This window comes from Lampetra fluviatilis, chromosome 14 (assembly GCF_964198595.1).
Source record: "Lampetra fluviatilis chromosome 14, kcLamFluv1.1, whole genome shotgun sequence".
Taxonomy (NCBI): domain Eukaryota; kingdom Metazoa; phylum Chordata; class Hyperoartia; order Petromyzontiformes; family Petromyzontidae; genus Lampetra; species Lampetra fluviatilis.
This window is the reverse complement of record NC_136288.1, coordinates 563221-683508: the sequence shown is the minus strand read 5'-3', so window position 1 is coordinate 683508 and position 120288 is coordinate 563221. Positions and strand designations below refer to the sequence as shown.

Sequence of the window (120288 nt, the reverse complement as noted above, 5' to 3'; positions counted from 1 at the left end):
TGTATATGTGGATCGCCTCATGAACGAATCTCTCATGATAGCCAGATGGCTTACAGAGAACCTCTGTCTTGGAGAAGTCAATGTCATGTGAGCCCACTGAATTGTAACAGTGATCTGCCACGGCTGAGGTGTTTGTCCTACCGTGTTTCAGGTCTGCTTTATGTTCACGGATGTGGTCCGAGACATGTCGTTTGGTTTCTCCAATGTAACTGCTACCACAGAGGCAACTTAGTTTGTAGACGCCAGGGTACTGTATGTCTGGAACCAAATCTTTTACAGACGGGACCAGATCACGGATGTTATGTACTATGTTGAATCGGACCTGGATCTTGTGTTTAATCAGGATTTTGGAGATCTTTTTTGTGACCCCAGCAATGTAGGGTAAGGTGATGGTCTTGAAAGGCTCCTCAACAGGATCCTTCTTGATGGTTGGAGTGATGGCCTTGCGGATTGTGTAGTCGGAGTAACCATTAGCCTTAGGAGCTTGGCGTACGTGTTTGAGTTCACTGCCAATGTGTTCCTGGTCGGAAATGCATTGGGCTCTATGGTATAGAGTCTTGATGAGGGAATTCTTCTGGGATGGATGGTGGTGGGAATCCGGTTTTAGGTAAGCATCCGTATGGGTGGCTTTCCTGTAGACAGAGTGGCTCATTGAACCATCAGGTCTCCTTTTAATTAGGACATCCAAAAAGGGTAGCTTGCCATCTTTTTCGACTTCCATGGTGAATCTGATGGCTGGGTGTATGGAATTGATGTGGTCGAGAAATTGGTCTAGAGCAGGCCGGCCATGTGGCCAGATGACAAAAGTGTCATCTACGTACCTCTTCCATAAGGTCGGGCGTAGAGTGGCAGTCTTGATGGCGTCAGTCTCAAATTTCTCTATGAAGATGTTGGCTACAACCGGAGATAGGGGGGAGCCCATTGGGGTGCCCTCAGTTTGCTTGTAGAAAGTTCCATTCCAGGTGAAGTATGTGTTGGTTAAGCAGTGTCTCACCAGGGGGGGTACCCCAGCATTCAGTCCTTGATGAACCAAGTCTTCAATGATTGCGATGGTGTCAGGTACAGGAACTTTGGTGAATAAGGAAACCACATCAAAACTGACAAGCAGGTCGTCTTGGGACAGGGCAATCCCATTAATTGTCGATACCAGGTCAGTAGAGTTTAGTACAGCAGAGGTGGTTTTTCCAGTGAAAGGCCGTAGGATTTCAGACAAAAAACGAGCCAGTTTATAGGTGGGGGAGTTGATAGCAGAGACAATGGGACGAAGAGGTGTATCTTCTTTATGTATCTTTGGCAAGCCGTATAATCTTGGTGGCCTGGCTGCAGAAGGTTTCAACGAGAATTGTTTGGTCTGATCAATTAATGCGGTTGAATCAGAAATGATTTGCTTGGTTTTAGAGACGAGGCTGTTGGTGGGGTCTCTTTTTATTTTTGTATAGCTGCCATCGTTGAGTAGTTCTTGGATTTTGTTGTTGTATTTCGATTTAAAGCTTTCGTGACTGCAGGGATTCATCTTCTTGGTTTTTTCGGTAAAGTCACGTAGAAGGGAAGTAATAAAATAATAAAAATAAAACATAATAAAATGAAACAATTCTCACGACGTTTCGGCCACAACGCAAGCAGCCGTCCTCAGGTGAAGAATGAGACACTCAAGCTAGGAACTTACATATAAGCTGGGTTGGGGGTGGTAGAAGAGCCCTTAACAAAAAGAATGTGCATATCAAGATGAGTTTAGCATATACATGGGAAATGCGCAGGGGGCGGGGGGGCTTCAAAGTCATACCATGTCCACGCACTATGCAGGATCAAGAGCACCAAGGGGGGGTGCAGGGATTAGCATTAACAAAGAAAAGGAATGCCAATGATATGTAGCTGCAGTTACTAAACAACACCGTAGAAAACTAAAGTATAAACTACATACAAAAAACTAAAATATAAACTGCATAGCACCATCAGTATACTTACTATACTCTACAATAAGCTGAGTTACTAACAGCAAGTAATACATTACAATTCTACGTCGTAAAAGTTATATAATATGCTTCCATCTAAACTTTATTCTCTTACATCAACCGAGCATATACCGTACTATATACTGCCATAGATAAACCCAACATTAAATTATATACTGTATTGCAATAGACCACATTTCAACATAACACTATGTATTATTCTACCTACCCTAATGTGTATCAAAATGGTTTATTACGTCCTTCCAATGATTGCTAAGCCAGAATCCATCTTCTCGATTAAAATTGTCTCTGTGTTTGTATATGTGGATCGCCTCATGAACGAATCTCTCATGATAGCCAGGTGGCTTGCAGAGAACCTCTGTCTTGGAGAAGTCAATGTCATGTGAGCCCACTGAGTTGTAACAGTGATCTGCCACGGCTGAGGTGTTTGTCCTACCGTGTGTCAGGTCAGCTTTATGTTCACGGATGCGGTCCGAGACATGTCGTTTGGTTTGTCCAATGTAACTGCTACCACAGAGGCAACTTAGTTTGTAGACACCAGGGTGCTGTATGTCTGGAACCACATCTTTAACAGACGGTACCAGATCACGGATTTTATGTACTGTGCTGAATCGGACCTGGATCTTGTGTTTAATCAGGATTTTGGAGATCTTTTTTGTGACCCCAGCAATGTAAGGTAAGGTGATGGTCTTGTATATGCTAAATTCCTCTTGATATGCACATTCTTTTTGTTAAGGCGCTCTTCTCCCACCCCCAACCCAGCTTATATGTAAGCTCCTAGCTTGGATTGTCTCATTCTTCACCTGAGGATGGCTGCTTGCGTTGTGGCCGAAACGTCGTGAGAATTGTTTCATTTTATTATGTTTTATTTTTATTATTTTATTACTTCCCTTCTACGTGACTTTACCGAAAAAAACCAAGAAGATGAATCCCTGCAGTCACGAAAGCTTTAAATCGAAATTTAACCGCCTCTACGGGGAGGGTTTCCACATAACATTGAGATCCTTCAACAAGCTCCGTGATAAGAAGGCTCAGCTAATCGAGTCTCTCACCTTTCTGAAGAGATGCCGCGACTCTAAGGTAATACCAAACGCATTTACACTAACATCTGCTGCTGTAACTTCTTCTAATGCGAAACGAATTCTGTCTAGAACTAGCTTAGCTCTTATCTCAGAGAAAATCAGACTTACGCGCACCGAACTAGATCAGTTAGACAAGACACTCTACAAATCACACTTATCTTTGAGTGCAACAATGTCCACATCGGATTGGGAACATGTAGAAAAAATGACTGCCTCTTCAGCTGCCGCTATGTCGACTAAATGTAAGGACAACTTGATTTCCAAATTCAACCGCCTCTCAAACAAGAAACCGGACCCACACATTGAAAAGCTAGATGTTAACAAAGTCGTAATTAATCGCAGTAACAAGCCTATTTCTGAAGGTTTGAAATCCGTTTTAGCTAAAGGACTAAACTTTGCAGTCACACCTAGACACATACCAGTTAATGATATAATTGCTCGAGTAGATGTAGCTCTCAAGGGCTTGAGTCACATCGCTGCAGACGTAGCTAGATCCGAAATCTCTGCAACCCTCAAAAACGCCAAGATGCCAGCTAGCAACATCAGCAAAGATGAGCGTTTTGAATTAGCTCAATTAAAAAAGAGGGATGACATTGTCATCCTCTCAGCCGACAAAGGCAATGCCACTGTCATCTTGGACAAAATAGAATACAACAACAAAATTCAAGAACTACTCAACGATGGCAGCTATACAAAAATAAAAAGAGACCCCACCAACAGCCTTGTCACTAAAACCAACAATATCATTTCTGATTCAACCGCTTTATTTGATCAGACCAAACAGTTCTCGTTGAAACCTTCTGCAGCCAGGCCACCAAGATTATACGGCTTACCAAAGATACATAAAGAAGATACACCTCTTCGTCCCATTGTCTCTACTATCAACTCCCCCACCTATAAATTGGCTCGTTTTTTGTCTGAAATCCTACGGCCTTTCACTGGAAAAACCACCTCTGCGGTACTAAACTCTACTGACCTGGTATCGACAATCAAGGGGATTGCCCTGTCCCCAGACGACCTGCTTGTCAGTTTTGATGTGGTTTCCTTATTCACCAAGGTTCCTGTACCTGACACCATCGCAATCATTGAAGACTTGGTTCATCAGGGACTGAATGCTGGGGTACCCCCCCTGGTGAGACACTGCTTAACCAATACATACTTCACCTGGAACAAAACTTTCTACAAGCAAATTGAGGGCACCCCAATGGGCTCCCCCCTATCGCCGGTTGTAGCTAACATCTTCATGGAGAAATTTGAGACGGACGCCATCCAGACTGCCACTCTACGCCCGACCTTATGGAAGAGGTACGTAGACGACACTTTTGTCATCTGGCCACATGGCCGACCTGTTCTAGACCAATTTCTTGACCACATCAATTCCATACACCCAGCCATCAGATTCACCATGGAAGTCGAAAAAGATGGCAAGCTACCCTTTTTGGATGTCCTAATCAAAAGGAGACCTGATGGTTCAATGAGCCACTCTGTCTACAGGAAATCCACCCATACGGACGCTTATCTAAAACCGGATTCCCACCACCATCCATCCCAGAAGAATTCCCTCATCAAGACTCTATATCATAGAGCCCAATGCATATCCGACCATGAACACATTTCCAGTGAACTCAAACACGTACGCCAAGCTCTTAAGGCTAATGGTTACTCCGACTACACAATCCGCAAAGCCATCTCTCCAACCATCAAGAAGGATCCTGTTGAGGAGCCTTTCAAGACCATCACCTTACCTTACATTGCTGGGGTCACAAAAAAGATCTCTAAAATCCTGATTAAACACAAGATCCAGGTCCAATTCAACACAGTACATAAATCCGTGATCTGGTACCGTCTGTAAAAGATGTGGTTCCAGACATACAGCACCCTGGTGTCTACAAACTAAGTTGCCTCTGTGGTAGCAGTTACATTGGACAAACCAAACGACATGTCTCGGACCGCATCCGTGAACATAAAGCTGACCTGAAACACGGTAGGACAAACACCTCAGCCGTGGCAGATCACTGTTACAACTCAGTGGGCTCACATGACATTGACTTCTCCAAGACGGAGGTTCTCTGCAAGCCACCTGGCTATCATGAGAGATTCGTTCATGAGGCGATCCACATATACAAACACAGAGACAATTTTAATCGAGAAGATGGATTCTGGCTTAGCAATCATTGGAAGGACGTAATAAACCATTTTGATACACATTAGGGTAGGTAGAATAATACATAGTGTTATGTTGAAATGTGGTTTATTGCAATACAGTATATAATTTAATGTTGGGTTTATCTATGGCAGTATATAGTACGGTATATGCTCGGTTGATGTAAGAGAATAAAGTTTAGATGGAAGCATATTATATAACTTTTACGACGTAGAATTGTAATGTATTACTTGCTGTTAGTAACTCAGCTTATTGTAGAGTATAGTAAGTATACTGATGGTGCTATGCAGTTTATATTTTAGTTTTTTGTATGTAGTTTATACTTTAGTTTTCTACGGTGTTGTTTAGTAACTGCAGCTACATATCATTGGCATTCCTTTCCTTTGTTAATGCTAATCCCTGCACCCCCCCTTGGTGCTCTTGATCCTGCATAGTGCGTGGGCATGGTATGACTTTGAAGCCCCCCCGCCCCCTGCGCATTTCCCATGTATATGCTAAATTCCTCTTGATATGCACATTCTTTTTGTTAAGGCGCTCTTCTCCCACCCCCAACCCAGCTTATATGTAAGCTCCTAGCTTGGATTGTCTCATTCTTCACCTGAGGACGGCTGCTTGCGTTGTGGCCGAAACGTCGTGAGAATTGTTTCATTTTATTATGTTTTATTTTTATTATTTTATTACTTCCCTTCTACGTGACTTTACCGAAAAAACCAAGAAGAAGATTTTGTTGTTGTATTCTGTTTTGTCCATGATGACAGTGGCATTGCCTTTGTCGGCTGAGAGGATGACAATGTCATCCCTCTTTTTTAATTGAGCTAATTCAAAACGCTCATCTTTGCTGATGTTGCTAGCTGGCATCTTAGCGTTTTTGAGGGTTGCAGAGATTTCAGATCTTGCTACGTCTGCAGCGATGTGACTCAGGCCCTTGAGAGCTACATCTACTCTAGCAATTATATCATTAACTGGTATGTGTCTAGGTGTGACTGCAAAGTTTAGTCCTTTAGCTAAAACGGATTTCAGGCCTTCAGAAATAGAACTGTTACTGCGATTAATTACGACTTTGTTAACATCTAGCTTTTCAATGTGTGGGTCCGGTTTCTTATTTGAGAGGCGATCGAATTTGGAAATCAAGTTGTCCTTACATTTGGTCGACATAACGGCAGCTGAAGAGGCAGTCATTTTATCTACATGTTCCCAATCCGATGTGGACATTGTTGCACTCAAAGATAAGTGTGATTTGTAGAGTGTCTTGTCTAACTGATCTAGATCGGTGCGCGTAAGTCTGATTTTCTCTGAGATAAGAGCTAAGCTAGTTCTAGACAGAATTCGTTTAGCATTAGAAGAAGTTACAGCGTTGTGGCCGAAACGTCGTGAGAATAATTTTATTATGTTTTATTTTTATTATTTTATTACTTCCCTTCTACGTGACTTTACCGAAAGAACCAAGAAGATGAATCCCTGCAGTCACGAAAGCTTTAAATCGAAATTTAACCGCCTCTACGGGGAGGGTTTCCACATAACTTTGAGATCCTTTAACAAGCTCCGGGATAAGAAGGCTCAGCTAATCGAGTCTCTCACCTTTCTGAAGAGATGCCGCGACTCTAAGGTAATACCAAACGCATTTACACTAACATCTGCTGCTGTAACTTCTTCTAATGCTAAACGAATTCTGTCTAGAACTAGCTTAGCTCTTATCTCAGAGAAAATCAGACTTACGCGCACCGATCTAGATCAGTTAGACAAGACACTCTACAAATCACACTTATCTTTGAGTGCAAAAATGTCCACATCGGATTGGGAACATGTAGATAAAATGACTGCCTCTTTAGCTGCCGCTATGTCGACCAAATGTAAGGACAACTTGATTTCCAAATTCGATCGCCTCTCAAATAAGAAACCGGACCCACACATTGAAAAGCTAGATGTTAACAAAGTCGTAATTAATCGCAGTAACAGTTCTATTTCTGAAGGCCTGAAATCCGTTTTAGCTAAAGGACTAAACTTTGCAGTCACACCTAGACACATACCAGTTAATGATATAATTGCTAGAGTAGATGTAGCTCTCAAGGGCCTGAGTCACATCGCTGCAGACGTAGCAAGATCTGACATCTCCGCAACCCTCAAAAACGCTAAGATGCCAGCTAGCAACATCAGCAAAGATGAGCGTTTTGAATTAGCTCAATTAAAAAAGAGGGATGACATTGTCATCCTCTCAGCCGACAAAGGCAATGCCACTGTCATCATGGACAAAACAGAATACAACAACAAATCCAAGAACTACTCAACGATGGCAGCTATGCAAAAATAAAAAGAGACCCCACCAACAGCCTCGTCTATAAAACCAAGCAAATCATTTCTGATTCATCCGCATTAATTGATCAGACCAAACAGTTCTCGTTGAAACCTTCTGCAGCCAGGCCACCAAGATTATACGGCTTGCCAAAGATACATAAAGAAGATACACCTCTTCGTCCCATTGTCTCTACTATCAACTCCCCCACCTATATACTGGCTCGTTTTTTGCCTGAAATCCTACGGCCTTTCACTGGAAAAACCACCTCTGCGGTACTAAACTCTACTGACCTGGTATCGACAATAAAGGGATTGCCCTGTCCCCAGACGACCTGCTTGTCAGTTTTGATGTGGTTTCCTTATTCACCAAAGTTCCTGTACCTGACACCATCGCAATGATTGAAGACTTGGTTCATCAAGGACTGAATGCTGGGGTACCCCCCCTGGTGAGACACTGCTTAACCAATACATACTTCACCTGGAATGGAACTTTCTACAAGCAAACTGAGGGCACCCCAATGGGCTCCCCCCTATCTCCGGTTGTAGCCAACATCTTCATGGAGAAATTTGAGACTGACGCCATCAAGACTGCCACTCTACGCCCGACCTTATGGAAGAGGTACGTAGATGACACTTTTGTCATCTGGCCACATGGCCGGCCTGCTCTAGACCAATTTCTCGACCACATCAATTCCATACACCCAGCCATCAGATTCACCATGGAAGTCGAAAAAGATGGCAAGCTACCCTTTTTGGATGTCCTAATTAAAAGGAGACCTGATGGTTCAATGAGCCACTCTGTCTACAGGAAAGCCACCCATACGGATGCTTACCTAAAACCGGATTCCCACCACCATCCATCCCAGAAGAATTTCCTCATCAAGACTCTATACCATAGAGCCCAATGCATTTCCGACCAGGAACACATTGGCAGTGAACTCAAACACGTACGCCAAGCTCTTAAGGCTAATGGTTACTCCGACTACACAATCCGCAAGGCCATCACTCCAACCATCAAGAAGGATCCTGTTGAAGAGCCTTTCAAGACCATCACCTTACCCTACATTGCTGGGGTCACAAAAAAGATCTCCAGAATCCTGATTAAACACAAGATCCAGGTCCGATTCAACACAGTACATAAAATCCGTGATCTGGTCCCGTCTGTAAAAGATTTGGTTCCAGACATACAGTACCCTGGCGTCTACAAACTAAGTTGCCTCTGTGGTAGCAGTTACATTGGAGAAACCAAACGACATGTCTCGGACCGCATCCGTGAACATAAAGCAGACCTGAAACACGGTAGGACAAACACCTCAGCCGTGGCAGATCACTGTTACAATTCAGTGGGCTCACATGACATTGACTTCTCCAAGACAGAGGTTCTCTGCAAGCCATCTGGCTATCATGAGAGATTCGTTCATGAGGCGATCCACATATACAAACACAGAGACAATTTCAACCGAGATGATGGATTCTGGCTTAGCAATCATTGGAAGGACGTAATAAACCATTTCGGATCTTAACTGATTGTGTTCACGTTTACGGTGACTTTCAGACCGCGTTCCACTCACTGGCATGGTGCAGTGTGCAGAGTAATGTATGGTGTCGTAATTGTATAGTAAATATATAGCAGTGTTATACACATTAGGGTGGGTAGAATAATACATAGTGTTATATTAAAATGGATAAGGCAGCAACTGCAGCAGCAGCAACTGCAGCAGCAACTGCAGCAGCAGCAACTGCAGCAGCAGCAGCAACAGCAGCAGCAGCAACTGCAGCAGCAGCAACTGCAGCAGCAACTGCAGCAGCAGCAGCAACTGCAGCAGCAGCAGCAACTGCAGCAGCAGAAACTGCAGCAGCAGCAGAAACTGCAGCAGCAGCAGAAACTGCAGCAGCAGCAACTGCAGCAGCAGCAACTGCAGCAGCAGCATCAACTGCAGCTCCCTTTGATGCTGTTAATCCTGCATAATGCACATGCATATGTAGTACTAATCAGATTCCTGCATTTCCCATAAATATGCTAAATTCCTCTTCATATGCAAATTCCGTTGTCAAGGCGCCCAGCTTATATATATGCTCCAAGCTCGTGTGCTGTTTCATTCAGACTCTGTCGCCTCGACGGACCTGGTTTTCACCTGAGGACGGCTGCTTGCTTCCCTTCTACGTGACTTTACCAAAAGAACCAAGAAGATGAATCCCTGCAGTCACGAAAGCTTTAAATCGAAATCTTTTCATTGTTGTTTTTTTCTTTCATAATTTTCAATGCATTTTTATATTTATTTTATTTTTATTCTTTTTAATTGCATGTTTTATTATTTTTTGTTTTTTATTTACATGACTTTACATAACGAACCAAGAATATGAATTCCTGCAGTCACGAAAGTTTTAAGTAAAAAAATAGTTAACTTTTATATTTACGTAAAAAGTGTTCTTTGACAGGGATTCTTACCCAGGCCGCTGCCGTGAAATGGCAAATCCTAACCACTAGACTACCCGTGAAGCTGTTGGAGGTGCCTCCACGTGTCCTGCTATCCTTGCACCTCCAACACCGGGAGCTCGCTCGAGAGTTGATGGTGCATTGGAATCTGTTCACGAGATTTACGTGGAATCGTGAGACCATGAGAGATGGAGACTGCCTGGGAAAACCTTCGGTCAGCAGTAGAAGTTCAAGCCCAGTGATAATGCGGGACAGCAGGACACGTGGAGGCACAATCACCAATTTCCATGGTGTGGCAACTGGTTAGGTTTTGGCGCTCCCTCCGCCCCCGCTCAGATTCGAATCCTGGTAAGGGAAATAGTCTTTTGGTTTCATTTTCAAAGCCGTTCCACGAACGCGTGAATGAAAAGTATTCATATTATTGGTTAATTTGGTAAAGTCACGTATATAAAAATAAAAAAAATGTTAGAAAATATTTTTTTAAGGTAATAAAATGAAATGAGACAAAAAATAATAAAGGGAAAATCATAAAAGCAAAAAACCTACAATAAAAATGTAAAATAAAAATATGAAAATAATACTAAAAATCAATTAAAAATAATTAAAGCAAAAAACCTATGAATTTTTACTTTTATTTAACTATTTTTATTGTTGTTGTTTTTCTTTTATCATTCAAAAAAAGAAAAATTCTATTTTTGTTCTTTTTAATTAAATTTTATTAAAAATTTTCTTTGTTTTCTATCTATGTGACTTTACAGAACGAACCAAGAATATGAATTCCTGCAGTCACGAAAGTTTTAATTATTTAAGTAAAAAGTGTTCTGTGACCGGGACTCTAACCCAGGCCTCTGTGGTGAAAGGGACAAATCCTAACCACTTGACTACCAGTGAAGCTGGTGGAAGTGTCTCCACGTGTCCTGCTGTCCCTGCACCTCCAACACCGGGAGCTCGCTCGAGAGTTGATGGAGCAATGTAATCTGTTCACGAGATTTACGTGGAATCGTGAGACCATGAGAGATGGAGACTGCCTGGGAAAACCTTCGGTCAGCAGTAGAAGTTCAAGCCCAGTGATAATGCGGGACAGCAGGACACGTGGAGGCACAATCACCAATTTCCATGGTGTGGCAACTGGTTAGGTTTTGGCGCTCCCTCCGCCCCCGCTCAGATTCGAATCCTGGTAAGGGAAATAGTCTTTTGGTTTCATTTTCAAAGCCGTTCCACGAACGCGTGAATGAAAAGTATTCATATTATTGGTTAATTTGGTAAAGTCACGTAAATAAAAATAAAAAAAATGTTAGAAAATATTTTTTTAAGGTAATAAAAATGAAATGAGACAAAAAATAATAAAGGGAAAATCATAAAAGCAAAAAACCTACAATAAAATTTTAAAATAAAAATATGAAAATAATACTAAAAATCAATTAAAAATAATTAAAGCAAAAAACCTATGAATTTTTACTTTTATTTAACTATTTTTATTGTTGTTGTTTTTCTTTTATCATTCAAAAAAAGAAAAATTCTATTTTTGTTCTTTTTCATTAAATTTTATTACAAATTTTCTTTGTTTTCTATCTATGTGACTTTACAGAACGAACCAAGAATATGAATTCCTGCAGTCACGAAAGTTTTAATTATTTAAGTAAAAAGTGTTCTGTGACCGGGACTCTAACCCAGGCCTCTGTGGTGAAAGGGACAAATCCTAACCACTTGACTACCAGTGAAGCTGGTGGAGGTGTCTCCACGTGTCCTGCTGTCCCTGCACCTCCAACACCGGGAGCTCGCTCGAGAGTTGATCGTGCATTGGAATCTGTTCACGAGATTTACGTGGAATCGTGAGACGATAAGAGATGGCGACTGCCTAGGGAACACTTCGGTCAGCAGTAGAAGATCAAGCCTTGTGATGATGCGGGACAGCAGGACACGTGGTGATACATCTTCCAACTTTCCTGGTGGTCTGGTGGTTAAAATTCGAAACTCTCAGTGCTTGCTGCCCGGGTTCAGTTCCCATTCACGTAACAAGGCTCTTGGTGTCTTTTTCAAAGCAGTTAAACTTATGCGTAAAAAAGGAAATAACTTTTTTTATTATATATATGAAAAAAGTGTTCCCTGACCGGTAATCGAACCCGGGCCGCGGCGGTGAGAGCGCCGAATCCTAACCACTAGACCACCAGGGAAGCTGGTTGAGGTGTCTCCACATGTCCTGCTGTCCTGGCACCTCCAACGCCGGGAGCTCGCTCGAGAGTTGATGGAGCAATGGAATCTGTTCATGGGATTGACTGTGGAATCGTGAGACCATAAGAGATGGCGACTGCCTGGGGAACATTTCGTTCAACAGTAGAAAGTCAAGCCTGGTGATGATGCGGGACGGCAGGACACGTGGAGGCACAATCACCAATTTCCATGGTGTGGCAACTGGTTAGGTTTTGGCGCTCCCTCCGCCCCCGCTCAGATTCGAATCCTGGTAAGGGAAATAGTCTTTTGGTTTCATTTTCAAAGCCGTTCCACGAACGCGTGAATAAAAAGTATTTATATTATTGGTTAATTTGGTAAAGTCACGTAAATAAAAATAAAAAAAATGTTAGAAAATATTTTTTTAAGGTAATAAAAATTTAATAAGACAAAAAATAATGAATGGAAAAACATAAAAGCAAAAAACCTACAATAAAATGTTTAAAATAAAAATATGAAAATACAAAAAATCAATTGAAAATAATTAAAGCTAAAAACCTAGGAACTTTTTACTTTTATTTAACTATTTTTATTGTTGTTTTTTTTTCGTTTATCATTTAAAAAAAGAAACATTATATTTTTGTTCTTTTTAATTACATTTTATTTAAATTTTTCTTTGTTTTCTATTTACGTGACTTTACAGAACGAACCAAGAATATGAATTCCTGCAGTCACGAAAGTTTTAATTATTTACGTAAAAAGTGTTCTATGACCGGGACTCAAATCCGGTGAAAAAAATGCGGTGAAATGGCAAATCCTCACCACTAGACTACCAGTGAAGCTGTTGGAGGTGCCTCCACGTGTCCTGCTATCCTGGCACCTCCAACACCGGGAGCTCGCTCGAGAGTTGATGGTGCATTTGAATCTGTTCACGCGATTTACGTGGAATCGTGAGACCATAAGAGATGGCGACTGCCTGGGGAACACTTCAGTCAACAATCGAAGATCAAGCCTGGTGATGATGCGGGACAGCAGGACACGTGGAGGTACATCTTCCAACTTCCCTGGTGGTCTGGTGATTAAAATTCGAAGCTCTCAGTGCTGCGATCTGGGTTCAGTTCCCGGTCACGGAATGAGGCTCTTGGTGTCTTTTTTAAAGCAGTTAAACTTTTCCGTAAAGAAGAAAATAACTTTTTAAATTATATATAAAAAAGTGTTCTGTGACCGGGACTCTAACCCAGGCCGCTGCGGTGAAAGGGCCAAATCCTAACCACTAGACCACCAGGGAAGCTGGTTGAGATGTCTCCACATGTCCTGCTGTCCTGGCACCTCCAACACCGGGAGCTCGCTCGAGGGTTGATGGAGCAATGTAATCTGTTCACGAGATTTACGTGGAATCGTGAGACCATAAGAGATGGCGACTGCCTGGGGAACACTTCAGTCAACAATCGAAGATCAAGCCTGGTGATGATTCGGGACAGCAGGAAACGTGGAGGTACATCTTCCAACTTCCCTGGTGGTCTGGTGATTAAAATTCGAAGCTCTCAGTGCTGCGGTCTGGGTTCAGTTCCCGTCACGGAATGAGACTCTTGATGTCTTTTTTAAAGCAGTTAAACTTTTCCGTATTGAAGAAAATAACGTTTTTAATTATATATAAAAAAAGTGTTCTCTAACAGGAAATCAAACCCGGGCCGCGGCGGTGAGAGCGCCGAATCCTAACCACTAGACCACCAGGGAAGCTGGTTGAGATGTCTTCTAATGGCCTGCTGTCCTAGCACCTCCAACACCGGGAGCTCGCTCGAGAGTTGATGGAGCAATGTAATCTGTTCACGGGATTGACTGTGGAATCGTGAAACCACAAGAGATGGCGACTGCCTGGGGAACATTTCGTTCAACAGTAGAAGTTTAAGCCTGGTGATGATGCGGGACGGCAGGACACGTGGAGGCACAATCACCAATTTCCATGGTGTGGCAACTGGTTAGGTTTTGGCGCTCCCTCCGTCCCCGCTCAGATTCGAATCCTGGTAAGGGAAATAGTCTTTTGGTTTCATTTTCAAAGCCGTTCCACGATGCGTGAATTAAAAGTATTTATATAATTGGTTAATTTGGTAAAGTCACGTAAATAAAAATACTATTTTTTAAGAAAATACAAATACACTTTTTTAAGGTAATAAAAATAGAATAAGATAAAGTAATGAATGGAAAATCATAAAAGCAAAAAACCTACAATAAAATTTTAAAATAAAAATATGAAAATAATACTAAAAATCAATTGAAAATAATAAAAGCAAAAAACCTACGAATTTGTACTTTTATTTAACTAATTTTATTGTTGTTGTTTTTCTTTTATCATTTAAAAAACAGAAAAATTAAATTTCTGTTCTTTTTTTATTTACGTGACATTACAGAACGAACCAAGAATATGAATTCCTGCAGTCACGAAAGTTTTAATTATTTACGTTAAAAGTGTTCTGTGAACAGGACTCTAACCCAGGCCGCTGCGGTGAAAGGGCCAAATCCTAACCACTAGACTACCAGTGAAGCTGGTGGAGGGTGTCTCCACGTGTCCTGCTGTCCTGGCACCTCCAACACCGGGAGCTCGCTCGAGAGTTGATGGTGCATTGGAATCTTTCACGAGATTTACGTGGAATCGTGAGACCATAAGAGATGGCGACTGCCTGGGGAACACTTCAGTCAGCAATCGAAGATCAAGCCTGGTGATGATGCGGGACAGCAGGACACGTGGAGGTACATCTTCCAACTTCTCTGGTGGTCTGGTGATTTAAATTCGAAGCTCTCAGTGCTGCGGTATGGGTTCAGTTCCCGTCACGGAATGAGGCTCTTGGTGTCTTTTTAAAGCAGTTAAACTTTTCCGTAAAGAAGAAGATAACTTTTTTTATTATATATAAAAAAGTGTTCCCTGGCCGGGAATCGAACCTGGGCCGCGGCGGTGAGAGCGCCGAATCCTAACCACTAGGCCACCAGGGAAGCTGGTTGAAGTATCTCCACATGTCCTGCTGTCCTGGCACCTCCAACACCGGGAGTTCGATCGAGATTGATGGAGCAACGTAATCTGTTCACGGGATTGACTGTGGAATCGTGAGACCGTAAGAGATGGCGACTGCCTGGGGAACATTTCGTTCAACAATAGAAGATCAAGCCTGGTGATTATGCGGGACAGCAGGACACGAGGAGGCACAATCACCAATTTCCCTGGTGTGGCCTGGGACTCCCACCCATCTTTAACATCAGCACTGGGGAGACAAAGGCGGCCATGGGTCACATGGATGCACGCGAATGATACTCGCCACAACAGTCGATGGGGCGAACCGGCGAGCCCAATTTTTATGTTCGTGTCCGTGTGTTTCTGTCTGTAGGTGTTTACGTGTATGAACGGGTCCTAAGGCCTCCCCTAGGTCGACTCAGCCTCAAATGAGTACCTGGTGCGGTGTGTAAACATCGCCACTGGGGAGACAAAGGCGGTCGGGCGTGGTGCTAGCCACTCATCCCCTCGTGCGCTGTCTTCATAGGTGCTACTCATTAACAGCACTAGATGGTGCAATACAGTGCTATTTTACTTCCAATTAAAATGTAACCAAATGTTGTTCCGGTGCATTGCCAAATGGCATAATTGAGCAATGTCGATAACTAAGTTCACTTCAGTGGACGCACTGCACTGCTGTGAGCGCGGACACTGGAGTTCGATCCCCGGCCATGGCTAACAAACCAGTGGTAACAGTCACTAAATATCTCGCCAAAAGCGGTCTTGGAACATGCTTCGACCAGCCGGCACCCGCAGGCATGGGTGAAGTATGGTCAAGCAACCCCCAAAACCGCAATGGGTGCGGAATGTATTCATGCAGCAGTGGGTTGATACAAAACGATAGCTTTACTCATAACGAGCGCTACCCAACACACTGGACTGCTAGCGACGGCTCAAGTTAGACTGTCAGAACGTTATTTGTTCAAAAAGTTGACTTACATTTCATGTATATGTCGGCAACTTTATTTTGAAATTAAAATACACTTTTTTTTGTGGACTAGGTTGTCATACCAAGTGCGACTCTGTGGATGCTTTATTTGTGAAGTTTGACAGGTAGGAACAATATGTTTCACACTGCCCACCAGGGATTTTTTGTCTGTCTGTCATGCATAAATAAATATATAATATAAACAGCTCTTTGATTGGTGGAGACCTTCTGCTGGGTTCGGAGAGGGGAGGTGCCTAAGGGAGGAGGGTCAGGGGAGGGGCCTAAGGAAGGTGGGAGTTAGGAGAGGGGCCTGAGTGGGGGGTCAGAGGAGGTGCCTGAGGGGGAGGGGTCAGAGGAGGGGTCTAAGGGAGGGGGTCAAGGGAGGGGCCTAAGGATATTGGGGGGGGGTGGTCAGGGGAGGGGCCTAAGGGAAGGTCGGTCAGGAGAGGGGCCAAAAGATATGGGGGGTGGTCAGGGGAGGGGCCTAAGTATATGGGGGGGGGGGGGGTCAGGGGAGGGGCCTAAGGGAGGAGGCGTCAGCGTAGGCCTCGGCAAGGTAAGGTAAAGATGTCGACATGCCAAGGGGTAAGGTAAAGGGTAGGGTAAAGGTAGCTCGGAAGAATTACCCGGTAGGGTAAAGGTAGCGCAAAGTATTACCCAGTAAATATGGTACCTTGTTTACCGCTAAAAGCTCCGTGGCACAGTCCGTGGCCTCCATTTAATAAGTAATATTAAAACAAACTTTCTTAAAAACACGCTTTTATGAAATGTACGAGTAATAACAGAACTCTACGACTCCAGGAAGTGGCCCTGAAGTTCGCCATAACGTAAGTGGCCGTGGTGATTTACAGCCAATGTCAGTTGACCGTGGACAATTAGACCCAAGCCGTAACATAACATCTAAAAAAAGATTTAATGGTAGAATATACAGTAGTGTTGTCATCAGTATGACATAAGTATACCAAGTTTGCAGTCGATACCACATTAGGAAGTGGGTAAAAATTTAGTTACAAGATTTGAGGATACGACGACGACAACAACGACAACAATGACAACGACGACAACAACAGCGACAACAATGACAACAACAACAAGCGTGTAAAATTGGAATCATCGAGAGTATTTTATATGAATAAGGCGCTCTACCTAGCATTTACCGATATAAACCTTGTTCATGTGTAGTTCCCTAGTAATTACCCTGTAATTGGGTAATTTGTATGGGGTAAGGGTAAAAGGTAGGGTAAAAGGTAGGCTCGTTGCTTTTTACCTTTTACCTTACCTGCTAAAGGGTAAGAGGTAGGGTAGAGTGATTGTATTGTGGTAAGGTAAAAGGTAGGGTAAAAATAGGCTCGTTTTTACCTTTTAACTTTTACCTTACCTTGCCGAGGCCTACGTCAGCGGAGGGGCCTGAGGGAGGGGGGGAGGGGCCTAAGGTAAGGGGGTTGGGGGGAGGGGCCTAAGGGAGGGGGGGTAAGGGGAGGGGCCGATAGTTAAGGGGGTTGGCTACCTGCCTGGCTGCCAGCGTGGTGTGGATGTAGCTCAGTGCGAGAGTGCAAGCTTTGCATGTGCGAGGGGCCGGGTTCAATCCCCAGCATCTCCATGTTGGAAGCTTTTATTTAATTTATGTTTCCAACAATGGTTGATTTCCAAAATTAATTGGCTGTGTCGATGTCCCTGTAATCGGGGTGCACGTGAACTCTCGTAAATATTACCCGATATGAACGATACCTTCGGATGAATTTGTCTTGATTTCCGGAACTTGCTGTTTGTATAACTAGCGATGCACACAGTGATCAAATGGTTTACTTAAACATTTGGAGATGAAAACAAGTGCTTAGAAGTGTCCAAAACACTTTTTATTTCCGAATTAAAAATTTCCAAGAATAAATAAATTGGGAAAGCATTATAGTATCCATCCACATGTATTCTTGTTATTTCTTTTTGTTTCAAAGAAATACATTTTGCTTGGACTCTGTGCAAACACGATGTGTACAAGGCCCAGGGCCAACAGCAGAGTGAGTGGGGTGACAAGGGAGAGGAAGAAGCTGATGACGAAGTTTCACCCCGTACCGAGGTGGAACTGCGCCCAGGTTGAACCGGAATGGGGATGTAGCTCAGTGGTAAAGCGCATGCTTCGCATGTGTGAGGCCCCGGGTTCAATCCTCGGCATCCCCACGAGGTGACGTTTTGTCAGTGGCCAATTTTACTCAAAGGAATATGCGTGGCCTGGACAAAACGCCTGCTTGTTTTCATTCGTTATGGTTGCTGAGCACAGATCCCAGAAGACCAACATGTCATACGGTCAGCAATGAACAGCACTACAACCAAAGTTGTAGTAGTTAAGAGTTAACATATTTATGGAAATTAGAAAGATTATTAGACTTGATGTCGTTGCATGGACTTCCAAATTCGAGCAGTGCGTGGAAGAAGCCGATAGAAAAGTGTTGTGACCTGCCGAGTGGTGGTTTAGACGAAAATCAGTCTGGAGAACTCAACGAGTGGAATTATATCAAGATACTTGGGAAATTTTATTGAAAAGAGTAGAGGTAAATTATGCCTAGGTAATTTAATGGGAAATCAAATTGGAATTTTAAGAAGAAATAAGATCGTTGAATTTTTAACAAAACACTAAAGACCCAGATGGGACTCAAACCCACAATCCCCCAGCTACCGGAAGCTGGTGCCTTAGACATTAGGCCACTGGGCCATATTCATCTAGCCGTGTGTTCTTTGTGATGACCCCTAATTTGGATGAGATGTCACTTTCATGGTCCTCGGAAGTAGCCCAGGTAATGCTTGCTTCCAAGTGCCGCTATCTAACAACCGGGAAAAAGAACAGATCTGCGAGATTTCCGAGTAGATTCTTCAAATCAGGCCATGACCCCGATAGCCCCCTTACACAACGAGGTCACATTACTGGGTTCAGACTGACCCAGTGTGGTGGGAATGTAGCTCAGTGGTAGAGCACCCGCTTCGGATGTGTGAGGCCCCGGGTTCAATCCCTGGCATCTCCATGTTGGAACCTTTTAGTTAATTTATGTTTCCAACAAAGGTTAATTTCTAAAATCAATTGGCTGTGTCAATGTCCCTGTAATCGGGGTGCACAATAACTTTCGTAAATAGTACCCTAAATGAACTATACCTTTCGGATGCATTTATGTTGATTTCAGGAACTTTTTATTTGTATAACTAGGGATGCACACAGTTATCAAATGGCTTATTTAAAAATTTGGAGATGAAAACAAGTGCTTAAAAGTATCCAAAACACTTTTTTTTTTATTTCCGAATTTAACACATTCCTACGGAGGGAGCTGGTAGGAACGTTGGGTTGCTCGTTCAATGGCCAGGGTCAACGGCGGCGTGGTGTATTCCGCAAGTATGGCCGACTGTGAGGGCTGGCACAAGCCGGCGTGAGTAGGTTAAACGTTGAGTTTTATCAGGGCACCACGGGCTGACCAGCCCCTCCCCACCCAGCCCCACCCCTACCATCCCCCACCCAGCCCCACCCAGTCCCTCCCCACCCAGGCCCTCCCCACCCTCCCCACCCAGCCCCTCCCCACCCTCCCCTCTCCACCCAGCCCCACCCCTCCAATTTTTGTATGCACGATGAACGGACGGACACAATAATCCCCTGTGGGCTGGTGTAACCAGGAGGTTCCTACCAGTAATATTTCCAAGAATAAATTGGGAAAGCATTATAGGATCCATCCACATGTATTATTGTTATTTATTTTTGTTTAAAATATATATATTTTGCTTGGACTTTGTGCAGACTCGATGGGTTCAGGGCCCAGGGCCAACAGGAGAGTGAGTGGGGTGACGAGGGAGAGGAAGAAGCTGTTGACGAAATTTCACCCCGTACCTAGGTGGAACTGCACCCAGATAGAACCACCATGAGGATGTACCTACGTTGTAGAGCGCACGCTTCGCATGTGGGAGGTCCTGGGTTCAATCCCCGGCATCTCCACGAGGTGATATTTTGCCAGTGGACAATTTTACTCGAAGGAATATGCGTGGCTTGTTTTCATTCGTTATGGTTGCTGAGCACAGATCCAGAAGACCAACATGTCATCGGGTCAGCAATGAACAGCACTACAATCAAAGTTGTAGTCGATAAGAGTTAACATATCACAGGTAGGAACAACAGTTCAACACTACCCACCAGGGATTATTTGTCTGTTTGTCGTGCATAGCCACGCCCTCGATTTGTATTTCATAGAGCGCTTCGGGCGGGCTCAGCACCACTTGACGCGCCGCCCCACGCAGCTTGCGCCGCGTGACACGGATCGCACGAATGCGCTGTCCAACCAAGTTCCTACCTGCCCACTCCGAAGGAACGTGTTTAAATCACCTAAACGCCGTTCCGGACACCGCAACTACTTGATTTATTTATGCTGCATTAGTGTACGTCGGGGGTGCGTTCCCGAAAGGTGCAAACGACGAATATCGAAACGACGTTAAAGCAAGGCGACTTACAACAGGTGGTGGTGGAGGCGAAGGCTGATAGGCGACGATGCTGTGCGCGACGTGAGTGTGTGGGTTTGAATGGACGCAGGTCGGGCAGTGGCGTTATCAATACAGCTACGACGTATTTGCGAAACGACGTAAAGGGAGGGAGACGCAGCACCAGGGTGTGACTGTTTAAGAGTTGTAACGTGAAGCCCAGTCCAGCTCTTTATTATGAATACTCTTGTGGATGAGGCCTTTCCCCCTCCCTCCCTCCAAACTGTGTTTGACCATACTTCACCACCCTGACCAGTGCTATTTGAAAAGCGGGACGTCCATGACCACCGATTCAGATATCACTTGCCACCGATGACAGCCGTGGCCAGGATGCCGCCCAGCGCAATGCGCTAACCGGCTATGCACAGCTGTTGTTTCCATTCGGCTAAACACGTAAGCTGTACGTCCATTATATAGATGTACAAGCGGAACTTTCTTTTGCCTTTGGGATGTAAACAATATCTACTGATTGTCCTGGTGGCCACGAAGTTACCGGTAAAGTTCAACGTGAGTTCGTGATGCTCTTGGTCTGCTCCTCCTGTGCCCAGAACACCTGCGTGGGTTCTCAACTGCTCTGTAGCTCTGCGCTGTGTTTTTTTGTTGTTCTGGTTGAACCGCGTGCTGTCCCCGATGATGGTAACGGTGTCTCAACGCGTTGCCGCTTCGCCGGCTCTGGTACTTGCAAATAGCTTCCTCTTACGCTCGTGAAGAATTCCTGAAGCTCCCAGCACGTGCAGCGTAAACGTCGTGACAATCGCCAATTCGGTTCCTGAAGAAGCTCCCAACACGAAACGTCGGACACCACACCGAACAGCAGTGCATTGCAATATGAACGTCAACATGGGGGTCGTCATGCACGATGAGCGCGACCACGAACCCAAACTTTGTGCTCAGCGCCACTCGGAGTTGGAGCGCGCGCGCCGCACACTGGCCACGTAGTGAACTGCAGCTGCGAGTTACGACGGTGGTGGTGGTAGGTAGTGGTTGGTGGTGGTGGTCGGTAGTGGTTGGTAGTGGTTGGTGGTGGTGGTCATGAGCGCACTGCGCTACGGACCCGCAAGACACTCGAGTTCCATTCCCGCTCACGGTCAACATCAGTGATGAATATCGGAACCCCTCGTGAGCCTTCCTTGGGTCGCTGGTGCGTGAGCAGCGGCCCTGGGGAAACAAAGGCGGCCCGGGCGTGGTGTTGGCAGACATCTTCCTCGTGTGCCGTTCCGGCCTTCATAGGTGCTCGCAAACAGCGCGTGCTCCTACAGTCTTTTTAAAGATATACGGGGGATCTTTGTCTATGTTGTTTGATCACCGATTATAGTTGGCATAGTTGCTGTATGTTGAACTTCTTTGGCACCGTACGTAGCCAGCCGTGCTAATGGGAGGTGCGGTGGTGAGTTCAGTGGTAGTCAATTATGATGATGCTGGTTTTGGAGATATTTCGTTATGAATCACTGATGACAGTGGTCGTGACGCCCGGTGTGATTCATTACTGACGATGCCGATGACGGTGGTGGCAGCGTTAATAACGGTGACAGTGAGGGCAATGATGGTGGCTAAGGCAATGTCATCGTGAGCCCCCCAACCATGAGAAGACCGCAATCGCTTCTAGTATCTTGTTTGCGAGGCACCCACCTAATTAGGGGCCATCCATAAATGACGTCACGCGATTTTGGACGATTTTTACCCCCCTTCGTCACACGACGTCACAAATAGTCAGACCCCCCCCCCTTAAATATGACGTCACAAAGCTCTGCCCCCCCCCCCCACAAAATTTAAACATGCTTCAATTGGCTTCAAACTATTGTCATTGTAGCGCGTATTTAATGTCCCGCTGTACTCTGATGTTGTAGGAGAAAACATGTATCAAAAGCCTTATTTAATTAAGTAGAACGTGTTGCCTATATCTATTTAAAGTTGCGCATTTTACGTGACGTCACATTTCTCAAACTCCCCCTAACTTCGTCAGACATCGTCACAAATGTCTGACCCCCCCCCCCCCCCAGGTGCGTGACGTCATTCTTGGACGGCCCCTTATGCATTTCGCGAGGCTGCTCCACTCGGGGCCGTGAGAGTTCCGAGTTCATCACCAACACGCGACTGTAGACCATGTAGATGTGTACGACCGCTTATTTCCTTCCCACGAAATGAAGGTGTTGTCAAGCTCCCATCCATCTCCACTCTGAGCCCACCTACAATTAAGCATGTGTAAATCTCATCGGCCATCCTCTATTCACTGCTGGATGGATCGCGATCCTCCGGTCTCCGCAACAAGGGGTGGCCCGAGACGGGTTCACGTCTCACCGCTGACGTTGGCCACGACCGGGAGTCGAACTTCAGTGGCCGAGTTTAAAGTGCAAAGCTCTCGACCCCCCACTCCCAACCACGCCCACCTGCTCCCCCTGCACGTTGGATATTAAACAGCCGTGGGTGGCAGATATCACGCAACTCATCGCATCAACCTGCCCACCAAGATCTGTTGCAGACACGCTTCATCTACCCACTTGACGTCGTCTTGGGAAGCCAGAGTGAATCGCCATTGTAAGCTTCTCCCTTGTATGTATGCACCCTCTCCTCTGTTGAACTTCTTTCGCACCGTACGTAGCCAACCATGCTAAGCGGAGGACATGAGTAAACATACAATTGTTGAGAAATTGCCATCAGCGTTTGTTTCCCGATTTTTTCTGGACATGAGTTTGCTTTTGAAATGTATAAGTAACATATTTAACAAAAACAAAGTATTGTTTACCCACGTACATTGCGGCTGACGATGGAGAGCGTGTCATTTGGAGTCGCCGCGTTTTCATCGGTTAACTTGCGAAAGCTTTTTGCGTCCAAGTGACCACCGCGACCCACGGACGAGTGAGGAGCAGCTGATTAGGCGAGCGCGGGCGTCCAAATATAATGCATTACTTTTGCAAGCACGCTTAATCTGCGAAACCAGATCATACCATCTCGCCCCCTATGTCTTAACGTTAACCGCTCGGTTAAAACAACAACAAAAACACAATTACACCACTGACTTCAGCCCAAACGGCTTGTGTGCAAGACACTAAACTTGGCATTGCGATGCTGCATGCAGTTTTTGGAAAGATTTAAGGACAAACACCGACATCAAGGACAGGGCACGTCCGGTGAAAACTTTGTGTATATATATTTTAATCTGTCGGGTGGAAACTGCCTCCTGCATATATAGATAAGTTCTTCGTTGAATCACCCAAATGCGCGAGCTGGCTGTGACCATCCTCGCAGTCATCTTCAGAAGGGACATTTCAAGGGCCCTGGCAAGTCACCTTGAAGAGTGAGTGCTGGCAAAGCCGTGAAAACGCACTTGAATCAGCTGGCGGTTCGTATCGCTCACGGAGTTGGGCATTGGTTTTCAGGTTGTGGTCTGGGAGAAAAAAAAATCGATGCTGCCAAGCAAACTTTAATTCGCAATTACATTTAGAAGTCTATGTCACGAGCATTAAAATCGGTTTAATCCAGTCGACGTATGTGTAGTGGAGTAACGCGCGTGGGGTTTTGCCAACAGTGTGCATGCACTTGTGAGCCGCGGACAGTGAGGTCACATCAGGGCGAAGAGGTGCTGCGAGAGAAAGCAACGCGAGAGAGACGGACAATTAAGATGCATAGCCGTGATTGGTTGGCTGCAAATGCAGGCGTGGAGTAGGCGCCTCTGAGTCTGCAGATTGAGGCGATAGCAGCGGACGCCACGTGCGGGAGGCGACAGGAGGATGCCAGCTTAATTAGGGCGTTTAATGAGCAGCAGGATAAATACGGAACGGGTGAGGCAGGGAGTTGAGTTGGTTGGAGTGAAGAGAAGAGTGAACACAAGAGAAGTTCGGGGCCGCGCTCTCCACACCTCGCCCTCTACAGCGGTGATGGCTGATCCCCCACTGGAGGCAAGGGTGAGATTGGAAAAGTGAGGGCAGACAAGCTAGCAGTAGAGGCTAGTGGAATCCTAAGCGTAAGTGCGCGAAGACTAGCAGTAGAGAGGCAAGCAGTGTACATAGCGGAAGGCTAGCAGTGGAGAAGCTAGCAGAGTATATAGCGGAAGGCTAGCAGTGGAGAAGCTAGCAGAGTGTATAGCGGAAGGCTAGCAGTGGAGAAGCTAGCAGAGTGTATAGCGGAAGGCTAGCAGTAGAGAAGCTAGCAGAAGATATAGTGAGAGGCTAGCAGAGTGTACGGTAACAGGCTAGCAGTGGAGAGGCTAGGAGAGAGAGAGAGCAGGCTAGCAGTGGAGAGGTTGAGAGAAAGCGGAATGAGCGACAATTGATGAGGACTGCGTGAGGAGTGGTGGCGGCTTGGGGAGGCCTTCATCCAGCAGTTGACTGACAATGGCTGTCGATGATGATCACAATGATGAAGACGCAAAGATGTCGAACGAAACTTGTAAACACATAGGCTTTCGCGACCAATATTATACATGAGGTGTTTGGGTTATATCGCGTCAATATAAATGTTTAGTTGAACCTGCCACCAACCGTTTAACTCCCAGGGTTTACTCTCCAACACACCGGTGTACTGTACTAGTAACAAATAGGCATGTTTTGTTTACGTGACAAACCTTACTAATTGGCTGTGTCGGGTGGTGGCAGGTTTAACGACATTTATATTTATACGCGATCTAACCCCAAAAAATATATTATGGGGAACTTGTAAACGGTTGATGCCATTCCAGATTAATACGTTTCACATCCGTGTCATCTATTCTCATATCTATAAAAGGGAAATTTGTAATCGTGTCTGTTCAAAATGTTTAGCGTACTTCCCGGCATGCAACAAACTTGACATTTGCCGTGTGGGTACTTCCCAGACTGTACACCATGCAAAAATCATAAAAATACACTTTTGTATGTTTTTTTTTTGGGGGGGGCGCAATATTGCAGATATTTTGCACGGCAAGTGAGCTGTGACGTCACATCTGTCATATGATCCGTGTGCGGAAGCGTAACGGAGTGTGCCTGCTGATCGCGGGTAAAGTGAAATACAAATGTGTTGCAGGTCTCAAGCGTTCTTTGCGCAGCATTGCTTTATTTCAGTCGTTTACTGCCGTACGCACCATGAAAGTTGTGTCTGCAGCAAGCGCGTGTATGTGTACCTATGGACGCGCGCGCGTGTGTGGAGGGAGCAGTAGTGTCGTGGTTAGCGTGCTGCGATACGAACCCGGCGATGCGAGTTCGATTCCCGCTCACGGCCACCACCGGTGACGATTATTTGAACCGGTCCTGGGCCTCCCCTAGGTCGACTCAGCCTCAAACGAGTAACAGGTGTGGTGTGAACATCGCCACTGGGGAGACAAAGGCGGCTGGGCGTGGTGAATCCAAGTCCCGGGCGAAGCCGAGTAATAAAGCTCGTAGTCATTATACTGTATATTTAAACCATGCCGGATTCCAAATGGCAGCGAGTTATGAGCATTCAGGCGAAGCCTAAGACAGAATGATTTGAGTTTCTGAAATTATGATTTGCTGTTTGCATTTGACTTGGAAGGCCACTCTTCACAATTCGTCATGCCTCACAATCGTGGCACAAGCGAGAGCTTTATCCTCCTGTGCTCTAGAGGCTTTGGCGAAGCCTCTGCAACTTGTACCAGGTGCAACGGCGTTGGCAATGACCAGAGACCAACAATTACCGATCAAACTCTTTTGTTGACAGGAACAAGAAGAAAAAAACAACTCGAGCAAGTGTAGGATTTTTTTTTACAAGCAACGGGTTGCTACATGCGTTGTATGTTTACATTAAAAGCATCTGTTTAAAACGGTCCCGTTTATTTTATTGTATTCAACTGACGATAAATAACGAAATCCTTCAGGAGAAAAAAAAATGCAAAGTGAGAGACACAGAGCAACTGGAATGATGTGATTTGTGAGTTAAAAGTAGTCTTTGGTGAACATTTAAAAGTAAAATACAAGCAGATAAATAACGCAAACGACTAAGACTGACCCTGTAACGACAGCATATTATGCACATGTTTGCTAGCCAGTATTAAAATTAACAATGTACAACTATAATACATCATTAAAAGCATTTTATATCTACCGTCATGTGTGTTGGTACGTAAAGGCTACAGTAAGGGAAAAAAGTATTTGATCCCCTGCTGATTTTGTACGTTTGGCCACTGACAAAGAAATGATCAGTTTATAATTTTAATGGTAGGTTTATTTGAACAGTGAGAGACAGAATAACAAAATCCAGAAAAATCCATGTCAAAAATGTTATAAATTGATTTGCATTTTAATGAGGGAAATAAGTATTTGACCCCTCTGCAAAACATGACTTAGTACTTGGTGGCAAAACCCTTGTTGGCAATCACAGAGGTCAGACGTTTATTGTAGTTGGCCACCAGGTTTGCACACATCTCAGGAAGGATTTTGTCCCACTCCTCTTTGCAGATCTTCTCCAAGTCATTAAGGTTTCGAGGCTGACGTTTGGCAATTCGAATCTTCAGCTCCCTTCACGGATTTTCTATGGGATTAAGGTCTGGAGACTGGCTAGGCCACTCCAGGACCTTAATGTGCTTCTTCTTGAGCCACTCCTTTGTTGCCTTGGCCGTGTGTTTTGGGTCACTGTCATGCTGGAATAACCATCCACGACCCATTTTCAATGCGCTGGCTGAGGGAAGAAGGTTCTCACCCAAGATTTGACGGTACATCGCCCCGTCCATCGTCCCTTTGATGCGGTGAAGTTATCCTGTCCCCTGAGCAGAAAAACACCCCCAAAGCATAATGTTTCCACCTCCATGTTTGACGGCGGGGATAGTGTTCTTGGGGTCATAGGCAGCATTCCTCCTCCAAACACGGCGAGTTGAGTTGATGCCAAAGAGCTCCATTTTGGTCTCATCTGACAACACTTTCACCCACTTGTCCTCGGAATCATTCAGATGTTCATTGGCAAACTTCAGACGGGCATGTATATCGGCTTTCTTGAGCAGGGGGACCTTGCGGGCGCTGCAGGATTTCAGTCCTTCACGGCGTAGTGTGTTACCAACTATTTTCTTGGTGACTATGGTCCCAGCTGCCTTGAGATCATTGACAAGATCCTCCCGTGTAGTTATGGGCTGATTCCTCACCGTTCTCATGATCATTGCAACTCCACGAGGTGAGATCTTGGATGGAGCCCCAGGCCGAGGGAGATTGACAGTTCTTTTGTGTTTCTTCCATTTGCGAATAATCGCACCAACTGTTGTCACCTTCTCACCAAGCTGCTTGGCGATGGTCTTGTAGCCCATTCCAGCCTTGTGTAGGTCTACAATCTTGTCCCTGACATCCTTGGAGAGCTCTTTGGTCTTGGCCATGGTGGAGAGTTATGAAAATTATTGATTTATTGCTTCTGTGAACAGGTGTCTTTTATACAGGTAACGAGCTGAGATTAGGAGCACACTCTTAAAGGGAGTGCTCCTAATCTCAGCTTGTTACCTGTGTAGAGGTGTAATTGTGTATGGGCGCGGATGGCTAACAAACACAGGGGGCGTGGTTAGGGCCGTACACAGAGGAGGTGCTCACACCGACGTCCGCACCTGCATCCCCCACGGGCCCCTCCCGGGGGCCGAGTACTATAAAAGGTGGTGAGCCGGAGGGCTCGAGGTCGGGGGTATCAGCTTTAACCAGCGAAGACCGAAGACCAGCTAGCATAGGCCCCGGAGCTCCCCTGGCTCGCTGTCCTTGTCAGGGCCGACCAGGGCAAGCCGGTGGCGTGGCCCCGAGAGCCCAGACTCAGGGTGCCGGGATCCCAGCTTGACCAGGGCTGGGATAGGTAGCCTCCCTTAGCTCCGTAGTGGAGGACTTGGGCTTAGGTTAGCGGGGTTAGATGTTGTGTCTCCCTGTTAGCCGAGTAAAGGGGACGTTAACCCCTTAAGTACTGTGTGTACCCGCTACTGTACACAAGTTGGTGTTAATAAATAAGTGTGCCTCCGATCCCGTCGTCAAGCCTCCTGAATACTTACTACACCTGTATAAAAGACACCTGTTCACAGAAGCAATTAATCAATCATTTTCCTAAGATTTCTGGCTCCCAGGTGTCTTTTATACAGATAACGAGCTGAGATTAGGAGCACACTCTTAAAGGGAGTGCTCCTAATCTCAGCTTGTTACCTGTATAAAAGACACCTGGGAGCCAGAAATCGTTCTGATTGAGAGGGGGTCAAATACTTATTTCCCTCATTAAAATGCAAATAAATTTATAACATTTTTGACATGCGTTTTTCGGGATTGTTGTGTTGTTATTGTCTCTCACTGTTTAAATAAACCTACCATTAAAATTATAGACTGATCATTTCTTTGTCAGTGGGCAAACGTACAATATCAGCAGGGGATCAAATACTTTTTTCCCTCACTGTACATACACTGTGTAATGGATATATGTCCACACTATGTATTTGTTACATAATTGGTTCATATTTCGAAAGTGAGTATATACAATAATATATGCACACATATACAGGACCAGTTGGGGAAACGGTGGCACAGTGGTTGGCACACCGCACTTCCAACCCAGCAACCTCAGTTCGATTCCCAGCCACGAATACACATCAGTCAAAAGAAAACAATATAATATTTGTATTCAACAGGTAAAGCCCACAGAGCTATTAAGCTCCGATTCAGAGGTGACCTGGCCACACCTGATAGCTCATGGAAGTGGCATCACATGCAGAAATGTATCGGATCCAATTCATCTAAATAATCCAGATAATTACATTTTCTCCACCGGTCCTGCCCACCCATCCATCCACTAACCCACACTGACCAGCGTGGTGAGGTATCGACAGATAACCCTGATGGCCGATACTGTTTAATTAGGCCTTAATCCATCAATGGATTTGAAAGAGTGCTCCATTAATCTATTTTATATTCATATTTTTTTAATACATGAACAGCCACTATGTTTGTCTTGCTTTGTACATTATAAGTGATACTCAAATATTCGGAACAGGTTGTTTTTTGTCCTTTGCCCGCACCTCCAATTAGCATGGTTGGCTACGTACCGTGCAAAAGAAGTTCAACAAACATACACACACAAACTCACATGTTTTGTTCTAAACAGCGTAAGCCTGGACATCAATTCACGTGCCTTATCCACGGTTGAATTAATTTTGCAAGATTAAATTAAGGACAAACACACTGGAAAAAAGGGACCGATCGCCCTTCACAAACACTGCTGCTAGTTCATATATTATGCAACTGCAGAATGTATTTCTGCTCGTGATGGTGCTATTGAACGACGTTTTACATGGGGCATTTTCCATAAATTGTATATCGCTTGGGTTTATAAAAACGTTAGTAACGTTAGTAACGTCATACCTTTCATCACTCGACCTCGAAAAACACAATCACGGAGGATGTTGAATCTACGCGGAGTTGTTGACGGACAACAATTTGCCTGAACATGAAACGAAAAGAAAACCCTTCTAAATGAACTTGTTTCGTAAACAAAACGATGTGATCCATTTGTTTTGTTTGCGTTTGCATTGTGGCCATGACATTTTCTGTTGCTGCCCCACTGTGTTCCCACTCAACCATGGAATGTCCACGACTGAACGGTGGGAAAGGCATTGCTCGTGGTTCCAAAGGCAATTGTCGCGCGTGTCTTGGGCATCCGATTCCTAGCTGCTTCGCACGTTACTCCCCCGTTGGCGGAGCGCCAGTCCCACTTGTGTTCGATAAAAAATGAAACGACACGCGGGTTACATGTAAGTTACACCGTGTGGTGGTGCAATGTGCAGGTTTTACTCCCATCGTTTTCAAAACATCTGGCCAAAGTAGAACAGCAGGACAAAATACCCTCTATAGTTCCATTTCGTGGGAGGTCCTTCCGCCAGCAGTGACGTGATCAAGCAATTGCAGGGCTGAACCTTCCCCCCGCCCCTTTATCCACCTTTCACTCCACATAAAAGCGTCTGCAAGGAACACACTTGCTGATCTTTAGATATACATATATTTTTTGCCTTCACCATCCCGATCAGCATTTTCCTCTCCGGTTTGGCGCGTTGTTAAAAAAACGATGCCAAAACAGCGACGGTCGATTCAGAACACGGGTTTTTTTTTGTATCGTGGACGCGCACTCGTTAAATGAATCGGCGACAGAGAGGGCCCACCCCTCAACACCCCCCCGCCCCGTAACTGTGTGCGTACGTGGGGCAGGCGGCTAGTCGGCCTTGCCACCACGATTGTCCTTTTCGCTGGCGTCTCCCGCCTTCCTAAGTGAGCCCTTGTCGTTAGGGAGGGCGGGAGCTGGCGTCGACGCAAGGCTGGCGGCTTTGCTCTGCAGGTGCTTCTCTTGGTAAGCCAGCATCTCACCCAGCACCGTCTGGAACGTGCTCAAGGCTGCACAGAGGGCGGGCGTGCCGAAGCCGTGGGTAATGAGGCTGAAAATCACCGCGCCACGAGCGTTAACAACTTCTAACCACCCAACAACGTCTTCGCCATCCTCATCACACGACACCGAAGACAAACATCATTCTGCAACAGACTGTCAGGGCAAGTGCTGTTAGCGAGCACCTATGAAGGCCGGCACGGCACACAAGGGGTTTGGTGGCCAGCACCACGCCCGGCCGCTTTTGTCTCCCAGTGGCGATGTTTTTACACACCGCAACAGGTACTCAATTGAGGCTCAGTCGACCTAGGGGAGGCCCAGGACCGGTTCAGATATTCTTCACTGGTTTTGGCCGTGAGCAGGACTGGAACTTGGGTCGCCTGGTTCGTAGCGCAGCCCACTAACTGCTACACTACCGCTCCCCACACACCACAACCCCCACCACTCATAAAAACACTCGAAATGCAAACTCTTCACACTGGCGATCGTGCACAAATCTCCCCGTCCAACCGTTCCCCGATTGCCGTATTCTCTTCATACAGAACAAGAAAAAAAAACACCAAACATCGTAACCGGTATTGGCCAAGTCTCCCAATGCTGAAAAACAATACCTGCAAATCAGTCGATTTGGGATTACACATAGCAGCAACACACACCCGTTGAGTATCGATAGTAACAATTTCTGTGTGTTACTTTATTGAGGGACTGTTTATTGTCTTGGTGTGGCCTGTTGTTTTGTTGCCTTGCCCAAGCTTGCATTTGGTGTTGAAGGGTCGGCAGGAATGTATCTACTTATGCAATTAAGTACTAATATGCTTTGTGTCTTTATTTTAGTAACTTGGTTACCCTTTCTCTATGTTGCACTCCTATCGTATTTTGTATAGCTTGTAACTTGCCAACCCACCCCGACTGGACGTCTGTGAAAAAGAGCTTCATAGTTCTTCGGATTCCTCCAAGATAAATAAACATTGATTCTGAACCCCCCTTCCCCCGACAGTGAAACACGTGGCAAGACCCTGCTGAAAAAAAAACACGTGTTCATGTAGTATCTATTGAAAAGTGTGATAAATAGTCTTAAATAAGTATCTGTAATCTTGAGTCTATAACACCTGTTATGCATGTTGGTTGTCCACCCAAACACTGTCAGGGGTTTCATTCCTACTTTGTTGCAGAGTTATGGATGACATCGGGCACATTACAGGGGATCTGGCCATAGGTGGTCACAGCTGCTATATGCTGCTGGTGGTGGGGGGGTGTATGTTGTGGCCAGCAGAGCGCATTGCAGCAATATCCATAAAATTGTACTTCACTTCTACGCTCCTTCAATTCGCCAACCCGTACTTGCCAGAGTGCTGAGCTATGTGGTAAAGTCACGTAGATAGAAAAATAATAATAAAATTAATAAAAATAAAATAAGAACCACGACGTTTCGATCGCAACACAAGCGGTCGTCATCAGGAAAAGGGGCTTTTCCTGCGAGGCTGCCCTTACCTGATGACGACCGCTTGTGTTGCGATCGAAATGTCATTTTTATTATTTGTATTCACTTCATTATTATTTTTCCATCTATGTGACTTTACCGAAAGAACCAAAGAAAATGAAGTTCTACGTACATATGTAAGGCCCACTGAGCTAGAAATCTATTTTTCAGAAGAGACCTGGCCACAAATGATAGCTCAACGAAGTGGCTTATCACGTGGGCAAGTATAGCATGCAAATATACTCAAAAAACATGTTGATTCTAAATATGGAGGGAAAAAAACGGAGGATCCTGAGGAAAAAATCTACATGACTATGAGGAGAGAGAACATGCCAACTCCAAATATACAGCGGGCATCAGGGTCGGGATCGAGCCCAAAATATATACAGCGGTACCTCGGTATACGTCGTTAATTCGTTCCAGAAGGTAGGACTTATACCAAAAATGACGTACACCAAACGAATTTTTCCCATAAGAAATAAAGGGAAAGGAAATAATCCGTTCCAGAGTATGAGAAATTATATTTATATGGCATATTATACATTCTAGATTTGAAGCTTTCGTGACTGCAAGGATTCATATTCTTAGGTTTTTTCGGTAAAGTCACGTAGGTAAAACATTAAATTAATAAAAGTAAAATAAAATAAAAATCACGATGTTTCGGAGGCAACACAAGCTTCCGTCTTCAGGTGGAACCGTCACAGCCACGACAGCTGTATCAAGTAAATGAGAGATTACAAGAGCTACCACTCCGTGTATATAATGGTTGGAGAGGGGGGAAGGCCCAAGTACGGCACACTTTTTATTAATATGGTAAGGTGAGGCTTAAGAGGCTGAGCCTTTGTTATGGGGAGGTACGGTTTGTGACTAAGCCTGGCCTACATAACAATAGTGTGAAAAAAGAAACAACTAAACATGGTAAAACAAGCCTGGCTGTCTATCAATAACCTGTAATAGTTGTATGTCAAATAAGATGGTCCAAATAAGTGTAGTTAAATCTTTTTTGCATGGTTAATCACATCTTTCCAATGATTACTCAGTTTGTAACCATCATCACGGTGGAAATTATGTCTGTGTTTGTATATTTGTATGTTTGTACACGAAGCGAGCAGAGTACAGTGGGAGCATCTGAGGACACGATTGTTGTTGTCGTGGCATTAAGGGGGGGGTCGTTAAGAGACACGACAGGTGTTAGGGGTGACTGAGGACGCAGGCCGGTGATTGGTCAGGAGGGTGAGTGGTTAATGACCGACGCCGGCCTGGCGGCAATAACATGGTCACGTGAGGCTGGGGGCCTGGGGGCGAGTAGCAAAGCGGGGGATGAGATAATTGATTGGGACTGATTGGTGCAGGGATATAGGGCACAGCGTAACGGAGAGACGGGAGTCTTGGTTGGGATTGGAGCTGGAGTGGTTGGTGCCCGGGAGAGAGACGGAGCAGCAGTGAGCAGGGATAGGTACGGTAGAGTGGATAGAGAGAACACAGTGTACGGTTAGCAGTGGATAGAGAGAACACAGTGTACAGTAGCAGTGGATAGAGAGAACACAGTGTACGGTAGCAGTGGATAGAGAGAACACAGTGTACGGTAGTAGTGGATAGAGAGAATACAGTGTACAGTAGGAACGGAGAGACATGGAGTGTTGTTAATGGCGAGTTGTGCATCGGAGCGAACGGAGACATGGAGCGATGATGAGGAGGTGTGAACTCTACGCGTGAATAAACGAGACGAGAAAGACAGCGAGAGTACGAGTCCTACACATGTACCTGAAGTGCGTGAGGTGACGCTGAACCTCTGGGTCCAGCACAGGTGTTGGCCGTGAGCTGCCAAGGGGAGAGCGGTCCTGGCTCAGGAAGTCCTGGAACTCCTTGCAGATCTGTCTGTCGAGAGCATGGTGGGTGGGTGGGTGGGTATGGAGCACCACGGTACCTCAACACCTGGGCGCACTCACAAGTGCGACCTTACAAGGTCCCACTCATCACACAAAGTTCTTGCCACAAATCACAAATGGGCCATGCCACGTTGCTGATCTCATCAAAGAGCATGAACCATCACGTGAGCTCCAGTCAGCCTCACGGCAGTGGCTTCTGTCCAGCCTTCGAACAAAGACGGTTACCGCATTGTGCGCGCTTTCAAATGTGCTTCTACGGCCGTCTGGAACGCTCTTCCTTTCTATATTAGGAAGCCACTGCAGCTATGCACTTTTAAATCATCTAGATTATAAACGAAATTATTTTATAACTTATTTTTGTGTTTTGTTTGTTGTCCTTCCCCCACACCTCCGATTAAAATGGTTGGCCAAGCACGGTGCGAAGGAAGTTCAACATAAGTACATACATACCAGGAACCATCCTGGGACGGTCAAGTGAACATATTGCATAGGGCGTTAAGCTCTTTGCTTATTGGACACATGTGACTATTCACTGCTCCGCGATTCAATTAAAGAGTGATGGCCAAATTCAGGAATCGCTTTGTTTATTTCGCAGTCGTGGCATGTGCAGAATCTGTAGCACGTGGACGGGGGAATTCTTTCCTTACTGAGGGGCGGATAGGACTGTCAAATGCCTGGCTGCCACACTTTAGTCAACACCATGATCACACCGAGACGGTACACACATTGACTGTGTGATCACAACTACATGAAAGACCCCAGCTGTCAAGGGCAATTGCCCTTCCTCAGAGAAGCGAAGAATGGCCATTGCTGCATTCTTCGATATTAGGAAGCCACTGGAGCTTTGCACCATCAAATCTAGATAAAAACGAATTTCTTTAGAACAGTTTTTCTGTGTTTAGTTTGTTCTTCCTCCACACCTCCGATGATGAGCGTAGTTGGCTACATCGGTGCAAAATAAGTTCTACATACATACAACACTGGTTGTTGTTGTTGTCGGAAGGAAGAGCGTTCCAGATGGCCGCAAAAGCGGGCCTGAAAGCGCACGATGCGGTGACCGTCTTTGTTCGATGGCTAGCCAAAAGCCGCTGCTGTGAGGATGGCCAGAGATTTAGGTTCCTCAACGAGATCAGCCAGGTATTGTGGTTCAATTGTGACAAGCGCCTTTCCCAGAGCGCTGCTCACTTCATCAACAGCAGAGAAGATGACACGCGCCGAGTGAATCCCCACAACAAGGATGTGAAACTGCTACCCTGACGCCAATCCAGGGCGGTGTTGTTGGGGCCGCTGCTACTTATCATCTTGCATCGCTTACTTTTCATTATTGCATCAGTAATTTCACTTATCATAATTAATCTTGTATGATTACCTTATCATGATTATCTTACTTATGATTATGATTATTTTACTTATCATCTTGCATGATAATCACTTTGGCGAATGACAATATTGTGTAATAAATACTTCATCTTGTATCGCTTACTTATATTTTATCGCTAACTTGGTGGTGAGTATCATCTCACTTTGTGGTATCATCTCACTTGGTGGTGAGTATCATCTTACTTGGTGGTATCATCTCACTTGGTGGTGGTATCATCTCACTTGGTGGTGGTATCATCTCACTTGGTGGTATCATCTTACTTGGTGGTGAGTATCATCTCACTTGGTGGTATCATCTCACTTGGTGGTGAGTATCATCTCACTTGGTGGTATCATCTTACTTGGTGGTGAGTATCATCTCACTTGGTGGTATCATCTCACTTGGTGGTGAGTATCATCTCACTTGGTGGTGAGTATCATCTCACTTGGTGGTATCATCTCACTTGGTGGTGAGTATCATCTCACTTGGTGGTATCAGCTTACTTGGTGGTGAGTATCATCTCACTTGGTGGTATCATCTTACTTGGTGGTATCATCTCACTTGGTGGTATCATCTTACTTGGTTGTGAGTATCATCTCACTTGGTGGTGAGTATCATCTCACTTGGTGGTGAGTATCATCTCACTTGGTGGTGGTATCATCTTACTTGGCGGTGAGTATCATCTCACTTGGTGGTATCATCTTACTTGGTGGCGAGTATCATCTTACTTGGTGGTATCATCTTACTTGGTGGTATCATCTCACTTGGTGGTGAGTATCATCTTACTTGGTGGTGAGTATCATCTCACTTGGTGGTATCATCTCACTTGGTGGTATCATCTTGGTGGTATCATCTTACTTGGTGGTATCATCTCACTTGGTGGTGAGTATCATCTTACTTGGTGGCGAGTATCATCTCACTTGGTGGTGAGTATCATCTCACTTGGTGGTATCATCGCACTTGGTGGTGAGTATCATCTTGGTGGTATCATCTTACTTGGTGAGTATCATCTTACTTGGTGGTATCATCTTACTTGGTGGTATCATCTTGGTGGTATCATCTTACTTGGTGAGTATCATCTTACTTGGTGAGTATCATCTTACTTGGTGAGTATCATCTTACTTGGTGGTGAGTATCATCTTACTTGGTGGTAAGTATCATCTCACTTGGTGATATCATCTTACTTGGTGGTATCATCTTATTTGGTGGTGAGTATCATCTCACTTAGTGGTATCATCTTATTTGGTGGTGAGTATCATCTTACTTGGTGGTGAGTATCATCTTACTTGGTGGCGAGTATCATCTTGCGTCGTGTCTGCTGCTCTTTGGGCTCTGCGTGCTGCTTCGCCAGGTGCTCGCCCACCGCCTTGCCGGGGAACTCCGTCTCGCACGTGTAGCCAAAGTCACGCGCCAGGTGAAGGGCCTCGCCTGCGGGAGAGCGGACGATAAAGGCACCCCCAGGTAGCTGTGTGGCCTTAACGGGCTGCTGGGTCGACTTGCTATCGAAGCAAGCACCTACGAAGGTCGGCACGGTGCACTAAGCGGTTGGTGGTGGTCGGGATCGAGCCCATGACCTCGTGCATACCTGGCGAGGTAGTTAACATCTCGCCACCGTGGCACCCCAAATAGAGTGAAGGCACCCCAGAAGGCATCCACCACGGAGATGGAGTGATGGAATCAGCTCGTACTCAGGTGCTAACCCTTTTTTACATTCACTGATCCTAATAAATTGACAATGACCTGGTCAATGGTCCTAATTCAGGCCTCCCAGAGTTGTGTGTTTTGTGTTTTGAAACAAAAGAGCGGGAAGTAAATGATCTTCTTCGGGAAAGGCAATGGCGTTAAATTGCATCGACAGTTTCAGCGCGTCAAAGCGTATTAAGGTGAACTCAACACTTTGGCAAAACATTTAAAACGAAAAACAAGAAAACAAATCCAATCATACAGGTTACAGACACATGGCTTTGTACAGCAGTATTACACTTGCCTGGAATTCACACTCATAATGAATCACTGCCCTAATTGGCATCACAGTACAGTATTGTTATTATTGTCATCTTCTTGGTTCTTTCGGTAAAGTCACGTAGAAGGGAAGTAATAAAATAATAAAAATAAAACATAATTAAACAATTCTCACGACGTTTCGGCCACAACGCAAGCAGCCGTCCTCAGGTGAAAACCAGGTCTGTCGAGGCGACAGCGTCTGAATGAAACAGCACACGTGCTTGGAGCATATATATAAGCTGGGTTGGAAGGGGGGAAAAGGGGCGCCTTGACAAAATAATATGCATATCAAGAGGCATTTAGCATATTTATGGGAAATGCAGATATGTGATTAGTACTACTTATGCCCGTACATTATGCAGGATTAGCAGCATCAAAGGGAAGGGATATGGGAAATGCAGGTATGTGATTAGCAGAGGTGTGGACTCGAGTCATGTGACTTGGACTCGAGTCAGACTCGAGTCATGAATTTGATGACTTGCGACTCGACTTGGACTTGCATAACAATGACTTTGTCCCACCTATGAGATGTGGACTCGAGTCATGTGACTTGGACTCGAGTCAGACTCGAGTCATGAATTTGATGACTTGCGACTCGACTTGGACTTGCATAACAATGACTTTGTCCCACCTCTGGTGATTAGTACTACTTATGCCCATGCATTATGCAGGATTAGCAGCATCAAAGGGAGGGGATATGGGAAATGCAGGTATGTGAATAGTACTACTTATGCCCGTGCATTATGCAGGATTAGCAGCATCAAAGGGAGGGGATAGGGGTAGCATTAATAAAGGGAAGGAGTGTTAATAGTATAAAGCTGCAGTAACTAAAACCACCATGTAAACAACTAAAGTATAAACTACATAGTATCATCAGTATACTAAATGCACTCTACAATAAGCTGAGTTACTAACAGTAAGTAATGCTTAATACAATGTACAAAGTAATATATAGTATAGTAATTGTATAGTCAATATACAGCAGTGTGATATACATTAGGGTGGGTAGAATAATACATAGTGTAATATTACAATGTATAAGGTTTAGGGTGGTTTATGACAATACAGTATATAATTTAATGTTGGGTTTGTCTATGGCAGTATATAGTACAGTGTAGACTCGTGTGATGTAAGAGAATAAACTTTAGATGGGAAAATATTATATGTTTTACGACGTAGAATTGTAATGTATTACTTACTGTTAGTAACTCAGCTTATTCTAGAGTGCATTTAGTATACTGATGATACTATGTAGTTTATACTTTAGTTGTTTACATGGTGGTTTTAGTTACTGCAGCTACATACTATTAACACTCCTTCCCTTTATTAATGCTACCCCTATCCCCTCCCTTTGATGCTGCTAATCCTGCATAATGCACGGGCATAAGTAGTACTATTCACATACCTGCATTTCCCATATCCCCTCCCTTTGATGCTGCTAATCCTGCATAGTGCACGGGCATAAGTAGTACTAATCACATACCTGCATTTCCCATATCCCTTCCCTTTGATGCTGCTAATCCTGCATAATGCACGGGCATAAGTAGTACTAATCACATACCTGCATTTCCCATAAATATGTTAAATGCCTCTTTATATGCATATTCTTTTGTCAAGGCGCCCTTTTCCCCCCTTCCAACTCAGCTTATATAAATGCTCCAAGCACGTGTGCTGTTTCATTCAGACGCTGTCGCCTCGACAGTCCTGGTTTTCACCTGAGGACGGCTGCTTGCGTTGTGGCTGATACGTCGTGAGAATTACCCTTTGGTTCTTTCGGTAAAGTCACGTATAAAGATAAAATAATAAATTAAATAATAGCATACGACGTTTCGATTGCAACACAAGCAATCATCATAAGGTATAAATGAAATAGCAACAAAAATCTAACCAGAAAACTATAGACAGACATATAAGCGGACAGATATCACCAAGATACATAGAGAGAGTAACACAGGCACAGAGAGGGAGATCGTCTCTGTGGCGAGGCCTTAAATAGACAGAGGGGGGGGGGCGGGGGCGGAGAGAGGGAGGGGTTAGAGAAAAAACTAACATGTCAATGAGTGCGGCGACGCGTGGTCAATTACGCAAGCTTGAACATTAGGAAAGAGGGAGAAAGAACACACTCAATTAAATAACTTAGCAAAATATCGAAATGTTATGTAATACAACACAGAGAGTCGGTCAACACACAATTAACGCATAGCCTGGTCGATTACGTATTTCAAAGATTTCTAAGTTATAATTTAAGTGTGAAAATTCCAAAGAGAGACAAAACATAAAAACAAGAGGAACGGAGACACACAGACAGAGCAGAACATAAGAACGACAAAAAACGAGTGGAGACAGAAAAAATACACTAAATACACAGGCAGAGAGAGAAAACAAAAAACCCAGAGAGAGAGAAAAAGATAAACTTGAAACTTCCCCGTAGAAGTGGTTCGATCTTTTTACCGCATAGCCTGGTCGATTACGTATTTCAAAGATTGCTAAGTTAGAATTTAAGTGTGAAAATTCTTGCTTGTGTTGCAATGGAAACGTCGTATGCTATTATTTAATTTATTATTTTATCTTTATACGTGACTTTACCGAAAGAACCAAAGAGTAATTCCTGCAGTCACGGAAGCTCCAAATTTAAGTTCGTGAGAATTGTTTTATTATGTTTTATTTTTATTATTTTATTACTTCCCTTCTACGTGACTTTACCGAAAGAACCAATACGATGAATCCCTGCAGTCACGAAAGCTTTAAATAGAAAATTATTGTCATCATCACACGGTTAATAGCGAAACTGATTAGACTGGGGCTACATTCGAAACTAGGGAGTTATACATTATTGTGGAAGAAGAGAGTTCCGTACTGTATACACTATTTACTGTATGTGTAGTGACATAAGAGGGGAGGGGCTGCTGGGGGCTCTGGGTTCCCAGGCAACCCAGACGCTTAAGCCCCTTGGCGCCAGGCGCTAGGTTCCCAGGCAACCCAGACGCTTAAGCCCCTTGGCGCCACCAACGGGGGGGGGGGCTGTGTGTGCTCTGTGGGATATCTGGGGGCGCACACAACCCCACCCCTCGTTGGGGACGAGACATAAAAGGGCAGCTCCCTGGACGATCGAGGCCAGTTGTAGCTCAAGACCCAAGACCAGCCATCTCAGGACCCTGGGACGATGTGAGGGCCAGTGGTGGGACTCTGGAACTCCCGGCTCTACGTCCTTGTGAGGGCGAGTTCCAGAGCGTAGCCAGAGTAGTGTATCTAGGCTGTGTACCTAGGCTGTGTACCTAGGCTGTAACAGAGTATCAGGACTGTTGGAGTGTTGGATAGTAATAAAGAAGTTACCTCTACAAGTGCCTCCGGAACCCGTTACATATGTATTTATTAATTACAATACTGTATTGCACAGTAAAATGTAAAGTTAAACAACACGATAAAGACTTAGCCTACCTAATTGAACTGTGCGAAATTACAAATATTTTACAATTTTGTCGTATCGCTATGGCCATCGTAAGATCGAAATATCGTAAGTCGGACCATCGTAACTCGGGGACTATCTGTATTTACATCTTTAAGCTCATCATCAGGAATGCATTGGCGGTAAGCGACTGTGCTGGCAAAAAATATTGAAAAAAAACTCGGCACATGCATAATTAACGCTTTGTGCTAAGACCCTTCATCAGAGTAGTTTTTTGTTTGGTATTTAAATGATGAACTGTAGATGTATATGCTAAGTGTTCCTCTGCGCCCTGCACTGACCGGCGTGGTGAAGTATGGTCAACCCTCTTGTACCATTCCCATTCTGTTGTCACGTGCAGCACTGCTGTCTACTTTATAGAGGGCGATATTGGCATGTAAAATAATGATTGATTGGATTGACAAAGGACTGAAAATGTGTTAATTACCAATCCCATTGTTCTTAAAAAGCGCACGGTGCTCTATTCGCTGTTGGTGCAATGTATGCAATTGCTGTGCATGTCAGAGATTAGTGTGTGTGGGGGGGGGCAAGGCTGGATTATGGACCGGGCTAGTGGGACCAGTTCCCCAGGGCCTCGGACTGGCAGGGGGCCTCCAAGCCTCAGGCCGCGCGCGGTGCGTGGCCCAAGACTTCCTAAGGCCCCTTGGTGTTTAATATGTGAGCTAACCACTAGGGCCCCCCAAACACCTCAGCTCTTACAATGTGAGGACCCCAGACCCCTTGGTGTTTAAAACGTGAGCTAACCACTAGGGCCCCCCAGACCCCTCAGCGCTTACAATGTGAGGGCCCCCAGACCCCTTGGTGTTTAAAACGTGAGCTCACCACTAGGGCCCCCCAGACCCCTCAGCGCTTACAATGTGAGGGCCCCTAGACCCCTTGGTGTTTAAAACGTGAGCTAACCACTAGGGCCCCCGGGCACCGCAGCGCTTACAGTGTGAGGCCCCTAGGTGCTTACAGTGCGAGTTGACTACTAGGGCCCCCAGGCCTCTCGGTGCTTACATTGAGCGTAACACCTGGGCCCCTTGGTACATACAGTGCATGTTTAAAACGAGAGCCTCTAGGAGAGTGCAGTGCTTCTGTACAACTGAGCCACTGGTTGGCATGCTATAATATGCTGTGACATGATACAATATTCACCAACATAGTCAGTTCATTCTGCATAACAGGACAGTTTAAAGGTGGGCATATTATGGCAAGCCGTTCGTTATTTGATTTACCGTAACTCGCTATCCCTTTATTTTAGCTAGCTGCCCATTTTACCTAGATAGTTGCCCAGATGATTCAGCTTGTTAACAGAAATTAGTTAGCTAGCTGCCATTTTTGCCAGCTAGCTGCCCTTAAACCAAATTAGCTGCACTAAAAAGCCAGCTTTGCTCTTCATCCACACAGAGATGGGCGAAAGTCTTTCGGAAGACAGATGTCAGACTGACATTAAAATCGCTGTCCAGTACTCGGTGGAGTGCTCGGACAGAATCAACCAAGGCACTGTGGAGAAATTACACCCACATTAGAGAGGCCTTCGGTGGTATGTGCAATGATGATAATGAAAAAAGAGATACTCGAATTGAGGCCGCTGGACTATGTGCTAAATTTGACACCTTAGAGATGGTGTTCATGGCACATTTCTGGGACGTCATACTTGACCGGTTCCACGCTACAAGCATGCACCTACAGAAAAGTGACATTGACATATCTGTAGCAGCATAGCTTTTGTCTTCGTTAAATTATTTTGTGGTGGGACAGCCAGACCAGTTTGAGGCCTTTAAAAGGGCAGCCTTAAATGTGACAGGTGTCTCTCAGTCATATAAGCAGAGGAAACACAAAACATTTGTAGATGAGAAATCAGAGCCAGGTGTCACACTTCAGGGGAGGGAGAAGTTCAAAATAGAAACATTTTATGTGGTCATTGATAAGCTCGTGGCATGCCTTGAACATCGCTTGGACGCTTACAAGCGTTTGACCAGTCTCTTTGGAGTTATATTTATGTAAGATCAGGTGTCTAACAGTGATGTCATAGTGAAAAGGTAAATGCACTCTCTGCTGCATATCCATCAGACTTGGACATTAACTTTTCCAACGAACTCATCCAATTCAAGTCTTTTATGTCTGACTCCAAGGGTGAGAAGTGCCAAACTAAATTGCTAGAGACGTTGCAGGCACTTAATCTGCAGTCAGTGTTCCACAATGTTTTCGTGGCACTTCGGATTTTTCTAACTTTGCCAGTGACAAACTGCCAGGGTTCACGGACATTTTCTCTTTTAGGCAGAATAAAAAATGAGCTGCGGAGTAGCATGTTGCCAAACATGTCTCAGCTCATTGTCACTTATGCCCAGGGGCCTCACGGGACCATGCTCCGGCCCTGTGTGGGGGGAAGCGGGAGTGCAACGGTTAGCACGCTGCACTACCAACCCGAGTTTGATTCTCGCTCACGGCCACCAACACCAGTGACGATTATCTGAACCAGTGCTGGGCCTCCCCTCTAGGCCGACTCGGCCTCAAACATCGCCGCTGGGGAGACAAAGGCGGCCGGGCGTGGTTGTTGGCTACCTACCCCCTCGTGTGCCGTGCCGGCCTTCATTAGGTGCTCGCTAACGGCACTCGCTAACGGCACTTGCCCCAACAGCCTGTGAAGGCTACACGGGGCATCTTCATCTTTGTGCGTGCCCTACTACGCCTGTCACGTGTTCGGGGAGAGGCACGGAGGTGCCGACGCGGTGGATTCTCTTTGTCCGTCGTGCAGTTCAACGGGGTGTCAGCAGAGAGCGACAACGCACAAATGTCTGGCGAAGGCATTGCCACTCCAAACCACCAGCAAGCAGCGGGACACCTTCGATCTAAAGCCCCAGGGAGATCGGGATCAACGGCGCTTTGTATGAAACAATCGGGGATTCATTTCCGCTGGGTCTGTCCGGGTCGCCGACCCAGGCAAATATTTCCCCACCCGGCACACTGCATCCAGTATACCCCTTGCCTAATGCTAGCCAGGTGCCTCCTGCGGTCTACCAGAGAAATGAAGCCCTGCATATCATGCAAAGCACTGGATACAATTCACACACATTTTCGATTTTCACATGCAGTGACAACACGGTAAATGAAAACGCATTCCGTTGTTTTATTGTGCTCGAACGTTCGTCGTGACTTAGAATAAAGTCGTTGTTATTTCACAAACACTGCATGCGTAAATTATTTGCTTTAAAGAGAGTGGTGGGTGCTGTGAACACGGCGGCCGAGGTTGGTTCCCCAGCCACAGCCATTATCAGTGGCACGTGATATGTGCATCATATAGTCTTAAGCAGCCCATTCACCAACCCGTACGGAACAGAGTGGTGAAGTATGGTCAGATGCCCGTGAGACGCAACATTGTGGGGGGGGAGCTTCTTTCGGCAGTGGACTTAGGAAGAAAAGTGACCAAACAGAAACATCCCAATGCAGGCCCCCTCTTGAGACAAAGTGTCTCAGGATTCGGCGAGGCTATTCTGTGGTAAATAGGCGGGGGGGGGGGTGCTTGGGGCTGGGGGGCATGAATGGTATCATCTGAGAACAGACATAACGTCATTAAAAATCTCTTTGAGAAGGACTTTCCAGTGCGCTTGACTTTTTTGGGGGGGACGGGAACGCAGCGTAAAGAGCCCTTGTTTCCGCTTCCCAACGAAACAGGTCACCAGGACACGACAAGGGGATTAGGGGCTGGCTTAGCCGTGCTTGTGTGTCACAAGTCAGAGACTGGTTTGTTGCACAGAGGATCCAATTTTTTCTTCCTACGCGACAATGTGCCGTGTTTTTTATTTTAAAGCTTCGCCGCCACAGAATCATAATAAACAAGTTTTTATTTTATTTTAACAGGGAAGGCCCAATGAGCTGTGTAGCTGCTTTTAAGAAGCGGCCTGGCCATAAATGATAGCTCAACGAAGTGGCTCATCACGTGGAAAATTTATAACAGCCAAGTAGTCTCAAAGCACGTTTCTAAATGTGGAAGGGGAAACCGGAGGACCCAGAGAAAAATCCACGCGACCACGGGGAGAGAGACACACAAACTCCAAATATACAGCAAGCGTCAGGGTCGGGATCGAACGCACGACCTCCTGTATACAAGGCGAGGTAGTCAACATCTCACCACCGTGGCACTCCTCAATCTTTTTATTTATCATGGAGAAAATTCCGATGAGCGATGAAGCTCTTTTTTTTTGCAGATGTCCAATAAGGGGGGGGGTCAGAAAGTTACAAAAACAAACAATACAAAAACCATAGAAGTGCAAAGTAAAGTAAAGGTTAGCAAATTACTAAATATTATATCTTTTTTAAGTACGTAAGTTTGAATTGTATAAGTACACCAATTCCTCAGGCTTGGGCAAGGCAGAAAAACAACGTTAAAAACAGCCCGAGACCACACCAAGACAAAACACAATAAAATTGCACGTACAAATTTGGAACTATCCATACATGGATGGATGAAAGTAAGGAATAACGTTACAAAATCAAGAGACTTTGTGCAGAGGACATCGGTAATTACCATAGGGAATAGATGGTAACCAACGGTGGAGCCGCCCTGCGATTGTTTACTCGTGCAACTGCCGGCAGAAGAGCCTCTCCCTCCTCTCCCAGAGCCCCTGAGGAAGGTAGTTGGACATACTCTTCCATGGCGGCCAGACTTTACCCCACCACACGCAACTTGCCGATCGACTGCGGCGAAACCCAATGACGCAGCTGGGGTGGACAGAGGGCACCGGGAGGGGAATTGATTTAAGAAACCTGCCCCCATCGTTTCAATTGCCATGCAGGTCGGGTGAGCTAACCGTTACACCATTGCAGCACCCCAATTCTACCTCAAACTAAAACAATATATACGGCATATATATAAATCATACTTCCATCTAAAGCCAAAACATGCACCCTCCGTTTCTATTATTTAATTACGGGCATGTTGCGCAGTCCGTTCTCCTTAGTGGGTCGGCATCACGCAAGAACTAACAGCACCGTAAATCCACAGTGGCAGGGCTGCTGGCGAGGCAGCAACTTCACGACACGGTGACGTTAAAAGCCAAATTGATGTCTTATTGAGAGCGTCATCGTTTGACGGTGCGCTCGGCGATGCGCAAAAATGGGATCTTGCTGCCGAAATAGAAAACACTTATACGTGCGCGGAGGATATATACGCGCACCTGGCTACACGCGGCGTCATATTGGCCATTCAAGTAAATAGGATCATCAGGATACAGGCAATGGGTGACCGCAGCTAAATATTGCACGTGGCACCCAACATCCCTATAACCTTCAGTTGCATCTCAGTACCCTTTTGAAATGAAACTAAAACTAAACTTTTTATTTTACCAGGTAAGACCCCTCCTGAGCTCTGTAGCTCTTTTTCCAGAGCGACCTGCCCACAAATGATAGCCCAACAAAGTGCTTTTAAACATGGAGGGGAAAATCCACGTGACCACGGGGAGAAGACATTAAAACTCCAAATATACAGCAGATGCCAGGGGTCTCGATAGATCCCACGACCTCCTGTATCCCAGACGAGGTAGTCAAGATCTCGCCAACGCGGCGCCCTGTATATTATTAAACATATTGACCATGATCAAAGAATAATATTTACAAGTGTAAATAGTTAAAGCCCTTTTGTGAATGCACTTCTTGTATAAAGGCATCCCCATGATGAAGGCTTCTGTCTAGCAAACACTCCTATGCCAGGAATCAAACCATATTGTTTTGCAAACAAGGGAGCAAGTTCCAGATGTCAAACTTGAAGAAGTAAACACTGCCCTTCGCAGTGTGAAAGAGATGGACCAGATGAAATAACTATGGACAGAATGAAGAAAATTGTACCAGCTGCTGGAAAAAAATTGCCAGAAGTATTTACTAAATATTTATACAGAAATGTAGCACTGTATTTTTAGTCACTGAATGATGCCTCGAACTGAATTTGAAAAGCTACAAACCCATCTGCCTCCTATAACATGAATGCAATTAATCACGAAGATCATTGAGAACGGAATAAATAATGGATCAGAAACATGGAGAGTCCCAAAGAAAATTTAACAAAAAAGAGTATGCAACGGAACGTGGAGAGATGCGTAATTGTATTTACACTGACAGACGGAAAAAAAATTAGTTAAGAAAAATAAGTGCAATGCAATCGAGGGACTTGTCTTGGTGTGGTCTAGGACTGTTGTTGTTTTTATACCTTGCCCAAGCTTCCATTTGGTGTTGATAAATTGACAGGAATTCATCTAAGAGTGAAATTAGTACTCCTATGCGTTACTTATGTTTATTGATTTGTGACTTTCTCACCTTTTCTCTACCTTACATCGTTTTTCCTTTTGTCTGTTGATGTACCACTTTCTGACACCCAACCCCGACCCTTCCGGACACGTCTGTGAAAAAAATCTTCATAGCACATTGATTCCTCCACTCTTAATAAAGATTTTGATGCTGAAGCGGCCTCGGGCAGGAAACGTTGCAAGAGGACATGGTGGCCGCCGGTGGAGACTAGTGAAGCCGTGTCAGCCAAAGGAGTGTACAACGCTCCGAGTGGACGACCTCCGGGGAGATGGAGCCTTTTGGATCGACTTGTGAGAATGAGACCGGTTGAATTGTTGTGTTACGAGGTCATGGGCGACTGCGGCAACTTTGCCGATGCCTTCGTCGCGCATTGGATAAATCATGGCTACTACTGCTGATGATGATGTGTGGATGCATGGAGAAGTTATTTTACATTGTACGTAGACAACCGTGCTATTTGGAGATGCGGGGAAAGGACAAATAAACTAAACAATCAGTTCGAAATAAATGAGTTTTAAATCTAGAATCATGATGAAGATGATGATGACAGTGATGCAAAAATATCCCTCCATGGACAGACACAACTCAGCTGGGAGACAAGCAGAGATACATTCAAACTATCACAATCACAATCGTGAGATTGTGAATTAAAACCTCACACAGGCGTCACTCGACAACCACCGTCCCGTCGAGGGTCGCAGCATCGCCCAGAGGGGCCTATCCAGCAGTTGGGTTCAAGCTACCAGTGGTTGTCCTATTTACAGACTACTCACTTGTTACTTAGTCCTTCCCATGCGTCAACAGAACACAGGGCATCGCAGCTTCTCCACAATTCTGATCTTCTTGCCATTTTGCCTGATTCATCCTACGTCGTTTCAATGAACTAAACTGGCATTTTTTTTACACCAGGAAAATTCCATTATTTCAAAGCAGTCGAGATAGTTGTCTCCCCAATTCTCTATCGGTCTTCCTCCTCTTTCCCTCGCTTTTTTCTTTCTTCCAAATCCAACTGCCTTGCCTGTGCCCCAAATCATTCACAAACTGGTTCTCCCTAAACATAAGCGATTATTTTTTCCAACACCGGCTGCGTACCGAGCAAATCGAGATGAAGGCGATCCAATACTCATTTCAGCATTGGGACGGGGAGGCGGGGGTGCTTTGACATTTGTGTAGTGAGTTCTCAGTGAGTCAGACGACGTAGTTGAGGCACACTCTTTTATTTAACCAAAGGCGGTAACAATACTTGAAGGGGTAACGGCCCCTTCACACGTACTCAATGGGAAACACCCCTAGCACTATTCCCTGACTGTCCTATTCCGAGTCCTCCGCTATGAGTGCTAGGGGAGACTATCTGATCCGGCCCTGGTCAAGCACGGATCCCGGCACCCAGCTAACCAGACCGTGCTCTTACAAGAGCAGCGGTCCTGAAGCTCTTGGGGCCGCACCACTGGCTTTCCCTGCTCGGCCCTGAGAAGGACAGCGAGCCAGGGGAGTCCCAGGACCTATTCTGCCGGTCTTCAGTCTTCTCTGGTAAGCTTCTAACACACTGGCCCCGAGACCTCTGGCTCCCCGCCTTTTATAGAAATATCTCCGAGGGGTGGGACTATGGGGGATCACAGCACCCCCCATGGCCCCCCAGGGTTAACCGATGCGGGCGTGGATGTAGACACCCGTGTGTGGGTGCAGACACCCTTGTGTTTCTGTCCACCTTCCCAAAAGGTGAGTGAGCCCCTCGGCAGCGGAACACGCACGGGAATCAACTCACAACAACCGGCGCGTCTTGGCGCGTGTCCGTGCAGCGGGCCCGTCACAAGGGCCTGACCCGGTCGGGCCGGCAGTGGGTGTTGAAAGTTCAGGTGCACGGCCCTCCGGCTTCTCGGACGAGCTTGCGCTGACCCCCTCGGGGGAGGCTGGCGGCCGAGAGGGCGTCAGTCTCTGGACCCCTGAAGGCGGAACAGTTAGCAGCGGATCAGAGGCTGGTGGTGAACCCGCCCTCCAGGAGTAAGTGGACCCCCCACATGTTCGGCCATAGTTGTGAGGAGAGGAAGCATGTGGCGCAAAGAACGGCTTCAACCATGAAGGGTGGACGAACCACCGGCACTTCCCCAACTTAATGCGAACACATTGGGGCCGCAGAACCTGCACAATTTCCACGGGGCCCCTCCATGGTCGCAACTGCTTAGACAAGGTAGCCAATGGCACCTGGGGACAGTGTAGCCACGTGTGCGACCGGCGCAATCTCAACCTTTCATTCGCCTTCTGGCGAGAGTCAGAGTTTTGAATAGCCGCCTCCCGTGCCTCAGCCAACTTGAGGATATTAAATTTAACATGGTCAGCCAATTTGGACTTAGCATGCAGTGTGGAAACGCGCAGCTGGGTCGCGACAGGTGGGTCAACTTTGCGGCCATACATTTTAAAAAATGGCGAGAATCCGGTCGCCGCGTGAGGAGCCATCCTGTAGGCTGCCAGAACCCCTGGGATTTGAAGGTCCCAATTGGTTTGGGACTCAGATACCTGGTGGGACAGCATGGACGTAATAGTCCTATGCAGGCGTTCTACCATCCCATCCATTTGTGGGCGGTATGGGGAGGTACGAATTTTCTTCGTACCGAAAAGCTCGCACAACTCGTGTAAAAGGGAACTAGTGAAGTTCTTTCCCTGATCAGTCAACAACCGTTCCAGAGCGCCCTTGTCGAGGACATAGCCCTGGACAAAAGCCTCCGCAATGGCTGCTGCCGACTGGTTGGCGAGGGGCCAAGCCATAGGCCATCGCGTGAAATATTCCACGCCAACCAGTAGGTACTTATTACCCCTAGGCGTGGAAGGAAACGGCCCCAAAATATCAAGAGCGACGAGCTCATTAACCTGGGTGACCGAAATAGACTGGAGCGGTGGGCTGGCTCCCCTTGCTGGTCGCTTCCGTTGAGCACACTGGGTACAGGACTGCAAGAGATCGTCCACATCCCTTGCCATGCTCGGCCAAAAGAAATTAAGCTGGAGCATGGCAAGGGTTTTGTGGGTGCCCACGTGCAGGAGCCACTCATGAGCAGCCCACACAGCCTTACCCCTCAACGTGGAAGGCACCACCAGCCTGTGGCGGCGGATCGTCCCGTCCCAATGCATGAGGAGGCCCTGGCACAACCCCCCCCATGAGTCAATGCCCGACCTACCCTGACCGGATTCCCCTGCACGATGCCGTAGCGCCAGGAGGGAAGTATCCTCCATTTGGAGGCGCCCCCACTCCGCACCTGACAACCCCAGTAGGGAATCCTTCCCTCCCATTTCAATAGGGCCAACACTCGAAGGTGCCTCAGCGGCGGCAGCAAGGACCCGATCATGGCTGTCGCTCGTAGATTTGCAGCGCCCCGAGCCCAGGAGACAAGTGCAATCCGAAGTGGCCGGCAGGCGCGACAAGGCATCGGCATTAGTGTGGCGAATCCCCTTGCGATATGTTATTTCAAAATCGAAATCCTGAATGATCTCCAGCCATCGGGGCAATTATCCCGCAAGGCATACTGCAATGCCGCATGATCTGTACGGACGGTGAAATGCCGACCGTACAGATATGGCCAGTACTGTTGAATAAAGAACACAATAGCCAACAGTTCACGGCAGGTGACGCAGTATCTTTGCTCGGCAGGAAACAATAATCTACTACCATAAGCCACTACGCGCTCCACGCCTCCAACAACTTGGGAAAGCATGCCCCCAATCCCCGTATTGCTCGCGTCCGTGTCGAGCAAGAAAGGTTTAGAAAAATCGGGGTAACTCAACAGTGGGGCCCCCACCAAGGCGTCCCGAAGAGAGTTAAAGGCGGCCTCCTCTTCCGGCCCCCAATGAAACTTCACCCCCTTTGCGTTAGGGCATGTAACGGCTTAGCGATGGAACGAACTCTGCGACAAACCGCCGGTAATATGGAGCAAAACCGATGAAACTCCTAACCTCCCCCACCGAGGTGGGAGTCGGCCAGAAGCTGACACAACACGTTTTGGCGGGATTGGTTGAGATACCTGACCGTCCGACGATGTGACCCAAATATCTCACAGATTCGCGGAACAAATGGCACTTTTGTGGTTTAAACTTCAAATTAGCGGCGCGCATTTTGAGAAAGACAGCCCGAAGCCTATCAAATTGTTCCTCGAATGTCCTACTAAATACGATCACGTCGTCTAGGTAAATCAAACAGACGTCCCATTGCAAGCCAGCGAGAACCAATTCCATTAGGCGCTGGAACGTTGCAGGAGTTGAGTGAAGCCCCATAGGCAAACTATTAAATTGGAAGAGGCCGTGCAGCATTCGAAAAGCTGTTTTCGGCTTTGATTCGTCATTCAAAGGGAGTTGCCAAAACCTTGACAGCAAATCCAAGGTGGAGAAGAATCGTGATCCAGTCAGAGCATCCAGAGATTCGTCCATTCGAGGAAGCGGGTAAGCATCGGCCACCGAGATTTTATTTAAACACTGAAAATCAACGCAGAACCTTTGGGACCCATTGTGCTTTTTGACTAACACTATGGATGCACCCCAAGGGCTGGTTGAGGGCGAAATAATGTCAGAAGCCAGCATGTCATCTACAGTCGATTTGACATGATCCTTTTCGGCGGGACTTAAATCGTTGTCACCGGTGTCAATATGGTGGCGCAGCAATTTTGTACATCCGATATCATATTTGTTCATACTAAAGACATCCGAAAATTCTCGCAAAAGGGTAAGCAATTTAGCACGTTGTGAGTCAGATAGGTCAGGTGTCTCAGCACAAAGTGCCTCCAGTCAACTCTTCGTCATGGTCTGACGGCAGTTGCGGCTGAGAAGCGGTGGCCACCTGGCCAATGATCGGCATTTCCGCAGGTACCGGAATCGCGTGTGTGAACACGGTTCCATGGGAAACCACAGCCGTCCGTGTCCCGACATTGAGGACCGCGATGAACGGGTCCTCATCCCCCTTACCAATTGTCTGGGCCGCCACCAAATCTGGGCCATTCACCCTGGCCCTAGACGGTCCCAGCAAAATGCCCTGGTCCAAAACCCCCTTAGCGAATGGTCGACGCAACTGCAGAGGCACGAGCATCTGTGCCCCTGGGGGTACGCGCACCGTTCGAGCAACGAGCGCCTGTACTGTTGCACAGGCTGTACACAAGGCAGGGGTGGAGGGCAAGAACGTCATACGTCGGCCCGAGGGAAGTTCGATGCATCCCTGGTCAATCAAAATTTTAACAGGCATTTTGGCCAAGAAGTCTGTCCCCAACAGGCACGGAACTGCCAGAGAGTAGGAGACCAACACCGGCCCAGATCATTTAATATCCCCGATAGAAATTTGCGCTCGAATTTGGCCGATGATACCTAACAAGCCCCTGTTTGCAGCGTAACAAGGTATGTCGACGGGGAGCAACGGGCGACTCTGAACGGGCAGGATATTATAGATCAAATTGGAAACAATCGTGGCCGATGCTCCCGTGTCGATCAATATCCGTACCTCCACCCCATCAATGTGCCCCATGACAACGGACAACCCCACCGATGCAGCCACAACCCGGTGAGCCAACTGGGAACATTGGCCCGGTTGGAGCACCCTCCCCATCAAGCCGCGACCCGACGCACCAGCACCCGAACCCCGAGAATCGTGTGTAGGGGTATGTGAGAGAGAAGTGGGTGTGCGTGCAGGCCGAACATGTGGGGTGCCACGACTTGCCGGAGGTTGTTGTGGAGGCTTTGGAAGAAGGCCGTCCTCAACCCGAGTTCCCGCCCACGCTGTCGGGGAGCCCGGTATCCCGAGGCCACAGTTGAAGCACATGATGAGCGCTCCTAAAGACTTGGGCTACTCTCGGTGGCTCGGTGCGTCCCGAGCCGGTCGGCCGCCAGACCGCCATTCCGCTGGACGGCCCGCAGCGAAGACCTCCTCGCATGCGGAGGTGGTTGCCGCCACAGTGTGTCCCGCAGCTGCCTTGTTGGCCTTCCTCCGTTGGGACAGCAGGTTGGCATGGATGTGCCTCGCAGCCCGCAACGAAGACATGTCCGCATCATCCTGCGCCAGGATGATGATGTTCAAGTCGTCAGCCAACAGCAGGATCTTCTCGGCCACCATCGCGTCCACCCCTTCCTCGTCCATGCGCGGGAAGGCCGCCTTCACCAACACCAACAGGGCCGTACGGTATGCGAGTGGTGACTCCTTGTCGCACCTCTGCTGCTCGTAGAAAAGCTGGCGACAGTCGGAAGGCGAGCCATAAACCGTGGCCAGCAGTTGAAGCGCCGACCTAAGTGTGGAGCGCGCCGACTTGGGTGAAGCTGTGAGGGTGCCGAGGGCGTCGCTATCCAGCGTCGCTGGGAGAGCACGCAGCGCCTCATTGTCCGTCCACGCAGCCATCTATTGGTGGGCGAGGAAACGGCGCTCAAATGCTCCCCAATCGCTGCCGCTTGATACGAATTCTTGCAGGACCGGCAGGCATTGCTGAAATGTCGGCTCCGTCCCCCGACGATCGCCCAGCACCGGTCCCGTCTCCATGGACAGTATGGAGAGCAATGGCGGACCCAAATGGAGGTCGTGCCGTTTGTGACGCGCTGGCTACGGCTTGGTGCTCAGTGCCGTTGTCCGCTGTTGATGACGCGGCGACCGCTGATAGGTAGCCACTGCTCGCTGGTTGGCCCCCGTCGCCCGCGTGATGTGCTGGGGCCCCTCCCTCGGCTCCTACTGTACTCGTAGCGGAAAATTCGAGCCGTGGCCCGTCGTAACGGCGGGAGTTTCGGCCGGGTTCTGTCCGTCTTTGCGGCGCGCCACTCCTCCCAGCCCCAGGCGGGTTATCTGCTTCAGCGTGGTGACCGCTGCATATAGGAGCTCCGCCAATCGGGAGTACATCGGCGGCAACCTCATGCACCTCCTCTTCCAAGCTGTAATCCTCTCCAGGGTCTTGGGTACGAGTTGTCCGTCTCGTATCGATTCTTTCTACCACTTCTGACCCCAGATATAGTGAGTTCTCAGTGAGTCAGACGACGTAGTTGAGGCACACTCTTTTATTTAACCAAAGGCGGTACTCAATGGGAAATACCCCTAGCACTATTCCCTGACTGTCCTATTCCCAGTCCTCTGCTATGAGTGCTAGGGGAGGCTATCTGATCCGTCCCTGGTAAAGCACGGATCCCGGCACCCAGCTAACCAGACCGTGCTCTTACAAGAGCAGCGGTCCTGAAGCTCTTGGGGACGCGCCACTGGCTTGCCCTGCTCGGCCCTGAGAAGGACAGCGAGCCATGGGAGTCCCAGGGCCTATTCTGCCTGTCTTCAGTCTTCTCTGATAAGCTTCTAACACACTGACCCCGAGCCCTCTGGCTCCCCGCCTTTTATAGGAATCCTCTCCGAGGGGTGGGGCTATGGGGGATCACAGCGCCCCCCATGGCCCCCCAGGGTTAACCGATGCGGACGTGGATGTAGACACCCGTGTGTGGGTGCAGACACCCTTGTGTTTCTGTCCGCCTTTCTCCCCGTAATAACCCCTACATCTGTACGTTCCTGGGCATAGGTTGATGCACTCATCTACAGCTTAGTTCCCAACCCTTCACTCCACCCCATTCTTTCTTTCCCCATAAGGCCAAAACAAAGACCGTAACTTGCACCTGCACCTAACCTTTTGCTCCCACATGTTTTCACCGTTCCTTTTCGATCTGCGCGTGTTTATGTCACCGTTAGACTGACGTGTAGGGTCTTAGTTGCATCTGTACCTCAATTTCCCTGGCGCCTCTTTGCTCTCACATTATATTTCCACCATTTGGACGATTCCCGGGTGTTTAGTTCACGACCATTAAACGCCTCGTTCGCTATTCCTTCAGGACCCTTCTGTACCGGTTTCTCTGCAGTGTTGATGTTTTTGTTTGCGTTGTTGAAGCTGCTGTGCCCAACACACCACAGATCTCCCTTGTAAAATAATCAACAGCTGACAAGACTGGATCATCCGTGTAACAAATCAAAATAAACTGTGAAGTAAACTATAAACAAATGTTGCTTTATGCCTTATTGCAACAACACAAGTCTCTAGCCCACCCCTTCCCTCTCCTTCCCCAAAAACACCACGTTCCTGATCATTGCCCCTACGTGAGTAGGGGGGGCATAATGGTCTCAACCACCTTCCCTTTCCCCTTACCCATGGGCACCTGGCCTCGGGCTTGCCATCTGCGGAATAACTGTACGCCTATCCCCTACCACTCGTGCCTTGTAAGAAGAGGCTCTTGTTCAACAAAAAAATAAAGAATGTCTCTACCCGTGGACCGTGGAATTGCTTTGTGTGTATGCAAAACGTCTTTCGCACGATTAAGTAGCCAACCACGCTAATCGGACGGTGTTTTTTAAAACACCACCAATTAGTCAACCACGCGCCACAGGGCCGATCCGTACGCGTCGACAAACCGACGGGGGATGTGGTCCAGGGTGATGTCGTGCTCGCTTTATTAATTTGCCGCGAACGCGAGCGAGTGTAAATAAATTACGTTAACGCAGCGACGGAATCACTTTCAAGGGCGATGCAGGCACCGGCATTCGCGGGGAGTTTTTATTAGATTTTTTAAAAGCGATTACGCACATAGATGGGGATACTTTCTCCTTTGCGATCTCTCTCCACTGCATCATGGAGTCCCCCTTTCCGTGGCTGCCACTGCCCAGAAATATTTCCTGTTTCTGAGGCGGCAGCAGCAACGTTTTTGTGGCTGCGAAGCTCGTACATATGTAGTGGTGATACGCGCTGGGTGTATATGTCGTGTGCCAGCGCGTATGTACGGGTGTGTGTGTGGTGACGCGCGCTGACGGGGAGGAGCAGGCGTCAGTGCGCGGGTGGGGGTAGTGCTGCTGATTGGCTGTGTGCCGGTGACGCGCCCAGAGGGAGTGATCGGGTAGCAGCGCGGTGTGATTGGTCGGGGAGTGGAAACACGCGCTGAGCGGAACCGGATCGTAGGGATAGCGCGTGGGGATTGGGTAACTGAGGAGCGGTGCCGACGTTGAGGTCCGCATCCGCTCCGTCTCCCGGGAAGAAGAGGTATATAAGGTGATGCACAGAGGAGCAGGGGGCAGAAGTGGAACCATCTAAGAATGAAGACGAAGGTGCAGAGATAGAGCCCGGAGAGGAGAGTAATGGAGAGTAGAGGAGAGTAATGGAGAATAGAGGAGAGTAAGGTATAAGTGTGTAGCCAGTGAGAGAGAACGGTCTACACGAGCTGAGTAATGTATAGTGTGTAGCCAGTGAGAGAGAACGGTCTACACGAGCTGAGTAATGTATAGTGTGTAGCCAGAGAGAGAGAACGGTCTACACGAGCTGAGTGATGTATAGTGTGTAGCCAGCGAGAGAGAACGGTCTACACGAGCCGAGTATGCATACGGTGTAGCCAGAGAGAGAGGAAGGTCTACACGAGCCGAGTATGCATACGGTGTAGCCAGAGAGAGAGATGCAAAGTCTACACGAGGCGAGTGGAGAGTGTAGCAGAGGCGCAGAGTCTACACGAGGCGAGAGAAGAGTGTAGCCGAGGCGCGGAGTCTACACGAGGCACAGAGAGCCAGCAGCACAGAATCCAGAGAGTCAAGAGAAGCGTAGGGTCAGAATCCAGAGAGTCAAGAGAAGCGTAGGGTGAAGAAGAAGAGGTCACGAGTTGTACCGTTGTATGGTGACCGCATTGTGAAGAAGAGAGGCCACGCGTTGTATTGTTACAAGTCAAGATTTAATAAAAGAAGTGTGTTCCCGTCAAGGAGTTTCCTGCCGTCATTTTCCAATACTTCATCTGGCGTCAGAAGTGAAACGGGCTTCCAAGTATGGAGACAAGGAAGACCCGTAGGACCCACGGGATTGACCGCGAGGAAGACCTGGACGACTCGGGGCCGCTGGTGGCGGGGGGTGAGGAAGAGGACTTGCCCACGCTACAGGGTCCGTCGACGGCGCCGGCCGAGCGACCGGGGACCGACGCCGGGCTTCGTGAGGCGCACTCCCGACTGGCGGAGCTGCTGCTCGCCGCCGCGTCCATCTTGGCGGAGATCAGCTCGTCGGGAGGAGCGGGGACGGTGGGGGACATTTTACAAGGTCGCCCCGCAGATTCCCGCCAAAACGAATGGGGGATTCCCGCCATTGCGCCTGGGCCTACTTTTGGCGGGAACGGCGAGCGCCACGTGGTGGTGGGTTCCCAAGCGCGCGCATCGACGTCATCAGCGCGCGAGGGGGTCCGCCATCTTACGTCTGCTGCTGGAGCCGCCATCTTAGACACCGACGGACAGGCGGAGAGGAACCACGAGGCGGATGACTTCATTTTTCAGCAGCGCCTGCCCACGTTGTCAGCCTTCAAGGCGGAAGGCGGAGACTGGGGCCAATTTCAGCAAAGGTTTTTGGCGCATCAAGAGATGTCAGCGTGGTCCGATGCTACGGCGCTGCAGGCATTGCCCGCCATGCTGGACGACGATGCGCTCGCGGCCTTCAGGGCTGCACGGAAGTCGGACCGCTCCACGCTGAAGGATGCGCTGGGTTTGTTGGCCAGGGTCTACGGACCTCCCTCTACGTGCCGCCATCAGTTCTACGCAAGACGGAAAGCGGCCACGGAGACCGCGCTGGCCTATCGCACGGCGTTGCTGGCTCTTGCTGATGCTGCGTTCCCTCGGATGGACGAGGAGGGCCAAGACGCGATGGTTTTGGAGCAGCTGCTCAAGTTGGCGCAGGACCTGGGGGTCCCTATCAACACAGCTGACGAGATTGATATTTCTTCTTTGAGAGTCGCCACGAGTATTCAAGCGCACGAGGCCCTACAACGGAAGCAAGGCGTTGGTTGCAATGCTGCTGTCGTCGCAGCCCCGGGTTTGGTGGTCGCCGAACCCCAAGTCGTCAGCCCACGAGAGGAGGCGTTCGCCACGGGACGACCAGGGGACTGGAGGCCGGGGGCCCGGTCGCCTCTGCGATCGGGCCGAAAGTCGGAGCAACCAAGATCTACTCCGACCCTCGTCACGTGCTATAACTGCGGCCTCCGGGGCCACGTGGCGTCCGGGTGCCGCGCTCCGCGGCAGCGCGCCATGGGAGCTTGGCTGGACGACGACCGAGAGCCCAAGTCATCTCTACAATCCCCGGCAAGTCGCGGCACCTCACACGCTCGGCCTGTTTATTCGGCACACATGGGACGCCGCGTTGCGGCGGAGGAGGGCCGGTTAAGGTTCGGGGATTCGGTTCGGCGAGGGGGGTTCGGCCGGGACCAGGGAGACATTGAATGGGCGGAATTGGGGCATAGAATTGTGGCTGCTTCGGCGGGTTCGTCCGTTGTTACGGGATCTATTGATGGGGTTGAGATTAGGGTGTTAGTGGACACGGGGGCATCGGCAACTATTATATCGGACCTCATTTATAATATTCTTCCAGTCCAATGTCGTCCGCTGCTTCCAGTGGATGTGCCATTTTACGCCGCTAATGGGGGATCGTTGGGCATTATCGGTCAGGTTAGGGCGTCCATTTGCATTGGAGATATCAAATTGTCGGGACCCGTTTTCGTTTCGTCTTCTTTGGCAGTTCCGTGTCTTTTGGGCACTGATTTTTTGGCTAAAATGCCTATTAAAATTCTTATCGATCAGCGATGCATTGAACTGCCATCGGGTCGCCGGATTTCATTTTTGACGGGCCCTACTGACATTCGGACGGCGTGCGCTACGATACAAGCGGTGGCGACGCAGACAGTGCAAGTGCCCCCGGGTTCACAGATGTTGATTCCCCTCCGGTTGCGGAAACCATGGGTGAGGGAGGCTTCGGGACAGAGTATGCTTTTGGGTCCTTCTAACAAGGCTGTCGGGGGTCTTGATTTATCGGTGGCTCACACTTTGGTGCGGGCTGACAGGGATCCGTTTGTGATGGTTTTGAACGCGGGGTCGCGACCAGCGGTCATTCCGCAGGGCACCGTGCTGGCTCACGCGGCGCAGGTCCCTGGGGATGATGGGTTGGTTGCGCAGGTGGGCTCGAGCCCCGCGCGGAACGTTGAGCCAAGGGAAGACCTTGAGTGGGTCCATTCGCTATGTGCCGCCTCGGACGATTTGTCGGCGGCGCAGTTGGGTGCGCTGCGCGAGTTGCTCATTGAATTCTCTGATGTATTCAGTAAACATAAGTATGACATTGGGTGCACGGATTTGTTGCACCATCACATTGAAACGGGCGATGCGGCGCCGGTCAGGCTAAATCCCTTCCGACTGAGTCCCGTGGAGAAGGAACATGTTCAGTCGGCTGTTAACGATATGCTAGAAGCCGATATTATTTCGCCCTCCTCTAGCCCGTGGGGAGCGCCTATTGTGCTGGTTGAGAAGCAGGACGGGTCCCTGCGATTCTGCGTTGATTTCCGTCGCCTGAATAAGATCTCTGTGGCTGACGCGTATCCGCTCCCCAGGATGGATGAGTCCCTCGATGCATTGTCTGGTGCGCGATATTTTTCGACTCTTGATTTGTTATCGGGGTTTTGGCAGTTGCCGCTCGACGAAGAGTCGAAACCTAAGACAGCATTTCGGACTCCAGGGGGGCTGTTCCAGTTTAACCGGTTACCCATGGGACTTCACTCCTCTCCAGCGACGTTTCAGCGACTTATGGAGCTGGTTTTGTCGGGCTTGCAGTGGGATACATGCTTGATTTATATGGACGATGTCATTGTTTTCAGTAAAACGTTTGAAGAACACCTCCGGCGATTGAGAGGGGTGTTCTTGCGAATGCGATCGGCTAAGTTGAAATTTAAACCGGCCAAATGTCACCTCCTTCGTAGGTCCGTTAGATACTTGGGTCACATTGTCGATTCTTCGGGGATCTCCACCGATCCCGCGAAGACGGATTGTGTCGGTTCGTGGCCGACACCTACGTCCGTTTCCGACGTGCATAGTTTCATCGGGTTTGCTTCTTATTATCGGCGGTTCGTCGAGCACTTCGCCACTATTGCAAAACCCTTGCACGCTCTAACGGCGAAGGGAGTGAAGTTCAAATGGGGATCGGAGGAGGAGGCCGCGTTTCGCTCCCTCCGGGACGCCTTGGTGGGTGCCCCACCCTTGTGTTATCCCGATTTTGCCAGTCCCTTTTTGCTGGACACGGATGCTAGCAACACGGGCATTGGGGGGGTGCTATCCCAAGTCGTTGGGGGTGTCGAAAGAGTTGTCGCCTACGGTAGTAGGGTGTTGTCTCCGGCGGAGCAGCGCTACTGTGTCACCCGTCGCGAGCTGCTTGCCATTGTTTTTTTTGTGCAGCAGTTTAGGCCATATCTCTATGGTCGTCACTTTACAGTCCGAACGGACCACGCGGCGCTACAGTATTCATTGAGGGTCGCCCAGCCCTCGGGCCAGTTGTCGCGTTGGTTGGAAGTCCTCCAGGACTATCAGTTTACGACTACGTACCGTAAGGGGTTGCGACACACGAATGCCGATTGCTTGTCGCGGTTGTTGCCTTGTGATGAATGCGCGTGTTTGTCGGGATCGGCGCGCTGTAAACCGACGCTTGCGGGGGAGATGGGGGCACTGGCTGCGACAGCGGGCGCACCGATCGGGGATGATTCCACTGCCTCTCAGGGTCGGGACTCGCTGCTCTCGCTGTCGCTCAGCGAATGGGGCCGCCTCCAGATGGCGGACAGCTCGCTGCTAGCATTGCGCCGCAAGGTTGGGGGTCCCGAGGGGGACCAGGAGCGTACCGGCTCCTATGTACTTGAGCAGGGCGTGTTATTGAGATGGGACAGTTTGTCCCGGCGGAACGCACTCGTGGTGCCTTCCGCTGTGAGGGGGAGGGTTGTCTTGGTGGCACACGAACGCCTCTTGCACTTGGGAGTTAACAAGACGCTTGCCCTGCTTCAGCGTGACTATTACTGGCCGGGAATGGGAAGTGATGTGGTACATATTCTGAAGGGGTGCGTTGAGTGCGCCAGGCGTAAACCACCGGCCGTGGCAGCTAATCCACCGCTGCAATCTATTCAGGTCTCGCGTACCAACGAGCTCGTTGCACTCGATATTTTGGGGCCCTTCCCAGTCACGCCGAGAGGGAATAAATATTTGTTAGTGGGGGTCGAATACTTTACCCGATGGCCTATGGCGTGGCCTCTCGCTAACCAGTCGGCAGCGGCTGTGACGGATGCCTTCGTCCAGGGCTATGTCCTGGACAAGGGGGCTCCCGAACGCCTGCTGACCGACCAAGGTAAAAAATTTTCGAGTAAATTGTTGCAAGAGGTGTGCGATCTGTTGGGTACCAAGAAGGTGCGTACCTCCCCGTACCACCCGCAGACTGACGGGATGGTGGAGAGACTCCACAAAACTTTGACTTCCATGCTGTGCCAGCAGGTGTGCGAGGCACATGTAGATTGGGACCTGCAGGTCCCGGGAGTCCTTGCCGCGTATAGAATGGCCCCCCATGCAGCTACGGGGTTTTCCCCATTCTATTTGATGTACGGTCGGGAAGCTGACCCGCCAATGGAAACGCAACTTGGCCTGTCCGCTCCACGAACTAATTCTAATTTGGCAGAACATATTAAGTTTAATATTCACAAGCTGACAGAGGCGAGGGAGGCCGCACGGCTTAATTCGCGGGCTCGCCAAATGGCTAATGAACGGTTGCGGGCACGGAAGGTGTCCATGCACGAATGGAAACCAGGTGACAGGGCCTGGCTGCATTGCCCTCAGGCACCCTTGGCTACGTCGCCTAAATTGTTGAGACCGTGGAGGGGACCCGTGGAGGTCGTGCGCGTTGCACGGCCCCAGTGCGTTCAGATAAAGTGGGGAAAGCGCCGTTGGTACGTTCACCCCTCCCGACTGAAACCGTTCTCGCCTCCATATGGCCTCCCCTTGTGTCGTGATGGCCGGGCGTGTGACGTGACCGGCGACCCAGAGGGGGAAATGTCTCTGCCTGATCCACACGTATTTTCGCCTGATCTGCTCCCAGGTGTCTCGGAACTGACAGCTGCCGATCACCGGCGGCCGGATCTCCGCGGCGGGGCCGGCCCTTTCAGGCCCGTTCCGCGCCGTCTGGAGCAGCCGGAACCGCCGGACGGTCGTCAGTGTCCCGCCCCATACGATGGACCAGCCAGACGGACTCGCGCCAGGTCGTGCTACTTTGCATGACCTGCCTCGTGAGGAGTCGGGGCAGTTGGAGCGCCTCGTCACTGCGTGTAGTCGCAGGGACGTGGGGCGCGTTCGTTTTCGAATTTGCTCGTATCGTGTTATTGTTGACTTTTCGTGTTCATTGTCAATCTGTACATAGTTATTCTTGTTGTTGTTGTTGTTGTGTTATGTTACGGGGCACACTCGGGGGGTTACGGGGTTTTTTTTGTTGGTTGTCGTTTTATCGTCGCGGTTGGTTGTTGTTAGCAGCCGGGCCGGCTGCGAGCTATGTGGGAGGGGGTGATGTAGTGGTGATACGCGCTGGGTGTATATGTCGTGTGCCAGCGCGTATGTACGGGTGTGTGTGTGGTGACGCGCGCTGACGGGGAGGAGCAGGCGTCAGTGCGCGGGTGGGGGTAGTGCTGCTGATTGGCTGTGTGCCGGTGACGCGCCCAGAGGGAGTGATCGGGTAGCAGCGCGGTGTGATTGGTCGGGGAGTGGAAACACGCGCTGAGCGGAACCGGATCGTAGGGATAGCGCGTGGGGATTGGGTAACTGAGGAGCGGTGCCGACGTTGAGGTCCGCATCCGCTCCGTCTCCCGGGAAGAAGAGGTATATAAGGTGATGCACAGAGGAGCAGGGGGCAGAAGTGGAACCATCTAAGAATGAAGACGAAGGTGCAGAGATAGAGCCCGGAGAGGAGAGTAATGGAGAGTAGAGGAGAGTAATGGAGAATAGAGGAGAGTAAGGTATAAGTGTGTAGCCAGCGAGAGAGAACGGTCTACACGAGCTGAGTAATGTATAGTGTGTAGCCAGCGAGAGAGAACGGTCTACACGAGCTGAGTAATGTATAGTGTGTAGCCAGAGAGAGAGAACGGTCTACACGAGCTGAGTGATGTATAGTGTGTAGCCAGCGAGAGAGAACGGTCTACACGAGCCGAGTATGCATACGGTGTAGCCAGAGAGAGAGGAAGGTCTACACGAGCCGAGTATGCATACGGTGTAGCCAGAGAGAGAGATGCAAAGTCTACACGAGGCGAGTGGAGAGTGTAGCAGAGGCGCAGAGTCTACACGAGGCGAGAGAAGAGTGTAGCCGAGGCGCGGAGTCTACACGAGGCACAGAGAGCCAGCAGCACAGAATCCAGAGAGTCAAGAGAAGCGTAGGGTCAGAATCCAGAGAGTCAAGAGAAGCGTAGGGTGAAGAAGAAGAGGTCACGAGTTGTACCGTTGTATGGTGACCGCATTGTGAAGAAGAGAGGCCACGCGTTGTATTGTTACAAGTCAAGATTTAATAAAAGAAGTGTGTTCCCGTCAAGGAGTTTCCTGCCGTCATTTTCCAATACTTCACATACATTACTGGCCTTTGATCAAATTGCCCAAACTGTGCCTTATCTCATCCGATTTCAGTATCCAAGCAGTGTTGGTGGTCCGGTCACGTAGGTTCTCGCGGTTGTGCCCTACAGGATCTCCCGATGCATTTTCTTTGGATTAGTGCAGTTGGCTACCTACGGTGCGATACAAGTTCGACGTACAGTACGTGCCGCACGTTGTTCGGCGCGGTGTCCAACTTTTCGTTCCACATGCCGGGAGCTTCTTCAGAAACTGAAAGCTAGAGTTGAGTATGTACATGTTTTTTGTTTGCATGTTCACCACAAGTACGTGTGGTTAATGCAGACAGGATTCCTTGAAAAAGGATTCTGTTTGGTGTTTTAACATCTTAACACAGCTGTTTTATTGCCAAAAAGGGTAAAACCAATTTTTATATTTTGATACTGGCAAGAAAGGTCACATATTGTGTAGAACATCCTTCGCACCGTATGTTGTCGACCGTGCTAATCGGAGGTCCGGGGGAAGGACAACAAACTAAACACAAAAAAGCACTTCTAAAAGAAGTGAGTGTGGTCAGTGCTCAAAGATGAGAATGGATGGCAATACGAGACATTACAGTCTCGGGCTGTGGCCATGAGATGGCAGTACAACAAATGTATTCTTGAATCCATCTGTGTCGACCTTCGACTGTTATATCCCCTCCTACACGCCAAACACTCAACGGTGGAAATGGCCAAAATATTCCAATGGCAAAGCCCTCGTGAATTTTGCCTCAAGGCTCGAGGCTTCTCTAGGAAAAAAACAAAACAAATGGCATCATTATTATTAATTCAGTACTGCATTTTCTCACACCAATGTTTGTAACAGAAAAAAACATTACAAAACATCCATGCCTGACGCATGCGATCTCGACTCGCGTGATGGCTGCCCAAGTAGATCTTGGATAAGTTGTAGGTTTGATCTAACCTTGCTCCGATCTAGCTCGTCTATTTTCTGGAGTCATTGTTTTGCTCAACCATCCTCACGTATTTTTATTTTATGGGGAGCGGGAGCATAGTAACGGTTAGCGTGATGTGCAATGAACCCGGCGATCCGAGTTCAATTCCTGCTCACGGCCAACATCGGGTGACGAATATCTGAACCACTCCTGGGCCTCTCCTTGGTCGACTCAGCCTCAATTGAGTACCTGGTGTAGTGTGTAAACATCGCCAACAGGGAGACAAAGGTGCCCGAGCGTGGTGCTGGCCACCCACCCCTCGTGTGCCATACCGGCCTTCCTCCGCACCTGCGATTAGTATAGTTGGCTATGTACAGTGTGAAAGAAGTTCGACATACATACGTACATACACACAAAAAATACGGTGATACAGGGCATGGCGGTGAACCCAGCGACCAAAGTTTGATTCCTGGCCATGACTGGCTTCAGTTGTGGGCGATATATTAATCAGTCCCCTACCCATCCCAATCCCCCCCCCCTTCACTAACTCACACTGATCAGCACTGTGATATACGCTCAAAAAGTTCCCATCCAGCTGTGACATTGGGATGTAGGAATTGAACAGCACGCACAGTGAACTCCAACGTGCACTCCGTTTGCCCCCGGATACCACGCATCTCTGCGTTCAAAATCCTCGGATACAACCACTGCTCGATTGCCTGCTGTACACTCGCTGCCCTGCCCCCAAAGTCATTTAACCTTTCGCCTTGGTTTGAAACGGGCTCCGAACACAGAACGGTTGGAGCGGATGTGGCTGATTGCCCAATGGAGGCAGACAAAGCACTTATAATAATACATCTACGACGAATACTACGCCAGATTAGGACCAGGTTTTTTTTTCTTTTTTATTTGCTCGCACACGCACACACGCGCAAAGACAAAGATCCCCCCCATAGCCCTAATACACTTTTGGCGCAAGTGCTGGTAGCGAGCAACCTATGAAAATCGGCACACGAGGGGGGCAGGTTGCGAGCACCACGCCCAGCCACCTTTGTCTCCCTAGAGGTGATGTTTACACACCAGACCAGGTACACGTTTGAGGCCGGGTCGACCTCGAGGAGGCCCATGGCTTGTTCAGATAATTGTCACCGGTGTTGGCCGTGAGCGGCAAACAAACTCGGGTCGCCGGGTTTTTAGGGCAGCGCACTAACCGCTGCACTACCGCTCCACCGCACACACACACACACAGACTTCGCCTCATGCTGCCGCGCATCCCCCCCCCCCCCGCCGTAAGGCAGCAAGGGGCCGGGGCTCACGCGACGGCGTGGCGAGTGAGCGGAACTAATGGCCTTTACCTTCCACCAGCGAGGTGAGCAAGGTGACGTTGGCTGCTTTCCTGCGCCCCGCGGGGAGGTTTAACCCCAGCCGGTCGAGTTTCTCGCGCAGGCACCGGCCACCGTTCTTCGACTTGGCTCTGAGCGGTGGTGGTGGCGGTCACGATCGGAAGTATGGGAAACAACACAAGGCGTGCGCACTGGTGAGTTCCACTCAATCGATGAGTTCACGATGATGATGATGATCATCATCAGCAAAGATTCATTTCAGCAAGGTCATCATAATCATCGTCAGCAAAGATTCATTTCAGCTAGGTCATCATAATCATCATCATCATCAGGGATTAATTTCAGTTGGGTCATCATTATCATCATCATCATCAGGGATTCATTTCAGTCAGGTTATCATAGGCATCATCAAGGATTCATTACAGCGCTTGTGAGAAGGATAACATTGTTGGAAGGACATACATTTTTTGCCTATGACCAAATCACCCAGAATGCACTTGATTCTGTTGGGCCTTGCTAGCTAAGCTGATTTGGGCCTAGAGAGTACCTTAGATGGGTGGCCACCTTGTCAAAAAACAGCATAACTAGGCAGTGAGAAACAGAGGGCATTGTGGCAAAATCCACCGTGATTCTGTACTCCCTGCAACCTTCACCAATCTGACCAACGTGGTGAGGCATGGGCAGGTAACCCTCATGGCCTGCGTGGTGTGGAGAGGCCCTCATCCAACACTAGATTGCCATGTGGGCTGTGTATATGTAGATACATTCATACCCATCCTATTGATTTTTCCACAACAACTTTTATTTGAATACACACTACTTGTTAAAAAAAAATGTTTAAGTGAAACGAAAAGCCACTCTCTGACCAACAACAACCACAAACGTGCACTACTCACTATGCCGTATCGATTCCCCTTGCTTAACTTTGCGCTGGAACCATCCAGAACGCAGTTCCGAAAATTATTTTGGCTATCCTACATCCATCCATCCATCCATCTCGCCTAGTTTTTTTCTTACGACAACCGTGAGCCACCACCATTTAATTTGTATAATCCTGTTCATAGAGTTATAGGAATGTAGTAAATAATGATTATGGATAGTACTTTGTGCTCTAGTGGTAGTGCTTTCCACCAACAAAACCTGCTCCAAGCTGGCCTAGCCGCGTTGCGGAAAATATCGAGTGAGATGTTAACCTATTTACTAAACTAAAATTAAACTTTGTTTATTTTACCAGGTAAGGTCGACTGAGGATTATAGCTCTTTTCCGTAGCGACCTCGCCACAAATGATAGCTCAACGAAGTGGCTTATCACGTGGAAATATGCAGCAGCCAAATACTCTAACTGCACTTTCTAAATGTGGAGGGAAAAACCGAATGCCCTGGAGAAAAATTATATGTGACCACGAGGAGAAAATATACTGGCATCAGGGTCAGGATCGAACGCCTGCAACTCCTGCATACCAGGCGAGGTAGTTAACATCTCGCCTAAACCACAGCGAGAACAAGCGCATCCCAAGCAAAACAAACACTCTCACAGTCACTTAGCCTCACCGGCATTAGCAACAAACTAAGGGCTGCAGAGCTTCAACAGCGATGTGTAGAAGAAGGTCAGGCTTATTACTGCGATACCCCGTGAACTTTACAAAGGAATGAATGTCAGATGGAGCACTCTCATCTCGCATGAATTACCATTCAAATATACAGGAAGTTTTAAAATAATGGACCCAATTTCTAAGCAGTATACTTCACGATGGCAACATGTTACAATTACACGAAAAGTTACAAAAGGTTTAATGAGTTCTCAAGTTTTACTAACCATTTGAAAAATGCTCTATGTGCCCTCCACCTGCTGTACGGACAACATCGAGACGATAGTTGAGTTCGTCCCAAACGCCTTTCTTCTCACGTTTTCCTCTGAGGTGTGTGGTCACCCTGTTCTCTTCCCCTTACATAAACAGCCTGTTTCCTCAAATTGTCGTTACCAACGACGAATGCTCTTTGACATTGGAGGATCAATGCCAAAACTCCGTTGAAACGCACGCTGCACCGCAATTACGGATTCAGTCTTACTGAGCTGCAGAACGCAAAACGCCTTGTGTTGCGGGGTTGCCATCTTGCGAATGACTGTGGCTAGGGGCTGTTTGTGCACTGGGAGAGGCATCTAGCGGTAATCATTTGAAACGTTATTCCCTGCCCTTTCAAGTGTTAAGAGTTTCATTCATGGGCGGTTCGTGGTTGCAGAGATATAGCGATTTCAAATCGGGTCCATCTTTTTAAAACACCCTGTATATCTCTCCCCCGCGCATTGTCCCCCCTTCTATGAGAGTCTGAACTTCTCTGCGCATCCTTGCCTTTCCCTCCCCGAGACACCCAACCCATCCGAAATATGTACGCGTGTTTAATTTGATCGTAGCCTTCAGTAAAATGTGCTGAGCAAAGTCTGAACGCAAGCGCATTCTTGCGCCGAAATGCGCGGCTTTTTACGAGTGATTAACATATAAATATGTAAAGAGTTACAAGACAATACCATTAACAAGACGGCAAGCATTCTACCGACGTTACCGTCAAACGCCGCTCCGCGCGAGAGTGCGCGGGATGCCGCGCGCATTTCGCCGGCGTGACCTATTTAAGAAAAGGTGTTGGACTAATTGTGCTCAGCACGCCCGGTCGCGAGCGTAGTTGTCAAAAAAATAAACACGGCCGCTATTTGCAAAGCTCTATCGACCGAATCAATCCTCAAACCTGTGATTAAAGTAGGGTGAGAAGCAATTACAGTATCTTTGCATTATTTCCTTAGCTAGGGACATTGGTATCATTGCTGTTGTTGTTAGTGACATGAGTTAAAATTTCTGGACCAGTAGACAGGTGACCTTTATGGTCAGTTGGAGGCCCACTAAAAAAGCAGGGCACTCTGTCAAAGTGAGATCTAATTTGAGATTTTGCCGACGACACGCAAAAAAAAAACCTTCCATCTTGCGAATAGTGCCAAAGGGTCTTCAACATTTTTACTTCATGCGCTTTGTTAATACCCAACAAGAAAAAAATTACCAGGTGGGCAAGAGATTCCGTGCAGTGGCTCTGCACAAACACGTTCAGCGGTGAGCGAGTTGACCGCGCGTGTAGACTGCGGGTTTAGCGATGTCAGAAATGTCAAACTCAAATATGCTACTTAACATCCCTGCAGCTAAATAAAACAACAGGTTTTCACAAATCGTTTTTTTCTTTCCCCACACTGTAAATATGGTCACACATTTTGGGGACAAATGCTGCTTTACGCAATGCGCTGTCCATCATCGTCATCGTCAGCCATGATCAATCCACTGCTGGATGAAGGCCACCCTGAAACGTTCTCATCTCTCACGGTCCTCATGCCTGCGCTGTTGAGATCCGAGGTTCAAATTCAGGTTTGAGAGCCACCCATGATTTTAAGCGGGTTCTCAAGTGCCATGTATTGATGGTCTCAGTAGAGTCACCAACGACTGCATGCATGAGTTGAGTATTTGGCTGATATGGATTTCCACGCGAAAAGCCACTTCTCGTTGAGCAATCATTTGTGGCCAGGTCACTTCTGATAAAAGAGCTATATAGCGCAATGGGCCTTACCTGGTAAAAAAAAGAGATTTCGTTTGAAAAAATCTTCGTATTAAACTCCATTCGTAATTTATTTTACTTATTAAAGCTACCCAATAGAAAACAAACGTTTGACTTCCACGAAACAAACACTCTGTAGAGGGAATATGAGCAACACATTGTGACACAAAATGTCAGCATTATCAGTGTGATTATTTTTGTGTGTGTTCGATGTTCTAATACGGTAATTACTGCACAAGTCGACAATAAAATCGTGTAATTGCTCCTCTAGGCGATGTGGAAATGTATTTTAAGCTTCCCACAGTTACAACTTGAATGGGGATGTCACATTAGCCTCCGCGCGTGTGTGTGTGCGTGTAGCTGCACGCAGTCCACGGGGCTGCACGCCACTCGTCACGGCCCGGTGCGAGATGTGGCGACGGAGCGGACAAACGCGTGCCGTTACGCAACGTGCGCTGCGACAACCTCCCAAGTGACACGACAAACTTGCGCTACACAGGCACAGCCAGCCGGCTCCGGTGGGGGGGGGGGGGGACTAATACCAGAACGACGAGACATTGTAAAACACCTCCTTTGTTCCCCTGAATATTGGTACCCACAGGGAGAATGGATTTTTGTTCTAACCAGCAAGCATGGTTAGATTGAGGATTAAGGTTCGGGTTGGGTTAGGTTACGGTTTTGATTCGGTAAGTTGGAGGGTTAGGTAGGCTAGTGGTATGGTAAGAGATACGATTAGGTTATTGTGAGGTTAAGGTTAAGATTAGGTTAGGATTAGGATTAGTTTACAGTTGGTTTTGGGTTAAGTGCCATGTCAGATTTGGTTCATTTAACGTGAATGCATGTTTCACAAATAGCTTTGGAAAAGTGGTACCTAAAATAGCATATGTTTTGTTGAATAGGCATGTATATAGGCTTACGTTCAAAACCTGAGTAGCCAAGTGGACTTTAACAGACCGCACTGTTGAAGAATGTGTAATAGACCAAAGTTCATGTTCTTTAATTGGGCAATGATATAAGGTTTTGGGAAAACGAGACGGTGGGAGAGAATGACAGTGTCGAGTAATGTGAGAAGACAGAGGAAAGTAGGGGGGTGCCATGGTGGCGAGATGTCAACTACCTCGCCTGGTATACAAGGAGGTCGTGGGTTCGATCTTGACCCTGACGCCTGTATTTTTGGAGTTCGCGTGTTCGCTCCCCGTGGTCACGTGGAATTTCCCTCCGGGTCCTCCGTTTTTTTCTCCCCACATTTTCAATCGGCACGTGTTTAGCATATTTAGCTACTAGAAATGCCCACGTGATAAGCCACTTCGTCCAGCTACCATCACGTGAGGCCAGGTCGCTTCTGAAAAAGAGCTGTGTAGCTCAGTGGGCCTTACCTGTTAAAAATATACATATTTTAGTTTAGTGTTGTGACCTGCAATGTGGTGGTTGAACCCAGGGTGGATGAGATGAAATGGATCAGTTTAATCTCATCGATGCTGTTAGAAGAAATCATTGAGGGAAATTCATAGGAATAGTAGCCATGGTAGTAGCGATTTAAGAGTGATGAGGAGACTGACCACCAGTAAGTCAGTGACTGGAGTCAATCACTGAGTGCTGGATCATAAATCAACGCTGACTGGTGTCAATATCTATCCCTCCCCGTCAATTGCAAGGCCTTCTCGTGGGAGTGCATGATTTCAACAGCATTGGTTCAATGCAATCAAACTCTGGACAGGTTTCGACATACAATTTGCCATCAACAGATTCTGACTTGCTTGAACTAATGCTGCAGAACTTTCCAGATATTTTAGGCAAGGGCCCTCTCTTTAATATATGGATCCTTTTTTTATGCAACGTCATAAAAATGCATACCGCTAAGTATTAATTAGCGTAGTTGTGGAGGACGCAAGCAACAACATAAATAAGCGAACACCATATCCCCTTCATATATTTGAACACGGGGAGCACAAACAAACATACTTTCATTTTGTTGACGTAGAGGGACAGATATATAAAGTAGTTAACGAGGTAGAGTCTGCTTATTTATCTTCTCCACAACGACGCTCATCATAATTCCGTGCTATGTATTCAGGTATAATGGTTGATGCAGTGTACCAGGTGGGACAATATTTACCAGGACACCCTCCAGCTACGGGCTGAGCCCCAGCTGAAATTAATCCATGGTTTCACCTCAGCATCTACCCCCTGCCTCCCCCCACACCACACCTCACCTTCTATTAAATTATTAGTTTTTACCAGGTAAGGCCCACTGAGCTACATAGCTCTTTTTCAGAAGCGACCAGGCCACAAATGATAGCAGAACGAAGTAGCTTATCACGTGGAAATGTACAGCAGCCAAATTCTCTAAAGGTATGTTGATTCTAAATGTAAAAAGGAAAAACCGGAAGACCCGGATAAAAATCCACGCGACCACGGGAAAAACATGCAAACTCAATTCCTCGGTTAACAGTGACATCGGTTAACGATTTTTCGGTTAACGTTCCGCCTCCAATAGGACCCCCATTGTTTTGACTAACGTTAACATTTTTATTAACGGTACGTTTATGTTATGCAATTTCGGCCAATCCGAGTACTCGTAAGTGAGGCTGAGCCATGCCCTCAGCCAATCAGGGACGCCCATTTATGAGCCGTTTAGACCTCAACTGGCTTTGTTTACATTACGTTTTCTGTTTTCGATTAATGCTTTTAAAATGGAATTCCTATATTCGATTAACAGTTATTTCGATTAACGGTAGCTTTTTTTGTGGAATGGATAAAAAAACGTTAACCGAGGGACTACTGTATACAGCCATCAGGGTCGGGATCGAACCCCACGACCTCTATGTACACCAGGCGAGGTAGTTAATATCTCGCCACCACGGCACCCCTTGACAAAGCGCAGCAGTAGCGGGCGTAGTCGCTCACCTCCTGAGGATGCCGCCCAGGAGGGACGCGTTGAGACATTCTGGGGGAGACAGTCGCCGCTTCACCTCTGCAATGGTCACCTTGTACTTGGACGTCGAGCTGAGGAGGGACAGCCGGCCGGGCACCGAGCAGAAGAGGTCAGTGGGGTTGACCGCTGCGGATCCACCTGCGAACCGCATGGGGAGGCACGGCGCACGATTAGGCGCCGCAAAAGCTGGGCCCGCACGCGCGTCTCCTTCACGCATCTGACCCTCCACGTTAATGCGCGTCCCATCGGTCACACGCACACACACACACCACTGCAGCATTGGTTCAACAGAAGCAAACTCTGGACCGGTTTTTGGGCTTTCCGAAACTTTGCACTCCTATCGTTTTTGTTTGTTTGTTGTCGTACCTTTATGACCTGCCCCCCTTACTGGACGTGTGGGGGGGGGGGGAAAGAGGTTCACAACTCGTCAGATTTCTTCAGGATAAATAAAGATTTTGACGATTCTGGTCAGTGTCTCATCAGCGGTGTAAGAGGCTTGCTGGTGAACTACCAAATGTTTAGAGACGAAGACACGAGTCCTAGTTCAACGCAAACAGGCTCAAATTTAGACTTAAAACTTCCGTGACTGCAAGAATTAATATTCTTGGTTCTTTCGGTAAAGTCACGTAGATAGAAAACAAAAATCTAAATTAAAAGCAAAAAAAACCACGACGTTTTATCGGTGAAAGTGCCCCCTCTGAAAATTAGTCAAGAACACTGGACTAGAGAATGTGGCAATTGTTAGAACGATCTTATCGGCTCCCGAAAATGTAAAGCGAGGGTAAGAAACGTCGCTGGAAGGGATGAACGATGGCCGATGGATCAAGCAGGATGGCGGAATGGCAGCCGAAGAACGGAACATTGTCCAAGAGTACGTTCAAGGACATGGAGCGAAATCGGCTGTTGTGCAGGAGCTAGAGGTGGGTGTTTTACTTTGCAGGATCGTGAGAGGAGGCTATCGCGCTCGGAGTCGGGAGAAACTCATCCAGCAGTGGATTGACAAAGGCCCGTAAAATAAGTATTAATAACGTTCTTTAAGGGAAGATGCACTGAGTACTCTAAGGTTAAACTCTTTTTTGTGATACTGTGTTGGCAGTGGTGAATAGGCACGCTTATCAAAATATTGACCATGCATCAATAACCCTTACCTAAGAATTTAAACATATAAATAGGCAACGTGTCTGCCAATGGGCCCTTCTTCATAGCGCGACTGGCATGAGGCTACATAGAACCACCCATAACAGACTATAGGGGCAAGTGCTGTAAGAGAGCAGCACCTATGAAGGCCGGCGCAGCCCCGGCACGGCAAACGAGGAGGGTGGGTGGGTGGCCAGCACCACGCCCGGCCGCCTTTGCCCTCCCCAGTAGCGATGCTTACACACCACACCGGGCACTCATTTTGCGGCCGAGTTGTCCTAGGAGAGGGCCCAGGACCGGTTTAGCTCACAGGGCATTTCTAAAGAAACTCTTCTAAATTGTTCTGTTCCATGGCATAGCGCGCCTACCACTGTGCCATCGCCCCCCCCCACCGCCCCCCACCGCGAGGTAAGATTTGACCCGCGGTGAACTGCACGGAGTGGGAGAGCGCCCAGCCACCTGTTACTGACGCGTCACTCGCACGGGGAAGGGATTCATCCGCCGCACTCGTTGATGGAGTGCACACAGGGGGGGGGGGGGGGGTCGCGCAGTTCGTCTGCCAAGTGGCTCGCGCGCTCGGTTGTAACCCTAATGAGCGAGGTTGAGGGCCTTTAGAGACAATGAGCATGGAGAGAGCCTCCGGAGCGCTCTGATGCTAACCCCAAGCCCAAGCGATATCGGTCAGCTGTGCCCCTAACGTAGTGCATATATATTATAGACCCAACTAGTATCGCCTTTGATTCCTCTAACATTGTTATCGGGATCTTCAATCAAACATGTTAGATATTTCCATATCATTACGAGGCATAATCAATCCACTGCTGGATGAAGGCCTCCCCCCAAGTCGTTGCATCTCTCAACAAACCACCTCTAACACCTGCGCACACCGACCATTATTCCTGAGTGGTGTGTTCTGCCTATAAATCCACTTCTTTTGTACAATTCGAAGCATGTATTTAACCTGCATATTTACGTGTTGGCTTCATTGCTTTGTTGAACTCTACTATGCTTCAACGTATATGCTCCCCACCTTAATTTCCCCCCACTGACCAATGTGGTGAAGTATGGTCGAATACTCCGTAAGACCCGCATGGAGTGGGGGGGGGGGGCGTTTTATTCAGCACTGGATGAACAAAGCGTTGACTGAGCATGTACGACTAACACTATATTTGGTATGTTAATGACTGCATTTACTGAAGTATAATATAAATGCAGCGTGAGCAAAAAATATGCGTGTAATCAGATATATTTTCATATGTGAGGCCTGCATCAAGCACCGAATCACTTAAGTGTGTAAGAATCGATAATATTTGATTGACGCGAGCAAACATGCCAAAGTTACTTTTAAGGTAAGTGTGAGAGAAAAATGTACAAAACACTGCTCAAGCGAAATAGTTTGCAATGCAAAATGGCTAAAGGAGGCGGATAAAGCGAGGCCAAAAAAATTCCATTTATAAATATATATATATAAAATAATCGCGGCCTGGCATCACGATTTCATCAATTCTCGGGGAGGAGGATGAAGGTGAATATTTGCTCCCAGTGCCAAAATATTTCCAATTGTCATCACCTGCGTCTACCCGTGTCTGAAATTGCAAGTTAAAAGACAGGATTTGATTATTACGACGATTCGTTGCCAGTCGTGCACAAGCACAATTACCAAAAACCAGAACCCCGCACTCACACTGCCGCAACATGTGCTATGAAAGTAGGCCCATTGCCCGAAACGTTGCCAACGATTATTATACATTTTCTGTTAAGGCAGTGTGTTGTTGACCGCGAGTTTGTAAAGTGGTTTCTTTTTTTTCCCCACGTGCATGTTCTGCGGTGGAGCAATATTCCAAGATGATGCAAATCGGGATCGCATTGTGTGTGAACAATTGCAGCCATTGGTTGGAATTATTCTCAACAGATGCTAATTATCAGAGGATTTTGACTCAAAGCTTTCGTGACGTAAAGTCATGTAGATAGGTTCAAATTAATAATGATGACGATCGCTCGTGTTGTGATAGAAATGTCGTGGTTTTTGTTTATGTTATTTTTATTAATTTGAACCTATCTACGTGACTTTAACGAAAGACCCAAAGAATATCAGGGGATTGTATAATATCGTGTGGCATGTCAATCGGCTGCTGGATGATGGCCTGCCTCTGTCGTGCAGGGTCGTGGCGGTTATTCGGCCATACTCAACCATGCTGGTCAGTGCGGGTTGTAGGACGAAATTTGAGAGCATGTCTACTCCCTTGAGTAAAACAATAAGGGTGCTTAGGTGTGCAGTAAAATAATTGAGGTTCGTTTGTATGTGTAATGCGAGCAAGGACAGGGTGGGCGCTGCCTCCGCACCACTCACACGGGCCGGAGTATTGGGGAGGCGGAGCCTGGTCGACGGGGCGTGTGGGAGGAGCCACTGCTCACCTCGGCTCCAATGGGAGTCGGGGTGAGTGGGGGCGGAGACAGGGGAAGTGTGGGAAGGAGGAGTCAGGGTCACGTGAGAAGGAGGATATAGGGAGAGAGCCGGAAGAGATCTGTGAGTCGGGAGAGCATGGAAATAGGGGAGAGCCACGCTGGGTGGTGGCGGAAGAGTGGCGCTATTTGCCACGTGGTCGGAGTCACGGCACCGTCGGCCAGTGGTGTACGTGGGATAGCAGTAGCTAGCGGAGTGTGTGGAGCTAGCGGGGTGTGAGGAGATAGAAGCGTGTGCGGGGCACACAGGGGGCAGCGGTGTGGCTGCAGAGTGTGCGGGGCACACGGAGCAGCGGTGTGGCTGCAGGGTGTGCGGGGCACACGGAACAGCGGTGTGGCTGCGGGGTGTGTGGAGCACACGACGCGTGCGCGGGGCGCACGACAGAAGAGGCGCGGGTCCAACACGCGGACATCGCGGGGTGCGAGACAAGAACCCAATAAAGGACAAACGGAGACCTACATCGCCTAAAGAGTCCTTTATTACATATGTATCCTGCTAAATATACTGTACTAGCGGGAAGTACCCGGCGTTTCCCGGGAAAAAAATACAGACACACACATCGACCTATACACACTTACAGACATTGACCCACACACACACAAAGACATCGACTTACACACACACACATATGGACTCACACACACAGACATCGACTTTAGATACACACACATGGAGCCACACACAGACATATCGACTCTCACACACACGCACATGGACCCCCACACAAAACACATCGACTGACACAGACAGACACATCGACTCACAACAACCGCCATTCACCACTAAGTGGCGGTGACGTCACCATGACGCTTGTGCCAGGCCATGTGCACCTTGAGGCCACGTGAAGTGTCGAACGCCCGCTCGCAGGAGGTGACGGGGCAGACCCAGGTGCCACGGGTCGACTGACTGAGATGACCGAGATGACTGGCTGATGCACCACCTGTGCCCCCTACTGTGCCAACTTGCTGTGCTTTAGCCACCCGGCGCTCCGCTCGTTTTTGTGAGCATCGCTCCTCCGCCCTCCGTTGTTGTTGGACGGTGACTGCCTCCAACTGCCCAGTAGCGTCCTTCACGAGCCTCCTCCACATAGGCCGATCTTGACACCGCTGGTACCAGTCATTGGCAAGTCCACTCAGCTCCACGTCCTCCTGTACCACATCACTCCATCTCTTCTCTAGCCCGTACCGTGCGCGTTTAGCCCCCTCGATCCGGCCGAACAAAAGCTGTTTAGGCATGCGGTGGCTGGGCATGCGGGCTACATGACCCAGCCAACGCAGCCTTGCCTGCCGGAGGAGCTCACAGATGGGACTTGCCCAGATCTTTCAAGGATTTGTGAGCTCCTCACACAATCCAGCCTGGTTAAACCCAGGATGGATCGTAGGCAGGCCAGCCTAAATGTATCTAACCGGCGAAGATGCTCCATTAGGGGGGTACACGTTTTGCAAGCGTAGAGAAGGGAGGGAATGACTGGCCAAGAAGACCTGAAGCTTCGTGCGGAGCAACAGACCAGGTAGCTCCCACACAGCATTACGCAACCGATGAAAAGATATTGCCGCTCGACTGATTCAGAGTGAGACCTCTGCTGTTAAACTGGAGCCGGTCATAAGCACACTGCCCAGGTATGGGAAACTCTCCACTGTCTCCACAACTGCCCCATCACCGATTGGGAGTTGTGGGGGTGGAGTGTTCAATGGTACAAAATACCCAGGCAGGTGCTTAGTTTTGGTGGGGCTGATGGTAAGGCCCCACCTCTTAGTGGCACGCTCCAGTTCTCAGCAGCATCTCCAACTCCTCCTCTGAATGAGCAGATATTACCAAATCATCGGCATACATAACGTGGTTGACCAATAGGGAGCCATCCCTTGATCGCACCCGGGCATCGATCAGCCTCCTATCATATCTGTACCAAATGGAAATTCCCCCCGGTACAGCTATTGAAGGCTTCACGAACTACGTGGTCAAAATAGATGTTACATAATGTGGGAGCCAGAGGACATCTCTGTCGCACCCCAAGGTGTACAGGGAATGGCTCCGACTCCCGGCCACGTAGTTTTACCCGGGCCCACTCACCATCATTAAGGTCCTTAATGATCGTGAGCAGAGCGTCAGGGACTCCGAAAGCACGAAGAACAACCCAGAGCCCAGGCCTACTGATGGTATCATAGGCCTTGACCAGGTCAATAAAACAGAGATGTAGGTCTTGTAGGAATTCCCTACACCTCTGCTGTAGCAGACGTACAGAAAATATGGCATCTGTGCAGGACCGCCCTTTCCTGAAACCGCATTGGGGCTCCGCAAGCCTCTCCTCAGCGTGCCTAGCAAGGTGATGTTGAATAATCCTTGCCAGGACCTTTCCCGGCAAACTGAGGAGTGAGATGCCCCTGTAATTGTTACAGTCTGTGCGGTCCCCCTTCTTAAAGAGGGGGACCACCAGAGCATCCTTCCAATCCTGCGGAACCTGTCCAGTGGTCCAGACTGTTGTTATGATGTCATATAGGGCAGTTTGTGCACAAACGCCACCCTCCCTCAGCATTTCGCTTGGGAGATCATCTCTGCCCGGTGCCTTTTCTGGTCTCAGACTCCGGATCGCTTTCAGTACTTCCTCAACAGATGGCACCTCAGCCAGCCACTCACAGGGGGTGACTTCTTCTAATATATGAGGCACCGCAGCCTCAGCAGGGTCATCACCACTTTGTGCCATGATGTTTTCCTGGCTGAGGGATTTCCCCTCCCCCAGGACCTCACAGAAATGCTCAGCAAATCTGCAAACCTGTTCCTGGGGGTCGGAGATTGGATCACCGTTTTTTCCCCTAATGATGGTAATAGGTGTGGCGCTGCAGGTTACTTTTTTGATGGAGTTAAATAGTTGTCCACTGAGGCAGACTCCATCTCCTCAGCAACCCGTGACCACCACCCATCCTTGCAGCGCCTTACGGCTCTCCGAACCTCCGAGCGAAGGCTGCGGTAAGCCTCTAACATTCTCTGACGTGGGATGCTGTAGCCGATGAGAGTGGGCCTGTCGCTTTTTCTCAATTAACCTGAACACCTCCTCCATCAGCCAGGGTTTCTGGGGAGGTCTGGACCGCGTACCCAAAGCAGCCATTGCAGCTGCATGAGTCACAGTCTTAAACCTCGCCTATTTACCCTCGACATCAGGTGGAATGGGGGACGATGCCAACCCCAGCTGCAAGCAATGATGAAATTCTCGCTTGCAACTTTCATCAGCTAACTGAGACCAGGCCACTTTTGGTTGGAATGGGATCCTGGGTGTACACCCACCACCGGAGTGGAAGAATGGCAGGCGCATCTTACAGATGACTAGTCGATGGTCAGAGGTCAGATCAGCTCCACGGTAGGCCCTGGTGTCAAGGACATGGGCTCGCATCCGCTGGTCCGTCACTATGTAGTCCAGCAGATGTTCTTGCTTGGACCCGGCATGTATCCATGATGTTGTGTGGATGCGCCGATGCCAGAAGAGCGTGTTGGTAATTACAAGCCCATGGGCTGCACAAAAATCTAGCAGCCTCCTACCGTTATTATTGAGCTGATCTGGCCCATGCCTTCCAATCACTCCAGACCAGGTGCCAGCATCATGACCAACTCGGGCATTGAAGTCACCCAACAAGATGACTCTGTCCCGAGTGGCCACTTTAGCCAGCACCTGTGACAGGAGGTCATAGAAAGCGTCTGACTCATCGGCTTTGCCTGCATCCCTCCACGGATGTTCGTCTTCGGTGGGGGCATAAGTAACCACGACCACCACTCCTCGCCTCTGGTTGATGGGAAGGCGAGCCCAAAGTATCCTGGGGCTTACAGCTTCCCACACCTCACCGCCACGCTCCCACGCCCCCTTCATTCTTTTGTTCAGAAGAAGAGCCACACCCTGTTGTTTGGCAGTCTCCTGCCCCGAGTAGAGGACTGTCCACCCCTCATGGTGGCAGGATCCACCGGACCTCCTGAATGCCACAGAGATCCAGGCGGTACCGGTCCAGCTCCCGACAGAGGAGTGGCAGCCTCTCCTCCGCAGTGAGCGTTCGAACATTCCACGTGGCCATCCGCAATGGTTTTTCGTTGTTTCTGGAGGAGCCCCGAGGGTGAAAATTCAATCTCCTGGCTCCGCCAAATGGGGTTTGGCCAGGAGACGTCATAAAAGCCTGACCCCCCGGGGCCTCCGGCACAAGCTTATTAATTACAGGTTTATGTTTAATTCGTAGTTTAGTGGTGATTAATTGAAGGTGGAGGGGTTACCAGCCCCTCGCACCCGTCCAGAGCCCCCGTTTAGCCACTGTGGTGGTCACAGACGCCATGAGGGGAGAGGCCAATGGGCATTGGCCCTCCCCCCACAGCACTGCCCACGACAGTGTTGCCCGTCCGGCACCGCGAGGAGGTAGGAGGTTGTTTTGCCGGACACACACACACATGCACCTACACACACACACACAAAGAAATGGACTTACACACTCACATGGAGCCACATACACACAGACTCACACACACACATCGACTCACACACACAGACAGGTACCCTCACACACACATACATCGACTCACACACACAGACACGTCGACTCACACACACACATCGACACAGACAGGCACATAAAATCACATGCACACATGGACTTAGACACACACGTAAATAAAATAAAAAATACTAACTTAATTTCCAAATTTTAGTTGTCTATGCACACACACAAACTACGCACACACATTGACTAACACACACACATCGACGGACAAATACACATATCGACTCATATACACACACGAAAGGACTCACACACACACATATCGACTTACACACACGCACAAAGACTTACACACATACATAGACTCATACACATAGATTTGCACGCACACACAATAGATGTTTTAGTTGCACTTGCACACATACATACATCGACTCACACAGACACATGCACCTACACACACAAAGAAATGGACGTACACACTCACATGGAGACACGCACACACATCGACTGACACACACACATGGACTCACACATGGACTCACACACACACATAGACTCACACACACAGACACATCAACTCACACGCACACATGGACTTAGACACACACATATATATTAGGAAATGTCAATTTTTTTTAAAAATAATTAGTTGTCTACAGACACAGACCACGCACACACATCGACGGACACACAGATATATCAACTCATGCACACACACATCGACTCGCACACACATGGACTGATACACACACACACGGACGTAGACACCCACACATAGTGGAAGACACACACATGGACTCGCACGCACACAAGGCCGTAGACACAATAAAAAAGATAATAACATTCACCAAGTAAATTTAGAAATCTTTGTTGTGAACACACAAACATTATGAATGTAATATTTGCAAGGTAAGTCTTTAAAAATCAGGTTTCTATCAGCGTGAGTTGACACAATAATAATAATATTATAAATGACTATGGTAATTTAAAAATATTAGTTGTGAGCAGACAAAAAAATAGTTGTCTGCACATAAACATAGTTAATGTAATATTAGCAAGGTGAATATAAAAAAATGGGTTTCTATAAACGTGAATATAAGGAAAGAAGCAAGGAAATAGTACTTAACATTGCCGTGGTGAGGCCTTGTCCCGTGCAGAGCCCCTTGCAGACGTCGCAAACGGGTTTTGATTCCTTACCCGTACCCGGCCGCACCAGGGCCATACCCGTACCCTACCCGAAATGAGTGACAAACGGCTACTCACCAGTGACTCATGGCCTACCAGTACCCGTACCCGGCCGCACCAGGGTCGCAAACAGCTACCCGTACCCGTACCCGGCCGGGTATGGGTAGCCGGGTATCGGGTAGGGTACGGGTATCGGTTACCCGATTGCGACCTGTGGACCCTGGCTTCGCCTAGATTGCCCAGCCAGCGAGGTGTCACCTTGGCAGGGTGTGGGCTGGACCGCTCCCCCCGGCCGTGCTACATTAATACTATCTAAGCGCAGTAATATTAATATCTACGGACTCTATAGTAGCAACAGGACGCATTGGGGTGGAGTGGGGAGAAGAGGACATCTCACTATGAAGAATTAAGCTCAGCGTTGTGTGTTTTGTTGCATTTTTAACGCGAATGCAAATGTGTGCCGATCGTGTGTGCGTTGCTAGGGGCAACCCCTGTCAGCAGTGCAAAGTGTAATTTTACAAATGCATATCATAGTAATGTGTGCAACGTACCTTGTAGAGTGTGAAGGAGAATAAAAAAGCCGGCACACCTCCGGCGATGGTGCGTGAGAGTTTGTGGGGGCTAACCGTGATGAGCGTTGTGCGCATGTGCAGCTGTGCGCGTTGTCCCGCCCCGACCGGCGAAGGGAAATAAATATATAATAGCGGAACTACATCTTTTCATAAAAATAAATCGCAAAAAATACGCTATTTTAACTATTTTAAAGGTGAGTGACGGGAAAACTGAATAGTGCTTGCCCACCGCGATGCTTGCGGCGTGGTACCAGGCACATTTTATTTCACGTAAACCCCACCGTTTGAGAGTCAAATCCCTCGCAAGCGCAATTGCGCAGACAGAGACAGACGGACAGACAGACAAAAATTTCATTTTATAGGTAAGAGATGTATAGCAAAGACCCCCCGATATAGCCAGCAGACTGTTTGGGCAAATGCTGTTAGTGAGCACAAATTAAAGCCGACACGACACACGAGGGGCCGAGTGACAAGAGACCACGCCCGGCTGCCTTTGTCTCCCCACTGCTTATGCATACATCAGGTACTCATTTTAGGCTTAGTCCACCTAGGGGAAGGCCCAAGGCTGATTCATTTATACGTTAGTGGTGTCGTCCGCAAGCTGCAATCGCCACCTGGGGTTTGTCAGCCGCAGTGCGCTAACCACCGTTCTCCTTCTAACTACCGACACACTTTACATTTAAAATACACACATGCATCATAATACACGACACACAGGGCGCCGATAATAGGTGGCAATACGGTGGGCGTTCTTGCGTCAATGCGAACTGCCGTTTACTGGACACGGGCTACGAAGAGCTTCGTAGCCCGTCGGATTTCTCCAGGACAACAAAAAAAATAATTCCGATTCGGCGAATACCTAGGCGCGCACGCTTCGCACGATGGCACGCATCTCCTCCGTGCCACGTGGCTTTTGTTTGGTGGGGTGGTGGGGTAGGGAGAGAAATCGCTATGAAAGATGCTAATTGGGGCTTCGGCTACGATTGGCGAGAGGGGCTCTAGCCCTTTTAGGGTTGTGACATATACAAATTATCTCATGAAGGCGCCTCTCGACGCGCCGAGATCGGTTGGGTGGGAGGCAGGCAACGTTACAAGCAAAGCGATATGTGCGGTGCCGTTTCGTTCATATTAATGTTGAAAATGTTTTGATTCAAAAGCAGTTTGTAGTTTCTGTCGCCGACGGCAAAAAAAAGCGAGGGTGGAATCCGCAAAAAAAAAGAGAGAGAGCGCCCGTCTACAATACACCCTCCCCTCCACCCACCACCCCACCATCCCTCCCCCAGCTCTACTTCTCTCCCCCCTCCTCCCCTCTTTTTTTGCGCCCTGGGCGAAAGTCTCGGTTAGGCTGTGGGGGTCGCCCGCGGCGAGCGGAGGAGCGGATCACACGCAACGTCAGACGGCGACGCGCTGAGCGAGCAGCGGTGCGCACGCACGCCGCCTCCGCCTCCTCCACCGCTCACAGACCACGCGTGTCGATAGCGCTTGGCCGTGTGTTAAGTGAGAGTATGATAGTGTGTTGTGTGTGTGTGAGGTAGTGGTAATATAGCGGTCAGCGCACTGCGCTCCGAACCCGGCAATCCGGGTTCGATTGCCGCTCACGGCCAACACCAGTGACGATTATCTGAACCGGTCATGGACCTGTTCGAGTTCGGCCTCAAAGGAGTACCTGGTGGCGATGTGTGTGTGTAAACATCGCCACTCGGGAGACAAAGGCGGCCGGGCGTGGTGTTGGCCACCCACCCCTTCGTGTGCCATGGTAGCCTTCATAGGTGCTCGCTAACGGCACTTGCCCCACCAGTCTGTTCTGGATATATGGGCAGAATCTTTGTCTTGGAGTGTGCGCGAATGTGAGATTATAACTCAAACACTTTGTATGTATGTTGAACTTCTTTCGCACCGTACATAGCCAACCGTGATAATAATCGAAGGTGCAGGGAAAGGACTTTAACAATCTCTCACTCGTACACACAGAAAGACAAAAATCCCCCCCCCACCCGTATATCATGTTTTGGCAATAGTGCAATAAAGCCAGCACCTATAAAGGCCATCACGGCACACGAGGGGGTCTGTGGCCAGCATCACGTCCGGCCGTCCTTTGTCTCCCCAGTGCACCAGGTACTCATTTGAGGTCGAGTCGACCTAGGGGAGGCCCAGGACAGATTCAAACAATCGTAACTGTTGTTGGCCGTAAGCGGGACTTGAACTCAGGTTCGCCGCGCTAACAGCTACACTACCGCTCCCCACACACGCAATACACAAATACAAATATCCCCCTGTTGGGGCAAGTGCTGTTAGCGAGCACCAATCAGAATATGTATTCATGCTGGAGGAATCCGATAGACTGTAAAGCTTTTTTTCACAGATGTCCAATAGACACCGGACAGTCACCGGCGGGGGAATCCACCGCCACGTCAAACTGCCTTTGTTTCTCCATTGTTAATTGGAATGTGTTATTTCGCAGAATAACAGTCCATGGTCAATCCACTGCTTGATGAAAGGCATCAACCAAGCCGTTTCCACACGGGTCGTGGAAGCTGTTTTAACAAACTTCACCACGTTGCTTTGGCCAATGCAGGTTGGTCAAGACCGGGAAGAAGGGTGGGGGTAGAGGTACTTGAGATCGGTTCAGATATCAGTCGCCACTGATGTGAGCAGCTGTTGCCGTGAATCAAAATCCGGTCGTCGGGTTTTTAGTGTACAGTGCACTAACCACTGGGCCACCGCTCCGCCACTCTGATTACTCCCGTTGTAGATATAATGTACTGGTACTCTAGTCACATTTAGCAAACACTTACTTCGACACACGGGGTAAAGTTTCTGAAAGCGGGTTAGGGGTTTGTGATAATGGCACACCATTATCTTGCTCTTACAAACTACACTACAATCTACAGCGCCCGCTATAATTTGACGAATACAATACTGCAGCTGGTGGTAGCTCTAAGCCGGAATCGAACCATCGGTTTACAGTACAACCGAGCTCAGCAGTGAGATCTTCTGTCACGATAGACTATTAATGGACTAACGGGAGGCTTGAATACCTATACAGGAAATCACGTGGGCCAAAGGATACCCCCACCGATTTCGAATAACCATAATTGCCCTCAACAGGCGATTGACTCCTGTGAAAGCTATAGCTCAGTGTGTATATATGTACACATATCCAGATTATACAATGCAGGATTGGTACACGTTCACTCCTGCATGTTTGCCTCTGGGCCATTTTATGCTGTATTTGAATGATTCTCACCTGGGCTCCGTAAAAAAAACGCTACTGGGTATTAGACAGAACATGCTTCCTGTTTCAGCAGGGGTTTTAAGATTGTATTATTATTAGCCATACAAAGTGGGTTTTAAAGAATCAGTTACACAGATTACGTGGCCCAAATGCAAAGTCCCTAATATATCCACAACTGAATTGAGATTGAAAAAAAACAAGAATGTGTTTTGTTATTCTTTGCATACACGTAGCAGGTCTGCACATCTCTCTTGCAAAGTACCGTAGATCGTTACTGTAATTATTTCACATTCACAAAAAAAATCATCAATTGTAAATTAATGATTGCTACAAGTTTATAAATTTAATAACATTTAAACAAATACATGCGCCAATGGCTTATGACAGGAATGCGAATCTTAACGTTTTTGGCATTGCGCTTAATTAATATACTGTAGAGCACACCTATGCCAAGTAATTTTCCATGGTGATTACCAAAGTGCGCAACTATCTCTAAAATGGGACATTAAAAACCCAATGGTATCGTAACGGAACGACGGTGCAAGGCAGTGTTTAAAGATGTATAGTATCTGTAAAAATATGTGTACTTATTTATATCAATTAACCTTGCACAATAGTGGATTGTCAATGGGTTGGGCACGTGGATTACATTAACAATATCAAGCAATTAATATATTTTTCCCATAGTGTAAGGTCATGTACATAACAACTGGTACACAAATGTATTCTCGATAATTCACATCGTATTATTATTCAGTGCATGACAGGTGGCAGTCAAAGAAATTGTACAATTGGATGGTTACACTGACGCAGTAAATCACTGCAAACATTTAATGATTAATTCATACTTAATACACGACAGTCAGCCTCGTTATATAGAGGGTGATGCATTTAGAAATTCCCCACGGACATCTAACGACCATTTACTTTCCTCAGACGATTTAATTACTGTGGAAGTGATGGCTCCTTATCTTACAACGTGTTGAAACAACAGTAACAATCATAATACGTGTATTGAGATCGGTGGGTCGACGTGTGGAGATTCAAAATAAAATGTTTCGTTTCTCTCCAATTCCTCCATACGATTTAAAGCGAGGTACCTTACAAATCGATCGCTCAGTGCACGAACTATGATCAAAGTCAGCAGTGACCAACAACAACCCTCGGCTACACTTTGGTCATTGCTCCATTATGAACGACAATGTTTACCATCAGCCAAGAAGGAAACCTATTTGTTTATGACCGAGGTGTTTTTACTGTGTCCTGAGCTCAACAAAACATGCAGCGATCCCACCGCTGGTCGAAGCTCACCACTACTGCATTGTGTATAGCCTACAGTATATGCAGTACATGTACTATTTTGCTTGTGTGTGTATATGTGTAGGGCTTGTATGCTGCTGTATGCCTGCACGCTATATATATATGCGTATACATTTTAAGCAGTCAAGCAGCTGTATAAACAAACGAACAAAACTCGTGTGCAGACGTGACACACTTTGGCAATGTGTGCACAGCCATGGTCCCGAATGTCTTACCCCTCCTTATGACACCGCCTGGGCCATTGATGAGCAATCCACTTGGTCCTTCAAGGCAGCCCTGGGCAAATGGAAACACGAAGGGAGATTTTTTTTTTTAAACACATTGTGCACAGCGGTTGCGTCGCCTTACGCAATCCCTATATGCAAAGATTAAGGGCCTTTTCACGATTCCTCTGCATCCCATTAGCGTAATGAATCATCGTCGCCACCACCACGTGTTATCTACATTACACCAAACGAGCGCGCGCAATTTACAACCACGATTTGATGATTGTACTAAAATTGCAACAAAAAAACACATGCCCACGTTGCAAATGTGTAGGGGGAAAAAACATGTGAAACCTAATTCACACAAATTAATTGTTTGAGCCCGTGAAGCTGAACACAATGAATGCACATCCATCGGTAGAGGCGAATCTGTAGGATCTAAGTCAATGTCCTACTGTGAGCACATTAGATGGTACACACGGATGCGCATTCAGAGAGGCAAGGCCTCGTTTTGTTTCATGGTGAAGGTAATGGGGCTAAGCACAATACGAATTTATAATCTGCATTATCCAACATCCACCGGGCAAACGGAACAATGAAATCAGCTCGCGTGCAAGGTGGCGATCGATGGGATCGTTGTTATTACTTTCGCAGGATCGTCGCAGGTAGCGACGGCATCGGGGAGAGGCCTTCGTCCAGCTTTGGATTGACCAAGACTCACAATAAATGACGAATTTACATATAAACACACGCATGCGTGGACTATATAGGTGTACGTGGGCGTATACATATATGTGTGTATGGTACAGTGGTCTGAAGTGTGAGTGTGTCGTGCAGGCCTTCGCTAACAGCAGCACTTGCCCCAAAAAGTATGTTAAAGGCTACACACGGGAGAGATCTTTGTATTTTTGTCGGTGCGTGACACGGTTAAAAGACACGCCGGTAGGATGGGATTTTTTTTAGCACGATCTAGCGAGCGAGCGAAATGTGTGTGGGGGGTGGGGGGCAACTGTTGTAAGCAAAATGAAAGTGCGCCTCTCTCCGTCAGCCTTGTCAGCGCCGCCTCCTGTGATTCGGGCTTTTAAGCAGGGACCGGGGTGGGTGGGTGGGTGCCCCGTGACTGACACTCGAGGCTGTGGGCGCGTGACGGCGAGGAGAGGTTGTGACAGCTCCCATTATCCGCCACGGCAAATCTCTTCATAGGGCCGCACGCTCTCGAGGAGTTTCAGCGCCAGAGCCGCTGCTCCGTAGGCGCTGTGGCTGTACAAAAAATGGGGGGGGGGAGGAGGCCGCTTCCTCCTCTCGCATCCATCTGCCAGTGCCAAGAAAGCTTTATACATCTTTTAAACACCCACCACGCGAAGTAGACTGCAGGGTGGAAGGTGAATAAAGCGTTTAAAGTAAAGCGCCACCACCACGTTTTCCCCTTCCTTAACATATCCATTATCCCAACACCGTGTTTGCTTTGAGGTGCCCCCGTTTTTAGCGAGCTGCCTATTAATTTATTTCTTTATTGAGCCAGGCGAGCGAGCCGGGGTTTTTTTGTTCGTGTTTTAACTCGCCCTTTCTCTGCCGCTAATTTTATAAGCTCTGAAGCACTTAAATCCGTCGTCTGCCGCCCCCAGGCCGCCTTTTGTCGGTGGTGGCCTACGAAATGCGGGAAGAGTTAAAGGAGGAGGAACAGGAAGACGAAGAAGAAAACAAAAAAAACCCGACGGCGTCTGTTGCTGCTGGTGTCGCTGTACAATAACGGCGTTAAAGTCCCACAATTGGATAAACTCTGAAGCGTTACTTTTAATCGGCGAGGCTGATCGGCCCGTCCGAGAGCCCCCCCCCACCCCCCCTAGTTTTGTTCCAAGAGGGATCAGCTCCACGGACAATGCTGGACCAGTTGGGAGTGCGCGCGAGCACTCCATCATCGTCATCATCATTTTAATAGCAACACAATGTAAAATGTTAATGCTTTACAAGGGCCTTGTAAATCCACTGCTGGATGAAGCCCCCGCCCTCCCACCACTCCCCTACCCCACCACGTCGCCACCTGCACGATCCTGCGATGTGATGAGAAGAATCCACATTGGCACCTTGCACCGATAACGGATCGATTTCATCCTCGAACGCGTTCCCATTCCTTGACTCTTACGTCGGCTAATAACTGTTACAGTAGTAATAATTCACAACCTTTCATAAACCCACTGCTGGATTGGGTTTTAAGTCTCCCCCCCTCCACACTGAAAAATTATCATGGGGTGGGGGTTGTTTGACCATACTTCACCGCGAAAAGTATAATTACGCACAGATATCAAATCACATAAGGTCACACCGAGATGTTGAAACCTTTTCAAACGACATTGCCGACAGACGCACAGTACGCGTCTGTGCGAGGTGTCAACCTACGGGAGTGCTCACGCACGATTTTGCACACTTGATGCTAATTGTAAGTAACACACACAAAGACCCCCCCCCCCCTTATAGCCTTTAACAGACTGTTGGAGCGCGTGCTGTTTGCGAGCACACGAGGGGGTGGGTGGTCAGCACCATGCCCGGCCGCCTTTGTATCCCCCCCCCAGTGCTGATGTTCACATCGCACCAGGTGCTCAACTTAGGCTGAGTCGACCTAGGGGAGGCCCAGGACGGACAACGAAAATCGGAATTCGAATCGCCGAGTTCGAATCGCAGCGTGCCAACTGCTGCACAAGCAAATACAAATATCTCCCCGAAAGCCTCAACAGAGTGTTGGGGAAAGTGCTGTTAGCGAGCACCGATGAAGGCCGGCATGGCACACATACGACCGCACGCACTCTCTGACACGTGCAGTATATGTGTGTGTCAGTGGTACATTCGGCTCGACCCAGATTAATCAGACTGCACTCGCACGCAATCACAAGCAGCGGCTGGTCGCTAGATTTTGGGGGGTGGGGGGCGTGAAAAATGTGCCCCCCAACCCCCATACGCGCCACTCCCCCCACATCTGTGTGGACTTCATGGCGTCAATGCGATCGAGTGGTTGAGCCAGAGTCACTCGTGGCAGATGCGAGAGGTCACCACCGAATAATGTTCTCAACTATTCTTGTTTTATGTTTCGACCCACCAAATCCCCCCACTCCTCCGTTTTTTTGTATTGTGACTTATTTAAATTATAATGTTTTTGTCGTTGTTGATAAGCGGAGTTTGATATAAACATTGTTGCGGTATTTGAATAAAACTGGACGGAAGGTAACATATTCGATGTCGAATTGGGACCCTGTTTTAAAGGTTCATTATAATATATATGTAGAACACCGTTCTATAATCCCCATCTATAAATACAAACTTCGTTTTATTCCAACGGCTTTCGAGATCAATATCATTCAACAGCATTCGTCTAAGCAAGCAAACAGTGGTTCGATTTCTCCTGCGTGTATAGTGGCCTTTTTTAAATTAGCCTCTGAATAATGGTTAATTGTGGATTTTTTTACATGCAACAGTAAGACGGTTGCAGACATTGATAATCATAATAATTATTATACGTTTCTGGAGACACGTTCCAGATTGTGACACCGATACAAACAATAATCCTATCGCAGCATAAGTACATACATATTCTTATTAAAATAAATACTGCACTCAAAAAATATATTGAAGGCATCCTCATAGTTCGCGTATGTCCATCAGCAACACAGGCTATTCGGTTTGCGGATGCGTCGAAGTATCCTCCTTGGAATTTAATTCTATACACAGTACTATATACTGTATCGTTGTTTTAAAAAAAATGTTATTTTCACCGTCATGGTCAATCCACTGCTGGATGAAAAAGCATTTCCATATCCACCGCCATCCCTCGCGATGTAGTAACGATCCACGCAGCAGCAGCATCATCTGTGGTTGTTGTTGTTGTGGTTGTTGTTGTTGGTGTAACGCGTGGCGATTTCCCCCACGGCCACATTCCTTCCATTCCTTGCGCTGCCACTCCGCACTACTCTCGACCATCACCACCATCATCATCGTCCCTTCCAGCGTGGGTTTACTCTCCAACACACAAGCGATGTGCTGAAGTAATAACTCAATTGTCACCTTTTGTTTTACGTGACAAACCAAACAATTGCCTGCGTCGGGTGGTGGCGGGTTTAACGACGCAATTTATATTTACGCGATCTAACCCCAAAAAATACCTTTATTATGGATAATATTGGTCGCGAAAGCCGACGTGTTAAACTGCCCAAACCAAATTACTAATCTCGACAGTTCAAATTGTGTACTCATTTGAATTGTTTCATTGTATTAAATACTATATATGCAATTACACAAAATATTGAACAAATTCAGATCGATGAAGTTACGTCTGCAACATACGCGCACGGTGTGCAAACAGCAGCACTGGGAAGACGAAGACGGCCGGGCGCGGAGCTTTCCACACCACTCGCACCAACGTGCGTCGTTCCGGCATTCATAGCTACACAATTTAATAAAGGGTGTCCCACCAGCCTGGCAATCAGCTATCACGGGGACTCTTTCGTGTGTTGACGATTGTCTATTGTTGGGGAGCGGTGGCGTCACGGTTAGCGCACTGCGCCACGGTCCCAGCCACCCAGGTTCGATTCTCACTCACGGTCCACGCCAGTGACGATTATCTGAACCGGTCCTGGGTCTCCCCTAGGTCGACTCGGCCTCAAATGAGTACTTGGTGTGGTGTGTAAACATCGCCACTAGGGAGACAAAGGCGGCCCGGCGTGGCGCTGGCGGCCCATCTCATCGTGTGCTGTTCCGCCCTTGATAGGTGTTCGCGAACAGCACTTACTTCTACAGACAGTTAAGGCTCTACGGGGGAGGGGGGTTCTTTGCATCCTGATATCTTTGCGAATATGATCCCGTTCGCATTGTTTAGGAAGTGTAAGTGGCGCGTGTTTACATGGCACGCGAGTCGCTGCCATGATCAGCGGGCATAGCCGCATCGTAGCGCCGGTCCGCACGCGTCAGCTGCGGTGGGACAGCAGCGTTCAGTCTGTGCGATATAACGGAGTGTTACACGCCGATGTGCTTTAACACGGCTTTGAAATGAAATTATTAAACGTATTTTGTGTGTCTATATATTACGAGTGGCACGTCACCCCGTTCGTACGACGGGCTGCCCACGAAATAGTTCAAAGCATTTCCACCCGCTTACCAGAGAATCAAATCGTTTGGACTCTGAACGTGTACACACGTACCACGTGGTAGTAGTAGTTGTCGTCTGAACGTGTACACACGTACCACGTGGTAGTAGTAGTAGTTTTTGTAGTCTGCCGAGCTGACTACATACTCTAATGCAGATCAGATGACCCACAAGATTGAGAGCCATAAAAAAGTCGTAATTTGTGTTTTTTTTTAGCAAGATCTAATTGTGTTTTTAGGTTTCTCTTTGGATAAAATCTACACACCTGTGAGAACCGAGTCTGCAGTTAAATTAGGTTAATTAATTACAACAGCACCATTGTATGCACGTACATCACCCACGGCATGCGCGTACAGAGAAAGTATCACACACACGTAATGTAGAGCGAGTGGGGTCGTCAGCTCTCTCATGCATCGCGCTATAATTAACGCTCGTTTATTTTGCTCGTGTTATAATGAACTAAATTATTGCGTGAATTGTCGAGTGCACATTAAATATTTCGCATTACAAAATGTGCCGCTTTGCATGCGAGGCAAAACACGACAATTATAATGCTTTATTGCATTTTAATTCCAAACCACCCCACCTCGAGTCGTGAGCGATTCAAATGTTTAACTGTAAACAATTAACAATGCGCCGCATTTGTACCAAATTAACGATCGGCTGCCTTTGTACTTTATCTTAGCGCTCGACAAATTAAAAATAAATCCTCGCATTAATTAATTTGAAGAAAAAAACACATTTTGCTCGTGATTTAATTATGATGAATATACTACGGAGAAATGTATACTGTATTACAGTACTGATTACTACACAACATTGCTTGCAGCATTGAAAATACACAACGCGTGTGTGTGTGTGTTAGGACAGAGTACACACATTGTGTTGTTCACAAGCTGTGGCAATCACGCGTCGGAGTTAATGTTACTCTAGTAATGCGAGTCAATGTTACTCTAGTAATGCGAGTCAATGTTACTGCTGCTGGATGCATTCACAGAGGACTCGTGCAAATCGAGTTACACAGACAAACACGATTTAACCCAATTGCTCAGTTAGCGTGATCATTTAACTCGTCGTTAAATCTGTGCGATTGCAGAGGCGCGGGTCACAGATACAGATTGCAGGTTTCCCTCGTACTATGCGGGTTCCGTTTGAACAATTTCGCCCCGTATATGCGGCTAACCCTTTTATACCAAACAAATCGCTATATGCGGTGTGAATTCTCTCATATGCGGCTTTTGCGGTCAGACGTAGGAGAACATTGTTTGTGTACTGTGTGCGCTGCTCGCGCGATTTCGCTTTGTGCGCCCCCCCCCTTTTTTTTGAAACGCATCTACTACCGCGTAAAGCGAGGCAACCCTTTACATTGATTTCTGCTGAATGCTTCGCCAGCACTAAATTAAATCACGATCTGTTAACTTGCGCGTGTACCTAAATGCTCGTTGAATCTTCACGTTGCAAGTTGTTCAACAAATGCATTTAATTCAAATTCAAAATGAACTGCTAGCGATTGTTAAATTCATTATAAAAACTCGACGCTTCTCTTAAAGACGATATATTCGAGCAATAACTCCTCGTACGAGAGATCACGAATAAATGCTAATTTGAAGGGTGATTTCCCGAAACGTTGGACAATTTTGACTAATGTTGAGTTTGTCATTTGTGCTTATGCACCATGTGCCAACGCAATGTCAAACGTAGTTAATTTTTTTCTAAATTGGTTAATTCCGTTATAAATTATGGATTTGTATCGTTACGTTAAAACTGTACAATATTTATAACATTATAAGCGAATAAAATATTGCGGTCACCGATATACAGATTCAAAATTGCAATGGACCAATGCAAATATGTACCAAACTACAAAATTATCTCTCCTTGTAAGCCTAAATATTTTCTGAATAAGACCAGTTGGCCGAATGTGTCGTATCTGCTCCACTTTACATCCGAATTATAGCTGTTCAATGCAAAACATATTTGTGTTGTATTGTGATTTTGATAGCGTTGTATTACATTGGACACTTTGCATGAAAACTATGCTATATGCAGTCCCCCATTGATGTAGGTGTGTAAAAATAAGTTCAATGTCATTACCGATAAAACTAAACCATCAAAACTTACTCCCGATAATAATCTCAATATTTAACACTAGATTATCAAGTTGCTGCTTTATTGAAATTGCTCTATACACAACATGACAAGTCCATTTAAATACGAGGTTTTTCCTGGTATTGAGAAAGAAAAAACGTTCGACGTTTCAGTTAACTAGCCTTCAAGGAACGTTTCCTTCAACAATCGCTCTGTTTTTATTTTACCTGTACATAATACTTCACGTACACACTTTACGCTATATTGTTTTCCGGGCTCACTTTCAGGACACAGTTCAGCGATCACAATTACTGCTTTGCTAATTGGCCACTTAACAAATAGTGACGCCGCATTGGTCAGACGGCTCAACTCGGTGGTCGTCTAAACTCTCAATACAATTTACACGATCTACAACAACAACAACAACCTCGCCCGCTCAACTCGCCACACTTCACAAGAACATTCCCCCCACCGCCAAGTACAAGGAGGGGTAGAGGAAGTGGTGGGCACGAGGGTGGGGGGGCTGCTGCTGTTGTTGTTGAGGGGCGGTGGGAGTCGCGTGGAGGGGAAGGAGGTTCCGATCGCCAGTGGAGGCATCTTACCGGACTGTCTTCTCCTCCGTGCGCGGCCAGGCCGAGGGGGGGACCCGGCAGAAACAGCTGATCGGGGTGCACCCCGAACTGTCCTCCCGCGTGGCCCATGAGCGAGATGTCGTGGCGGCGGTGGTACGCCTCGAAGCATGCCAGGTCGCGCCTCTGCTGCTCCTCGAGCCCCGACGCGGGCTTGAGGGCCCTGCACGCCCCGGCCAGCCCGGCGTGGAGACCCGCGTGGAGCTCCGTCGCCTGCTCGCTCGACGAGTGCCCGTGGTGTAACTGGGAGTAGTACTGCTGCGACGGATGCAGAGGCGTGAGCGGGTACGCGTCGGCAGCCACGGCCGCCGTGTGCGCCGCGGCGCCCTGGTGGTGGAAGTCGTAGTGGAAGGCTTGCGCGTGGTGGTGGTGGTGCAGGGCATTGTACTGCGGCGTGCCCGAGAAGTAGGCCGATCCGAAGTCCGGCGCCGCCGCCGCCGCCGCGGCCGGATAGGCGAGGGGAGACGGCGATGACTCGAGGCAGCCCAGCTGCATCAGTCGGTAGCTGTTGGAGCCGTCAGCTCGCATCTGGGTCGGGGTTGCGAGCGGTGGTGGTGGGGGGGTTAAAAGAGGTGGTGGTGGTGGGGGGAGGTGATGGTGGTGTTCGTGAGGTTGCGTTGGTGCTGGTGGGGGGGAGAGACTTGGAGCCGCTGCCGCCGCGCCCGCCACATTAAACGGCTCGCCTAGAGGGGCAATTGGGAGGGGAGCTTTTAAACAAAATGACTCGGTTCAAAAGTGGAAACTGTGAAGAACAAGAAGAAGAAAAATAAATTACCAACAGACATCCGCGTCAGTGGCTCGTTCAGCCGGTGCACGAGAGCTTAATGAAAACTCGCAGTTTGCGTTAATCTGGGAGGTAATTGGAGGGTGGGTTTGTCAGGGAAAATAAAGACCCAAGATGTTAGCAGCGACTCGGGTGGTTTTGTGTTGTTGCGGTGCGGGAGTCGGCGCAACGGACTCCTCCCGCGGGCGACAGACGTCTCACGATGCACGAGAGCACAAGCCCGAGCCCATCTCGTCAACTCTGACGGTCAAACACCCCCCCCCTACTCTCTCTCTCCTCGCAACACTCGCCCTCCGCATCGCTCCAAAATAATAAAACCCCTCCACAACCACAAAAGCACCGAGCAATTGCTCTCGCCTACCTCAGCCTCATGCATGAGCCCCGGAAAAGGCGCTGACATCGTGGCCTGCCTGCCGCCTCACGCGTGCCTGCAGGGGACGAGATGCGAAGGGGAGGAAAGAACAAATCGAGGAGGAGGAGGTTGGAGGAGGAGGAGGTTGGAGGAGGAGGAGGCTTTGTGTTGTTTTGTATTCGGGAGTGGCCTGCGCAGCCGCGGTCGTGTCTGTTGCTCTGCCCGTGCCGAGCCTCTTCTACGCTCGCGGCTGCACCTGTCGGGGAGGCGTCTTGTGATGCGCGAGGTCCCTTGGCAATAGCGGCGCTCCGGAGCTCCCCGCTCGGAATAAAGAAGAGGGGCAGCGAGCCGAGAGCCAGCGAGGCAAAGAGCCAGCGAGCCAGCAAGCCAGAGAGCCAGAGAGCCAGCGAGCCAGAGAGCCAGCGAGCCGAGAGAGCCAGCGAGCCCGAGAGCCAGCGAGCAAGCGAGCCGAGAGAGCCAGCGAGCCGAGAGAGCCAGCGAGCCGAGAGTGCCGAGAGAGCCGAGAGAGCCAGCGAGCCAGAGAGCCAGCGAGCCGTTGCCACGTCCGCCGCTCGTGGATTTTTGACGTTGTGTTGATTCTATTTTTTTAAAGATTGTTCCGGCTTGTTTCGTTTGTTATAAAAGTACGTGCGAGAGGGGTGGGGGGGGGTGAGCTATTTATGAACGATTGCTCTCCAAATGCCCACATGCGTTGCAGCGTGCCGTCTTCTTAGCCGATAGAGGCTTTCGCCGGATTGTGGTATTTATCCACGTGTATCGTTATCGGAACGAGTTGTATTTAACGCGTTCGGCCAAGACAACGCGTTAACGAAGGGAACATCTTTCGTTTACAAACCGCAACGTCAACGAAGCATTCGGCAAAAGCTCCGCACATCCCCGTAGCATCGCTGTAGATTCTTTGTGCAGCATCGGGCGTCGCATTCACTCGGACGAGCAAAACACATTTTGGCAGCCGAAGAACATTACGAAGAATACGCTGTGGTCGATAATTTCGTTAAATACATTGCTTTCTTTCTCAAAAACAAAAAACATTAGCGCCGAGTTATACGAGATTAGCCGTACATATGCGTGCGTATGTATATATACATATACTGCGCGATCACGCCTGTGTGTCATTGAAGTGACCACGGGCACGCATACACGTTGTTGCCGAGGAGCACCGATCCACATATCCCAACTGATAACACAACGTGTACACAGTACAGCATTCTAAGCGAATTCCACTAAAAACAGCATACGTACACGATACACGGCACACGCTTTTACCAAGCCGTGGTGCATGTGTTACGTTGGATGATGTGCGCTGTTTTGCCGTGCCCGCACGCCACGCATTGAGAGCCGGTTGGGTTATAAGTGGGTGGGTGGTGGTGGATGATGCCACGGGAAACCTGGGGTACACAAGTGTGGCGAGGGATGGGGGGCGAAGGAAGAAGTGCAGCAAGGCAAGTAGGAGAGGGGGCACATTTACCACGCTACATTGCTAATGGCATATCACTGTGCGGTCGTAGACAGTTGTGGGTGCGTGGTATCGTAGCAGCGAGGGTAGGTATCATTGTGTGCACTTGCGTTCAACGCCGCGATGGTAAACGAGGAGGGGGGCGAGACGCGATCCACCCACGGTCACGTCCCCTCCCCCGGTATATTTTAAACGGAGTGCTCTTACCAATACCATATTTTTTTTTCTAATTCAGCAGCATTTGTTTATAACGAGCCTAACTATAAGCCGATGAGATCCAGTGGATCCAAACCGGTCCAGAATGTTACTTGCTCGGATAAATGTTGCTTTCATAGTATTGGTCCTGAAGGCCGATCATCTGATGGACTTTTAGTTGTGTGCACGACAGAACGCAGTTATGCTTACATTTTCCCACAGCGACGCTTACAATTGTATATAACACGCAAGATTACCTCTAGTCGCCACGCATTGGCTGAAACATCTCTGAGCTTGGGCAATCGTCTGCGCCGGCTTGTCTGTGGTTCCTCACGCCTACGAGCCCTTATGTTTCCAAGCGAGCGAATACTGCGCAAGTTAAAAGTATGATCTTATCATTATGCTGGACTTTTCCAAATACCCCTCTACATTAATTAAACAAATATTACTTCCATTTCGGGGGGGGGGGCGATTGCGTAGTAGCTTCGACGCTCAAAGATCAGGAATCTAAATAGATGACGCAACATAGCCGGACACGCTTTTGGAGCGAAGGCCTTCAATTTCCAGTGACTCATTGTATATTGTATTGTACTGCAGATTTTTTTTGTATGCACCAACTATGCGATAACGCAATTTTAAAATATCGTTTGCAATGCAGATATGGGAAATCTCTATATATATATTCTGTATAAGAGCAAAGCATTTGCGCAAATGCAATCATGTTAATTGGAATAAACGGTGTGATGTTTAAGCATCGCTTCTCTTCGCGCCACGTGCTTGCTTCGTTCCTAATTAGGAACAACAGCGAGCTCAGCCTGTAGTTAATTACCTGAGTGAAGTTCCTCATCTGATGTAGCTTATACGCGATTACGCATCGTGTCGCCTACGAAAGAAAATAATAACCCACCAGATTAGCTCTGAACATACATTTTAACTGTACGTTCACGCAGCTAATGTTAATGTGTATTATTCTGTTTTCACTCTATTTAATTACAGTCCATTTACACACTTGATGGGTCATTTGCTTATAACGATACAATAGGGTTGTCTGCGCTTATGTTTATTTAAACGTCGTATACACATCCATATTGTCTGTATATTACAACAGTTGTATACTATTGGCACGAGTAGTGTATTTAAAGTCAGATATAATTTCATTCATGCACGTATGTCATTTCATAAAGTTTCATAAGCGCAATGCAATAACGCTACTATAATGGCCAAATGTATATCTGAATTGTTTTCGTTTGTATATACATTTACAAATCATGATTGAGAATATTCACAATGATTTGTCTACAAAGTTAGATATTTATACATTGATATCAATGATAATATAATTTACAGACCTGTGTAAATTCACCGCTTGAAATCCCCCCCCCCCACTCACGCCGTGTCAACCCGTGTGGATTGTTTGAACATACTTCACCACGCCGGTCATTGTGGGTTATTGGTTAATCTGGTTACCCAGGACCGGGCTCGGTTCACATTTCACTCGCGGCTTATGCGAGCCGTGGCCTGGAATCGAACTCGGGTTAGGCCGGGTTCGTAGCGCAGTACGCTAACCGCAGCACCACCGCTCGAACCGTCGCATTAAATATTGAATACAAAACATCACCTCATCCCTTCTCAAGGCACGCAGCTGTAATGAATTACAATTAATAGATTCCTGTACTGTGACATAATGCGCTCACGTGGGTGATTCAATTAATTCAATTATTTTCACTGACTAAATACAGTATATGTATAGTATAGACTGTATATGTGACTGGATGGAGATGGATCGGTGGTACCGTGGTTAGCGCGCTGTGCTATAAGCCCGGCGACCTGAGTTCGACTCCTGACCACGGCCAAAACCGCTGAGCAAGCGATGTCAACACCAGCCCTTGGGTTATCCTTGTTGGCAATCCGCTCTGACCGGCATGGTGAAGTATGGATAGAAAAACAAATCCCTGATTAACCCACATTACACTTGGAGGCCTTTGTCATATGTAAGAATTGAGACTGCATATTCATATCTAGATATATTTAACTACTATTATAAGATTGGACGATTGTCGACCGACAAAGCAATAGATGATGATAATGACGATGATGATTATGAAGCGCCGTTATCGTTAATAACAACGGAGTTACTCGGGAAAAATTCCGTCTACCCATCGCTGTCATCTGTAAAAGAGAAACAAGTAGCAGTAGCAACAGCAGCAGCAACAACAACGGTCAATCATTACCATCGTCTATACCGGCGCAGGGCAGGCGGTCTGTCGCGCGTCACACAAGAAAACTCCGCTCAGGAGACGCGGGAGGGGGGGGAGCGAGAGAGTTCGTTGATCAACGGACGCGCGGTTCTGTCTGGTTGTGGGAATTGCTTCATTTCGGAAGAGGGCGAAAACAGAGGGGTTTGGCGTGGCGCGCGCCCTTCAAGCTGTTGCTGCAGTGGCACAATCACACGTGTACAGAGAGGAGAGTGCGTGTGTACATACACAAAGGCAAAGATCCCCCTTATAGCTTAACAGACTGCTGGGGGGTGGCAAGTGCTGTGAGCGAGCACCAACGAAGGCCGGCACGGTACACGAGGGGGCGGGTGGCCAACACATACGCACGCACGCACTCACTCGCGAGCACGCACACGCCCGCAGCGAACGGACGGCTACATATGTCGAGACGGCGACATGTGTCGAGACGGCGACATATGTAGTGGCTTGGGTGGGAGGTGGGAGGCTGGGTCGGTGGGAGAATCCTAACGGGATGGTGGCGACGGCTTGGAGGAAGGCCCTCCTCATCCAGCAGTGGATAGACCATGGCTGGGATTATGATGATTTTATGCTGGGTTATAAATCATGTATATAGTATATTGAACTTCTTTCGCACCGTCCGTAACCAACCGCGCTAATCGGATGTCCATGTGAAGATACGGCACTTGTCACGCTCTAAAGATAAACGCTTTAGAACAGCGGTCGACAGCCAAAATAACAAGAAGATATGTTTTTGTCGATTTCGGCAAAACAACCACCCCCCTCCTCAATATTCCAAGAGCCGCAATGCGCGTCAATACGAGACGGTGGGGCTTAAATAAATAAATAACGGTGTAACGAAGCAGAGTCCCTTAAAGAGCCGCATGCGGCTCTGGAGCCACAGGTGACCGACCCCTGCTCTGGAAGATTTCTGGTATCGAGCGGAGTGAAGATCCCACCCCAATGTGCCGCCATCTCGCACGTTACCAGTGTGGTGAAGTATGGTCAAACAAGCCCCTCGATCTATACAGCTTGGGGAAGCCGTCGTCCAGCAGTGGAGTGATAAAATCGCTCTACCAGAATCTCCTCATTGTTTATCTCTTGAACATCACAACAAATTTGCATGATTTACAGTGCAGAATATAATGCCAGCAGTGGATTGACAAAGGGCTGTATTATATATAAAGATAATTATAATGACCCGTGTTCTATTCTGAAGAAAGCAATGACACACTGAACGTGTGAACTGTTCACATTGGCCAATGGGTATTTTTTTCCCCACCCCGTTATGGTTCTGTACCTACTGCTCAGTCAACCGTGGCGAGACGCGGGGATACACGAAGGCTCCGCTATTTATTTTTGCTATTAACAATCTCCGCAACGAAGCTGCAGTGATTATAGTGAACACTCATTGCTTTAGAACTGCTTTTTCGTGTCTAGTTTGTTGTCCTTCCCCCGCATCTCTAATTAGCACGGTTGGCTACGTACGGTGTGAAGGAAGTTCAACGTACTTGTTGTGCAACATGCCTCGACCTAGGGCCCATTTATCACAGAAAAATGCCTTCGTCTATAAACATCGCGCAGTTCACCGGCGATGTGGTTGAAACAAGCCCGATGCTTGTGACGAGATGCTGAACGAACATTGCAGCCGAGGTCCGCAGTGTTGCTTGCATTGAACCAATGCTGCTGATGAAATGCACCGAGATGAACATCGCAGAATGCTGTGTGGCCGATTATTCTCTGTTGTAGGTGCGGAGCCGTTATTTGTTCTTGATATTAGCACTTCCACAACGACGCTTCGTGATGAGTTTGCCTTATCGGCCACGGTGTACTGCAAACCATCCATAGTACTGTATCAGCCTCCATGCATACATTGATGGCATTGCTATTGACATTCTATGAAGGTAACACCGCCTCAATTATATGAACCGTATGCATATTTGTAGCTCCTGTCGTTTGCATTATATGCAATTTCCTTTTATTTTACATATATACGTTAAATTGTCCCAATAAATGTTTAATACGTGGTTGTAATTAAGGCTAAATAATTCACAATATAAACAAAAGTTGCGGGGAATACGCCGTGCTGTAATGCGGTTGTATATTACAATTGTAAGGACACAAATGTGACATGCCAAGAGCGCCCAAGGGGACTTTTGGTTGCACATACAAACATTTGGAATGTATCCACGCAATATACAACACAATAGTCTCCTACTCTAGGGATGACTTCGGATATAACTTCGTCGGACTGTTAGGACTCATTTCGGATTTTACTCCGTATTTATTTACTAAACGCACTTTCATGAAATTGGAATAACTCGTTGTGATGTTCTTTTTTGACATTTGGAACTGAATATAAAATCGGTAAATTTAAAATGTTTAATGCTACAAAAATTTCACGTAAAAAAAAATGTAAACAACAGTGACGTAACGCATTGTGCAAAATTACGCCAGTTAACGTATCGGTGCTAAATACCTCTGACGCCACCTCATTTCGCGGGACGTAACATTTTTGACAATTCCAGCCGTGCTCTGCAACTGCTGTACTCATGTCGCCGAGTTGAACAGCGCGCAGCGGGAACGCAGTGCGCTGTGACACTCCGGACGCAGTGCGTTAAGGGGCCGTCCATAAATAACGTCACACGATTTTTTACCCCACCCCCTCGTCACACGGCGTCACAAAAAGTCAGACCCCCCCCCCCCTGAAATATGACGTCAGAAAGCTCTGCCCCCCCAAAAAAAATTAAACATGCTTCAAATCGCTTGAAACTATTGTCATTGTAGTGCGTATTTAATGTGGCGCTGCACTCTGATGTTGTAGGAGAAAACATTTATTTAAAAAAAGTATATTTAATTAAGTAGAACGTGTTGTCGATATCCATTTAAAGTTGCGCATTTTGATGTGACGTCACATTTCTCAACCCCCCTTCCCCTCGTCACACATCGTCACAAATGTCAGACACCCCCCCCCCCCTAGGTGCGTGACGTCATTTATGGACGGCCCCTAACCACTGCGCCACCGCTCCACATTTGTTTTCGTGATACAAGCATACCCCCGATCTTTGTCAACATCGCAAACAGTTTAAACACCGCGCATTATTTAAACCCACTGTCGTGCATTCTAGACTACAAATGAAGTATTGGAAAATGACGGCAGGAAACTCCTTGACGGGAACACACTTCTTTTATTAAATCTTGACCTGTAACAATACAACGCGTGGCCTCTCTTCTTCACAATGCGCTTCTCTTGACTCTGGATTCTGTGCTGCCGGCTCTCTGTGCCTCGTGTAGACTCCGCGCCTCGGCTACACTCCTCTCTCGCCTCGTGTAGACTCTGCGCCTCTGCTACACTCTCCACTCGCCTCGTGTAGACTTTGCATCTCTCTCTCTGGCTACACCGTATGCATACTCGGCTCGTGTAGACCTTCCTCTCTCTCTGGCTACACCGTATGCATACTCGGCTCGTGTAGACCGTTCTCTCTCGCTGGCTACACACTATACATTACTCAGCTCGTGTAGACCGTTCTCTCTCGCTGGCTACACACTATACGTTACTCAGCTCGTGTAGACCGTTCTCTCTCGCTGGCTACACACTATACATTACTCAGCTCGTGTAGACCGTTCTCTCTCGCTGGCTACACACTATACATTACTCAGCTCGTGTAGACCGTTCTCTCTCGCTGGCTACACACTATACATTACTCAGCTCGTGTAGACCGTTCTCTCTCGCTGGCTACACACTTATACCTTACTCTCCTCTACTCTCCATTACTCTCCATTACTCTCCTCTCCGGGCTCTATCTCTGCACCTTCGTCTTCCTTTCTTAGATGGTTCCACTTCTGCCCCTGCTCCTCTGTGCATCACCTTATATACCCCTTCTTCCCGGGAGACGGAGCGGATGCGGACCTCAACGTCGGCACCGCTCCTCAGTTACCCAATCCCCACGCGCTATCCCTACGATCCGGTTCCGCTCAGCGCGTGTTTCCACTCCCCGACCAATCACACCGCGCTGCTACCCGATCACTCCCTCTGGGCGCGTCACCGGCACACAGCCAATCAGCAGCACTACCCCCACCCGCGCACTGACGCCTGCTCCTCCCCGTCAGCGCGCGTCACCACACACACACCCGTACATACGCGCTGGCACACGACATATACACCCAGCGCGTATCACCACTACATCACCCCCTCCCACATAGCTCGCAGCCGGCCCGGCTGCTAACAACAACCAACCGCGACGATAAAACGACAACCAACAAAAAAAAACCCCGTAACCCCCCGAGTGTGCCCCGTAACATAACACAACAACAACAACAACAAGAATAACTATGTACAGATTGACAATGAACCCGAAAAGTCAACAATAACACGATACGAGCAAATTCGAAACGAACGCGCCCCACGTCCCTGCGACTACACGCAGTGACGAGGCGCTCCAACTGCCCCGACTCCTCACGAGGCAGGTCATGCAAAGTAGCACGACCTGGCGCGAGTCCGTCTGGCTGGTCCATCGTATGGGGCGGGACACTGACGACCGTCCGGCGGTTCCGGCTGCTCCAGACGGCGCGGAACGGGCCTGAAAGGGCCGGCCCCGCCGCGGAGATCCGGCCGCCGGTGATCGGCAGCTGTCAGTTCCGAGACACCTGGGAGCAGATCAGGCGAAAATACGTGTGGATCAGGCAGAGACATTTCCCCCTCTGGGTCGCCGGTCACGTCACACGCCCGGCCATCACGACACAAGGGGAGGCCATATGGAGGCGAGAACGGTTTCAGTCGGGAGGGGTGAACGTACCACCGGCGCTTTCCCCACTTTATCTGAACGCACTGGGGCCGTGCAACGCGCACGACCTCCACGGGTCCCCTCCACGGTCTCAACAATTTAGGCGACGTAGCCAAGGGTGCCTGAGGGCAATGCAGCCAGGCCCTGTCACCTGGTTTCCATTCGTGCATGGACACCTTCCGTGCCCGCAACCGTTCATTAGCAATTTGGCGAGCCCGCGAATTAAGCCGCGCGGCCTCCCTCGCCTCTGTCAGCTTGTGAATATTAAACTTAATATGTTCTGCCAAATTAGAATTAGTTCGTGGAGCGGACAGGCCAAGTTGCGTTTCTATTGGCGGGTCAGCTTCCCGACCGTACATCAAATAGAATGGGGAAAACCCCGTAGCTGCATGGGGGGCCATTCTATACGCGGCAAGGACTCCTGGGACCTGCAGGTCCCAATCTACATGTGCCTCGCACACCTGCTGGCCCAGCATGGAAGTCAAGGTTTTGTGGAGTCTCTCCACCATCCCGTCAGTCTGCGGGTGGTACGGGGAGGTACGCACCTTCTTGGTACCCAACAGATCGCACACCTCTTGCAACAATTTACTCGAAAAATGTTTACCTTGGTCGGTCAGCAGGCGTTCGGGAGCCCCCTTGTCCAGGACATAGCCCTGGACGAAGGCATCCGTCACAGCCGCTGCCGACTGGTTAGCGAGAGGCCACGCCATAGGCCATCGGGTAAAGTATTCGACCCCCACTAACAAATATTTATTCCCTCTCGGCGTGACTGGGAAGGGCCCCAAAATATCGAGTGCAACGAGCTCGTTGGTACGCGAGACCTGAATAGATTGCAGCGGTGGATTAGCTGCCACGGCCGGTGGTTTACGCCTGGCGCACTCAACGCACCCCTTCAGAATATGCACCACATCACTTCCCATTCCCGGCCAGTAATAGTCACGCTGAAGCAGGGCAAGCGTCTTGTTAACTCCCAAGTGCAAGAGGCGTTCGTGTGCCGCCAAGACAACCCTCCCCCTCACAGCGGAAGGCACCACGAGTGCGTTCCGCCGGGACAAACTGTCCCATTTCAATAACACGCCCCGCTCAAGTACATAGGAGCCGGTACGCTCCTGGTCCCCCTTGGGACCCCCAACCTTGCGGCGCAATGCTAGCAGCGAGCTGTCCGCCATCTGGAGGCAGCCCCATTCGCTGAGCGACAGCGAGAGCAGCGAGTCCCGACCCTGAGAGGCAGTGGAATCATCCCCGATCGGTGCGCCCGCTGTCGCAGCCAGTGCCCCCATCTCCCCCGCAAGCGTCGGTTTACAGCGCGCCGATCCCGACAAACACGCGCATTCATCACAAGGCAACAACCGCGACAAGCAATCGGCATTCGTGTGTCGCAACCCCTTACGGTACGTAGTCGTAAACTGATAGTCCTGGAGGACTTCCAACCAACGCGACAACTGGCCCGAGGGCTGGGCGACCCTCAATGAATACTGTAGCGCCGCGTGGTCCGTTCGGACTGTAAAGTGACGACCATAAAGATATGGCCTAAACTGCTGCACAAAAAAAACAATGGCAAGCAGCTCGCGACGGGTGACACAGTAGCGCTGCTCCGCCGGAGACAACACCCTACTACCGTAGGCGACAACTCTTTCGACACCCCCAACGACTTGGGATAGCACCCCCCCAATGCCCGTGTTGCTAGCATCCGTGTCCAGCAAAAAGGGACTGGCAAAATCGGGATAACACAAGGGTGGGGCACCCACCAAGGCGTCCCGGAGGGAGCGAAACGCGGCCTCCTCCTCCGGTCCCCATTTGAACTTCACTCCCTTCGCCGTTAGAGCGTGCAAGGGTTTTGCAATAGTGGCGAAGTGCTCAACGAACCGCCGATAATAAGAAGCAAACCCGATGAAACTACGCACGTCGGAAACGGACGTAGGTGTCGGCCACGAACCGACACAATCCGTCTTCGCGGGATCGGTGGAGATCCACGAAGAATCGACAATGTGACCCAAGTATCTAACGGACCTACGAAGGAGGTGACATTTGGCCGGTTTAAATTTCAACTTAGCCGATCGCATTCGCAAGAACACCCCTCTCAATCGCCGGAGGTGTTCCTCAAACGTTTTACTGAAAACAATGACATCGTCCATATAAATCAAGCATGTATCCCACTGTAAGCCCGACAAAACCAACTCCATAAGTCGCTGAAACGTCGCTGGAGAGGAGTGAAGTCCCATGGGTAACCGGTTAAACTGGAACAGCCCCCCTGGAGTCCGAAATGCTGTCTTAGGTTTCGACTCTTCGTCGAGCGGCAACTGCCAAAACCCCGATAACAAATCAAGAGTCGAAAAATATCGCGCACCAGACAATGCATCGAGGGACTCATCCATCCTGGGGAGCGGATACGCGTCAGCCACAGAGATCTTATTCAGGCGACGGAAATCAACGCAGAATCGCAGGGACCCGTCCTGCTTCTTAACCAGCACAATAGGCGCTCCCCACGGGCTAGAGGAGGGCGAAATAATATCGGCTTCTAGCATATCGTTAACAGCCGACTGAACATGTTCCTTCTCCACGGGACTCAGTCGGAAGGGATTTAGCCTGACCGGCGCCGCATCGCCCGTTTCAATGTGATGGTGCAACAAATCCGTGCACCCAATGTCATACTTATGTTTACTGAATACATCAGAGAATTCAATGAGCAACTCGCGCAGCGCACCCAACTGCGCCGCCGACAAATCGTCCGAGGCGGCACATAACGAATGGACCCACTCAAGGTCTTCCCTTGGCTCAACGTTCCGCGCGGGGCTCGAGCCCACCTGCGCAACCAACCCATCATCCCCAGGGACCTGCGCTGCGTGAGCCAGCACGGTGCCGTGCGGAATGACAGCTGGTCGCGACCCCGCGTTCAAAACCATCACAAACGGATCCCTGTCAGCCCGCACCAAAGTGTGAGCCACCGATAAATCAAGACCCCCGACAGCCTTGTTAGAAGGACCCAAAAGCATACTCTGTCCCGAAGCCTCCCTCACCCATGGTTTTCGCAACCGGAGGGGAATCAACATCTGTGAACCCGGGGGCACTTGCACTGTCTGCGTCGCCACCGCTTGTATCGTAGCGCACGCCGTCCGAATGTCAGTAGGGCCCGTCAAAAATGAAATCCGGCGACCCGATGGCAGTTCAATGCATCGTTGATCGATAAGAATTTTAATGGGCATTTTAGCCAAAAAGTCAGTGCCCAAAAGACACGGAACTGCCAAAGAAGACGAAACGAAAACGGGTCCCGACAATTTGATATCTCCAATGCAAATGGACGTCCTAACCTGACCGATAATGCCCAACGATCCCCCATTAGCGGCGTAAAATGGCACATCCACTGGAAGCAGCGGACGACATTGGACCGGAAGAATATTATAAATGAGGTCCGATATAATAGTTGCCGATGCCCCCGTGTCCACTAACACCCTAATCTCAACCCCATCAATAGATCCCGTAACAACGGACGAACCCGCCGAAGCAGCCACAATTCTATGCCCCAATTCCGCCCATTCAATGTCTCCCTGGTCCCGGCCGAACCCCCCTCGCCGAACCGAATCCCCGAACCTTAACCGGCCCTCCTCCGCCGCAACGCGGCGTCCCATGTGTGCCGAATAAACAGGCCGAGCGTGTGAGGTGCCGCGACTTGCCGGGGATTGTAGAGATGACTTGGGCTCTCGGTCGTCGTCCAGCCGAGCTCCCATGGCGCGCTGCCGCGGAGCGCGGCACCCGGACGCCACGTGGCCCCGGAGGCCGCAGTTATAGCACGTGACGAGGGTCGGAGTAGATCTTGGTTGCTCCGACTTTCGGCCCGATCGCAGAGGCGACCGGGCCCCCGGCCTCCAGTCCCCTGGTCGTCCCGTGGCGAACGCCTCCTCTCGTGGGCTGACGACTTGGGGTTCGGCGACCACCAAACCCGGGGCTGCGACGACAGCAGCGTTGCAACCAACGCCTTGCTTCCGTTGTAGGGCCTCGTGCGCTTGAATACTCGTGGCGACTCTCAAAGAAGAAATATCAATCTCGTCAGCTGTGTTGATAGGGACCCCCAGGTCCTGCGCCAACTTGAGCAGCTGCTCCAAAACCATCGCGTCTTGGCCCTCCTCGTCCATCCGAGGGAACGCAGCATCAGCAAGAGCCAGCAACGCCGTGCGATAGGCCAGCGCGGTCTCCGTGGCCGCTTTCCGTCTTGCGTAGAACTGATGGCGGCACGTAGAGGGAGGCCCGTAGACCCTGGCCAACAAACCCAGCGCATCCTTCAGCGTGGAGCGGTCCGACTTCCGTGCAGCCCTGAAGGCCGCGAGCGCATCGTCGTCCAGCATGGCGGGCAATGCCCGCAGCGCCGTAGCATCGGACCACGCTGACATCTCTTGATGCGCCAAAAACCTTCGCTGAAATTGGCCCCAGTCTCCGCCTTCCGCCTTGAAGGCTGACAACGTGGGCAGGCGCTGCTGAAAAATGAAGTCATCCGCCTCGTGGTTCCTCTCCGCCTGTCCGTCCGTGTCTAAGATGGCGGCTCCAGCAGCAGACGTAAGATGGCGGACCCCCTCGCGCGCTGATGACGTCGATGCGCGTGCTTGGGAACCCACCACCACGTGGCGCTCGCCGTTCCCGCCAAAAGTAGGCCCAGGCGCAATGGCGGGAATCCCCCATTCGTTTTGGCGGGAATCTGCGGGGCGACCTTGTAAAATGTCCCCCACCGTCCCCGCTCCTCCCGACGAGCTGATCTCCGCCAAGATGGACGCGGCGGCGAGCAGCAGCTCCGCCAGTCGGGAGTGCGCCTCACGAAGCCCGGCGTCTGTCCCCGGTCGCTCGGCCGGCGCCGTCGACGGACCCTGCAGCGTGGGCAAGTCCTCTTCCTCACCCCCCGCCACCAGCGGCCCCGAGTCGTCCAGGTCTTCCTCGCGGTCAATCCCGTGGGTCCTACGGGTCTTCCTCGTCTCCATACTTGGAAGCCCGTTTCACTTCTGACGCCAGATGAAGTATTGGAAAATGACGGCAGGAAACTCCTTGACGGGAACACACTTCTTTTATTAAATCTTGACTTGTAACAATACAACGCGTGGCCTCTCTTCTTCACAATGCGCTTCTCTTGACTCTGGATTCTGTGCTGCCGGCTCTCTGTGCCTCGTGTAGACTCCGCGCCTCGGCTACACTCCTCTCTCGCCTCGTGTAGACTCTGCGCCTCTGCTACACTCTCCACTCGCCTCGTGTAGACTTTGCATCTCTCTCTCTGGCTACACCGTATGCATACTCGGCTCGTGTAGACCTTCCTCTCTCTCTGGCTACACCGTATGCATACTCGGCTCGTGTAGACCGTTCTCTCTCGCTGGCTACACACTATACATTACTCAGCTCGTGTAGACCGTTCTCTCTCGCTGGCTACACACTATACGTTACTCAGCTCGTGTAGACCGTTCTCTCTCGCTGGCTACACACTATACATTACTCAGCTCGTGTAGACCGTTCTCTCTCGCTGGCTACACACTATACATTACTCAGCTCGTGTAGACCGTTCTCTCTCGCTGGCTACACACTATACATTACTCAGCTCGTGTAGACCGTTCTCTCTCGCTGGCTACACACTTATACCTTACTCTCCTCTACTCTCCATTACTCTCCATTACTCTCCTCTCCGGGCTCTATCTCTGCACCTTCGTCTTCCTTTCTTAGATGGTTCCACTTCTGCCCCTGCTCCTCTGTGCATCACCTTATATACCCCTTCTTCCCGGGAGACGGAGCGGATGCGGACCTCAACGTCGGCACCGCTCCTCAGTTACCCAATCCCCACGCGCTATCCCTACGATCCGGTTCCGCTCAGCGCGTGTTTCCACTCCCCGACCAATCACACCGCGCTGCTACCCGATCACTCCCTCTGGGCGCGTCACCGGCACACAGCCAATCAGCAGCACTACCCCCACCCGCGCACTGACGCCTGCTCCTCCCCGTCAGCGCGCGTCACCACACACACACCCGTACATACGCGCTGGCACACGACATATACACCCAGCGCGTATCACCACTACACATATACTACACGAGTTAGTTTGCAGAGTAAATATTAATCACGCACACAAAATACTAAGATACCCCGTATAGCGTTAACAGACTGTTGGGACAATTCCTGTTTACCGAGCACTTATGAAAGCCGACACGGCACTCAAGGGGGTGGGTGACCAGCACAACGCCCCGTCCGCCTTTGTCTCCCCAGTACTGATGTTCATGCGCCGTGTCCAGCACGTACCCATTTAAGGCTGAGTCGACCAAGGAGAGGCCTAAGGACCGGTTCATATATTCGCCACTGCCATTGGCCGTGAGCGGAAATCGAACTCGGGGGTCGGCGGTTTCGCAGCGCAGTGCGGCACCTAACCACTGCGCCACCGCTCCCCAAGCACATGTGCTCAAACTTGCAACTGTCACCCCCTAACTCCAACGCGTTTGCTTTTTTTTACTAAGGGACCGTCCATAAATGACGTCACGCGATTTTGGACAATTTTTGACCCCCCACTCGTCACACGGCGTCACAAAAAGTCAGGCCCCCCCTCAAATATGACGTCACAAAGCTGTGCGCCCCCCCCCCCCAAAAAAAAAACACATGCTTAAATCGCTTTAAACTATTGTCATTGTAGTGTGTATTTAATGTGACGCTGTACTCTGATGTTGTAGGAGAAAACATTTATTCAAAAGTCTATTTAATTAAGTAGAACGTGTTATCTATATTTATTTAAAGTTGCGCATTTTGATGTGACGTCACATTTCTCAAACCCCCCCTCCTCGTCACACATCGTCACAAATGTCTGACCCCCCCCCCCTAGGTGCGTGACGTCATTTATGGACGGCCCCTAAGGGTTGGCACACCCATACAGACAACGTCTTACGTAGGTCATCACAATTGTACTGGTAGGAACCTCCTGGTTACACCAGCCCACAGGGAATTATTGTGTCCGTCCGTCGTGCAGGGGCTGGGTGGGGAGGGGCTGGGTGGGGAGGGGCTGGGTGGGGAGGGGCTGGGTGGGGAGGGTGGAGAGGGGCTGGTCACCCCGTGGTGCCCTTATAAAACTCAACGTTTAACCTACTCACGCCGGCTTGTGCCCGCCCTCACAGTCGGCCATATTTGCGGAATACTCCACGCCGCCGTTGACCCTGGCCATTGACCAACGTTCCTACCAACTCCCTCAGCAGGAATGTGTTTATTCTGCACATCGCAATGTGTGTACAATGCACACATATATATATAACTGCGTTGGATATTTGTGATAGTGTGCACATTCCACGTGATCTGGATAGAATATAAATATTGTATGGTGCAGGACTACGGCCAATTTTGTGGGCAGCAGAGGGCATTGGAACACAATCTCAAGTTGTGCTGCACTTGCATACTACGTCTACGCTCCGTTCATAAACCCGCACTTACCAGCCTGGTGAAGTATGCTCAAAAAGGAGGCCGTCATACAACAGTGGGCATGGAAAACGCGGCTGTATATGTACGATCGTCTCGCTTCTTGCCAGACGCCGTGAGAGAATCCGCATTGTGTTGTGGTTAGACAAAGAGGAACCGCAACTTCACCACTCTGGGCAAGAGTTAATTGGCTGACAAGAAACGCGATGGACGAGTCTTTATTTTTTTGATAGCCGTGTATTGGCGGAACCGTTCATATCCAAGTGTCCAATAACCGTACATCGAAACAAATAACAACGGAAAGGAAAATCAATGACGATGCCGAAGAATGCTGTGGGCCATTTTTCAACGATTGCTCAACTTTTGTGCGGGTTAAAGTAAATTAATTGTGTGGTTGTTTCGGGGTGACGGGATCGCACAGCAGAGCGCGCACAGTCCGAACTAGCAGCCACGGCAGCTGCAGCGGGCTACCTGCAGCAGCAGCAGGCTACTTGCAGCAACAGCAGTAGCAGCAGGCTACCTGCAGCAGCAGCAGTAGCAGGCTACTTGCAGCAACAGCAGCAGCAGGCTACTTGCAGCAGCAGCAGGCTACTTGCAGCAGCAGCGGGCTACTTGCAGCAACAGCAGCAGGCTACTTGTAGCAGCTGCAGGCTACCTGCAGCAGCAGGCTACCTGCAGCAGCATCAGCAGGCTACCTGCAGCAGCAGCAGTAGGCTACCTGCAGCAGCAGCAGTAGGCTACCTGCAGCAGCAGGCTACCTGCAGCAGCAGCAGGCTACTTGCAGCAACAGCAGGCTACTTGCAGCAACAGCAGCAGCAGGCTACCTGCAGTAGCAGCAGCAGGCTACCTGCAGCAGCAGCAGGCTACCTGCAGCAGCAGCAGTAGGCTACCTGCAGAAGCAGGCTACCTGCAGCAGCAGCAGGCTACCTGCAGCAGCAGCAGGCTACTTGCAGCAACAGCAGCAGCAGGCTACTTGCAGTAGCAGCAGGCTACCTGCAGCAGCAGCAAGCTACCTGCAGCAACAGCAGCAGCAGGCAACTTGCAGCAGCAGTAGCAGCAGGCTACCTGCAGCAGCAGCAGGCTACTTTCAGCAGCAGCAGGCTACCTGCAGCAGCAGCAGGCTACCTGCAGCAACAGCAGCAGCAGGCTACTTGCAGCAGCAGTAGCAGCAGGCTACCTGTAGCAGCAGTAGCAGCAGGCTACCTGCAGCAGCAACAGGCTACTTGCAGCAGCAGGCTACCTGCAGCAGCAGGAGCAGCAGGCTACTTGCAGCAGTAGCAGCAGGCTACTTGCAGCAACAGCAGCAGCAGGCTATTTGCAGCAGTAGCAGCAGGCTACTTGCAGCAGCAGGCTACTTGCAGCAGCAGCAGGCTACCTGCAGCAGCAGCAACAGTAAGTAATCCATTCTTTGCGAAACCAGAGATTAATTTACCTTGTAACTGTCCCGGGGCTGAACTCGTGTTCGGGTCGCTCACCGGCTACCTGGGCCACAATGGTGAAACAACACCAACAACAATGACGTAAAGATCGCCCGGAGCGATAGCGGGACAGTCTGGTTCCCCGGGACCATGGTTAGTTACTAATGGACGTACTGATGATGATTGACGGAACAAGCGTTGACAGGGTCACGTGAGGCGGAGCACGGGAAAGGGAGGTGAGTGACCGAGGCAGGTGGGCGAGGAGAGTTCGAGAAAAGGGGCGTGACCGGAGCAGGCGAGGTATAAGAGGCGGCGCGAACCGGACCTGGGGGCTGTTGGTGTGGGGAATCGCCGTCGTCTTCGTCGTCTTCGAGATTTCTTGAGACTAGAAGCTATGTTGTGTCAGAATAGAGTCGTCTAACTTCCCAAGTGTATATAGTCACTCGTGGTTACTCGTTGAGTTGTCTGTGGACTTTATTCAGAATAAATATACAGAAAGACAAGACGGTGTCTCTGAGAGCTACATTACAATAATAATAGGCTTTACCCTTCCTGTAAATAAGACAGGAACTGTTAAAGATATTCAAACACCAAATAGATACCTTTTTGCTAGGCATCTAGTCTGCATTAAACGCACGTACTTGTGGCAAAACATGCAAACACGCGTGCCCCTACAATGATATACGCGTTGTCTTTGGGCCACAATACCGAACAAAGTCCTCTCTAGCCCACGCCGTGTCGGCAGTGGTCGTGGGGGTGTTTGGCCATACTTCACCACGCTGGTTAGTGCCCTCCCGCGCTGCCCCCCCCCCACCGCCTTCCTGCCACTGCTGCCTCTCGCTTCCCCATTCCCTTTGTCGCCACTGAAAATACTTTGTGAGAGGTTAAGCCCTGGGTGTAACTAATAGTGTACAAACCGCTGTAGTTTGAAAAAGAGTTGTAAATGAATGTATTAATACGCACCAACATACACCTATCTTTAAACGGAAGCTAATTTCATTGCAAACATGTTTTGATTGAGTATAATATATCGGAACTTGATGATGCAGTGTTGTCTTAAACTATACAATATGTATTTATTTTAAACATTTAAGCACAACAAAGTTTCAGAGCGCTGGTCTTGCCGAAAGGTGATTCTGAACTACAAATTAAATCGTGAGAATTCTTGCATGGCTTTTAAAAGCCATGAGCTCGGAGGATGATATTGAATCATATTGAATCTGACTTAAAACACTTGGCAAATTGTTTTCCATCAAGACACACCTAAAATAGTTGCGTTGTCTACAATTGCAGGCAACTCGTAAATTTCTCCCAACACGCAGAGCACAACACAAGTTGTGAGAGTCTCGCTACAAGGGGCATATCTTTAGCCTCACTGAACACAAAAATCCTAATTGGTGATGTTTTCCATCTGCTCACTCGCAGGTTTGAGCAACATGGAACAAATCCTCACGTCGTTTTCACAGCACCCGACTATATTGTTCCTTTGATTAGCCAGTAACAATGTAAAGTAACAATGCCAAGTTGGCACCAAACGTCAAGTGTGTCTATATATGTGTGTATGTGTGTCGAGGGTGCGATGAAACGTGTTGGAAGAATTCGTTCTTATATGTCTGAATTTGGCCCCAAAAAATATTCTCAACCTCTCCATTAGCTGCAACAGTGGAGCAAAGTTGCCGATGGGATGATGCATTTTAGCAAGTTTCACCAACGCATTCATCTTCCCCCTTCGTCTTTATTGCAGCAGAGTGAGAAACTCATTTACAGGGGAAAGAAAACGATTGGTTTTACTTTTTTTCAACGATTAAATAAAATCGAGCTAAATATGGAGGAGACAATTATTAATTTGGGTGTTTCTAAGAAGGAATCCATGTGGTTTGTGCTTTAATTTGCAATAAAAAGACGAAGACAAGTCAAAGATCCCCCATATAGCTTAAACAGGCTGTTGGGGCAAGTGCTGTTAGCGATCACCTATGAAGGCCAGCATGGTACATGAAAGGGTGGGTGGCCAATATCACGCCCAGCCGCCTTTGTCTCCCCAGTGGCACCAGGTACTAATTTGAAGCTGAGTCGACCTAGGGGAGGACCAGGACCGGTTCATGTAATCATCACTGGTGGTGACCGTGGGCGGGAATCGACCTCGGGTCACCGGCTTCGTAGTGCAGCGCGCACACAACAACAACAACGACAGCCGTCGTTCATCACGAAGTGGCCGTGACGTCAACCACGACGCTTGTGCCATGCTGGGTGCACTTTGAGGTCACACACACAATCCAGATTTAAATATAATTTCTTCAGAACTGCTTTTTGCGTTTAGTATGTTGTCCTTACCCCGCACTTCTGATGAGCACGGTTGGCTACGTACGGTGCGAAAGAAGTTCAACGTACGGACATACAAACAGTCCGTGTATGCCAACGTGGAAGCAGCGGGTTGAGAGGAAAGAGCGGAATGAGGACGGATCTGTGCCGGAGACTACACAGTCAGAGAGAAGCTCACGGAGGATGGAGTGAGTGCTCTATGATTCTGACTTGTAAGTTAGTGACTCGCCGCGTACATTTTGTTTCTGTTATAAATCCAAAATTATTATTATCATCGTTGTTATGGTGTCAACAGCAACATGGGAGAATTGAATGGCTGATGATCAAGATAACTCTCTTTTTCAAAAGCGACCTGGCCACACATGATAGCTCAACGAAGTGGCCTGTCACGTGGAAATGTACAGCAGCCATATACTCTTAAGTGCGTGCTTGTAAATGTGGAGGGAAAAGTCGGAGGATCCGGAGAAAATCCACGCGACCACGGGGGAGAGAAAACATGCAAACTCCAAATATGACAGACATCGTCAGGGTAGGGATCGGACCGACGACCTCTTGCATACCAGGCGAGGCAATTAACATCTCGCCACCGTGGCATTGCCAAACAGTAACAAACAGTGATATGAGAGAAAAAAAATAACGACTACAAACAGGGCACATGATGCTGCTTGGTGCCTTCAATGCACAGTCGCCGTGGCCAAGCAGTGCATGTGACAGCGTGCCTGATCCTCGCAAAGCGATATGTTTTTTTGCCTGAGCGCGCTGATGCGAGCGGGCGGTGCGCCAAGCCGCGCAACAAACTGCCTCGTAGCGTTGACAGCTGCGAGAGAGGAGGGCTGGGGCGAGGGAGGCAACGCCGGTCGCCCCGCTTGTCACGGACCCGGAAGCGAGCTGCGGAGCTCGCCGATGCATGCAGACGTCGCAAGAAGCCTGCCACCTTGGCACCTCTGATCTGTCCGTCCGACCGGCAGCGGTAGAAGCGGTAGCCGTTTGCGCGCCGCAGGCGGAACACGCGGGGCTCCGCGTGCGCGCTTCGCGTCCTCCTCGTCTTCGGGCGCCGCAGTGGCGAAATGTGACCGACCTCGGCTTGTATGCAGGGCGGTCCTGGGTTCGATCCACGATCCTGACGCCTGCTGTATATTTGGAGTTTGCATGTTCTCTCTCTCTCCCCGTGGTCGCGTGGATGTCTTTTCTCCTGGATCCTTCGGTTTTTCCCCTCCGCATTTAGAAACACGCGTTCAGTGTATTTGGCTGCTATCCATTTTCACGTGATGAGCCACTTCGTGAGAGATATCATATGTGGCCAGGTCGCTTCGTCTTATCCCCATGTGCAATGAGTAATAAGGCAGTGCTAATCTCACCCCTAATGGATATTCGAGGTAGCGGTGGAACAATGCATCTATTTACATCAATTAATGTTAATTCTCAAGATAATGCACGCATCAAATATCCGAAACAATCAATATTTTTCGATTCGTAAATGTATTGCGATGGGTTCACGTGACTCCGACACCCACTGGAAGTGCCACCATTCAGCAAAATGTTATTCAATCACCACCTTGAAGTCTTAAGTTGTCCGATGCTGGGAATTAAATCCACAGTCCTCGCCTATATGAAATAATAATAATGTACATTTATTGTATCTATATAGCATACGTGCAAGCCAGGGGCCTATGGGATGTACATTAAAATGCTATCCATATTTTAACAGTACGGTATTACGTTAAGTAATCTTCATTGTGTGGCATCGACAGTGCAGAAGCTGCGGGATCTGAAAGAGGGTGAAACGCATTGGTAGCGAGGTGTGGTGGCATCTACCACTTTGGCCATGAGGCAATGTCGAACTTGATCTTATATAGATTTATGTAGCGCCTTAATCCAAGCCGCTTTACAACAATTATAACATTGTACATAAGATGACAGTGGTTAAAATAAAGAGTTTGTGGTTATTCAAAGTGATGGTTGTAGTTATGGTGACAGGGGGACAGGTGGGAGTGGTTTAGGAGGGGTTGGGGTAGTGATAGGGATTCGGGTAGTGGTAGGGGTAGTGATAGGGGTAGTGGTAGTGATAGGAGTAGTGGTAGTGATAGGGGTAGTGATAGGGGTAGTGGTAGGGGTAGTGATAGGGATTGGGGTAATGGTAGGGGTAGTGATAGGGATTGGGGTAGTGGTAGGGGTAGTGATAGTGGTAGTGATAGGGGTAGTAGTAGGGGTAGTGGTAGGGGTAGTGATAGGGTTTGGGGTAGTGGTAGGGGTAGTGATAGTGGTAGTGATAGGGGTAGTGGTAGGGGTAGTGGTAGGCGTAGTGGTCGTGATAGGGGTAGTGATAGGGGTAGTGATAGGGGTAGGGGTAGTGATAGGGGTAGTGGTAGGGGTAGTGGTAGTGATAGGGGTAGTGGTAGTGATAGGAGTAGTGGTACTGATAGGGGTAGTGGTAGTGATAGGGGTAGTGGTAGGGGTAGTGGTAGGGGTAGTGATAGGGGTTGTGGTAGGGGTAGTGGTAGTGCTAAAGGTAGTGGTAGTGATAGGAGCAGTGGTAGTGATAGGGGTAGTGGTAGGGGTAGTGGTAGTGATAGGGATTGGGGTAGTGGTAGGGGTAGTGGTAGGCGTAGTGGTCGTGATAGGGGTAGTGATAGGGGTAGGATAGTGATAGGGGTAGTGTTAGTGATAATGGTAGTGATAGGTGTAGTGATAGGGGTAGTGGTAGGGGTAGTGATAGGGGTAGTGGTAGGGGTAGTGGTAGGGGTCGTTATAGGGATAGTGGTAGTGGGTAGTGGTAGGGGTAGTGATAGGGGTAGTGGTAGGGGTAGTAATAGGGGTAGTGATAGGGGTAGTGGTAGTGATAGGGGTAGTGGTAGTTCTGTTTGTAGCTGGGGGTCGGGGGCAGGGAGTATCAGGATGATGGGCGAGTGAGAAGAGATGGATTGTTTTTTTCTTCCCCCCACTCCCTCTTTCTTTCTAAAGTAGGTTGTAACCCTCGCCCTCCACTTCCCACGTACAAAAGTTCACATCGCCCGCTCGCCGTCCCCACTCGACGGGGCAGCGAGCCCAATCACCACCCCACCACCCACCCAGTTGTCTCATTCAGGTGCACTGCGTTTGGGACTTTGTGTTCGCGGAGTGTCAGTACCCCCACTCCGCCTCCTATGTCGCGATTTGTGCTCTGTACGGGGCTCCTATTTAAATACAAAAACAAAATATGAAACAGAAAATACGTGCAAATAGTTGTGGGCAGGAGATGGCAGTGCAGCAAAGTCCATCGTTGTACTCTACATCCATGTGCCCACGCTGCCCGCCTTCACCGACCCGCACTGAAGTATGGTCAAATGCAAACTCCAAATATCAAAGACATCGTCAGGGTAAGGATCGGACCGACGACCTCTTGCATACCAGGCGAGGCAGTTAACATCTCGCCACCGTGACATCCCCAAACAATAACAAACAGTGATATGAGAGAGAAAAATAACAACAAACAGGGCACGTGATGCGGCTTGGTGCCTTCAATGCACAGTCGCCGTGGCCAAGCAGTGCATGTGCCAGCGTGCCCCAACGACCTGCAGGACATGCGGAGACCCAGACAAAGGCACCCAGCACATAACGTACACGTATAGCAACTTAGATCATTCTACGCGTTGAATGTTTGCCAAAGGAAGTTGGATATAAAAAAGCGGTTGCGTGAATTATAATCAGAAATAAAAAAAATAACCCGTAAAAACAAAGTTTTTCACTATAAATCCTTTATATGCGTGGCGGCTAGAGTCCTCTCGTCCTCTGGCTTGAGATAGCTGCCACCTATGGGTCAGATGATTGCCTGCCACCATTAAGCAATTGGTAATTAAATATTACTATTTTTTTCCTAAAAAGTGTAAAATTTTGGAAAAAAAATTCACGAAAATACATTGTCACGCACAACGAGTCTGTGTGCAAAATGTCAGCTCGATTGGATCACGGGAAGTGGGTTAAAAAACGACCGAAAGATTTGCACGGTCGTAAGCGCGCAAGCAAGCAAGCAAGTGAACGTAATATAAAGGATTTAAAAAAGAGAGCTTCGATAAAAGTTTAACCCACACGACTTTCTCGTCTGGTACAAAGCTATTAGGACGGCCACTCAATAGGTCAACGGCAAAGGGAGGTGCATTGTCAGCGTTGTTGGTCAAGTTTTTGACGGAGCTGCAATTAATTGTTACGCATTACTTCACGTGCTACGCCAGAGTAAATACAACGCACACACAAAATACAATCCAAACATAATTTACAAGTTGTGTAACACATTCGGTATCGCTGTACCTGGCTCTGTGGCTACGTGAGCTTCACGTCCACTCGCTTAAC

At 48.6% G+C, this 120288-nt stretch overlaps 1 protein-coding gene and 4 non-coding genes across 6 annotated transcripts; 2 read left to right on the top strand and 3 right to left on the bottom strand.

Moving 5' to 3' along the window:
• Positions 1–12050: 12050 nt before the first annotated feature.
• Positions 12051–12122, bottom strand: TRNAE-CUC (transfer RNA glutamic acid (anticodon CUC)). The gene has a single exon. It is a non-coding gene; the product is annotated as a tRNA-Glu (tRNA).
• Positions 12123–15033: 2911 nt separating this feature from the next.
• Positions 15034–15105, bottom strand: TRNAE-CUC (transfer RNA glutamic acid (anticodon CUC)). Its single transcript has one exon. It is a non-coding gene; the product is annotated as a tRNA-Glu (tRNA).
• A 3086-nt stretch (positions 15106–18191) lies between these two features.
• Positions 18192–18263, top strand: TRNAA-CGC (transfer RNA alanine (anticodon CGC)). The gene has a single exon. It is a non-coding gene; the product is annotated as a tRNA-Ala (tRNA).
• A 767-nt stretch (positions 18264–19030) lies between these two features.
• TRNAP-CGG (transfer RNA proline (anticodon CGG)) lies at positions 19031–19102 on the top strand. Its single transcript has one exon. It is a non-coding gene; the product is annotated as a tRNA-Pro (tRNA).
• Positions 19103–30688: 11586 nt separating this feature from the next.
• Positions 30689–98673, bottom strand: TFAP2D (transcription factor AP-2 delta). 2 transcript variants are annotated; one of them, XM_078862459.1, is made up of 9 exons: positions 98620–98673; positions 96128–96194; positions 94956–95510; positions 87144–87204; positions 72516–72681; positions 66030–66148; positions 36909–37050; positions 34138–34251; positions 30689–30945 (listed from the first exon to the last, which is right to left on the bottom strand). In XM_078862459.1, the coding sequence occupies exons 2-9, from the start codon at positions 96164–96166 to the stop codon at positions 30726–30728; spliced, it is 1416 nt and encodes a 471-aa protein (XP_078718585.1). In that variant the 5' UTR covers positions 96167–96194; positions 98620–98673; the 3' UTR covers positions 30689–30725. The 2 variants fall into 2 exon arrangements, with proteins under 2 accessions (XP_078718585.1, XP_078718584.1); XM_078862458.1 differs by lacking the exon at positions 98620–98673 and having other exon boundaries at positions 96128–96202.
• Positions 98674–120288: the final 21615 nt, after the last annotated feature.

Coding starts and splice junctions, on each gene's coding strand:
- TFAP2D (XM_078862459.1), bottom strand. CDS start 96,166: ATGTCAGCGCCTTTTCCGGGGCTCATGCATGAGGCTGAG. Junction 34,252..36,908: donor AAGATGATACTCGCCACCAA/GTAAGATGATAC, acceptor TGCTCTCGACAG/ACAGATCTGCAAGGAGTTCC. Junction 30,946..34,137: donor CGTCACCTCACGCACTTCAG/GTACATGTGTAG, acceptor GGTGATTTTCAG/CCTCATTACCCACGGCTTCG.